Consider the following 126105-nt stretch of genomic DNA (forward strand, 5'->3'; position numbering starts at 1 on the left):
ACACCCCCATCATTTTTATTTTGGTGGTCTGAAAGCATTTTCTGAATAAATTAAAGGCAAAAGACAACTACATTTTAAAGAAAAGGTCCCAAAATTTGATAATGGGGGAAAAAAAAGTACTGTCCTGGCAAACTTTGTCTATTCTTGCACCTAGAATGATGCGACTTTTTACAAACCATGTGTCAGTACTGCAACTTCCTAAAAAGTTTATCTCTAAGCACAGTCAACATAATGATTTTTACTGGTCTCCTCTACAATGTATCTCCAAAGTCAGAGAAAACACTCATGATTAAAGATGCTCACAGATAAGGGCCGTGACTTTTTAAGTGCCTGAGTGACAAAATAATTCAACCCATTAATATTACTACTACAAAATTGAGAGGATTTCAGTAGTTCTCGCCAGAAATACTTTTCACGTGCATCACGGATCTCAGGTTCTTATTTTCCGATGAATTCTCACATACATGTCAGGTGTAAAGGCATAAGAGAACAGCCAGCCATGGCATGTTTTGTCAGCATGAGGTGAGACACTCCACTCAGCTTTTGCATAACTATCCAGCCATGATTTTAAGTATTCAATTCAACTTGTATGACTCCTTAAAATTCCCTGCAATATAATTATACTGATGGGAATGCAGAAAGATAATTGCTTTTAGAGAAAAGTTTCTCTTTTGTTTCATATTCATCTGGCTTCCATAAATAGAACAGGAGACCTTGAACAACAGCAATATGCATTCATGTGTCTCTAGCTATTTATTTACAAAGCTAGACCTTGACAAATCTAATTTGTTCAATAAAATTATAAAGTATGCACAATAATTCATTTAGACAAAAAGGCTTGAAAAGGAATGTCACTGGGAGCGTGTCTCATCACTGGAAGTGATCAGCTGATTCCTGAAGAATTGGCAGGTGCTTTCCTTTTGGAAAGCAGCAGCGAGGTAGTACTTAGGAGAGGAAAAAAGTGAGGTAGGAACCAGAGTAGTTCCTTATTCAGACAATAATTATACAAATTAGATCCATGAAAGCCAGAGAATGACTGTGCCTTGAACCCTGTCTGTGTGCATGGAACAATGGAGAAATTAATAATTAAATCTATTACAAATGCTCAAAACTAAGCACAAAAGATACTTCACTAGCTCAAACAATTCTGAATTTTCATTTGAATAAAGCTTTCACACTTTTTTCTCATTATATATATGTATTTTATTTTAAATTTAATTGCTTATTTTGTTGCCTTTATGCCTTAAATTATTAAGGCTACACTTTAATGCACTAATATTGAATAGCATTAGCATGCTTTACAGTCATTACTGGGGGGGGGGGGGGGGGGGCAAAAAAAATCCCAAGTTTCCCAGTGGTGAAATCAATTTGCCCATAACTTCCTGTCTCTCATAACCTCTGCTAGCATAGCTTGAAACTTTGTGCTGCTTTTCGTACCAGAAGACTTGTTTATATGTTCTGGCTGTGGCTGGGGCAGGATCTGAAGGTAACACTATTCCGTTAAGTTTGCACAAACAGTTCAGGAACAGACTGAAATCTTTTCAGCCAGTTAAAGCAATTAGCAGCCAGATACACCGACCCAATGCTATTTCCTTTGTAAGAAATAATTTAGCCTCAGAAACACAGATGGCTCAGTGAGTTTTGACCCAGAATTATTTTCCTTTGGCCGGGAGGGGGGACGCAGGCACACGGCGGGGCTGGTGGGGGCGCAGAGCAGGGCGGCGGCTGGAGGACCAGCCGACTTCACCCCTTCGCAGCTGGAAATAAGGACTGGCTGCAGCATCTGAATGCCGAGCGTGGAGGGAAGAGGATATGGGGGAGAGAAACCACTGAGAGACTTCAGATGTAAAAATTACTGAGAGTTCCTCCAAAGTCCTCTTCCTAGATGGAGGCTGACTCCAGGCCCTCACAGCCTACAGCCCACGCAGGCCCTCCGACGGCTGCCAAGTCAAATAACACTAATTGCATTACAGATTGCAAGCAGAATTCGCTGTTCTTTTCAACTAAACCCAAGACTTTCCATTTCCACTTTGTTTGGGGAATTTAAGTGGTGTGCATATTCCTGCTGCCAGCCAGGATATGGGGTTAGGAAAGGGGTGGCAATCGCTCACTCAGAGACCAAAAGCAGATCTGTAAACTTGAGAAACCAGAGAGAGTAACTGAAGGAGCAGGCTAGAGACTGACAGCTGTGGGAACAGGAGCCTTGGTGGAGGCTGGCTGCCCCTCACACACCCTGGGTAGTGCAGCCCGACGGGGGCAGCTGGACCCTGGTCCGGTGTGGGGAGTGCAGATGCTGCTGTGCCTCACCACAGGGGCCCACAGACCTCCTGCCCTCCAACACGGCGCACCCACACCCACGCTGCCTGTGCCACTGCTGTGGGAGGCATCAGTGGGGTCATCCTGCAGGGGACACTGAGCCACAGCTTAGCCCTCACCCATCCCCCAGAAACAGGAATGTGGGACGAGCAGTGCTGAGGCTGCTCCCTGAGCACCAGTGGGGAAACAACCCATCTCAGGGGGCACAGCCACAGCTAGTGGTGCTTCCCGCAGCAGTACACAGCGGAGCGACTTTCAGCATCACAGCATAAAATCCTCGCACTTCTCCATAACTTTTGGAGTAAATTTTAAAAGGTTTAAAAACTTCTGTAGGAAAACCAGATGCCCGTATTTAACTTAAAACTTTATGTCATCCTATTATTTCCTCAGAAATATGTAATACAGAAATGCATGCATGTGTCCTGTCTCTTTTTGCTTAGTTGCACATCACATTCAAAACCCCTAACACCACTCAGTATTAAAGTACTTTGCAATTATTAGGATGGCTCCCATTGTCTGGCAGCTTTCAAGGAGAAATGAACTCTAATTTTTGGAGTGAACAGAAACTCTGACAAACCCTCCCGTCAGTCATTGAACACGGGAAGATTCCAATCCTCTTGAAAACTTCCTCAGGATTGCTCACCCCACTCCATCAGCTGCAATGCAATATACATTTCACACTGCAGCATCCTTTTCAGTGGCATTTCGGCTGAACAGAGATGTTAGACTGTCACGCTTATTTAAGCAGAAGGGTTATCACTGTTCCTTCACACAATATTATATAGCTCAAAGGTGCCATAAGAAGCTCCAGAAATACCCCAGAAAGGTTTGTGAGAAGAAACAACGTAAATTTGCTCCTTTAAGTATCATCATGGCAAATTTACCGTGAGGTCGGAGAGATAAAATGCAGCACTTTAAATACCTAATCAATAGAGAGAGCCAAGCATGCAATCCATTTTCTGAGAAGGGCAACCTTTTAAGGTTAATTCTTCATTCATATAAATACAATGCCAGGGTCATTATTTAACTTGAAGCAGCCCTTCATTAAACTATAATATTGGGCTCAATTTAGCACTGAAATGAGCCACCCCAAGCAGCCGCCTTCCTGCGAACGCGGGCCGAGCGCGGCAAGGCCGCGTGAGGGCCGCGCAGTGGCGGCGGAGCTGCGGCCGGGCGGCGCGGCGCGGCATGCCCGCTCCTCGGGCGCCATCTCGCGGCGGGTAGGGCTGGGGCTGGGGGTTAGCGTTAGGGTCAGGTTTAGGGTTGTGGTCAGGCCCTTAGGCTTAGGGTTAGGCCCTTAGGGTCTAAACGTTTCTGAACGTTTCCAGGTATGGTGATTCTACCAGTTCAGAACCTCACCAAGATTGAATTCAGCAGCTACTAGTTTATCTGTCCTCAGATTCAACTGAGAACATCATCTGGTTAAAGACTAGGCTTTTTCATGATAAAAGTGATAAAAAGCACAAATGATCTTTCTGATTACCTGCCATGTCCCTGCAACTGCCTCCTCCTAACACGGGCAGGGGGCCAGCGAGCGGCCTGCCCATGGAGCAGGCAGTTGACAGCGAGCTCCCTCCCGCTGCAGCTGCGCACGGACACAGCTCCTGCTGCTGCCCGGCCTCGGGCGGCCGGCTCCAAGTCCCTGTTTGCAGAGGGGGTCTGAGCAGGCAGGCCAGCGCCACATCCTGCTCAGACGCCACTCTCCAGGGCTCTCTGCCAGCACAGGACTTCAGTCACTTGTTGGCCAGATCATTCCATATGTTAGTGCCAACAAAAGAAATTCCTGTCAGACCTTGAGGAAGCCACTGATCGTGCTATGCCTCATTTTCTCCCTTTATAAACCAGAGCTAAATTCTTCTTTTAACTGTATAATAGTATTGTAAAAATCCAGTGCTGTTTCCATTTCTGACTATCCCTCCTTTTGTAACACATTATCTAATTTCTGTCCCATAATTAACTCATCTGCTACTCCATCACCCTTTGAATATTGCTTGAAGAAGGAAACAAAGCCTCTGTGACTAAACCAGTAAGCTTTTCTCTCACCTTTCTCTCCAACATTGTCCACTGTGATCTAAGTGACACTGGGAAGCACTGGTATCATCACCATCTGCTGAGGTGCAGCACGCACACGGGGACAGATACAAGCATCCCCATAGTCCTGGGACGGACACTGCTTTGGCAGCCACTGGCCTGCCACACAGCTGTGTTCATGCACAGCCAACTTCACAAGAAGGAAAAGGATTAGCAGCACTTCTGGTCAAAGCAAAGGAGATAGCACGAGTTCAAAATTACTTTCCTGTGACCACACAGGAAATCTGCAGTGAGATGGAGAGCGTGACCAGAGACTTGTGACCACGGCTCATGCTGGGCACGGCAAGGGGCCATCTCTTCAGCAGTGGTGGAAAGGCACATGCACATCCTTCTGAGATATTGATACAGAGTAAGCTTAATACCTTTCCTTGGCATAACCCATCTGCAATGTGCTGCTACTGGCCTAAGAGGTGAATTAAAAGTGGTCTCTCTCTCTCAGCACTTGCATTGGATTTCTTTGCTTTGGACTTCATTTCTCATAAGCAGAGCATTACTTAAATCTAGTGAACCGAATTTTAAAAAGAAAATAAATCCTTGTGCCTATTAGGAAAAAAAAAAAAAAAAAAAAAAAAAACAAAAAACCAACCCGAACATGAAACGGGTCTTCTGCCTTTTGTGAGAATCATCTGCAACACACAGCCATGGAGGGTCTGTCCCTTGTGTGTACTGAGCACTGGTGGCAGCCAGCAGCAGTTCCAGGCAAGAACTGATTTCACTGGTTTCCCAAAGGTAAGTGCATTAGCACAGATCTCTGCCTAAGACAACAGAGGGCAAACACAGGAGACACACATCTTCAACAAGAGGGCCAAAGGTGGCAGCACAGCCATGGGACTCTGCTGGGTTGGCAGGGTGGGGATTGCTCAGAAATAGGGGTAATGGCAGCATGTTCTTGGTGAGCACCACAGATGTCATGTGCCCTGGACACAAAGATTCTTCCATCCCCATAAAAATGGAAAACACTTATTTTGAAGGGCAGGGGGAGGGGAGCAGAGAGATGTAGAAACAAATGGGTTCAAACAAAGTTTTATGAGGAGAGCTGGAGAGCACTCAGCCTGTAAAACAGCCCATGGTAGTGTCAGGCCACCACTGGGCAAAGGTACTTCATGATGGTGTATAATCAGGTTTTATGAGAGGGATACCACTGTCAACAGGTGATTGAATAGCTTTTTGCATGATAGACCTTGCCAGGGATCAGCAGGGGGAAGGACAGAGATGGCCATTTACCTTGACATGCTTCTTCCACACAAGCCAAACTAATTGCACACGTCAAAAGGAAAAGGCAATGCATGGCTTTCATCCGCTCCTGATAACGATCAGATAGGGCTCTTCCTGTCTTCTCCAGCAGCCCTTCCTCCAGCATAGCATGCAGAGGAGGAACAAAATACAGCTTTGAAGGTCAGGTAATGGCCTAATTAAAGCAGAATTCCAACTCCAACGCCGCGGCCCTGCCCTTTTAAAGCACTGCACTGGGTCAGGCTGTCAGTTGTGGTTTAGTGCACTGGTGCTGTTAGCACACCCCTAGTAATATGCTCTTTGGCTTAACGTGGGTCATTTGACAAGGCGGTTTCTAAATAATTGCAGCAAGTGCAAAAAGACATGTGTTAATTTTAAAGCAGTTATTGCCCTGTGAAGGGTGCCTACCCCCAGCCCTGCTGGAGATGGGGAGAGTTTTCAGAGGCCATGAGAGCAGGTTTCCCCTTCAAAAACCAAAGAACAGAGTGGGCAGTCAGGGATGGGGAGGTTGCTATAGAGGCCTTTGCAGCGATAGTTGGGCAGAGTTTAAATCTGTTACTTGCCTAAAGTTCCAAAAAAGTGTGCAGTAGCCCTGCAAGTATGGAAAGACCTAGGAGCTCTGCTCTCTAAAACAGATACAATGTTCTACCCCTCAATTTGCACAGGTATGTATTTATGGCCCACTGGTATTTCTTTGGAGTGTAGGGGGAGGTAATATTCCTTTTGACAGCATTACTGCATGGCAAGGGCACAGGTGCTCTTGGGGTTGTTTTCAGTTAGACATAGGCCTGAATGTATACTGAAAAGTGAAAAGGCTTTTTCGGCATGATCTCAATCCAATATCCTCATGCTTTCATTCTGTATGACTAGTCCTTGCTAGGGCAGGGAAAGATGCTTGCTTTCTTTTTCAAAATGAAGTAAAATAACCTCTTTTTACCCTGTTAAATATTAATGGAGTTTGGGCAAGAGGGATGTCAGTCTGGGAACAAAAGTGCACAAGTTCTATATAATATGTTGCTTTCTGTGTCTCCCCAGTTCCTTCCACCAGCTGCATACTTCATCACAAGGCTAGCTCAAGACAGGGCTCTGAAACACCACTGTTCCCAACAGCTACAGCTGTCCAAAAGGATCAGATCACCTTCTCTGATCTTTTTCTCCTTGTTTTTTAAAGTGGTTAATGTAGCAGGCAAACAAAGAAGGTAATTGTGACATTTCTTTTCAAATCTTCAGAAGCAAGAATCAGACCTGGAGGGAGAAAAGCAGGTGCAATTGCTGCTCTGTAATCCACTAACACTGTCAGCACAGACGGCTTTTCCTGTTCTGACTCTTTTCCAAATCAGTCACACAAGTTAGTTGCAACTTTCAGAACATAGTTGTACGTTGCTTTATTTCCCACTTCAGGGCCTAGGATTGATTCTGGAGTCCCAAATAACAGTATCTTGTTTCCTGATACAGCCAACAACAGCAAGTTTGAGGTATTCATAACTCATGAGCAGTGCTGCAAATGCAGCAGTCCCCTGACACCTACACCTGTTTTTTGACCCTTCATGGTGCCTGAAACATGACAGGCAAGTACAAAAATTAAATTCCGTATTAAGACATAAATTATTACTTTATTATATTAAAATGCTAGAGGTTAGTACACATTAATTGGGAACATTAGTCATGCCAAGGTAGAAAGTTATACAGGAAGAAGATTAACGAAGAGCAGCCTGTGCAGGGCTCAGGAGGTCTGAATTCCTGGCTCCTCCACAATGTTCTTGCCTAGCTGTAGGCAATTCACATATATCAACACCAGTGCTATATTTGCAGATACCACACTCTTGGCTTAGGAGTGCAGTGAAAAACCCAATCTTGCTGTTATCTCAGCACACATCAGTATCAAAACAGCTCAGCAGGCAGACCCACCAGGTGTAGGCCTCGTTCCTCCGAACCGCTCCAGGCTGCTGTACCTGACAGCTGGCAGCAGCGTTCTCCCTGCCAGCAGAGGGGGGAGTCCAGCGAGCCATTCCCTCCGGGCACAGGGCAGCCCTGCCGAGGCACAGCCTGCCATGCTGCAGCTGGGCGAGGCTGCACAGGCAGCAGCAATCAGAAGATGCAGCTTCTCAAGACAGGTAAACCCCACCAGAGTTTCAGTGCCTTACTTCTGACACAGGACAACAGTACCAGATTTTCTAACCAAAACATTGTAAAGGATAAGGGGACTTTATTCAATATTCAGGCAGCCACATGGCAATACCAACACAGGCTTCCTTTGGATCTGCAGCACTACTGCTTTATGTGCCAATAAAAACATTTCTGTGCAGTAGTAATACTAACACAGCTCTTTATCTAATTGATCTACAAAGAGCAAGCATCTATACTGCCCCAAAATAAGTAAAGAAAGTGCTTACCTGATGGAGGGACTTTTCTCTGCTGGACAGATGATGATGACAACAGGTGCCCAGAGATGAGTGGAAAGATGAGATGTGCCAGATGCAGCAATTCACCTCTGGCACCTGTGTTTGTCTACTTGCTTTGCACGTGCAGGGTGAAACATCTGTCTCTGATGAGTAACTGTGGGGAAGTTACTTAAACTTCTCAGTTATGCTCTGTGTCATCTAAAAGACTGGAAAACCATAATTCCTAAAACCTGACACCAATATTGCACAACTAACCTTTCTCCTGCCTTTCAATAGACAAGTCTTCAGCCAGCAGTTTTTACCATCTCTTGAATATTCTTCACAGGAATTAGAAACATCAGCAAATGCTAATAAATCTCATTATTTGATGCATTTATTGAGAGTTGATGCATCAGCAGATGAAGCCTAGAAACCAATCTGCAGAAGCCTAAGAAACACTCCTCATCTGAAAGGACATTCAGAGAGTGGAATTCTATCAATTTTGAAGTGATGTGGGTAAGGATTTGTACCAGCTTTAGGCAGGGTGAAAATTTGGATTTGTTTTTAATTTACATTGCTTAAACTTTTGTTTCTCAAAAATCCTTTAAGATTCTGTTGATGGCCTGTTTTTTGTGCTGGCAACATCACATGAAAACCAGCTATTTATTCCTTGAGGGTTCTCCCTGCCCCCACCTGATTTGGGAAGAACAGCTGTATGGGGTTTTTTGATTTATATGGAAAGAGGAAACCACCCTAGGCAAAAAGTCTACAGTCAGCAGAAGCAGCACTTTTTCTTCAAAGACTTAAGACACTAGGCTCCCAAATGATTAATGTTTCTAACTCACATTTTTCATGCAGATGTGATTACAGAAGAGAATATGAAGAGGAAATTATTTTTAAAAAATTGTTAAAAATGTATAGATGTATTTTCATAACAAGGCATGAAACAACAGAAACCAATTTTCTGGCTGGTTTTAAAATAATGAAGTCAACAATTACAAACTCAGATGCCAGAGTGTTGTGATGTTAATACCTTGTCACAAAACTAGATATTATGCTTTCCTAGAAAGTTACAATACTTGCCCAACCTGAAAGAAAACAACCCAAGAACAATTTATTATGTAACCACATATTAACATAAATAGCTGAAGTCAGGCTTCACACTTGACAAATGGACAAATACTGTCAAATATTACAACATTTCGTTTGCATTGCTTTTAGTTATGGAGTATCACAGAGTTCAAGAAATTTTAGAACATCCAGTATGGCAGTGGTACCCAGGTCCTCATTTCCTAGTCTTCTGTAGTACCTTTGGAACTAGACAGGAAGACTTCCAGTCTTCAAGCATTATTTGAATTTGGATAAACAAAATGAGATTGGCATGGGAGAGAGTCTATTTTGGATTTTAAACACATAATTTTCATGCATATGATAAATGACAATAAAGAGTTTAAATTACCACACACAAACCAGACATGAAATGATGCAATTAATTTGAACAATCATCTGTGAATATCTACGATAAACCATGATGACATCAGGGATTCTCTCTCCTCTCTCAGTCACAAGGTACACAACTACCTTGGAAAACACTGTTGGCAAAGGAGCAACAAGCTTTAACATCAGGATCTTTAATTGCAGAAAGCTCTTTTAAACTTGTTTCCTAGGTACTTGAACTGAGTACAGCCCCAACTGTACTCAGATGCTGAGAGGCACAAAGAAGCTGGATTTTGAAAGCACATCCATGCATCTGCCTGTGCCTCTGACTACTTACAAGGTTTTCAACCTTGTCTTCAAAAGCTGCCTTTGGCCTTGTAATTCACTCTTCATTTTTCTTGAACATTCCTGGTTGGGTGAGTTGGGGAGGAGGGAGTATAGAACCAAAGATAGACATAAGCTTACTGCAAAGCTTTGCTCAATAAAACCTGTTGATTGCAGCCTGATTCTCATCTTGTCAGGCACTTTTCCTGCACAAAGTATAAAAAAAAGAAAAAATATCCCCCCCCCCAGGTTAAATAGCCTTGCCAGATACATGGGGTAGATGTATCCAAGCTGTCCTATGTGCTGTCAGCAGCACACAACACGTGAGTGCTGCCCTCACACACAGGACAGGGACCTCCACTGCCACCAGGCTCTCAAAGGTGACCCTGAGTAAACACCAAGTTTGATAAACTCCACACTGGAGTGTGATCTCATGTCCCACAACAATACCTGCAAGATAAGACTTGTCCTTTTGAAGGCTTGCAAAGGAACAAAAAGTAGCACACTATCTCTCAGAGCCAGCTGAGAAAAGGGAGAGACTGAACACAGATGTCATACACTCATACATATTTTTCCACACACTTGGGGGATAAAAAAATAAAAGGATACTGACAAAGAATGTTTGCTGGTGTGGGGAGGGCACTGACATGCTCCTGTTTTACTGTTTTAAGGGGAAAACTCCCTGTTTGCCTTACAAAAAAACCCTCAAAAACCTTATTGAAAAGTTTTGTGGAAAACATTTACAGCCATTTTTGCTGACAGTAAAACTCATGTTTCCAACCATCTCTCTGAAGTAGCCTTTAGTATTAACAGATGTCTTGCTGGAATCTGCCTGAGCCAGTGAACTCATTCTGAATGGACACAAAAAAAGTGCAGCATTTTTGCTCTACATAATCTGAACATTAAGTTGCTTTCTCCCAGACTTTATGGATTTGACTTCTATCATGCAATTACTATTTTATCTTCAAGAAGCAAAGACCTCAGATGCAGAGCACATGAGCCTACCAGTCAATGTAATTTACTTTTCCAGATCTATAGGTTAGCTGTAAGTAGTACTGCAGCAAAGTGTGGGAAGTTGGTATATGGTCTGGGTTATAAATAGGAGCCATTTCATTTGGTGGTGTACAGTCCTTGCTTCTAATAGCAGCAGCCTCGATGGCTGCAGCTTTAAGTTCATTAATTCAGTCAGGAGAAGGCACTGAAGAGCTAAAGCAGATAATTAGGCCAGAGACAGCCATCACAGCTGTTAATTTAAGCAATTACTGCAATATGTAGTGGTCTATATTTCTGCCTGTACTTTCCTCTGTTCTTTACAGACTGTCTTCACAGATATAAATACACCCCTCCTTCCCTATCGACTGCTTTGCATGATGTTTGCCCATATTTACATCCATTGTTACACACTGCTGTGAGGCAGTCTTGACAAAGCCAGCCTGTAACTGCACAAGTCTCTAGCATTCCTTCTCCTCTTGCCAATTCTCCAAGTCATCCAACATTTTTAAAGTTATTAAATTCTAAATAAAGGAGATTAAGGATTCCAAATTCTATTCTGTGCTAAAAACAGCAATCAATAATTGTCAAGACAGTAATAGAGCCTTTAGGCCCTCTAGGCCATTATTCTCTACACTAGCTTTTCTCTTTTTTTGGTAAAGAGACAGTTCATAATATTTTCCAGTAACTGCTGCATCAAACTCAGAGTTCTGGTAGAGTTAGAGCATTCAAATTATCATACCAAATTAGGTATGTTTCTCTTTCAAAACAGAACAAGGTTTTTCATTATTAATACTGAAACTATGTTTGAAATAATATATATATGTATACAACACAGTAGTGAATCATTTCTTAAAACATCAGAGGAATGCAATACCTGTATACTTGAACTATAACCACAATTCCCAAGAATCACCATTTTAACCTATTTTGTTCCCAGATTTTAATTTTTTTTCAATAGGAAGATTATTCTCTGTGCAACTATTTTGACAGTCATATTTATTACGAAAGGTTAATGTCTGCGTGCAGCAAATACGAAAATGGATTCAGGATCAGCCTTGTAAGTGTGCAGAAAAGGGGCAGAGAATGTTTATCACAGTATTTTCCATTTTTATGAGGATGCAGTTGGTTATTATGACAAGGTTAAAGGTCTCAAAGCCTTCATTTTTAGGCCACAGGTGTTCTTTGTAGAGTTTTTTTTTTTTTAATAAAGAAAATTATTAGTCTTTTAAATTAGCTCTTATTGAAAGTTACCACATCTGTGTTATGTGGTAATGAAGCTGGGGGAGGAGGTCATAGCAGGGGACTTGTGCTTGAAGAAAACATCTGGGTATTGCTTTGACATTCACTAGGAACTTTTTTTATTTTATTAAAAAGTAAGGAAATTATACTGAAATCAATTGCAAGATGCAAACAATAAATAAAATGAAAATACAGCATCTGAAAAAAAAAAAAAAATTGGTTTGAACAAAAACCACCTTTCCTTTCTATTCCTCCCCTCCCATGAATTCCAGCTGCTGAGATTAATTACATGGGCAAATGGCAGCATCAGTTAAAAAATGGTTCAACCAATACCTACCACATACACTAGTCATTCTATCTTTCAGAGGAGGAACTACTGTCATTTTAAATAAAGCTTTTTGTTGTATTGCAACTTATTTTGGCTGTCATTCTATTTACTACATCCTAAGGTACAGTGACCTTAGGAAGTCCTCTATATTGGCATTTTTTCCTCCACTTCCCCCAGCTGATAAAAGCAGACACTTTGTTTCCTGTGCACAATTACACCTATCACTTCCATTCACAGGAGAAAGGAAAAGTCTATTTTCAACAAAAGGGGGATTTAAAAGCCATCAAAATCCTCAAGTGGAAGTTGCTGAGTAATTCCATGATGGTTCTTAATTGTCAAGGCTGGTAACTACATATTTAGGAACTGCTGCATTAAGAAACTTGGCAGGGTGACATGATGTTCAGCTCCATAGCACACACAGCCAGGGATGTTTATAGGGCAGTGGTTGCAGTATGCCTCAGAAATCCTAAACAGCAGCATACCTATGCTCACTGTGTTTTCTTGTTCTAAGTCCTTGTTTACAAATGCAAATGACATTTCTAGTCTACTCAAGTTCTTACACCACTCTCAGCACTGCAGTACCTAAGGGTGTTCCCATACCACAGCAACTGGTTGGTCATTTGTTTCCTCAGGCAGGGAAGTGCAAAGGTACAAATCTGCTGTTTTAGTGCCAGTTTTCAGTTCTTACAAATCTTGGCTTTAATATCAAGAACTTTTCAAAGACACCTTCAAGCACCGTGTATAACCCCTACAAACTTAAAACATATCTGGTCACAAAGACCATGCAAGTTCTGAGGACCTCTAAATATATTTGGTTATAGCTGTATGAAATTATTACAGACAAGCTACACTCTAGCTTATCTCTCCCCTCCAAAATCACAATAGCTGCCAATAAAGTTCACAATACTGTATAACAACATGCTCCAGAAAGAAAGCATTCAATGTGAATGTGACATGCAAATATTAAGACAGGACACCAGACTTCTTTTCTTTCCCCTTCCCAATGGGTGTTTTATTTTATAGCATTTGCATTAGGTAATCAACTGAAACAAATAACATAAAGCTGGCAGCACAGTGAGGAAAAATGGAGATTATTTCTCAAACAGCTGTGACAAAATTGTTTCAAGTTGGAATAGTATTGCACAAATGAATCAATTTACGGAGGGTGAGTGGGAGCAAGCATCTTCAACATGGATTGTGAGGAAAAAAGGCACTATTTAGCTCTGTGTGTGTTTAAAAATAAAAAGGTCATGAAGCACAATCCATGTTTTTCAAAATTACATTCAGTACTGCTTTAGAAATGCTCACAAACCTGTCTCTTTTGCAGAAGCTACGGAAAGCTGCTGATGTAAGTATCAGACAGTACAAATGTACGAACATTTATAATTATGCTCCAGAAAAGTCTCAGGAAGAGAGGCTGTTTCTATAAATACTGCTGCAAAGGTTACACAGTTGCATAGGCTTACAGTAAAGGAAGCATCCATCCAACTAAGCAGCCTTAAACTTCCTTTAAGTTTAATCTCTAGTAGTCATAAAATGTGCTCTAATTTTGAAGAGCTAGATTGGCAGTGCACTTGAATCAGGCTTTTCCATTGACTGCTTAAGCAGCACAGTTCAGACAGTGTCATCCACACACCTTTTTGTCACATACACCTTTAAGTATACATATACACATTAAGCCAGGTAAGCTTAATGGTAAATTTTAACAGAAGTGTAAAAGAAAATAACTGAATTTTCCCCCAGTATAAGATAGAATTACTCTGAGATCATCAATAAGCGAAAGTTTATTCCAGTAATGTAAAAAGAGCTAGGTATCTTCAGAAAAACTAAAAACCCAGAAAAGGCATTTCAAATTATCAGGATGGGCTGGTTCTCCATCTCCTACATTGTATAGCTATAAATTTTAATGTGTGTTTGAAAATGAAGCCATGATCAGCATACCAATAAAAAAGAGACTGCTAGAAAATCTACCCAGAGCAAGCAGGAATGTGCACAGAGGACATTCTGCATCGTAGCCTTGGGTCTGCTTATAGATGCACTAACAAAATAAAAGTGAAATTCTTGTGTGGCTGCAGAATTACTAAGGGAAGGAGCTAAAACCACTGTTGCTCTCCCACCAGCACTGCCCAGAGTATCACAAGTGCCCCAGGCATGCTGTGGGCATGGCTGCGTAGTCACCTGCACAGCAGGACCTCGCACCTCGTGCTCACATCAGGAGTTTAAACAGGGTTAAAGTTCTGCACAAAATCTGGGTGGGACTTTTGTACAGAAAGTACAGAACAGTGTAACAAAATCTACTCTCAATTATATGTAGATATATGAGCATTTCAGCACCTTTCAAATGAACTTAGCCCTGCAAAAAGCCAATCTCACTCCTCTACAGAGAGTACAGTGACTCCAGTTAAAAGATCTGTGTTCAGGAGGCTGCATAACAGTTTACTGATCATACAACCTGCAGAAACAAAAATTCACATATTGCTGCTTTCCTCTATGAGTCATGAAGGGAAAATAAATGAGATAAATCATATTTATATACTGTAAAATATTTTTAATGGCAACAATTTGGATTGTTTCTGTTTCCAAACAGAAGACAAATAGAACAGATTACTAAAAACCTGTAAAGCTCCTTTTCTTAAACTGTCTTTTAGGAAATCCAATTTGATAGTTCAAAATTCAAATTATTCTAAGTTCACAATTGTCCTTAATGGTTGCACTAGATATAAAAGTAGACAGTCGTGGTTCCTTCTGTGTTTTACAAATGATCACATTTTCTAAGTACATCTGAAAGTAGTACCGCTTCCTATTGTTGTTAGCATTTCTAAAAAATATCCCTAAAATTCTTGTTTGTCTCAACCTTCACAGTTCACATCAAAGAACAGGAAATGATATCTGATTAAATAAAATGTGTTATCTTACATGAACTATGAAAAATATATTGCTCTTTTAAAAGTAAAAAAAATTGCATTGTTTTATTGGTTTTGTTATTGGAGTCTTGTAATTAAGAAATTAAAAATCCTGGAAGGAAAAAAAAACATAACTTTCAAAACTGCTTACAGAATAGAAGTTTCTGTAGACCTTACTGAAATCAGCAGTTTTGTCTATTGTTTTCTTGTCAACATTTGTCTACATACCTACTTCGATGAATATTTTGAATTTTCACTTAGCAAGCTCTTCAGCTCTCTTAGAGGTGCTCTGCTGAAAATTCTGAAGGAGATTCAAGAAGATAAACTAATCTGAATTAGAACAACATAGTAAAAAAATCTAACATAAAACTATCACTGAGCAGAAATCTTTCCTGGGATTATAAATATTTATTTTACTTTGAGAAAAAGTGTCTGCTTTTTCAATCAAAACTTTTAGATCTCCATTAACTACTTTTTGTGTATGACTCCTCAGTTCCTTTCATTAGCTAGGAAACATGCCTTCATGTGTGACCTAACACATCCTATATCCAAACATGTTGGCATTATTATTGATGTCAACAGACAAGAACAAGAACAGGAAGTCTTATGCATGGTTCATGCTATATAAATGGTAACTTATGAGAAGGAACTTCCCTGATTATTTGGGAAGAACAAAGAGAAATCTATTTTTAAAATCAGAGGGGAAAAATCTAAGAAAACAAAGAAACTGCAAGATGTACTTGTTAGTCTCTCATTATCCCCTCTGTAATTGGGCTGTTACTTTTGGCTGCAGACATCCAGTTCACAGACCATTTTCCATTTCCTTTGTTTTCATTACAAGAACAAGTTGGTTAAAGAAACTCCACTCAGTAATTTTAAACTAAACCTTCAGCATCATACCTTAAGAATTGAAACCTTTCCCACCATTCCTTTCTTTGTCTCCTCAGTGCCTTCCCAATCGAATCCTGTGAAAAGCACTTTTAAGAAAAGGCAGGTGGAAGTTGTGTAAATACTCGTATCTTTAAGAAAATTCAATAGGAAAAATTCTTGCAGTTCTCCACGGCCATTTGCTATATAATGCAGTGGCCCCAAACATCTGTTCTCAAATTTCAATTTACTTAATTTGCCAGGTGTTTCACATTGTTAATAATTGCAACTCACAAATATACAACAGTCACGTAAGGCAGTAATATAAATACAATTATGTCAATCAAGTTCACTGCAGCTTTCCCAACCAGACTGCATATGACAATTTTTGTCCTGTTCTCTTACCCTAATAAAAGGATGAAGACTACTTTTCTGAAAAGAGAATCCCTGGAAAACATTCTGGTATTGAAGTCAGAGAGGTCACTGAAGTGTGTTTCAGCAATGTCCAACAGTTAACTCAACCAGGAAGTAGATGTGATGTTTTTCACTTCACATGTAACGGAACCGGTGCAAAAAAACCCACTTTAAACTAGTTACTTTAAACCTTTTGGTCCAAATACATAAAATAAGCAGTATTTACAGCATTTCACTCATTTTGTAAATGCAATGCTTTAAAACACATTATAAAGCACCTCAGTAAAAATATTCTACAGATAAAAGTATTGAAGTAGTAGGAAAACCCTAGCCATACCACAGCTCACTAGGAGAGTCATAATATGGATTCACCAATACCTCAGTTTACAATTATTACAAAGAATCCATGGAGAAACTTACTGAATTTACAATTTTTATACCACTGTGTAAGGATCAACTAGAACTGCAGACAATACCAAATTTCTTTCCCAACCTCAGTCAGTGGTGGTGGTGATCAAAAAAAAACAAAAATAAAAACCCCACTGCTCTGATTCTTTAACTTTTTACAATATTAACGTGAAAATGACATTTGAACACTAATGAGTAGTTGTAATTTTTTAATAAAACCACATATATAAATATGGGCAATTCCAGCAGCAGCAGCATTTCTCAGCAGAACATTATTAACCATCCCAATTAATATCATGTGACATGATTCACTAAAACAAAGCACAGATGTCAACCAGTTATTAGGACTACTCATACTGTATACAACCAAAATTTCCATGTTGAAACCTGGGGAAAAATGATTTCCTCTTCACAGAAGTATAAATGAAAATAAATTGCTCTGAAAATTAAAAATAGCATCAACAGAAGTGTTTTTTTGATTGTTTATATTTTCAAATAGAACTGCTGTGTATTAATTGCTCTGAATTACAGAGTAGATTTCTTCAGGTTAAGGATATTGACTCCCACTGAAAATATTAGTTAGATAAAAGAAATGAAGCCTTTGCTTCTGGATTACCAACACAGCTATATCCAAAGCCCTGGAGGTGATCCACAACCCACTTTTCTCGTATAAAGAAATGTCTTGGAGGTCTACAAGCAATCTAGTTTCCATGGCTGAGGACTAAGATGATGATGTGGCCGAAGATTTAGGTCCATAAATCTAACAGTATAGCATTCTTAGTTTGATTTAGGGTAAATCTTTTCATAGAAAAAGTTTTGAGCCAGAATATACAATTCTCCATCTTTTTCCCGAACTGCATGTGCTCTGACAAACTGAAATTGCTCCAGTGCAAATTCATAGAACTCATTCTCCATTTTCCAGATTTCAGACTGCTGTAGCTTGGCAATAGTTTCTTTTGTAGGCAGTTTTTTCTCAGTTGTTTTCCTAAGATGCGACTTCTTTCCTAAATGCAAAATGAAAGCAATAACTTCACTTTCAAATTCATGTGCTCAAAAAATGTTTACAGTCCTTTGTTATTTACAGAGTTTTTATACTCTCAGTGTGTTGACACACTGCATTAGAAGGAGCAGGCTTTAATCCAAAATTTATTAACACAACATGCAGAGTTGGAAAACTGCAGCCTCTCTCACTAAATGTTTATGAATTTTGCATCCATTCTTTCAATTCTTCCTGTTTGCTCTAATAAACCCAGGGAATCAACATTCATTTAAGGAATAAGATTACTCCATAATATATAATCTACCTGGAGCAAAACTGGTCTTTCAAAATTAAATTATTTAGAAGTTAATCTGGTATCAAATGTTAAGAATTTTAGAAACTGTAGAAACTTCTTTCATAGAATCATAGAAACATTTAGGTTGGAAAAGACATTTAAAGTCATCAAGTCTAACCACAAACCTAACAGTGCCAAGTCCCAGTCAGCCATGTCCCCCAGTGCCACACCTACATGTCTTTTAAATACCTCCACCGCTTCTACACATCTTTTAAATACCTCCAGGGAAGGTTATATTCAACTCAGACTACCAAAAACCTTCCTGTTCTGGTGTAGCTCTCTGTAGCTCTCCATAAAAGAGAAAAAAATCTTATTTTTGCATGATTTCAATTGTCTATTTCTAATCAAAATATAATCTCTACTAATAGCATTTAAATCATTATTCTCCCATCTTAATAGGATGCTATATTCTTATCATAAATGATACATAAGCCACATCCCTGTTGAAGAGTTTCTGAGACAAAGATGACCAAAATGATGACCAGATTTTCCCCAAGGAGTGCTGTTGCTTTGTAATTAACTTGTTAATACTGTATATCTAGGCTCTGTACATCAGATCCTTTTTCCCCTCTATTTGCAGTTAGAAGTCCTGCTAAGATAGATCTTTTCTTCATTATAAATTGCATGGCCAGCCCCTAGAAACTGAGCTACTTCTCATAGCTAGGAACCCAGGAAGGTAAACATCTACTTGGCTCTCTGCATCCCTCAGGCTTTATTGCTCAGCAAACCAGGCTGCATTGAGCACAGTTAATTTCAGCAGGGCTTCTAAGGAAATGGAAATCTGCCACATCAGCCACTTTAAAAAACTGAAGCCACTGTAAAACCTTAAAAAAAAATTCTGTTACAAACACATCACAATGTTACATGCAGTATACCTATACACCTACCTTTACCCCAGCCTTAAATATTTATCATTTGTGTAAGGCAGAAGGATACTTGGACTAGCATCACCCCTGAGAGAGAAAGAGAGAAAGAGAGAGAGAGAAAGAGAGGAAGAAAGAGAGAGAGAGGAAGAAAGAAAGAACAGAGAATCTTCAAAAAGGAGTTTCTTCTATAGGAGCATCATCCAGCTGAGAGGCAAACCTGGCAGAGACTCAAAACTATTCATCTAGATCTAAAGAATTCACATTAAAAAAGGCAGTAAGTGGATGAAAAATCCATGGAAATCAACTATTTTAATACCTGTCCGGTACAGTTCTGTGGCACCCCTGAAGAACCGGGGCAAAGCTGCCTCCAATAACATGATAAAGTCTTCAAGCTCTTCAGTAACTCCCACTAGGAAGTACTCATTAATCAGATTGTATTTGGCTTGTTCCAAAGCCCATCTGCTTCCCACATTCCTAAAATGACAGAGAACAATTATATCAAGTTCTGATGTCAGCCAACAATCCTTAGTCCCTAGATGGAGATTACTTCACAACAGAACATTTGTGTAGGAAAGGCAAGACTTATTCCAAGTTATAACTATTCCTAACTTCATTTCCCTTTCCAGTTCCTCTTACCTAAAAATGTGACTCCTCTACTTAGAAAATAGTCTAAACAAAAATACCCAGTGTGTGTGTATGATTAATGCTTCTATTCAAGCAATTTTTCGAGGATTTACACTGTCTCAATATTAATACTCTGTCTCTACTTTCACATTAGATACCAGAAATCTGGCAAGAACATACCTTCCCTTTTGCACCTTCTTTCTTTCTCTGCTTCTCCACATGGCCAGAGAGTAGATAGGTCTGAACAACAGGCACTGAAAGAAGAGCTCCTAAGTGGCCATTTACTTTGCTTGTGTTTGAATGAACAAAACCTTTAACAAATAATTGCCCTTGCTATCACTCAGAGTCTTTCAAAAACTCTATGATTTTTTGGTGGGTTTTTTTTGTTTTTTTTTTTTTGCTAAAGAGTTTTTTTAAGTCTTTGCCATTATTATAAAATATTTTGCATTGACAGATGGACACTATTTGCTTTTGTTTCAGTTTCTGCTAAGTAGCATTGACTATTGGCTATCTGGTAAATATTTAAAAGCATAAATTTATCCTGATCTCAATTATTGTGTACTCCCCAGGAACTTTAGGAGCTTGAACTAAAATATCTTCATTCTAAGAGAAGGATACTTTAGTCTGACATAGAGAAAAATGTCAAGACTCTCAGTCTGCAAAAATGATTTTTGAAATTGAAAACATGTTTTCCCTCACAGGACTGCTGATACAGTATTGTAACATACTGCTAGTTTAAAGAGCTGCAAAACTGTTTCTGTAAATTCATCTTCAACAGAAAACACATTACTCAAGTATCCACTGCTTCACTCTGTTCAGTCCCTCACACTTTTATCAACTGGACTACATATTGAAATTTGTTAAAGTTGAGATTTCAGCACTGATGTACTTGACAAACAAGCCACATTTATCTCCCTACCAGCATTCTGAGCTGTGGCCACAGAAGAATGGAATTTGAAGCCAAAGTTTCTCTGGAGCACAGTCGGAACCTCCAGCTGCCACACATTCATCAAAGGTCTGGAACAAAGACAAAATTGAGCTGAGCTTTAAAATCTCATATATGTATCAAACATCTCAAACTGATTAGTTGTTAAATGTTGTGGGGACAGAAAAACACATATATGATGGTCTAGAAAAAAAAATTTCAAGCCTTGCTTTCACAGTGTTATTAGGATGATCTACTGTCTCAGCTAAACAGTACTTGGACACTCCTTTATGGTTACAACTAATGAATAATTGATCTTACCTGATACATTGATATACCTTTGATATAACTTTAGCAAAGGCTATTTGTCAAAACTAGCAAAAATAGTCAGTAAGTGTTGGTATAATTATTTTTCCCTATAAATGAAGTTACTGAAGATACAGCATCAAATGCCCTAAGGAATTGTGTGATCCTGCAACAGCTGGATCTTTTTTAACACAGAACATTGTGCATTTTGTGTTTTAGATTAAACAAGCTTCTATTACATTTGAATAATGACAAATAACTGCCATTTCAGAGGCTAATTTTGTTTTGGCAATCAAAAGAACTGAAAAGAAGTTGTTCACAGCGTAACAGAATATTCCATACAATATTGCTCTCTACCTGGATACACAGCTGTAGTAACAGAATTTCAACTGCAGTAACACAGTTACAACACGAACTCCATTAGTACTGGAAGGGATTTGTAAATGCTTTACTGTGTCACCATAAAGGAAGTATTTATGATATTTCTAATCAAGATATAAGGCCTGTATTTAAAAAAAATAATAGATCCCATAGACAACTTTTTAGATTGCTTCTTCAGTATAATTACAAGTTTCTGTTCAAAGCAACTATGTAAAAACATATTTGTGTAATTATTTGGAGTTAAGAACAAGGACAACATAATTTGCTTCTATTTTGAGGTGAAGTTTATGAGATAATCTGAAAAAATTATTGATACTATGCCAAAGCAGGGAGTAAACTGTGGTGCCTTAGTTCACATTGAACTCTGAGTTTAGACTAGCTTGTACATGTCGCACATCATAGATAAAAATGCAGCTTAAGTAGGGAAACAAGACATTGGTATGCTTTCCCTAGCATAGTTCTCTAGGGAAATCCTGCACTCATCTATTGTTAAATGCACCTCCTAAATTATGAATGTTTATACTAAAAATGAACTGGCATCTGTGCAAAGAAGGATTTTTTTGCTTATACCTGCAGGTTATTTTACAATTAATAAGCAAGAGGAAGCAAGCCATTTTCTAAGTAAGCTGAAATAGGACAGACTTCCTTCCCCACTTCCTCTTATGCACCTACCTTGGCTGCTCCATCCAGAGATTTTATTATAATAAACCCTTGCCTCTACAGACTCTGCATTTGGAGCCAAGTTAACTATGACTGAAAGCACAGGGATACAGAAAACAACCTAGTTTAGAATTCTTCTATATAAATGCCGTGGTATGGACTAGGAGGAGACAGAAGTATAAAATATGTTGAGATTCCTTTCCACTAATAAAGGAACAACTGAGTTTCACTAGAGGTAATTTCTGATCTTCCCTACTTTTCAACTGAAGAGCTTTTCATTAATCTATTGTAACACATACTAGAATAAAGACACTGCAATTGGCTCAATCAATTTTTGAGCTTACTGAATTTTTTAACTAATATATGCAAAACTTACATCATCTATACATGGACAGTTCCCCAGGGACACTTTGGAAAAATAGTAGTACCTGATTTACATGAAAGAAGCCAGAAGCTTGATACAGTAAATCAATTTCACTTCAAATGAAATGCTTACAGAACATGTTAAATCTGTACAACAACTAAGTCTCTCAGACCTAAAGAAAGTGGTATCGTAGTGACAAAATGTAAAAAGCACCTTTAACAGAAAAGCATAAAATTAATAACGCAATGCATTGCAAGCATTATAAACAGAAATGCATATGACCTTTTTCCCAGCAAATCAAAGCTTACAGTGCAGTCTACCAAGCAGCAACACTAAGGATTTCTGGCATGTTTCCCAGTGACTACCTAACCAGGTCGTTTGGATTATAATTCAAAATGTAAAAAAACACTGTTAAATTTCACTCTTTTTAGTAAGTTGTATGTCCTAGAAACATCTCAGACTTAGCAGCATGCTCAGCTTTCCAAGTGACTGATCTCCAGCAGGAAAGAGGAAGACAGGCTACAAAACAAGAGATTCTATCTCTCTTTTTTAAAATGCCTTTATGATTTCATATCACATCACCTGTTCATCTGTTCAGCCAGTTCTATAAAGACAATTTTTAAGCTTAATTACAATTTATTCTTGAAGCTTTCTTTTTCCTATGCTGCTGTGCTTCAGGATACCTGGACAAACTGAAATGCAGTAACTGAAGATGGCGCTAAAGCCTAAATAACAGAGGACCAGTTAGTTCCCAACTGGAAAGAAAAGAGGAATGCTTTGCTCCAAATAGTTAAAAAGCATTATTTGAATAGGGCAGCACACAAAATGATTATTAAACTCACGATTATTAGTTATTATGGTGTTTATAGATTAAGCTGTATATTTTGTGTGACTTTTGCTTGTTTTTTCAATGTCTTTTGGTACCCACACAGCACTACACTAAATTATCAACGTTACAGAAAAACAGCATCAGCTTAAGAAAATATCATCACTGAAACTGTATAAAGTGTTTGGCTCTGTAAAGTACAAAAATTCATTACATTTTATAGGATTCCACACTGTTCAAGCTACAGTTTTGTAAACCATACTCATATATTAATACCCTGCTTTTCTTCCCAATATAAGAAAAAGCCAAACCAACATGCCCAGAAAGGTCATGCTGCAAACCATTACAGTGGATGTATAGATTCTTTCTGGAACAAATCCATTATGGAGCCTGAATGATGTTGCCATCCTGAAACTGTATTAGTAGTCAATGTTTGAATGTGCTAACATGAACTTGTCTACAGCCACCTAAGACATGAGGAGGAAGTACAGAAATTTATGTGTCATACTCCACAGTTTCCAAAAAGACATTGCAATGTTTACATTAAAAAAAAAAAAATAAACTGGGTTGCTAATTATATGAAAATAATCAACAAAGCCAAAGAATCAGCAGTTCTACAGCTTTTGCTGAAAAAATATGTCTTAGTCTTCAACAAGAAAAGATGTAGCCTTCTTACATAGGAGGATAAGCCTAATCTGATAATTATAATTCTGGATACCTAAACAATTTAAAAAATATTTTCTTTTAATTTTTCAACAAATTGCAACATACAGTGAATTTATAAGAGTACAGAGAACCTACCAATGTCATGCTCTGCTCCAGTATGGACAAGAAATGGAGAATATAACTTACAAAGCCACCACTATCACCAAGGTTGATAAAAAAAACGATTTGGCTTTTTTCAGGGCATTTTTAAAATTGTTTTCAGATTCATTTTAGTAAGTTCAGCATATTATTAGGTGTACTTTACCTTTTTATCCCCCTGCTTTCGCCTCCGTAGCCCTGGTCTGTAATCATCTCCAAAGCGCAGAAAGTAATAATAAGAAACTAGGCGTTCTATAGGATCTCTTATGACATTTATGTAAATTGGTTTCTTTTTAACACCAAATCTAAAGTAAAAGAGGAAAAAACATCTTTCAAAGGACAAATCAAAGCTTCTCATCTAATACGTAAAAGCCTGTCTTTATTGCTACAACTGAAACCCATACACAGAATACATGATACCGAGAGGAAGTTTAATGATCACTTCTTTTCATCCTCATATCCAGTGCATTGCATGGATGTGAAAGCAAGTTCAATTTCAGTCTGCCTAAGATTATGATTTTAGGGATTTATTATTAAAGAAACAAACAAAACAGACATATTGTCACACAAATAATACTAAAAATGTTTACATAACCATCCTGACTCTAGAAATGCCTTAACTAGTTTAGCAGCCACATACATGTTTATAATAAGTACAAGGAAGTTTGATATTGAGTTCCTGCCCTTGTGAACTGGGCTTTGCAATGCTGTGAGTGGTTTTCCTGGCAGGTCTCCAGGAAATGCTAATGTCAGAGACATTAACTCTAACAGCAGGAAGACAGAGCTCAGAGCCTATCCATTGCCTGGGTTGAATGCATACAGCTGTGCTTATTAAATATAAGTCTAAGACAGAAAAGTTAATATGGTTACAGATGCTATCTAAAGATATTAAATTTTTCCATAGACATTTACCCTAAGCAAATTTTGATGCACTCCACTACAAACGGAAGCCTGATGAAATGAGGTGCTAAGCTCATACACAGGAGAAAAATTTAAACCACCAAACTATTTTGTGCAAATGCTACCTTTCAGTGATCTGTGTTCAAGTCAGCTTTTACAATACATTTCTCAGTTTTATTTTTTTTCCATTTGAAAATATCCAAATATTTGAAAGTATCCAAATATTAAAGAATTTATATCACAATGTGTCACAATTCCAAGTGTGTCAAGTGCCCTTAAGTAAAGCTAGAAGCTGGAAAAAAAAGTTCTGTTCCTATGCAAACTCGGAAAGCATTCTCTATCAAAAGAGAGCCATTCTTGCTCCTAGCTTGGCTAAAACAGAGCACTCATAGTTTTAAGATGCGGTACCATGATTTTTAAAAGGGTAAATTTTACTACCAGATACTGTGCAAATGAGGAATGTTAAGTTGAAAAGCTGAAGAACAGAAATGTAGCAAAAGCAGCAGAAAGGAGGAAGTTAGGAAAAAAACAATTAACAGGCATTGCTTTTTGCCAAAAACAAGCACTACAGAGAGAGAAATTGTTAAAGGCTACAGAAAGAGCAATTGATTCTCCAGTGCTGCCAGTAGAGTACCAATGATTCAGACTGGAGCACTCTAAGGCAGAATTGCTGACATCTGTCTGCATGCCAGCTCTGACTTCCAGAGTCTGCAGAGTAGAGAGGGTGTGAACACTTCAACCATTCTGATGCAAAGTCCAGGCTTTGAACTTCAGCCTCTTTAAGCTCCACTGAAGTGCATGAGACATGCACTGTTCCCTTGCACAGGCTACTGCAAATGCTGAGGAAGCTGTAACAAACATTTCCATACAGCAGCAGACCGAACCAATGAACAGCACATATCTGTGGGTTAAATGCAGATGTCCAAGTCCTGAGAAATGCCTGTGCTGGATTGTACAATAGCCTGCTTTTGCACATGAGCTTGAAGAACTAGGTTCAGTTCCAGCAACATAAACCTACTGGTAACATAAGTTATTACTGTAACTTTATTAATAATGATAATGAATTGGCAATTGCATTGTCAAAGAACTTTTTTTCCCAACTATTTACCAGAGAAAATAGAGAGTAAGTGGATAAGAAATTTTAAAGACAAAAAGAAAAGTGAAAAAATTTAAACTTTTATTAGCACAATTTCTACATGGATGGATTACAATAACCTGTCCTCAATACTGTGAGTTATCGATGGAATCCAGTACTTTAATTTTCAGCATATTTTAAGAGGTATTTCTGATATTTGACAGAGGACCTAAGTCTGATGTCCATGTATAAGGAAGCACTGACTCTTCTGAAATATTTTACACGTCTTAACTACAAGAATGTTCATTACAAGAACATACCTCACAGCCTTAAAGGTGTGGGCCTTGCCAAGCACAACCAGCGTATTCGAGATATTATTTTAATAATGAAAACCCAAAGAATGAGAAAGCAAGCTGTTGTGGGGAAAAAAAAAATCACTCAGGTGAAAGGATAACAAACAACAAAGACAAGGATAACACAGTCCCGGAGGGAAGATGCAGATGAAAGAAATCTGTGAAATTGCTTCGATGCTTTCTAGATCTAAAATATTTTAGTTTTAAGAGTTCCAGTATCTGAAAATGTTCTCAGCTTTATGAACTAATGTATAAAATAACATTCAGCATTTCTGCACCAGAAAGCTGTTGCTCAGTTCAAGTGTTTATTAATGTTGAAGCATTTTAATTTTAAAAAGGCAGAAAGGAAACTAGTGAATTTTGATATATTTTATTTGATTGACTGATTTGTCAGTAACTTTTTTGCCTGTTACTTTTTGTAAACTTGGTGCCACTGGTCATTTTCAGCTACTACTGTAGCTTTTAGCATTTTCTGATGATGTACTATATTGGGAATCTGCACAGGTCTCGCTTCCCCATCTCATTCTTTGTAATAAAAAGTCCAAATTAAAAATCAGTGTACATGATAGAATGAGTAATTAAAAGGAATGAGTAAACAAAAGGAATTATTACATACAAAAAAAAGAATTTAAATAAATACTTTAATGCACAGAAACATAGAAACACTGAGTGACCATCAGCAAAAGGTAAAAGTAGTGGTTACCATCATTTGTGCAGTCATATGTAATGAGATCTGAAAATTCCACTTTCAATTTTAAATAGTTTTCTACATGCTCCAAGTGCAAGATGCAGCACTGCCTAGTAAGCATCTTAAGCAAAACTGACTTGTCAGTTCAAGGGGAAGTTTCATAAGACTGAGCTACTGAGGATCACAGCTTTAGATCCAGAAGCAAAAAATAAGACAAGAAAAGAAACATATGAAAGTGGGAATAAAGATATGATCCTGAACCTTTGAAGTCAGTGGGACGATTTTTAAGATATTTTATTTAATTTAATTTTAGAAGTAGCAGCATTTAACTCCACAATAATTATTTCAATGCTTTTTCTAGCAAATCAAACTATTATAGACCAGAAAACTACTTCAAAAGATAACTTATCATATTTTGATAAAGCGTAAAGGGATACTAAGGTAGAGAAGAATTAAGTAACTTAAGAGGCAGGTGGTGTTACTCTTTATATGAAGCATTTTTGAGAACAGGTACATTAAACTTCTCCAAATGGGAAGCCAACCCAAACCAGAACTGACAGTGTTTCAGAGAAAAGCCATGATTTTCAGCAAAACAAGCTTGGAATTTAGACAAAGAACACTAATCCCAGTATATGAACGGTTTCTTTTTTAAATGAGCCTCTGCTCCATTTTATCAAGCAAGAAAACAAGAGAAATCGGTGAAGATCACCCCCCAGTTCTGGCCACCTGGGAACGCCAGGGCGCGGGTTTTGCCCGAACTGCAGTTGCCGGGCTGCGAGCGCTAGAGGGCGCCGGCAGCCCGGCCGGAGCCCGTGGCGCTCCGCAGGTACCGCCGCGGAACGTACTTGGCGAAGTCCAGGTACGAGACATGGCCGTGGTAAAATCCCGGCTTCATCTCCTTCCACGAAGTCACGTTCTTCACAAATCGCACCTGTGAAAGTGGGCACAAAAAGTGTTTCTGTACGGCTCATTACATTTACACCCATACACGGTGTTTCCTGGCTTTTAATCTTATAATGCATTAGATTAAAAAGTCTATGTTGAGTATTATAAAAAATTGGGCCCCCTAGAATAGACTTTCCTGCAGCATACAGATGACTGATTTTAGGTCATCAGAATTTAATGATCAGAAACTAACAAAAGCAGAACACAGCAATCAGAAGGACAGTCCAAGGAAACCTATCACAAAAACATCAGCAAAACAAACATTTGTATTTTTGTCCGTCCGTTTTATTTGTAATTGGAAAGGAATGCAGAATTCTTTCTGTAGAAATGCAAGTACATATTTTATAGAATTGTCTGATCTGTATTCAGTCCCTCAAGTAAAAGTGTACCAGATTTACAGCAGCATGTTCTTAGACCTATTTTACTGGGTAAATTTCTTCCTCCATCCCAAAATGCAGTGCACAAGAATCCAGAAATGTTATAAATGCAGGCAATGTAAATCAGATCTATAGTTTGCTATTTTGAATAGTCACCTTCAGCCTAACATTTCAGTGAAAGTTTCATGCTAAAGCATGAAGTAGCCCCTTCAATGTGGGCTGATAGAGCACATTTTGGCAAACCTCACAAAAACAGGAATAGCTTTACATTTCACAGAACAAAATAAGACACATGCCCCAAACCAGAGAGTATGATCAAATTAAGTGGGACATGCAAATCCTGATGGAGCTTGGCTTTACTAGATGAACAGAGTATTTTAACATCAAAGCACGTAACTGAAAGTTATTCCAGAACTAGTGAATTGGATAATAAAGAGAGGATGATAGATTTGTACTGCCTGAGCTGTCTGACAAAGATATGACATTTCTGAGGCTGCAAATTAAAAGATAGTGTTCTCTGCACAACTGCAATATATTTTCTGTTATACAGAGAAACAGAAAACCACAAAGATTCTAAGGTGAGACAAGAGAGACAAAAAAGGAAAGTCTGAGATCTCAAGACAACACACTAACTACCATTCTGTAAGGTCAAGTGTATTGAGAGTGTCCTGAAGCATATTTATTACTTATTATAACCTACCAGTTGAATATTTTAAGAGGTGAGACTGGGCTGCTACTGTTTCTTCAATTGTGCAAAACTCATGGTCTATGATTTAAGAGGCTGGCAACCTTATTTCTTTAAACACTGGCTCTTGGATTCTCAGATAACAGAAATTTGTACTACTTTTTAGTAACAGGCAACATTAATTTTTTTAGTGTTCAAGTTTCACAGTCTGTGGCATTACAAAATTTAAAGCATATATGGCACATTAAAGTGGTGGCAAATCTAGCTGAAAAGCACTGCACAACGTTATACAATGGCGTTTCATAAACTCCATTGGCTTGCTGTCTGGTTTTGTCCATAGCACAAACTGATAATATGGGACTTTGAATCCAGTTGAAGTACCTTTACCTTTACAGCTACTGAAATAAACCACAATTCCATTGACTCTATCTTTCCAAGATTAATGACAAGATACTTTCAGAGGAGAGCCTCAGCTATAAATACTTCTTTACCTGGCAAAGATATTTCCTAAATACAAAATATCAATCACCTTTCCTTCCTTCACCCAAAACCCCAAAATGTCATGGGTTGGTTGATACAACTCTGCAAGTAAACCAGCTATATTATTTAGGCTGTGCAGTGCAGCCCACATATTAAAGTGTACATTTATGTTTCCATGAATGAGCTTTTTGAAATCTTACATCATCTAGATTTCAGTTTCTAATAGACTTGGACTAGACTTAAGGTAATGTCATGTACAAAATCCCAAGTTTTTTGTTTTAGATCCCCATGCCAGCCATCTGGCATCAAACTCTAGATGTTTCAGTAACAGTTACAAAAATCCTTTATTGCCTTTGTCTTACAGTGTTATTGTCTGCTATGGAAGTAATTTTTATGAACGTAGGATGGATAGTCTAGCCTCTTAACACCAGCCAAGCTAAGAGAAGGCTAGGAAGGTTTTATAACACACCTGTGACATTGACATCTGTCTTAAGATGGACCTGCAACATGCTGAGCCCCTGAGAACTATAGTTTTAACACCTAAAACTAGCCTGCAGGCAAGATGATATTTTTTTTTTCTCCCACAATTTGCAGCATTCCAAAAGCCAGAATTGTTCCAGGTCACGGACTGCCTAATGAGTCTGGATTCACACATTTTAGGTCAGAGATGAATATTGCTCACTGCTTCATACTGTTAAATATGATCAGTTTTACTTTTCTTTTCAGGGCTTAGCAGATACTGTAGCTTTCAAGAAACAGAGCAAACTTCTCCATCTGAGCCCAACTGAATAAAATTTGAGGTGACTTTAAAAGTTCAGAGAGATGTGAATGGAATTCCTGTGAAGTTGTTTCACAGTGCTTTTATATAATCAGCTACAAAGTTGCTTCACAGCCTTCAGTACATGGGAAATCAGCTGAGGTTCACTGAATTAAAAAGCCAGATCAAACGTACTCCAGCAGCATAAGATGTCCTGAAAGGTAAGTTAAACACATTCAGTTTCTAGGACAGTAGGAATTTAAAACAAGTCCTAGTGAGCCAAAAGAGGGAAAAACCCAACCAGCATACCGGGTCTGAGAAAAAGCCATGTGTGCAAACTGAAGTGATGCTGTAAGTTCTGATCTCTGTCCATTAACTGCAACCATCAGTGCCTCTTCTCTAGAGTCTGACTGCACACTCTCACATCAACTCATGCACACAAACACACTCACAGTCACACTCGCAGCCACATGCACACACACACATGTGTGCACATGTGTGCAAGAGTGTGTGTGTGATTGTGTGTCTAAGTGTATCTGATGGTGTGTGCATGTGGCTGTGCTTGTGTCTCAGTGTGAGAGCGTCTGAGTGTGCAAGAGAGTTTGTATGTGCTAGTGTGAAAGAATGTGTCTGAGTGTGCATGAGCATGTCTGAGCTAGCTCTGAACCAGAGGGTCCGGGATGCTGGAAACAGGCAAGCAGCACACCTTTGGCTGCATGCCATGAACAACCACAAGCAAGCGCAAGGCAAGGACAGTTGAGAATCAATTTTGTGAGACGGTGAAAAGATTGAGTTCACCCGTTCAGCCACAGTACAGCCAGATACCTGCCTTGCACTAAAAGTTCTTTCTCAGAAGGAAAAATACAATTGGCACACGTGCAGCACTTGTACTCAGTAGACCATCTAACTCCGAAAGAAAAATTCTTAAATGTTCACAAGCACACAATAGTACTTCCATTTCTAGCAGAGTTGCTGCAGGCTTTTCACTTGTTCCACGTCTGACAGTCACTGAAACCTGCCCTAGCAGAGGAAATAAGTACCACTAAAGCCACTATGACTGTACTGTCCTCTGAGAGACCAACTGTTTTAGAATGCACTTGGAAGCAAGATAATATATTTTCATGCTGCTCTTTTGAGAAAAAATTGAGAGAGAAACTGAAGGAGAAAAAAACACAAGAAACAGAAACCAGCAAGCTGAGGGACTGAAACACTGGATAATTGTAGCATTCCTAACAGTATAGAAAATGTTCTCACACCCACTTTTTAAATAATATATCAAGAATACATGCTGTAATGCAGAACAGTAATTTAATTTTAAGTGTTTTCAATGACAACTTCACCATGTAACAAAAGCAATAAAGTTTGTGTGGCTGGTATGCCATCCTGATAGCTGTAACACAGGCATTCTTGTATGGACAAAACGTCACTGCTGAAACACGCAAGCAACAAGTAAAACACAACCAATCGACTACTCTGACTTAATTAAGAAAAGCACACAGGTCAGAAATGCAACATGAGCAACATGGCACTCAGCTTGCTGCAAATAAAAGGCCCAGCCTGGGGAAAGAGGGGCAGCTCCCAGGATCCTGCTGTCAGAGATGCTGCAAAAGAAAGGAGGGCTGCTGGGACAAGTTGCACCTGAAACTAAAATGGGTATTAGGAACTCTAGTCGGATTATCTCAAATCAGATAAAGACTATATTTGGAATGGATTTTAAATATCATTTTTTTCATACTGCATTCAAGAAGTAAAGGTTTCACATATGGGCTGAGAACTTAGAATCTGTTACAGAATTACAGTAGTTTGGAAAAAGTACAGCAGAAAAACTGCGCAAAAGAACACTCACTAATTTACAAATTTCTGCCAGGCGCAAAGCAATCTTCACCTTCCTTAGGGAGATTTGCTTTAACAGAGAGTATCACTAAGAGAACAATTTTGTCTCTGTGATATGTTTATGTATTTTACTACTGGCACATATACACCTAATGCACCCAAATGAGCTATACTGGTGAAGGTGGCATATGAATTTGTCATGCTAATCCAAGCCCACGCAGAGTAAACATCATCAGCTACCACTCAGCACCCCTGGCATCTCTTGAATTATGCACTATGACTTACAATGGCAAGGTGTTATCTCCATGTATTGAAGATGAATAATTATTTCTGCATCTTTGAACAGCTATGCAATATATGAAGTTCTTCATTGTCAGCATCTCCCAGTAAATGGCCACCAAAGAACAGTATCAAGTGTCTAATTAAACTACATTTACCACCTTGGACAAGAGCATAGTATCAAATGAAGACAGGACTGACAGTATTGTGTACATGCTCAGCACAGACAGATTTTCATTTTTCAATAGATTATTAGAGGGAAGATGAAGAGTTTCTATTTTATAAAACTAAGCCAGCAAAGATCAAATTTTATTTGAATTAACTTCAAACATAAGTAAAAATTTAAGGTAGCCAGTGTTTAATTTATACCTATTCAATGACTAGCTCTCCTATCCTTTAGGACAGACCTCCATTTCAAGAGACACCTTGACATAAACAGAATTTGGTGGGAAGTGCAGTACTAGGTATACCTGACTAGAGTATGATTTTTAATTAATAATTAATAGGCTTAATAAATCTTTTGAGAAATCACACTGCTCTTAGTGCACAGGTCTTTAGTACTTGTTCTATGCAGTGGACAGGACTATAGTGATGACTACCAGACTTTATAATCAGAGTAATCATGTATGACAGTGCCACCTTGATATAGAGGAAACAATTTTACAGGAGGAAATACTCCACAGTAACATAAGTTGACTATCACAAAACAGATTCCACTATCACCCAAGTCCTTTATTTCTTCTGCACAGAGATCCCTACCTCAACCTTTCTTCTACACACAGAATTGGAAATGAAGGGCCTTTAGCATCTGCTTCCCCTGCCCCAGTCCAGCTGTGCTGAGCTGCTTCAGCCCGCAGACATGCACTTGGAGGAGCTGGAAGGCTCAGTGCTGACATGCTGCAATGCAGAGCAGCTCCTGCCTCTGCTGCATATCAACTTAAGTGATCAGCATCCAACCGGCAGTAGAGAGCTCAGAAACATTTATTTTACAGGCAGGGATGATGACAGTGATGTTTCAGATATCTAACCTGGATTCTCTGCAAGTGCATTCATGACAGCCAAGGAAATATTAATGAAAATAAACCAATAAACCTACTTCCTCACCCCAGCCTAATAAAAAACACTGCACTGAACCCTCATCATCTTTTTAAAATACAGCAGCCATGATCATTTCTAGTCTGGTACTACAGTGATTTTAGTGAGAACTTTTAATGGATGCAAAATGACTTGTCCTTTGCAGAGCAAGCTATTGACAAGCACTTTTCTGTATGTTTTTTATCACCTGTGAGACCTGACCAGCCCCAGTACCAAAGACACAAGTCTAGCTCTGACAGCATGGCACAGTGCCTGCACTACTCAGAGAGCAAATTGCCCAAGACTGCATTCACTGCAGATGGAGATGGCAGGCAAGTTGTATTACACAGCCAAAACAGTTCTAAAATCAAAGGTCATTTCTACCCCAGTCATGCCCCTTTTTAGCTTTGTTTTTGTCCAATAAACAGACACCACCTCCAGTAGCCACACAAAAACCTCAAGCTATTAAGAAATAATATTAATTCTCTACAAAAAAAAATATGAAAACATTGTATTTCATTTATATTGGAATATGTGATGAAGAAGTTAAATACATCAGATCACCAAAGTTTACAACAGCAAACTTTTTTTCCTGTGCTCTTCCCTAGTTTCATAAAGGCATCCCAAATTCAGCAGCTTACCTGGTCTTGCAGAGACATAACAGGGTTATTTTTGGTTGTATTGATATGTAGAACATGGTATTTGTTCTTTGCACAGAGATCATAGGCAATATTTGTGAAGGATGTGCTGGCAGTCTTGGGTACTCTGTTGTAAATAATCACCACATCATCTTCTTCATCCAGTGTCACATCTTGTCGGGGACCATCAACTGTATGACGTTGCTCTATTTCTCTGACTTCATGCCTTGCAATAGCCCTTTCTGTTAAGGAAGAAAAACATAAAATTTCAATGCAAGTCTCAACAGTTCTGAAGTTCAAACCTTAGAACACAATCTGGTGAAAAGCAGTAACTCTTGAGCAATAAAGGAAACACTAGCTGTACTATGTATTTCTGACATATCTGAACAAAACTTCATCAATAAAAATGAAGACAGTCCAACACAGAACACAAAGCCTAGAAAACAATATGCTTAAGGAACACAGACCATACTCTGTGACTCACACTGATGTCATTGGCTTTAGAGTCATCATCTCTAAAGGAAAGTCGATAATGCACTATGAAAATGGTGACATCCCTGAAATATCCCACATGATTTCTATAATACCCCTAGTTAAAAATTATAATGGAAGAAGATTCTATTAATTTTGACAAGAATAGAAGCAAGGAGTGCTTACAAAACAGGTAACAGACTCATGTTTTTTTGTTCCAGATAAGTATGTACTTTAGTACAATTTGTAATACAGATGTCAAAGCACTTTTTTTTTTTCTAATGCAATCATGTATTGAAATGTATCAATAATGTATTCAAAGAAATCTGCATTTATCAACAGTGTAAGCTGAAGTTGGTATCACAAGAGTAACCTGTAATTCTCGGTACTGTGTTCTTTTACAGGGTACAGCTCTTTATGGATGACACACTTTTAACAGCAGCAGCACTCTTGACCTTTACTTCCCTTGATTCTTTAGCCCAGCTTCTTCTATTCTCTTTCACCAAATCTCTTTAATTATAACATAAAATCACTTCTAAAGCAGAATCATCAAGCTGTGAATAGCCTACCCTGTAATTCCACGTAAATTGTCTTAAACCACAAACTTCCATCTGCCTGAAATGCTTAAAAGCTTAAACTCACTCACTCTATCATATGCTCACATCTCACACCCCATAACTAAGTTACATCAGTAGGAAAATGTTTGTAGGAAATGCTTATTGAGTGTATCTCAATTTTCCACATGACATCTGTTGCTCCCCACTACATCAGTTACAGTTTTTTGCTCCTTCCTTTCTCATTTGCTACCTCTCCCATCAATGCTGGCAAACGTCCTATTTTGGAAAGAGATGAGGCAAGAGACTCAGGTTTCGTCTCTCTGAAGATGGCTACAGAAGAATGGGGCTGGCAACTCCCCTTCCTGCCAGGTAATAGATTAGAAGAAGCATTTGGTAGGGAACACAGTTAACCATGTGGCTGCCCAAGGCTACATGGATAGTGAATACCACCTAGAGAGGCTGAAATGAAACAAATTTGATTGTTATTTTCTACACCAGAGTAGAAGATATAAGCTAGATTTAATCATAGCTGCACAGAACCCCAGGGCTGATGACGCTTACGTGGAAGAGAGACATTTGTGAGAAAGAGATATGATTTGCAAGAGGATTGATGAGAAGCATTCTCTAATGAGGTATTTTAAACCTTGATGATTCAAGAATTAGCGTGATAAGGGCACTTTAAAGACCATACATAAGATATAAAAGCTGCATGATTGGATGCAATTAGCAGAAAGGCTATTGCATCCAACCACCTTCAGCTTCCCATTGCAAGGGAGAAAGCAAGAACTCGGGTAAGGAGCAGAACCTTCACAAGCCTGATGTATACAGACAGTCCTATTATGAAAAAAAGGAGGCTTTACATTTCAAACTAAAACAAAAACTGATCTTTAAGATGAAGCACTGAAATCACCGTTTTGAAATAACTAAAATAGTTAAAAAACAAAATCTGAAATGAAGTGAAGGATATAAACTGCTGAAGTGCAAGAGGAAGCACTATCTAACCTGGTTGATATCTAACCTGGTCAGCCATCTTGAGGGCCTATTTCATTCTGCTCTAGTCATTACTGAGTAATAGAGTAATGAATATTGCAAATTTTGTAAAAGTGCACATTTTTTCCCAATCACAAACAGCTGGCAGTTTTTCCTTTGAAGTTAGGAAGCTCTTCTGCTACTTACTGAAAAGTCAGTTTAACTCTTAAAATTATGCATATCAATTTTTATTTATAAGGTTAGTTAATTTATTATTTGGAGAGAGGAAGAGATCCAATAATGGTAAGATGCAACTGAAAATAGTCTTTGGGATATCTGTTTAATCAGAAGTTAGCGAATTAATGGGCATTTGATTAACTACTTCATTTGTTCTTCTATAACATTTAAATAATCTTGTAAGTAAAAGCCCTGTAATGGCTGCAAAATGAAAGCTACTTATATGTTTTTAGAAATATGGTACAAAATGCAATGTTTTAAAGACATTTTACATGTGGAAGATAGGGAGTTGTATTTACTAAATATATCGTGTTTACCAAAAAATCTCCTTAGATGACAGCCCTGCAAATATAACTTTGATTACAAGAACCTGTCTACATACGGTTGGACTGATTTCACTGAATTCAATTCTTAAAAATTCTAAAAATCAGGATGGGTGATTTCTTTCCTCTCAGAGATTCAGTGGACAAAATGTCCAACAGTCTCATTGTTTTCACTGCATTCTATTTAAACTTTGTGTTGTAGGAAAAACACGCAAAATTATTACGAGCCAAATGCTTAAACAGGATTAAGATCATACACTCTAAATTTCACATTACATAACTACACCCATTTTAAAAGATAAGCAGCATTTAAATAAGTGATACCTTTGAGTACAAGACAGGTTTTCATAAAACTATAATACAGGATAATTTTAAGGCATAAAATCTTCTGTCTCACACTTTTTTATTATTGCTTGTTGAATTTCCCTGTAATACACAATATAATTGCTATACCCTTGGGATAAATTCTGTTCTGTCACCTGCAGCTCTCCTGCAAGCAAACTTTCATCAACTGCAAGTTGCACATAGTCAGCATCAATATGATCAGTGTAATAACAGTTGCTGAACTGATTATTTACCAGCATATGAATTACTTGCAGAAAATCCTTACTTGGCTTAAGTAGCTGCTTTGTAAACAGCAGAACAAGTTTGTTTTCTCACCTATTTGTCTACATGTTCTTCTAAATCTGCCTTCATTCTATTTCTGTAACTCAGCCACTTGGCATGACATGCATTTCTTGAGCCATCCTCTTGTAGCAGTAAACCACAAAGTATCATGGCTAGCAACAAATTGGTTTGCCAGTCACATGCTACCCGAAAATAACATATAATGGGCAAATTATGTCTTCTCCTTCACCAGAAGCACTAATAGCAACATTTCATCCTATGCCATCACTTCAAGGTCACTGCCCTTTCAAGTCAAAGCAGTTTTTCAACTAGCTCAAAAGTTACTAACAAGAAACATTTGGAGAGAAATGGACAGGCCAAGGATCTCAACTAATAAAATCACCTGTGAAAATGCAGTGGACCTATACATACTTCTAAAAATATTTGAAAACCCAGCTGAACCATATTTACATAATTACAGAAACAAATCACCCAAATGAACACTATTTAAATAATTATAGAAACAAATGACTGGGATCATAAGTAGTTATTAGTCTACATTCCTTGCACATTCAAACAGATAAATGTCTTAGGTAAAACAAACTTATTAGCATTTACTTCAAATCCAAGTGTTAACTGCATAACTGCATACAAAATCTTCCCAAAGAAAATAGTATGTCATGGATTCTAACAACTTAAAGATTAACACAACCAAACATTTCAAATCCCTCACATTTTTCACAGAAACATAAGACCCTCCTGGGATTTCTGAACAAAGAAATCTATCACAATCAGAAATTCTTCTTTACCCTCTAACTTAGCACTTACCACTTTTGATGAAAGACACATTTAGAGCCTTGCTGGCTGTCAAAATCAAGTTCAAGTAACTGGAAGAATAATTCAGAGCATATGGCTCCACTCTCCCAAATGATGTTCTTTGTCCTCTACATCTATTTTCCTTCTGTATGAATCTACAGATATTATTCAGGCTCTCTCTTCAATGTGTCTTATGTGCCTGCCATGCTTCATTGTGATAGATCCCACTCAGATGAGGAAAGTCTCAATCTTAAAATAAATTCTGGCTCAGCAGCCTTCAAGTGTTGCCCAACAGAAGAAAAAGACATGGATTCAAAGTTCAGTCACACTGGATGAAGTGAAGGAACTGGCCAGCTAGCCTTGATAGCACCGCCCCTGAGCGAACTGCTGCTGTATATTTACACTACTGGACACCACATTAAACCAATAAGCAGACTTCTTCCAGTTGGGAGCAACATGAAAGCCAGCTGACTTGGTGTCTCAGCTTTCTTTCCACTGTGCTCCCAGGCCAATCAGGCAGGCAGCTGGTAGCCTGAGGCATGGAGCAGCTCTCAAGCTGTCTCCCTGCCCAAAAGCTTCATTAAATGCATGATTGGCCTAAATACTGAATCTGAGCAGGACTGCAAACCTACTCACTATGGACTCCATTCTCCTCTGATGAAGAATGAAAACTGAACAACAGCTTAAAACCGAATCATAAATCTGTAGCAAAGTTGATGTTCTGAATCATTTTCAACACCCACCATACACACAGCCTTCATCCATCACTGAAATGTGGTCTCCTCTGGGAGTTGCTTAGCAGCACACGACTTACAAACCAGAGTGCAGCTGTATGTAGATATCAATACTTCAGGGATGGAGAGAAGAAGAGAAAGAATCAATGGTACTATGACAATTTATGGCCATGGAGGACTTGTGTCACTATACCCAATTACACCTGAATGAAAAATATCAATTGAATTAACAAAAAGTGCCTGAAGTTTAAATTTGTGCAAGGCATCAGTATTAACATACCAACTTTTTCAAAGACCTTTATAAATAACAACTCTATTCTGCTCTAGTTTTAAGTCCTACTAAGAGCAGAACCACCATGGGCTCTCTAGAAACTTCATGAATTAAAGACCAACATGTATTTGGGGGCAAAAAATAATAAAAGAGATTTCTAAGAAACAAAACTGCAATTTCACTTAATTTTTTTCAGTCATGCAGCAAGAACACTGGTACCCAAGCAGCAGCCCACTGCCCTTAGACAGAGGGTAGATGGTCTTATTGCATTCCCAGCCCCTCACTCCCACTACCACCAATCACTTCACAACTCCAGAAATGCTGGTCAACAATGATACCACTCAGGGAATGACACTTGTGCAAAGCACTGCTACTGCCTTATGCAGTAGCTATAACTTACTCAGGTTTAGAGAGTAACTTGGACCTTTTGCTTTCTTCTTTTCTTAGATATTTATTTGTGTAGTTCAGAACAACTTTCCTAATAAAAACATCTTAAAACTCTTAAGGTATTTTATTTATTTGCATTTTAGATAAAAAAAAAAAACCCAGAAGGTGCATAGTTAAAACATGTCTTCAACTCTAACTACAGCATCACTGCCATGACTCCTGCATACTGCACATAATGCTAACTATCAAGTTAGGTAAAAATCTACAGAAGCAAAATGTTTAGGTACCATGATGTAGTATATTTAAAAATAAGCATATGTCCATAAGCTTTCCAACTTCAGATTTAACTGTTTTGCTTGACCCAAGCTTGACTTCAAGTTGAAGAATTAGCATGAGAACAAACACAACAATCACCATTCATCTCCCAGTCACTTGCAATTTCTTGTTTCCTTGGGACAAGTAAACAGAGAGCTGTAAAGGATGTAATCACCCAAGGAAAAGGTTTGTGACTTTTCAGAACGCCAAAACTGTCAGTAAACTGTTACGAAGCACTGTGACTATGACAAGAGCAAAGAGTAAGTTGCAAACCAGGGATTTGTTCTCTAAACAATAAACATCAGCTGAGTATATAACAGTAGGGTTTGCTGTTATTTATAGTGCCTTAATACCTTAATGCAGGTATCCAGTGTTAGCAAGAGAAGTTAATGGAGCTGTTTTCTGTACACATACAGTTGTCACAAGCATTTCACTATACAAATATGCATGTCACTCCTTCAAGAAAAATCCAATTCAAATAGTGAAAAAAGCAAGATCAATATAGAGTGTCTGACTATTTAGTAAGGCAGCCTGGAGACTGGTGCTTATCTATATATATTTTTAATTTATATTATTACATGAGCTTTCTGCAGCCATATAATAATTTATTTTTTAAAAAGGGTATTGACTAGCAAAAAAGCAAAAATAATCACTAAATTATCTGTTAAGATAATTGAAAGGCCTATATGTAAGGACAATATAATAAGGACTTATAATTCTAGTAAGTCGCATCAGGTTTAATAAAACTAATTGCTAAGACATACTGTTATTTGCAACATACGGCACTTATACCCCTGCTTGTCTTCACACATCTTGGCTAAACTAACCTAATCTGGAAAACAAGCTATTGCCATCTGGTCTAACAGCCAAAAAAAGGAAGACAGCAAACAGCACTGCCTTCTGATCAGAGCAGCAGCTGACGTGGTTAAGGTAGAAGAGATAAACATTTTACTAGGAATCTTAGGAAGTCAGAGTACCAAGAATAACCCTACAAGAACTCTGTGTAGCACCAACAGATAGAGCGTGATATTTGCTGAATTGACACCGGCTATGTATAGATTAAGCATTTACAGTGATAAACATGATTTCTAACCTTAATGTTGTTATAGGAGTTTGTGCAAAACAGAAGTTTTGAAAGAAGTTTTAGAAAACCAGAAATGAGCCTGCATGCTGCATGAGCCCCATGGTTGATAAGTCATAACAGAATTAATTTTAATCACATTTTTTAAATTCTGATTAGATAAGCTCTCGATTATATTTTGTTTTCTTTATGGAAACCATCTATCTTGGTCTTAGCTTAATTTAAGAACTTCAGTTTAATTCTGTACCCTGGCTGCTTTGTATAGAAATCAGAAGTAAGTTTTATTTTTCTCTCAAAAATGTGAATTGTTAATCAAGATATTTGCTACTTCATGTAGGTAAAATATCAACATAGATAAAAAATACTGCTTTACCTTTTTTTCCAGTCTAAGGTTTGCAGCCTAAAGACCTAATCTGCAAGATCAAAAAGATAAGCATGAATAAAGATAAGCTCTAACAACATACAGACCATTTAAAAATCACGTTTCAGGAACATCAAAGCCATTTTAAGTAAATGAAAGTACAAAAGCCACCCTATTTTTAATTAAATGCTAGAATTACAACAAACACAAAATTAAAACGTTTTAATTATCTCTGGAAAACCTTTTTTGCTGTATCCTTCCCCTCTTCACACTTAAGTCCTAGCTATTCTCAGGCAGAACTAGGAATAAAAATACAGGCAGTATCAACCTGGTTCCTTCATGAATAAAATAATCACCTGCTTTAAGAAGGGGAGCCCTTCCCCTTTGACTTTCAGAGGATTCAAAGGAGCAGAGGCCCTGTGCACTCAAGGAGCCCATAGAGAGAACAAAACAGTGTCCTCTCAACACACCCCTCCCTGGCCGTACTCTGAAGCTCAGCTGGACTTTCATGAGAGAAGCCCACATGAAATCCTCAATACGAGTTTGAAACCATGCATTATAGAAAATTTCTGACAACTATCAGCTAATGCAAACCTTCCAGAATCATCTTCTCCATGCTAAGAAACAGTGGCAATCATATTTCAAATACTTGCATATCAACATCACAACTATAAATCTCTTTGCAGCAGACATTGATTAACAAAATCAAAATTATACAAGCAAGAGCTTGACCTCATTTCATGTCAGTGTAATACAGAGCTCCTTGTGCTTGGTAAAAACAGAAACAGTCCAGGCTAGTGATGTGTACAGTAAGGTGGTTTTGTACAAAAAACTTCCCTCTGGCAGGAGAGCCAGCTGGCTCATTGCAAGCCTCTTGGTGTTAATCCTGATTTAGATTGGATTAAGCTTTTTAATTAAAAGAAATTCTTTTCCCACATGCATGAGAAATATTCTGATCTTCTCCCAGATCTTTTTTTGAACAAAAAGGACTATTTGATGAAAATTTGTCCAGAACAAAAGGGCAAACAATTCCTTCAACTGCATCTCAGGTAGCTGTTACAAAAAGCTAAAAACAATTCCAGCCCCCTGCTCAGTACTTTGGTCCCACAGTAGTGAGGGATACAATAAATTTGTATTCATCAATCTCTACCAATGCTTCCTAACCACAATACAGCACAATTATTCATTATCAGAAGACATACCATCAGTGAACTTAGTAAAAGTCAGAACTGTCAAATGTTATGCTGGGTAAGGCAATGCCACTGAAATAAAAGACAAAAAGAATTCCCCCAGTAAGTCCAGAGAAAAAGAGGAATCAGGATTCTCTTTTGGTATTTCAAATTCATTAAAATACTCATTTTATGACATGAAAGTTGATTTAGCTTTAGATACTGCTTTGTTAGCCGTCAGAATTCCACAGGATACAAGGAGTTGACTGGTCTTAAGAAAAAACCAAACCACTTGAGTTACAACCAAACACTAGGAACACCCACATGTCTGGTCAGATTATCCTTTGCAGACAAAAAGACTTTCAGTAGTCAGATTTTATTTTATACAAAGTAATCTGCTTCCAACAATAGTCAATAGGCTAAAATCTAGCATTAACCCATTTCTAATAAGGCTGAAACCTGCAGAGCTCTATAAGGCAATAATCCTTTTGCTGCCATTGAGAGCAGAAGTGTTTTGAACTGTCAATACCAATGCACTGATGATATTTTAACTTGATTTTAAATAAATATTACACAGTCAGCACAGGTAAAATGATAAAACTTGATTTTAAAGAAAAGGTTTGTGGAAACTTCACAGCCCAAGCTCCCAAAGGCACTGTGACACTGAGAAGTCTGTGTCCCCACCAGAGGTGCAGGTATTGGTCTGAACTCAGCTTTCCCCAGAGAAGCTGTACAGCCATAACACTTCCTTTCTATGCCAGTATGAAAACTACTGAATTAATCTAAAACATTTCCTTTCTATTCTTCACAACTCCATTCATGAACTCAAATTTTCCTGAGGTGCTTTTGGTTTAAGTCTCCAGTGACCATCGATGATTTCTGTATATACTATTTAAATTTCCCTTGTTGTTGCATTAAGTCTCCATCCTCAAATTCCATAAGCCTCAATTACTATTTTTGCATATATGAATAGTAAGGTTCTAAAGTCCATTTCTGTGTTAACAAGCTGCAACCATGTAAGGATGTATATGTATATTAATATTTGCTGGTAATTCTAATAAAGCATGTATGAAAAAACACACAAGTCTTCCCTTCTGCTATATGAAATGGAAGTTACAACTTTAGAATTTTAAATCAGAAAGATATTTTAATCCAAGCCATTACTAGGGGGAGGGGCTACAAAAGCACTACTATAAACCTCTGTGGGAGGATATACTGATTGCTACAGTTTTTCATAAGAAATGCATTATTTATCTGGGATACTGCAAAGCAAAAAATACCACTGGTGAATTCTGAGGACACATCACCTTCCAGATACACGTTAAATAGTGAAGTTGCTCTTCAGACTAAGCGAGCACAGGGAAACTTGAAAAGGACTTCTTTGTCATGATACAGACTCTCTGGCAACGTTGTTACATAAGGAATAAAATAAATTTTAAAAATAAATAAATGGAAATAAAATAATTTGAACTTTGACTCATGATACTCAGCAAATTTAATTGCAGTGGTTAAAGAGGGAACTACCCATGTGACAACAGTGCTCAGAAGACATCATATTATGGTAGGAACAATTCATACACAAGTTTGGGCAGAAAAGACAGAGGGAAAGTCAAGAGGCAATAGTCCTCTACAGTATGACGTGGTGCAAAGGAAGCTCTGTGATGAGTGAACACTGAAAACGTGCATACCCTCATCCTTCAACTCCTCAGTTACTGTTCCATATCTATTTCATCATTCTATCTTCTGTTCCAATTCACAGTTTATCACTAAAAAGGCAGAAACACTATGGCTGTATGTAAGTTGTAAACACTACCCTCCCTTGCGCATATTAAAATAATTTCTGAAGTCTTATTACTTCTACGTTCCTAGATTAAAGTAACTTCTCTTAGTTTCCAAACAGCCACCTTAAAATATTTTCACACCTCTTCTGACACCTAGTTCATACCCACTTATCTTCTTCTTTGGAAGGCAAGGATATCTTGGGCTGACATCAATATGCAGGGTTAAAATTGACTCAGGGTAAAAATTCTCACTACGTTTCATACATCACACTGTCAATGAGAAAATGGGTCACTTTTCATCAAAGCGAAATTCTCAATCTAATTTCTTGTAGATCAGGACTTCACATCCCTGTACACTACTAGCCTATGACCAACTGAGAACTCTTAATCAAGATACAGGGTGAACCGCTGTACGTATGTACAGTGATTTTTTCAGCAAAACAACGTAAAATTTAAAAGAGTTTATTCTGTCCAAGTGGCCTCCCCTCTGTGTTCCCAAATGTGAACATATTATCCCAATGCTAATTTGGTTAAAGTAGGAGCCATTTATTCCAGAGGCTACGGAAAAGGCCCCTCTCTTGTAGTCACAAGACTGCAACTACAACAGGTAGTAGAAATTTCACTTGACTTTATATGTGGCACTTAAGAAGTACCTGGAACTTCAGTAATTTTGTATGCCCCATGAACTATTTTAACCTGTTTTTCTCTGAAGTACAATTTCAGTAATATATTGACTTCTAAAAGCTGTATTTACAATTACTTACTTATAGAGTAAGTTTTATTTCAAAATCCATTTCCTGTTGAACGAAAAAGCACAGAGCTGCCACAGCTCTGTTCTGCTTTTGCGCCTTCCAGCTGTTCAGAGGGGGGGAAAAGAGTTGGTTTAGGTATTGTGAGGTTTTGTTTGTAAATCATGCCTCTCGGCACCTTTGAAGCGAAGGAGTTTCTCGCTGCTGCTCCCCGAGGAGGAAAGCTGACGGGGCATGAGAGCAGGGCACAACCCCGCGCCGCCGGCGGGAGGCTGCCGCGCTGCGCTGGGACGGCACCGCGCGAAGGGACAGAGCCGACGGCGCTGTCCGGCCCAGCAGAGCCGCGGGAGTCGCACTGGCCGGCTGCACATCTGCTGTGGATAGAAGCATTGGAGAACGATCCCGGCTTTCAGCCCAGACAGAAACTCATCCAGTATATTCATCAAAAAAGCAGCTGAATCCAATGGCTTTCATTTTCCAAAATGGTAAGAGACCCGCTCCCTCAGGACTACAAATGTGACTAGTTCCAGCTTCTGAAGCTGAGATGGAATACCCCCAGCTCCTCTGTGAAGGGCCACGCTGTGCAAAGCACACAGCCACGGGAGGCAAACCATAGGAAATCAGCTTACCCATTGAAAACAGCTCTGAATTGGTAGCAACTGAGCTGCAAAAACCCATAGAAATTCACATTATGGCACTGAAACAACTGCAGCAAACTGTCTTGGTGAAAGGAAATTCACCATGGATATGAAACACATTCTTTTCATGAAGTGAGAACTCTTGATAATAATTACTTAGGCTATTACAAAGCTAAACCTCACTAGGCTGAGCAGCATTCTGCCTCTCGGAGGAACTTTCAGCACAATTTGGAAGTCACAGGCAGCATCCTGGCTCATTTAACACACAATACAGCTGTCCTTAAAATAGTCCTAAACTAATAAATATTAAAATGATTTGTCATGTTAATTTTATTATTCAGGTTATCATTACTTGTGAAAGTAGGAAATTCTCAGGCAGTACAGGTACTTTAAGATAACTTGATTGCAAAGTTTATAAAGAAAAGCAACAATAATTTACAATTTATCACAGAACAGTTTGGGTTGGAAGGGGCCTTGAAAGGTTATCTAGTCCAACTTCCCCGCAATGATTTACAGTCAGTTGTGCAAAAATCAAGACTGATGTGATGAAGAGCATGAGTAACACAGGTAAGGTTTTTTTATTTGCTCTCGTTTCCTCACCATACAGGAACATGTGGTTCCCATTATGAAGTCCTTCCTCCCAGCTGGGAAGGGTAAAAATCTTCACTGTAAAACATATGCTGACACACATCTTTCAAAAGCTAGAATTTTAACCGTTTTATTAATTAGTCTAAATCACCTGAGTTCTCAGAATTAAAATTATATCTGTTGCAATAAATGCTCCCTAATCAAGCTGTCACTAGCTGAGAAACACACTGCAGAGATCAAAGAGGTTTGCAACTAAAAAGCATTTCAGCAATTTTCCTGTTTCTGTTGCCTGCCTGAATCTAAGGATGTATTTTATTTTCTTATTTTAGCATAGTAATACAACTATGCAAACCTTTCTTTTAAAAAATACTGTCACTAGAAAGATGAGGCACTATCTTTGCTAATTAGTGGAAATTTTTGCATCAAGAGAGCAGTCTTTAAAATGAGTTTTGTGCCTTCAAAATTATATGAAGTACTAATTTACGAAAATAATTAGTATGTACAACAATCACTTGAAAACCTATCTCCTGCTATAGGACATTTCCATTGGGCAGCAATCTGGACTGCATTATAAGACACTATTATACATGAACAGATGGAAATCATAAACTGATATTTAGCTACAGATTTCCTGTCAGAAACTTATATAAAAAGAAAAGAAGGAAATATGCTTAACACTTTCCATTAGCCAACATCAAATCACTGAAAAAAAACCAGAGGCATCCGTGTAATGCCTATGAAACAGCAACCTATTTTAATCGGTATCTTTCATGTTCCTTACATACCAGATAATCTTATTTATGCCTACGTTTTTATTCTTAGGCACACAATAGAGGATCAAAAACAATAAACTATCCATGAAAGAACACACACACATTTCAGTTACAGTTAAAAATTAAGACTTCTCAGGTTTGAATTCTTACAGTAGAAGCCATTGAAACATTACAGAGCTTCACAGGTTTGTCAGAACTGATTATTGTATCACAGGCCAATGTATTAAATTTTCCCATGATAAGCTATAATGAACTGTCTTGGCTAGAATAGCAAACATTCAGATATGAAAGAAACTCAAGTCGCAAAGATTAAGGTATGTAACACCAAACTACTATGAAAATAAACTGCTCCCTTCATTTAAGGACAAAGTAATATCAGCTGTTGTAATCAATATGATTATTTTGAAATACAGTATTGTCTTGTATTACATTTAATTAGAACCTTCTGCTTCACTGCCAGGACTTAAAAAGAAAAGTAAATATTAATGCTATTAAAACACAATACAGAGATGATCAGTAGCTGAACATGCCATCCAAGAGGAATGGGGAGTATGGGAGATAAGGTACAGCTGTCATTTGGGTCATGGGAGCTGTATTTCACAACTAATAAAATTGATAACTTCAGCTACCTGGAAACTAAAAAAATCTCCAAAATATTATTTCATAAAACATCAGAACACATTAAGTACTATATGAATGTTTCCTTCTGCATGTAAGTCAATAGTAGCGTGAATTTTTAGTCTGCATATAGACTGAGTTTGCTATTTTCTTCATGGATTTAGCAATTAAAGTTTGTAGTATTATTCTCCTACACATTCAGCTTCTTTAATTTCATTTTCTTTCTGCACAAACACAATACAAGCAAAGGAACATACAGTCTTCTTTCTGTTTCAATACTGTTAGAGACAAACCAACCTTCAGGATCACCGATGACCTCCAAAAGGATTTGAATATTGGATGGCCTTACTATTAATTACTCTAGGCTAACAACAGTTAGGAATTCAGGCACAACCAAGACAACACACTTAATTCCCCATTTCACATAGTGAATCCATGAGGTCAAACTGTGGTAAACATGGGGAAGAAAGAAACTAATTGGAAAGAAAAAACAATGTTTAAGTTGGCTATCAGAGTATGTTGTGCTATTCCACACTCCACTAAAGAGCCAACACTTAATCCAGAATTTCTTATTCACATGTAAATTCACATATAGTTGCATTAAAGTTCAAAAAGTCTGTGTTTTTATTTACTGAGAGCTGGGAATAGTCTACACAAAGTAAACCTGGCAGCTCACAGCTATCTCAAACTTACCCTTGGGGAAGAGCACCAGAATTCTGCAATATTTGTCTGGACACAGCTAATAAGCCGAGTCATTCATAATTAACAATGTTCTCCTTTAATTTACATTATGCAGCTGAGTAAGAACTTGTCTATTAACCCAAACTGGAGAGAAGGAGTCTGAAGGTTTACTGAATACCACCATTAAGACAAAACCACAGTTCTAGCAAGTGAAGTTAAAATAAAAATAGCCATTAAAAAAAAAAAAAAAACACTAAAAAGGTGGAAAACCATCTTAAGGAGTAGAAAAGTATACCCCTGTACACTACAATGAAAGAACACCAGGCACTCTTGATGGTTAACCAGATGCACTTGAGGTAAAGAAGTAGCGCTACTTTCAAACAAACAAACAAACAAACAAAAATCCAGCAGTTTCAAAAGCTTTTAAAGTTTTTTTAGGTAGCTTTTAATAGACTTGAATGGGAACACTCTGAGGCCAGAAAGCAGTGAGCAGCCTGAGGATCCCATCTTCCAACCATTAGGCTTATGCAATCTACTGCCTCAGCCTTTTTTCTGTGGCTGCTTTATCAAAGAATAAACACAAATATTTGTTTATAAAGCCACAGGAATTGGAGGGGAATGGACATGTGGCTTTCTCTATCAGAAGAATGATATTCTTCATCTATCTTCTTATATGTAAGGCAGTTGAGCTAACATTAGGTCTTGTCCTAATGGATTTTGTTTTCGTATCTTCCAGCTCAGAGGTAATATAACATGACATACAAAAGGCTTGTGAACAGGCTGAGAACACTGGGGACATCACTTCAGCTCCCCTTAAACTCCCTCCAAGCACAAACTTCTGCTCTACAGAACATACCTATTATTATAAAATTACTCAAGGTATTTCTTTGTCCATTTATTAGAGGCTGAATAGGAACCAAGAATACAGAGCCACTGGTCTACTCAGGGAAGGTTTACTAGCATGCAGCAATACATTCAAGTGAGGAACCAGAGGATCTTCCAATACACTTGGTATTTGTGCTGGCAGCCACAAATAACAGTAAACAATTTTTTTTAATTGCAGACCTGTGAACTAAAGGGGAAGAATATATCATCCAATTCCTTTCTTCTCAAAGCTCTGCCACTGGGAAGACAGAGCACTTACTTCTTGTAAGGGAAAAAGGACCTGCTACTCAATTGTAGTACACCCTAAAACAAATCCCAAATAAAAAAAAAAAAACCCCACCCAAAGTAACTCCCTGCCACCAACGCCAAAAACTGCTGATCAATACATGTTTATGCCAAGTACTTCATAATGAAGTTCACAGCTCTGAGTTTCCAGCTATGACGGCCCTACTTTGCGTTCTGTTCACAGCTATCAGGGTCTCCTCAAACACACCTTGTCACCTCTCACTGGTGTCATTTTAAGCACCAAAGCCCGCAACTGTTCAGTTTCCAGTGTCAAATCTCCCCGGCACTTCCTAAACCCTCTGAAGCTCCTACTCCTCTGTCTTAAACACACCCAAATGTTAAGATGCCCACATACAAGTTGCTGTTGCCTAGTTTCCATTAACAACTACAAATAAAGTAACAGGAATAAAGCGAAACACTTAGGAATAGAAACTCTTATTCTGATCTAAGAAAATCCACATTTATCAATTGATGCAGAAACAGTCTCCATATTAAGTGAATGGCAGTTGAAAGACACCTCCCCCAGGTCAATCACACCTATAGAAAATAAACAAAAAATATTTTTTTATTTCAGGTAAGAGTTTTGTCCTAGTTTGCATTTCACAAATTCTATCCCTTAGCCAAAATTTGCTACCTCAACTTTGTTAAAGTTTATTCTGCTTTAAAATGCAGCAGGAAAATTAAACCCCTTCAAGCTGTCCCCTATCCCCTGCCTCCTTCTGATAGTGGAGGAAACACTGGAAGAAATTATAAGATGCAGTCACAATTTACTGAAAAATTGCAATAACCACAACAATATTAATAAAAGTGGGTTCACCACAGAACAACCAAAAACACTTCCTGAAGACAGTGCCCAGTGTGGTTTGCCAAAGGCAAAATGGTGACTGGCCCCATGCTGGGCCTGCAGTAATGGGAAAACCAAGGCTTAACTTCCCCCAGCCCCAGAACAGCAGGAAGAACCTGGTGGGATCCAACATGGCTCTGAACAAGTCAGCTGAGGCCTCTCCCGGGCCTGACTTTGTGGAGCAGGACTGGAACATTCCATGTTCCGGTGTTCCAGTGTTCCGGCTGTGGCTCCAGCAGCCGCAGCGCGGGCCTCAGGCGGCTCCATTGGGCTCCGTGCTGGCCTCTCCCTTTTCCCTTGCTGGGAGCCACATCTCGGGCTCGCCAGCGCTGCCTTTCAGCACCAAACCACAAAACCTGCAGCTCAGAGGAACAGGAGGCAGGACTTGTGAGAAGGGCTCAGTCCGTCAGCCCGCCTGCAGGCTCACTGACCCAATGCTGGCAGAGCCCTCCCTCGAGCCCGACCTTTCCGCTTCCAGCCGCCTCCTGCATACACCACACCCGCGGTGGTACAGAATTAAACAGCGCTAGGCACTCCAGCCCTTTTCTCTATAAACACAATAATGTTTCAGCAGGTATTTACCTCTGGTAATCCACATACACTTCCTGAAAAAAATCTCACTTTCACCCTGAAGAAGCTGTGAACACTAGACAAACAGAAATCACTCGGAAGTATTTCTTCTTAAGCTCTCTTATATATGTCAAAGTCTAGATAATCACTGCGCTGTGGCAAAGAAACTATTTGGGTTTGTTTCAGTTGCATTTGTTTTCTGCTCTGTGCTGTATTTTTAGAGATTTATCTCTCAATCCAAGTTAGTCATATGCATTTTTATACCTATATTTTGCTACAGAAAAAAAAGAAAAAAGAAAATGAAAAACTCTTTTACAGAATAAAACATTGATATAGCAAGATGCAGATGACTAATATACAGACTAGGTGCTTGAAACAGCTTCTACTTCAATCATCATTTCCCTATTCAACTATTCTGTAAAATGAAACCAACCCTTGACTGACAAAAAAATACTAAAATGTCAAATTAAAGGAGTTTTTCAAGTTCCAGACATGTAATATTCTGCTGCTCATACTGGTGGTCTATAATTATGCAACACAGATATAGCATACTTATGCAAATTAAACTTACACTAAGGGATCAATTTCTCCATCCTTGAAGTGCAGAGACCCAGCAGAATATCTTATAGTACCAAAAACAGAACTTTGAGTGGAAAAAATTTTGTCAATAAAAAAAATTAAATACGCTCATGTATATTTGAAAGAACATGTTCAAGATACTAGAATTCTGATCTCAAAGTGAAAATATTCACTCTTCTGTCTCTCACAAAGAGAGCCCATTGTCAATATCTAATTTGGAAGCAACTATTATATATCAGCTTGCAATGCTCTTCCCAGCACTGAATGAATGCAAAGGTTCTCAATAGTGAACTGTTAATTCATGTCCCTTCAGAAAGAATCTGGACAATTAAAACACTGCTGTTCCTTCTCAAAACAAAGCACACCATCACATTCTCATTATATAACTTCAACTAATATGTACACTTTGTACACCAGTCAAACTCTCCATAAAATCAAACCCAGTAATAATCTTTATGAAGCTGGTAATTAAACTTGTGCTTTCCTACCAGAGTGTCTGCTTCCTTTGAAGTATTTATAGTAGAGGTGATAACAGATGTCTCCTGCTTTTGTTTAGCTTTCCTAAAATTCCAGATGCCAGTGCAATATGTGTCAACTCCTTTGGCCTCTCAGTTACTGTAAAGAAGAGCTCAGGTAGACACACAGCAGGGCCTGAGAAGGACCATCCCTTAAGAGGAATGAGGAATGGGCCATGTGGCTGCTCCTTCTCAGCCCTACCTCCTATCTTAGCCTCCTGTCACAAACCTATCTCCATCAGTGGCTTAAGTCAGTATGGTAAACCACAAACAGGTGACAGAGTTTTCAATGGAGACACAGCAAAGAGCTGAAGGAAACCAAGGACTGATGCACATTTTCCATGGCTGTATTGAAATATAACAAAATTCACCTCCTAGGGACAAAGACTGATTCTCAGTTTGATCCTCTTAGGATTTTTTCTTTATCTGGAAAGCAATGCTAGACATTCTGGGAGAAAGGCATTTTGTCTAAATTCTCTGATGCTATGGAAATGTCATAGTCATCAAGAAGAAAAGGTTGGGATGGTAAAATTCAGACCACTATTTATTTTGCATAAAGGAAGTTGAAAGAAAAATTGGTATTTTTTTTCAGTAAATTCATGGGCTTTAATCAAACAATTCACAGGAATAAAGTCACTATATACAGATGAATATTACAAAGAGAAAGCAAGTTATCATTGTTTTGCTATTACTGGTATCAGTTCCTTTTTTCCCTGCTGTTGTCCTACAGCTGTACACACAGACATGCTATTTATCCAAAAGAAAATGAATTGTGCAAGGTTACTGCAAAATAAAAGGTGCAGTCCAATGGTCTGAGTTTTAACACTAATAACAGATGGCTTACCTCAGTCAGGAGCTCATACAAAACTGGCTTCTACCTGTGTGAACCAAGTTCAGGGACAGAATTGCTTCATACAGTCTGCATAAGAATTTTATGACAACTGAACACTGGGAGACAGTTAAGAGTACTGCATTAACTGAACCCACAGGAATGGCACTGAAATTTCAAAGCAGGCCCAGCAATACCACTACGGGCACAGTCAGTGCCAAGGGATAAAAGATGCTGTCACAGAAACAGAAAAGTGATCCTTTGGGGTTTTTTTTTTTTAGTCCTCTTTTTCCTACAGTCTCAGCTTTCTCACTTTTCCATTCTACTTCCCTGTGCTCTGACATATCATCTGTTGGCCAAAACATTCCATGGGAGCCAATACACATTTCTCTTACCACAAGACCTCCTCCTGATTCCAGAAAGATGAATGCTAACTTCTGGACAGTCAATGAAACCAAGAAATACATGACACTTTTGGAATATGAAGAGAAAAAACCCAATCAAAACACAATAAAACTAACCCACCATAAAAAAACGCTCCAAAATTACATAGCCAATACAGGTTGCCTGTGACTGACATTTTAATTAAGAGTGTCACAAATCATTTTCTTATGCCTCCTTCCATAATTTTTTATACAAAATACCATTACAAGGAACAGAGGCAGTAAACAAATGACATCCAGCATCACCTTGTCTAAAAATAACTATTTCTACCTCTAGATATATCTCCCTGTTTCTCTTCAGCTTTAAGCTGACTAGGTTTCTACTTTAACAATGGAGAGAGGAAACAAAGCAAAAGAAAACAAACAAAAAAACCTGCTTCCTTCAGGATGCAAGTCAAAAATCTTCAATGATTGTTATAAGCACCTGTTACTTTTTGGTTCCAAAGAAAAAGCGGTACCAAACCAGCAGAAGAGAATTATTACTCCATGAACAGCTAAAAATGGATCCGAGAAAGATTAGGGAAAGTTCAGGTAAGATTTATGTCAGGAGAGCTAGCAAAAGGAATGAGTTATAAAATATCAATCTATAAAACACTGTAAAAGAACATTTAATACAGAACTTGTAGAAGGGATAGTTAACATCAGTTTTCACCATGACAGCAGCTTGTAATTTAAACTAGCTGTTAAAATTGTGTTAGACATGCACACAGTAAAAATTAAATTTAAGACCTGCCCTTTTCCAAATGTTAAGAACAAGTACTTGATTAACATTATGTAAATATATTCCTATTTTGATCATGACCAAGCAGAAAATGTTCATTAAGATGCAAACACAATATGCTGAGAACTGTCAGTCCACCTCTTCTGCAAATTATTCATTAGGAGTCAAGCACGACATTAACACAAATTTCTATGACAATAAATACACATAGATCTGAAGCTTAATGCAGGATGAAATGATGGAAACATTCAGATTTTGAGTGGTTTTAAATGTGTGACTTTAATACACTGCTACATAAAGTTTCATGACCAGTGATGGCCTGATTTATATTTTGTGAAACAGCATATTTGATAAGATAGAACTTTTTGGCTGTTCCCTACTAACACTATTAACTTAGTCAAAAGTTTGTAAAACTTTCCGATAAAAACTCCCACATATTTACATTTTTACACAATAAACAGTAAAACTACTACTGCTAGAGTTTAGTCCAATGTTTACTCTGCACTGGAAACAAATCAAAATTAGTGAATATGCTTATAAAGATTAAATAGACAATGTATTTTTCCATAGCTTTAAATGGACATTAAAAAAGAGAATGCCAGTTGCAGAACAGGTATTTCAAAGTAGCAGAAAAATAAGTACAGTTTTTTGTTTGAAGTTGGTTCTTGTAAAAATCTTCATAGATGTAATCAGAGAACCCATTTACCACATCAAAGGAACCTACACGAACACTTTTTAAAGCAGCTGCACAAGGATGGCACTAAGTTTTCATGTTTAGCCAACAAAAAGCAGTGGTTCCTTCCCTGCCCCTTCCTCCAGCTATCCTCCCAGATTCCACACCTGGGCGAATAATCAGAGGGAATGTACTTGGGCTCAGACCTCAATTGTAGTATCACAGTTCTCTGTAGCCCTGACACAAAAGAGCAGCTAATATTTCAAGAAGGGTGTCCTGAAATCTTATTCAAGTTTGTTTCTCAGAAGAAAGACTTCAGCTGCACACCAGAATGCACATTTTATTTTCTACTTCTTCAACAGAATGTTCTGACAAATAGCTAGATAGGATTTATTTTGCTGCAGCATCACCTTATGCCCTACTCTGATACTAATGCAGTTTTCTAATATACCTTAAATTACCTGTTTGGGCACTTGACATTAAGGGAGCTGTAGCAAAAGTACATTCTGTGTTAGGTTTGAATCTTGCATACTGCAGAGGGTCAAGATAGCAATGAATTATCTACTCAGTGTAGATAATTCCATTACATTATTGCATTATTACATTATTGCATTGCACACCTTATCAAAATCTGTTTAATCACCAGTCCTTTGAGAATGACAATAAACATACAACTATCAGGAAAATAAAAATCAGCTGTTAAATGCCTACCTTTCCCTACTCATTTCTCTGGTGTCTATCAAATGACACAAAATTACATACTTGGGGGTAAAAAACCAGGTGAGCAAGTATCCACTCCCTGCAGTATCGGGTCTGACAAGAAATGACACTTCCCAAAGTAATTAGAGTTTAAGAGAATTGTGTTTAGTTAAACCTAACTGTTGTAATTCGGCCCCTTGAGAAAAAAAGGATAGCTGGTTTGCAGAGTATATCAGCATGGGACCAAGCTGCCAGTACCTGTATAAAGACACAGAAAGATTGTTACGTATCTGTTCATGAAGCATGAATTTCATTCAACAAAATTGTAAATGTTAATTATCACACTTACCTTACCTAGACATCTTGCAGTCTGCCCTGAGGGTAAGGCCCAAGATATCAGTGATGCCGTCCTACACTGCAATTAGACATTATCCATTTATCTCAATTAGGTGAGAATTCATCCTCATATTTTAATTCCACCAACGTGGTTTCCATGTGGAAAAATGGAGTAGCAGACTACCTCAAATACACAGTTGTGACTGTACACATACCAAATTCACATACTTTGATGTATTTTTCTGAGGGCCCCTTGAGACATGCAAGGTCTGGCACCATGTGATATGAATTGCTCTTCATCAGTTGTGATTTAATAAAATAGGGGAAAGAAGCTCTGGCAGATCCATTCAAGATGTGTGTTTCCCCTCCCCTCCAATACAAGTACTAATTATATAATGACTTTTGTAGGTATTTTTAATTAGGAAGTATGTGACTGTTAGAGATGAACATTCTCTTTAACAGTAAATTTATTTCGCTTTTTAAAAGAAGAAGCTTTATTTCCCTGAAAGGAGTCCTCGTCAGGTGAAAGTCATGCCAAAATTCCAAAGGAAAATGTCAGCAGTGCTATTAGCCTCAAAAACAGATGCAGTGCTAAGTAAGAACCTGGCTATATTTCTCAGCCTGTTTCATAGACAGCAACTAGTTTTGAAGAGGTAGGTTTGCTGGCTTTTATATGCATGCATTTTGTTAGACTTAAGCTCATTATTGCTTAGGTTTTCAATTTTGATACTTGATGTTAAAACTGATCTTAAAAATACTGCGGTCACTTCTTTGTGCTTTTGGAGATGAAAACAATTCTTTGCATCTTGCAGTTTCCATGCCTGATAATATGATCTGTGCTTTCTATCACATATATATTGTGATTTTTCTTCTTGGAGGCATTGAATAAATCATATTCTAAACATTAGATACATTTTTTAAAAATGCACCCACATACTATTGTACATTCCCCTTCACAGAATTAAGAACTGAATTAAGACCTTTAATAAAAATTGTAAAACATGTTGAATACTGACCACACTTTATCATCTATCAGGTTTCTCCTTCTGACTAGAATAAGAAACCATCAATCTGTAACCTCATTTATCCAATGAATTATACAATACTAGCTAATCAGACTCTCATAAAATGAAATCATAGAAGTTTAGGTTCTGGAACTACATGGTCTCTCTCAAATTATGTATTTCATCACTCAAGATATTCCAGGGTCTAGTGATAAGAAGATAACCCCCTCCTGTTCCCAGCTTCCATATTCACTACAGTGCCTTAGAAGCTTTCTCAATTAGTGCTCTAAGAATGTGATAATCTAAATCATTGTTTGGAAACTACATGACCCAAAGGTAGATTTTTATCCTAATATTTCATATTTAGAGGAATGTACCAGTTTATGACCAGTTTCCCCATTTTCAGGTTTTTCTGCAATCCTGATAGGAAACATTTAAAAGTAGGAATCAACAGGCCCACTGCAGACCCAATCAATGAGATGAAAGACTATAATTTATCTGCCTGAGAATCACCTTCTATACCTGGCATTCTGCACATAATTACTCAATTGTTGTTTAAAACAAATACAGCATTACTGGAATGAATGCCATTAATCAGCAGGCAGCCTCTGCCTATACAAATCAGCCCCACTCGACTTCTAAGTACTATAGACTAATTATTTATATTAATTTTTTATTAAGAATTTAATGGTATTATAATGCACCATACCAACAAATCAGCACAACTAATATAGTTGAAAATACCACTATAAACTCTACTGAATTTCTCTGGCAGCAAAAAGAAGCTGAGCTGGTAATGTCAATGTAAAAACCAGGCCTTAGTTCACCACTATTCTCATGAGAAAATATTGTTATGACCAGTTTACTGTACATTTTCAAGTAACAGAAAATACCCCATGGAAAACAGCAAGTGTTTTAATGCAGACCTATTGATGCACTGAAGAGCCTGTAAATGTATTCTGGAATTTCATTAAAGTTTATAGTAAAACAAAAGGTCTCTCTTCTCATCTCATCTCATTTTGTGCAAGAGCCACCAAATTTAACTTTATAATCCAAAACTCTATTAAGAATTTAAGTGTTGCTCCACAGCAAATATGATCTGAATGTTTTTATTCATATCTTCTTCCCTCACATCAATAGAAACAAACATATTTCCATTTATGTTTGATAATAAATTTTTAAAACTTTTTTTCCACTTTTTCTAGGCAAATCAATTGTGAATGTGTCAGCAGGAAAAGCTGACATTCTAGTCAGAGAAAATGAGAAAAAGCTGCAATAGGAGTCAGATGTAAGAGGCCACTCATCTATTTGCAGCAAATATCCAGAGTATCTCTTTCATAGATATGTTCAAATCTAATTACTCTGCAGTGGCCAAGCAGCTCCTTACCAGGGGCTTCCTGCTCACCACTGCAGTAGAATGATATTTATAGCCATAAACTGGAGTTGCTTCTTTCTTCCTTGTTTTCCATTACATTTTAGGTTTTTTTTTTTTTTTCCCAGAAAAATAATTTCTTTCAATAGTTGCTCTGTTTCCCATATTGTTTCTTACCAATAGATACATCAGAAATGTTTCTGTGTTACAAGATGTGATAGAGAACTTTTTCAATGTACTTTCTCTGGAGACTGAGGGAATCAGTTCATATGATTTTAAAAACAATGGTAAGTAATGTGATATCTAAAGAAAATGCAGAGAAATAATGATAAAAATGTAGCAAGCTTCAGCCAAGGGAAGGTAAAGGTCAGGGACATTCCCATTATCAACATATTAAAGGTGAAGATTAAACCACTATCGTACAAATCCAGACACTATTTGCATCAGGCTTTTTTCAGAATTTCTGTATCTTCATTCTTGTAACCAAATGTTGAGGGCCATTATTTGCTGTCATTACCCTAAATAGATGAAAACTGAGTAGCATTTGACTGCAAGCACAGAGGAAAACTTGAGTTATGTAAAGCACACATTAAAACATCTTCAGGACAGCTAGGGCCAGTAATGAATAACATTTACATTTTACCAGCAAAATACGTTTACTATCCAGATGAACATACAGCACTCAGCAGCATCCTTTTACAGGTCAGTGGGTTTTCTATAGAGCCAGTGGGAAGAAATATTTCTAAAGTACTCCTCAAATACGCTTGTCTAAATCTGTATGTCCAACTGCACAAGTAAGCTGTCAGGCCATAAATAAAGCAGACTATTTGGCAAGCTATTTATTTATTTCCTCAGACACTGTTTATACTGTTGCATTTCCTTTTGAAGTGCTACAGCTGTAAAGGTATTTCAGGCTATGTACCTAAGGAAGTACGACTCAAAGTTTCAACAGTTAAATTGGCTGTTCTCTTCTTCTACTGGCAGTCTCAGTATTCATAGACCTTATGAAATTTTGAAGCCTGAGAAAAGACTGACATCTGGTTTGAGGGTCTTGGCAGTGGGACGGGGAGAGTGTGTGTGGTGGTGAAAGCAAGTGTGCATAAAGAATCCATGAATATCATTTTAAGTAACGCAAGCAGCATCAGATACAATCCCTATGCTCTTCTATTTTTATTGCTGTTAAACTGAAGGCTTTTTTATTAGTAAGTGCAGAACCTAAAATATTTTCAGAGGCTTAAAAACAGTATGATTCTAGTCATAAGTAACTGCAAGAGATTACCAGCTGCATGACGCAAAAAAAACAACCAAGGAAATTCTGTTCAAGCTAGAAAAATGATGGAAGAGATCTTAGTAAGTAAGGAGGCTAAAAAAGTTATGAATCCACATAGAGACAGTTCAGGTCCACATGTCAAGACTTAGAAACAGTAAGATTCAGGCTCTCATAAATTAAGTAGGCTGCTAGTGTGCCCAGATATATTTCAGTATATGCTCTATAAAGTCAGTCTTCAGGCATATAAAATGTCAGATAATCAAATATGAAGCAATTCCAAAATAAAACTTGTAAATAATGCAAAATACAGAGCATGTTAGTCTAGCAAGCCCAATTACAACCAGTTTCACTTGAAAATGCTGATTAGAGCAAAATGTCAGGCATAAAGTATGTAAAGAAAAAGTGTGCTATAGTAATCAAGTCTAAAGATGACAAAGATGGATGCCTGCAGTTTTGTTCAAATCCTTAAAGAAAAGCTGCAATCACTTGGCCAGTTGGAGACAAATATATTTTCCTGGCTACCCAGGCTATCTAAAGAACAAGCAATAAATATCTCACCCCTCAGACTGCAGTGCACCTTTCCAACTGAAGTCCTTAGGCCTCCAAGTAAGCAGCCCAACTAATTCCTAAAACCACTGAACCTTTTCCCCAAAACCATCACTGTCCTTAGTGAAGCTGAAGTGCATGCCAGCCAGCCTTCCAGCTCCCTATCTTCAGATACTGGGAAGAGAAAGAATGTTCATCCAACAGCTGGACAGGAGAGCTTTAGTAGAGCATCTCTACTGACTTCCCAAAGAAGATGGAAGATGCAGCTGTGATAATGCAGCAAAATGTATGAAACCATTCCACAGATGAGGAAACAGGGACTATGGAATAACCCACATCTAACATTGAAGCGAAAACATTGTAGCTCCAAGGCTTTTTTTCTGAGTCCTGAACTACAATCTTACAGCTTTCATGAGGTCTTGAATCCAGTGACTAACAATGTGACAGCTTCAGACAAAGGACAGTTAGAAATAAACACCAATCCTTGGTACTTTTCTATCCCCTCTACCTTCCACTCTTTACTCTTCACTAGAACTCCTATACCATACACACCTTCTACCATGCTCTCCTTAGTTCAATTCTACAGAGTAGTGAAGGGGAATCTGATTTTACAGAACATACAGGCTTAAAACACTTTCAGGATATATTTTTTAATCCTCTGTAAGATCAACTTTAAATTTCCTGTTCCAATGTCCAGAAGCAATACTTCAGCAGCCAGCTTCTATGTCCAAATATCTATTTTCAGAGAAATAAAGGAGTGAAACAGAAAGAACCAACCACCAATATATCGATATTTATGCAATATCCCCATTCTCCATGGCTCTTTCAGTCCTTACACCTCTGAGTACCAGTTTTGGTACATGGTAAAACAAGTCTGATTCACTTTACCTCTCTCTCCCACAAAGATTATACAGATTTGGAACAAGCACCAAGGGAAGGAGTAGTGGGGTCTGTCTAAGTCAGCATTTTTGCCAGAAATAATGAGTGTCAAAGAACATCCTTAAGACATCTAGAATATTGAGGAATGAATAAGTAATAGGTCTGGATTTTAGGCTGCTTTTCAGAAAAGCAGCATTCTTCTCAAACCCTCTTCTTCCTCACTGTAACATTAAATATAACTTACAGGATACCTGGAAACAGAATATAGCCAAGTTAAGATGTCTTAACAAAACTAATTAAAAACAAGCCAAAACAAACCAAACACAACAACTGCCCCCAAGCCCCAAAAAAATCAAACAAAAAAACCAAAGCGATGATTTAAAATAAAATTCTTGTGCGTTTCAGTGTAACTCAACTTTCAAGAAAAAACCTTACCAAAAACTGAAAACTATTTCATTACATAAGTGACAAACATTTTAATGGAAATATAAGCAAATTTCATTTCTGTATTCCAAGATTTTTGTAACATTACTTCCTAAAAGTAGAAAAACTAAACCAGAAACGTATAGTTAAAGGAATTTTGCAAGCTACTTATAGAAAAAAAACTTTGTTCAGTTTTCCAGAAAGGGAGGAGAGCCCAGTTAGACAATACATTCACCACTATACCCCAGGAGTTTAATTCTTGGACCTCTGTATCTAAGAGAGATAAACATCTAATCCTGTACTAGCTGACTACTAATAGCTCAGTTTCCAATTCAGCAAGATAATTAAGCAAGTGAGTATTTCCACTCACTTGTACAAGACTAGTCACATTTTAAATTATTTGTTACTGCAAATCTTTAAATTCTGGGGTTTCTTTTTCACTTTTTTCAGGGGTACAACTTTTGTTAAATCTTGTATGATGGAGAGGTTCACATATCCTGTCCATCAAATAATGCTAGTAACAACACAAAAAACTGTGTTAAGACCTTTTTAGGAATACACTGTATAAAAGTTAAAGAATTTGCTTGCAAAATTAGTACAAATTTGTCCATCACTAACAAAGCAGACACTGATGTTTGATGTGTTTGCTCAAAACAAACAAAACCACCAGTTTCTTGTCATAAATACTGATTATGTAAAGAGAAAAATTCACAAATATAACACTCTGAAGAGCTAAGCCTTTGTCTGTTAAACATGTCAGTCTGCACCTGCTGATTCACTGAAGAGAAAACTAGACTTGAAAATTTATGTAACTTAACTCCTTTCTAATGAAGAAAATCATCAGATTATATCTGCCTAGCCCTACTTTGCAGCCAGATATCTCTATAGAAATTCAATTGGGTTGTTTTCCTTGGGTCCTAAACTCATATTCACCTAAAAAGCTCTACAGTTCTCGACTGCTCACGTCTATCAGCTGTTACTCACTTCTCTGGAAAAGTCATGTTTAAGGTTTACAAACAGCCTTAAGGAAAGTCAGGTGAGTTAGGTCTTATTATTTTTCATCAGATGATTAAACTAGGAGCCTAAAACACATGAGGAAGCATGTACACAATCATTTTCTGTCAAAGCAAAACAGCAAGGGTAGCCACCCCCAGCTGAGCAGCAGCAGCACCTTCTTTAAGCCCAGCTAGGTCCAGAGAGGGACCCCTGTCCCAGGCCTTCCCCTTAGCTACATAAGCACCCAAAGACTGTTGATTTTACAGTCCACAAAGTCCTGGCTAGGAGTCTCAGACTGATAAAACATCAAAGGGCATAAAGAGAAGCAATGTGTGTCCTTGCTTAAGGAAGACTGCATCTTTTCATTACTCATCCATCCCTTCTGAGCATGTAATCTTATGTATTTCATCACTAACTTTCTCAGGGCAGAGCTTGCATTCCCCACTTTCTTAATCAGAGCCGTAAAGCTACAACTGTCTTGTGATTTACTCCATATTCAGCAGACTTTGTATTCTGTTTTTAATGGCAGAGCTTCTCAGTGACACCTACTGACATATACAAAGCCCTAGAATCTTACCCTGTGTGAAAACTGAAAATTTAAAATAGCAATACAGTTCAAAGTAAAGAGTATCTGGTTAATTTATAAGGCCCTTGTGATACCTACATATCTATTACTTCCTCTCCTCCGCCTCCACATGATTACACCTCATTGCAATAGCAAAAACACTTTCATATGACAGGGTTCTAGCTCCTTTGGCTGGTTGCCCACATAAGAACAGCTACCCCTGTTACAGTGACTGCAGCTAAAATTTACCCCTATCCTATACAAACATGCTGCAAAATCCTAAATGCACTAGAGTGTGTAGGAATCAGTATTATAGCCAGTAATAGTCCATATTTCTTAAGAGCTATGTCATGCACAACTAAGAAAATTACACTGAGATTTAAGCAACACTTAGATAATCTACCTGACAAATACCTTTTTGTCATACTACTACTCCCAAGATTTAAGCTATTTTCTTGTGTTTATTCTGTATTAAATTAGGAAATAATTTTTTGATCACACACCAAAAGTAACTTTCAGATCTCAAACTCCTTTTGTCACCTTTTTTTGCTCAAAGCTTTCATACATCACTTGGTACTGTAAAGGAATGTTAGTAATGCTAAATAATCAAACTAATAGCAATGGGAAAAAAGTTTTACATTAAGGAATTTTCCCATATTCTTCTGGTTACTCTCATGTGGAGTAACCTCCAACAGCAGGCAGTACTCCCTACCTGGAGTGCCATGTTCAGCTCTGGGATCCCCAGCAAAAGGGAGGGCATCAATCTGCTGGAGCAAATCCAGAGGAGGCCACCAAAATGATTAGAGGGATGGAGCACCTCTGCTCTGAAAAAAGGCTGAGAATGGGTATTGTTCAACCTGGAGAACAAAAAGCTTCAGGGTGACCTAACTGTGGCCATCTAGCACATGAAGGGGGCCTACAGGAAAGATGGACAGAGACTTTTACAAAGACATGTAGTGACAAGACAAAGGGGAATGGCTTCAAACTGAGATTAAGTTTAAATATTAGGAAGAAATTCTTTCCTGTGAGAGCAGTGAGGCACTAGAAAAGGTTGCCCAGAGAAGAGGTGGATGCTCCATCCCTGGAAGTGTTCAAGGCTAGGCTGGATGGGGCTCTGAGCAACCTGGTCTAGTGGAGGGTGGCCCTGCTCATGGCAGGAGGGCTGGAATTGGATGATCTTTGAGGTCCTTTTCCAATGCAAACCATTCTGTGATTCCATAATTCTATGACATCTAGGACAATAGAGAATCTAGACACTTAAGCCATCAGAAACAGATCTAATCTCCATGAAAATACCTGCACAATCTGAAAAGGTCATTAGGGAAATGTGTCCTAAACCAAATTAAATATAAAAAATATTTATTACAACTTCTGAAGTCAAAAAGCCACCCAAAACTAACTGAACACATCACAGTAAGCAAGAAACTCTGTTTCATATTCACCCAAACTCCTATTTACTAAATTGCATCAAGGGAGAAAATATAATCACAGTGAATTGATTATGCAATTATGATATGATTATGTTTCATTTTCCCTCTTGGTACAATTTGGTAAATGTATGTTTATGCAAATGTTAAGCAATATTCTGCAGGTAATGCAAGTTACACTTATATTTTAGTGGGAATATCACCAAAAAGAGTCATGAGTGCACATTAATGCCTTAGTATAGCAGATCATTTCAAATATACATGACTGTAAGAGTGGAGACACTGTCTAGATTATTACTACGACATCTTAAAAATTAAGCACAAACTTACTGTGTATGGTGTATATATTTTATAAGCCAGAAATTTAATAACAAAAGAAGACCACAGAAGTGGACATGAAAGGATGAGCTGGGTTGGACTTTTAGTAGTAACAAATACACAAAATTTGTTTTGTTAATAAGTTGGTCTGGTGTACTTTTAGACTTAAATGCCTGTTTTCCTCATCTCTTTGTTTCTAAAACCATAGATTTCTAAAGTCCTAAACCAGAAATTAAAAAAATATATGACATCAAGTCAGACACCATAGAATAGCATGAAATCTGAAAAGCACACTTCATATTTTCAATTTCTGCTCTGCAAGGAAGGGGAAGTAATCTGCCAGAGAATTTTCAGGATAACTATTTTGCAATATCCTCCTTTCCAAATACTATTAATAGGAATCTGTTACTTGCTTACAAGTACCTCTTTCCCCTACTAATAAAAACCACATTCTAAACTAGTCAAGGAAGGCTTAAACACTCCTCAGACAAACTGTGCTCATCTTCACCCCTTTCTCCTGTTTCTTCCTTGGATAGTCCTTATTTAAACTGATACAACACAATAGCAGAGCTATGAATCCTTACGTTTTTTATGAAGGGGATCCCATGTCACAGCACAATGTGTTCCTAAGTGATCCCAACTTTACTCATAGAGCAATTAGTTTCAATGGTTTAACTAATACCACAGAATCACAGAGAAGTTTGGGTGGGAAGGCACCTTAACAATTATTTAGGCACTACCCCTGGTCATGGACAGGGACAGCTTCCACTAGACCACACCACTCAAAGCTCCATCCAGTGTGGTTTCAGAGCATTAGTAGTTTTGAGTTTTTGTCCACAAAGTTGCAAGCTTCATTCAGTGTTCTCCACCAGGACATAAACTCACATGGCATTATGGTCAAGTTAGTGCATTATTTAGATGATGACCACCACTAGAAAACAACTCACAAAGCATAAAGTTGATCTTGATTGATCTAGACTATTGTTAAAAACCTCATAATTTATCACTGCATTAAATATTTCATTGTTCAAGCTCAGCTACAGGAAGGCCCAGGCTAATCTTGCCAAGATTAAAATGCTATTTGAAATCAGCATTAGATAATATAAGTCTTCTAAGATATTTCAAAGTATCTGTCCCATTCAGACTTCCAAATTCCAAAATAGAACTGGCATGCTTGTACCAATTATACCAGCCAATAATGAAGCAGTTAACCTACATCTGTGTAAAGGATTCCTTTCAGCAAAAAGCTGAAGATTACAACATTTCTTTTCCCAGCCAGCTTCCATCAACGTGCAGCATTCACCATATAAGTCTGTGTATTAGTATTTTATTTTTCAATGGTTCACCTAACCTTGACTTGCTTTAAAACTAATGAATCAGATGATCACCAGATTTCTGCTCAGGACTGAAGCTTGATGGACTTTACTGGAAGAATTCTTATAAAGTTCCACACCATAAAAAACAAATTCTGTTCCTAGTAGTGATGTACCAAGCACCATAACCTCACTGTACAATGTGGTGGTTGGCAGAACTACATCAATACCAGCAACTTGATGTGTGAATGTCAATTCTAAATAAGATTCTAAATTGCAACTACTTAGATAACCAATAAATATGTTCGCATTATAAAACTACAGAAGAGAAAGCTTTTGTATTCTATTTATCTTTCAGTTTATAATGAAGAATACAGGTCTGGAATTCAGACATCCTGCATTTTTAAACCTCTAATGAACAAAAATATAGCTTGAATTTAAATTGTTTTGTCCAGACTTCACTAATGCTGATTAGAAAGATATAGATTCTAAATTGTAAAATAATTCCTCATGTTAAATAAGACCCTGAATGAGGATGTGGAAGGTTTAAAAGCTGTTCTCATTCACATTCTTCCCCAGGAAAAATAACTTTTTGGAATGTCTGAAAGCATTAGTATTTGAACACTGGAGTTGTTAAACAGTTGTATTTCCATAATTATAAATACCCAACCACCCCCAAACCCCCAAAAAGGCCCCACAAAAATCATAGAAGGGTATGGAAGTCTTAGAGGTACGAAGAACACTGGGATACATACATATCATACAATTTGATATGCTGGAGTAGGTGTTTGTAGAGAAACACCTCAGAAAAGGGAAAATGCTGCACATACAGAACCCCAGGGACAGAAGGTTCAACCCAACACAATAACCCAGGCCTATCTATGCTTTCAGTACTTAAATCCAATGCTAACAGTTTTGTCAATGCCAATAACTTCCTTCTTAGCAACCCCTCTCACTTGTGAATTAGGCTGGGTAAGAGATTTGTCTCTTACTAATCAATGTTTTACCATTTAACAGAGATCTTTAAATTCTATGTTTAAAGATTACTTTCAATGGATGTTTATCAATTATGCATTGTTTGCTAAAACACAAGATAAGATATTCTCAAAAGACCTTTAGTCTGCAAAATAGAACCTGGGAAACCAGTCATGAAAAGTCCATTTTGAAATCTAGCAAAACTGAAAACAAAGAACAGAAAAAAATATCCTCTTTTATGCAAGAGTCTGCAGAATTGTGACGGATGATGGAGCCTGCACAATCTAAAACCCTGCATTGCTCAGAAAACCTACAACTTTCCTGTGCTGTGGTCTTATATACTTTACAGGAATTGAAGAATTTCACCTGGACTTGGAGGTAAAGAAAAATTGAAGTGAAAGATCATATTTTCCAGTGTTCTGCTTCTGAAAATGGTATTTAAGAATTCTGCTTTGGTGACATTTATGTTCAGCCTGTGATACATTTGTAGCACTTAAGGAACCAGAAGAAAAATGTTTCATTTGGGTGGCACTTTTTCCAAGATTGCCATCTACAAATTCAATTTCCAAACTTGATGCATGAGCCAAGACTTCAATGACAGAAGTTAATGTATATTTGGTTGTTTCAAGTTATAAAAAAAAAAAACTAACCGTAAATCCATTTGTCAGGAAATACAGCTCAATTTTTATATATGTCCCCAAAAGCAACGTCACGTAAAAAGCCAACTTAGAACTTTTATGGCAATCTTCACCTATTATGTATTATATGAAGAGGGTGCACTCATCACTAACACAAAGCACTAGATTCAAAAACAGGGTTGAGTGGCACTGTCCAAAAACATTTTTCAAGTTGTGGAAAGCAGAAAAAAATTCGCTGCTAGGCTTTGCTAGTATTTTAATGATTTTCCTGTTTTTTCGTTAATAGAGCTTTATTTATGAACTCATATTGTATTTGGAAATTCCTGACTGGTGAAATCTAGTCAGACACTTTACATGCCCATGCCCTGTGAAGTCCTTCTTTACCTCCATCCCTAATCCCCTCAAACAAGCAGTCAGTGATGGAACTGCCTGGATGTGACCGAGTGCCCAATCCAAAGCCTGATGATCGCGTACGGTGCTGTTCCTTCAGCTGGGACTCTGCTTCTGCTCCAGCCTGAAGTTCATGTCCAGCCTTGAGGAGTATCAGTGCAAGTGGCTCCATGAGCTGGTGCAAAGTTTCTTCTGCCACATCCGTGCCACGCAGCTCCACCATGGACAGATTGGAAGGTCAGGCCCAAGAGGCAGAGAATCAGTTAAACCAAGATAGCAAAATCTGGGAACATGAATCAGAGCTCTTTTATGAAGGAGAGGCACTGGATTTCTAAACACTTCGCTTCCATCCACTGTGCTAACATTGACTGCCAACCACCACCAGCTCAGCTCTCATGTGGATTTATAACAGCACATTTGGAAAGGCTAACTCATATCACCAGGGGATTAAATTTTCTTGAATTAGTATTCCAGAAATATGATGATCAAACTCCATTACTGGCACTGAGATTAATATAGAGAAGCCAGAGCAGAAAAAAGGAACAGTTCTATTATTATACAGGCTGTCCCTGTAGAAAAGGTTTGAACTATTCAAATCAAAGTAATGGCAACGAGTCACAGTAATGGGTTTATAGAAAGTTCAATTACATTTTTAAGAGTTTTCATGAATTAAAAGTGTTACTTTTTAATTGAGGGGGGTGGGGGCCTATGTGGTATCTTATAGCATCATTATTATCCTCCCTTTTTAAGTAATGGGGTTTTTATCTAGTTTTAAATTATAAAACAGGTAATCTAAACATATTTTGATTAAATTGGAAACTAGCCAAAAAATGACTGGAAATATTTGCTTCAATAGGGTAAAATAAAGCTTCTCTGCTGGGTAACCTGGAGGAAGGAAAATGACTTGCAGACAGATTTGCTTAATCCACATTTTATTTATCTCTATGTCTGGATACTCAAAAATAGGGTAAAATAGTAACTAATCTCAAAGAATTTCCATTCTGTTATCAGTCCAAAATCCAAACAAAACAGGAGTTAAGCACAGTAAATACACCAGTGCAACCTTGTGTTTATACAGAACTCGCCATAGTTAGGATATTGGTTCACTTGCTTTCAGTATCTTTACCACCTGTGATCAAGATTCACTTTTCCTATTTTGTGATATGAACAATTAGCATCAGAGAGAAGAAAAATCAAATTTCCACCTGACATGACCAAAATAGAGTGGCACTAGAGCTGAAAAGTTGAATAGCCAAATTTTTCTAGTAATCAACATCAGAGAGTCTTTGCACAGAAAGAGTCTGGTTATAAGTATTCATACAAACAAGTCTGATCAGCAAAAGCCACAGGTCAAAGCCCTCATCATCCCTCATCCACAACATTAAAGACAGAAATCTTCCCATTTTACATTTAAAATTTCTCTTTCCCAAGGTTGCATTACTTCTTAGTTTGCTATTCCCATCTGCAACATGTCAGACATCTCAATTAGATATCACAAAAACACTCTACTCCCATCAGTGTGTTTTGTAGGCAGAAGCTGGGAACAAGTGACACTCTTAAGTTCTAAGTGGATACAAACATAAATAGCACCTCCCTGTAGATCTATATGTGGATCCCAAAGCATCCCAGGAGTCAGGTTCCCAGACTCTGAACTTTCACTGTGCATGACTGCTGTCTTTATGAAAAGAACTCTTTGGCTCAGCTACAGTTGTCATGGAGACAGCAACTTTGATTTTTAGATCTTTAGTGTATGTGATATTTCAGCCATATGTTGCATACATTTAAGTTCTCTACCTATTCCTACTCTTTAAAACTGTGAGAAGTAAGACAAACTGAATGATTTCAACATTAAAGTAAAATCCAAGCCACGTACTTCTCCTTGTGGAGAAACATGCTTACAATCCAAAATAACCACTAATTTAAGATACTATGAACGTACTTGGTCAATGTTTTTTTCCTCCAGCCCAAGCAGTTCCATTTATGACAAGATTTCACCTGAAAAATTAAGGCTCCATTCTTCTGATAAAGCTGTAAGATGGGCTTCATCTTGTTCATTAACACAGCAAACTGTTTGTTGTGCTTTAGTGCTGCATTAACAGTATCTGAGAGCGATTCCAATTCCAATCACGCCAGGGGTACTGCTGGGCAGACATCAGACTCTCCAATATCCCAACTGGTTTGCCTGTGTCTCTCTAAACTCAGACCAGCATGGTCCTTTACCACACCTTAGGAGGCACAGTAAATGCAGTCTCAGGCTCACAGAGCAGTGATTGCTACAGTAAACATCAGACACACATGCTCTTACCCAGTGACAAAGGACTGAGCTATGGTCTGGACTCCAGCAAAACAAAAAACCCAAAGGTGACAAAATACTGCATAACTTTAAAGAAACAGTTACATAAATAAAGCAGTGCAACTGCTCTCACATTTGGCATTACAACTGTGATTGTCTGTGTTTCCTTATTTTCAATTTCACAAAAAAATGAACAGAAGTATAAGCTGCTCTACTTCATCATTCAACAAATCTACATAGCCAACCAGAGGGACAAAGTGCACCCACTTCTATCTCTCAGGGTCCTCAATACAGAGTCACAACTTCAGTCCAAGCAAAGAGCACTCCAACAATATTTCTAATAAAAAATTCATTTCGATATAAAAAAGAGAGCACTTTATAACAAGCTGGTAATTGTTTTCTAAGCTGCATTCAAGCTCTTGACTTTAAAGTTAGGAACACAGATACCTCATCAATAATTCTAAAAGTTTACATCTGGAGCAGCAATAGACAGCAACTTGCTTTCCCATGGGAACAATTTTTAAAATTTAAAAGAGCTCACTTCTCAAATATAAATATAAATATTAGTGTAAAGCAGGTGCTACAATAAATAACTTGTTTTCAATGTAGAGATACTACCACAAGGGTTTCCAGTCTCTAATGTGAGACAATATCAGCTATGGAATAAAAATACAAGTTTAAAATGACTCCATCTCCAGCTTAAGCGCATCACAGAGAAGTAACTTGCTCTCCTCTCAAGAAGAAGTTACATTTCAAATATTTAATGTAGTCAAACATCAGAAGTATGACCGGTCAATTATAAAATCTAAAAAGCCTCAGTACTTTCTCAAGGAAAAATAAGGGAAACAGTTTTCCTTATGGCAATATGAAGAAAAAAAGCAAAACCTGAGAGATAAAAGTGTGAGCTGCTTTCTCTTCCACTGTACAACTGCAAGAAATAAAGAAACATGTTATCTTAATATGTTATTTATTCCATCAGGACACTAAGAATGTAAATCATCCCTCATCCTAAAACGTGTTCTATCACGTTTCATACCGTTGTAACACTGGGAATTATGCAGTGTTGCAAGTAAATACATTCACACACATTTAAACACACTCCAAATGCTACTTAGACCTTTACAATTAAGATCTGGGTTTCTTCCTGCTTTGCCTTCTATAAAGAAATCCTTCTGAATCCCTGAGTATCATGTGGACAAACCTGAAAACAGCTCAAAAATAAAAGCAGAACAGTTGAACAAATATGGCTCCATGCCAGTTAAACTATAGCTTGGACTGGAACTAGAAACTCCACATTAAATATATTCACAGTGTTTGATAGATTTGTTTGGTAGATGCTAGATTTTCCTACCAGTAAAAGAAATCATTAAAAACTTCAAAGAGTTTGGGGGTTTTAGGTATACTATTATCTTCGTATTAGAAAAGCTCTGTATCCTGATTACAAATTAAGTTGCTACTATCTAGCAAATAAATTGAAGGCAAATATTTGTTGTCATTTTTAGTTTGGAGATAATATGATAAATTCCTTGCTTTCAACTTCATATAATGCTGCTGTTACCAGAGCTCTATCTGCTATTCGATTTCAGGAAAAACTGGGAAATGTCAGAACATGGCATCTTGCTAACATAACCAGCCACTTCAGCTGTATCTGCAGCTGCAGAAGCAATCACAAACAGCATCCACTGATGGGTCAGGAGGGCAAAACAGAGGAAAAACAATGAAGTGCATGGCAGGGAGGAGCCTGCTGCTGAAACATTCCATACTATTTTTGTCCATATTTTAAAGTGGTTGGTGGAAAACTATGAGGGTGCAGAAGTGCCATAAAAATGATTCAAGAATCAGAAAGGTACCTTACAGTGAGAGGCTTAGGGAATTCAATGTGTTTCGTTTTTCAGAGAGGTTGAGAAGTGAGATGATTACAGGATGTAAGTACCTTCACAGGGGAAAATACTGCAGGGTGGTGAGGAGGGAATATAGAGAACACTGTAAGATCCAGCGGCTTTAACACGAGACCAACCATATCCAAATTTTAAGAAACTGTGGCTTTATTTCAAAATACTGAAAGGTTCCAAATGAACAAGGAAAATGTTCCCTTTCTTGATGACATTTTCAAAGCAAGACTACATGCCTTCCTGGAAGAAATGGATTGACAAACTTTTCCTAGATCTGGCTTGAAATTTAAGGGACTAATGATAAACAAAAGTCTTTATATGCCTTCAGAAGAGGTAAAAGCTATAAATCTACACAATGCTGAAGAGTTGTCAGGCATACCCTGAAAAGGATGAATGGGGACATTAAGGGACACGTAGTATTTTAAGGGAAGTGTCCTGGTGCATACATTACCTAAAGGGCTTTACTGGTTCAGACCAAGGTTCTAATATCCTGTCTCTAACAAAGGCCAACTCACATCTGGAGAAGACAAAAACAGGTCAAGCACAAAGTTCTATGCTCCTGATGTACTTAACATCACCCACCTACTGGCAACTTAGAACATTAAGGAATTTTCAGATTAATGATTTTTCTACCCCTAGTTCTTCTAAGCATTTCAATTATTTCATGCTGTGGCATTGTGTTCTACAGTTCACCAGTTTGTTTCAGCGTTTTTGAGGCTATCAAGCAATAGTTAATTTTTGATTGTTTCCTACTAGTTGTATAATAGGGATTCCTTGCTCACTTTATCCATAGTTACAGGCTCCTACCATTCCTTTCCTGAGATATTTTCCCAAGTCTGGCAACCCTTGGTCTACTTTATCATTCCCCATATAGGGAGATGCTTCATTTCTTTAATTATTCTCAGTAGTCACAGATCTTTTCCAAGTCTGCTATAACCTTTTCCATGATAAAGGGCAAGAAAGGCCAACACAGCAGAACTGCTGCACCCAATAGAAAGCAAAATATTCTCCTGTGGTTCATAATTTGTTTTTTAACATGCAATTTTGGCCATTGTTGAGAATGGCACAGCAGTTTCCATAGAGATAACTTCTGTAACCCCAAGAACTCCTGTCTTAGTGAGGACAGCCAATTCAGAATTTAACATATGTAAACTTGGGATTGTTTTTCTCTTAATACATTTAGATATGACAAGTTTCACCTGCCATTACCCAGTCACTTGGTATTGTGAGATTCTTCCCCTGAAAAGCTCATTATCACCAAACAATGCACAATAATCTCTAAACAAATAGGAAGGTACATATCACAAGTTCAAACTATGAATTAATGTTCAGTAAAATATACGAGTAACAATTCAAATCACAATCTTCAAAATATTCAGATTTTTTCCTAGCTAATTAACAACCTAGAAACACTTTTAAAAAACATTACAAATCTCATTCAGCTACCACTCAGCCCTCTCTCTAAAGCATTAGAAAGAACAGAAATCAGATGTAAATGAGGAGATACCTGCAGAGGTCACACTATGTGGTTATTTTTCAAAAGCCCACACAGCCTCAACACTCAATGACTTAAACTCTGCTATTCAAAATACATTAAAACTGTTCCCAAACAATAGCACTTTTTGTTTGGTTGGGTTTTTAAACAGACTTCTTTAGAATTTAAGTTTAAACGTGCATATACACTTGAATAAAATGCAAAAGCATTCCCTGGGTACTGCTGTATCCAGTGTGACTATATTAGAAACTTAAGAAATCTAATTTCAGAAGGATACTCAAGATAATCAGTTTCGCTATGAACAACTGTCTACTCCTCACAAGACACCAAATCTCCCAGATTTAAACCAACCCTACCATGTGGCTTTACTGAAGACTGGTCAAGCAATGGGGTTTTTTTTACAGCTGAAACTATAGCTAGAAAAACTTTTACTCTGTGATGTTACAATTTTGAGACCATACAGTTTCAGTCAGCGTGGCAGCAACACTGTACTCCTCACTGAAAGTGCTGTGAAACCATACAATAACAATTTATTTTGGGATGAACACACAACAGCACAAAAGCAATGGGAAAGGGGAGGAATATAAATTCACTGTCCAGTTCCTATCTCATTTCAGTAAAGCTGTGCCTAACTTGCCTTTATAATTTGTATGCAACGATACATCTGTTTAGTGTTTTATGTTCTCCTGATAACACCACTTTCTGCAAGTATTTATGATACACAGGAGTGCATCATCCTGAACTCATTTTGTTCCCAACCATTTGTGAAATTATTAACCAACTGGTTTTTGTGTGCACTGGATAAGAAACAACCACTTTGCACATTTAAAGTTTTCAGAACTTCAAGCAGAGTTTTTCATAATGAGTTTTCTGTTTGTTTGTTTGATTTGAGGCACATTTTCCTAGCATAAATTTCACTACAGTAGAATTTAAAAACATGGTTCATGCAGACACGACTACAATTATATTATTTGTTGATTTAATGTTCAATTTATATTGTGCAGTTTCCAAAACAGAAAAATTTGTTCAGAGACTAAATTTAACAGGCTCTAAATTACTTGGACCTCGTGAGTTCCTATTCTTCCCTAAAGCCAAGCTTGCACAGACTCTTGGCATCTTTCAGTTGTCTATCCTCAGCCTGCAGGTTGTTATGTCTAAAAATACAGTAATTGTATTACTGCATATACAGTGCTGTGTTTGAGTGCCCAGGCCAAATTAGCTTAAGATGGTATTTGTAACTGAAACTCATTTCCTCTGAGGGATTACAAACACTCTACGCTGTTCTGAAGCAACAGGTTTATGACAGTAGAGTTAAGAGGACAAGTGAGACTGGAAAGCATCAAAAATTCTACACTGTTATTCTGACCTTCTGTACTTCCTCCGTTTTCAGAACCAGACTTCAAAAAAAAATCACCCTAAGCCTTTTTTTATGTTTTCTTATGAAATTTTTCACCCTCGTTTTATCAGAAAGAGGGAAAAGTTCTCTCATTAATTTAAAGTCCTGACTTTTATTAAACTTACAATGTTTTTGGAGTAGCAGTAAGGCTTTGCAACAACCCCAACATAGTTATCATGGGGAACAATTAATACACAGCAGCTTTTAATTTCATCGTCTGACAAAGGGAGCAAGAGAGGAGAAATTGTCTCTTGTTCTGAGATAAGTTTCTTATATTTATCATTACTGAGTAACCTAAAGTAGTAACCTACTAACAAGAGTGTGCTCATTAGTTGGCCTGTGAGAAGTGGAGCACCAGACCAAAAAGAAACCACAAAAATTTGTATTCATTCATACAGGATTATTCAGTATCTTTCCTCTCCCGTCACTTTATTCTGAAGGAAGCTGGCAGTATGCTTCCATGAATCATGTCTACAAAGGTCTGCTATCCATTCACACAGATGTCAGTGAAGTATTCCATTTGCAGTATCTCATAAGGGGTTTTTAGTGAAGTCCCTCCCTGACTGGTCCACAAATTCCAGTAACAGAAATACTGCAGCAAGATTTCCACTTAAACATAAGGCCATATATTGTCATTAGAAAAGGAACACCATTAAAATATTATCAATTTCAGTTCTGTGGTTTCAGATCAATACAGCAAGTCTTCAACGAAGAAATAAGACTCCTTGAAAGACTACATTTCATATTTGCAAGGGGGGGATAAAAAATACAGGAAAAAAAATCAATATACGAGAGGTTGTTTTCAAGAATGTTATGAAATGTTATCATCTTACAGGCAATTTTACATGCTTTTTCTGTTACCAGCAACATCTACTGTATGCTGCTCTCCTAAGCTGATTTTATTTTACTTACTGCTGAGTAAGTGGCATTCAAGTTGCTCACAGGAAAAAGCCATGGAAGTGTCAAAAGGAGGTTAAATTCTTGAAATAGCCAGTGAACTCCTAAGACTGACAGACTACTGCTTATTTGAGGAGTAGAATAATATGCATATTTGCCCATATACAAATTCAACATTGGAAAGTCTTTAATAGCATGATTTTATTATGAGGTACTGTGCAGAAGTTATATACTGTCCCTAAAATAGTCATCGGTCTTCTCAACATACGCTCTCCTCTGAAATGTTAGTTTAATAAGCTTACTTCCAATTAATATAAAAAGTACCTAACTCTATAAAGGTTTCATTTCAATGCATACCGAACATAATTTATTAAATAATTAACAATCCATATGGACTAATAACTAAAAATATGTCATTAAATCATTTAAGCCAAACTATAAAGATTCTCTCAGCACAAGGATGACTACAGAACTTCAAGGGAAGAAATTTTTCCTTATTTCATGTGAAGTGGAACAAATGACACAGAAAGAAGACCTGTAAATCTCTACTTGTAGTCACTTCAGGACAACACACATCATGAACAGACTCATGCTTAAACCCACATCATAAATGCAGCACTTCAGAAACGTAAGCGAGCTGTGGATCAAAAGCTGGTCAGAACAGGCTTAGAGAAGCCAAGTCCATGCCCCCAGAGAGGCTGCAGTGGCCTGAGTAAGCATCTTGGCTCATTCAAACCCAGCTCATGGAGCTTTAACAGGGCAAGGGAGACAAAGCAGTTCTCTCTCAGGTGGCACAAGGATACCAATACAGTTTATTCTCCATAGCAACATGTATCAAATTTTGTGAAGAATTACCAAGTTTAAACTTAAATATAAATACAAACAGTAGCTTTTAGTACATATACAAGTTTGTAATGTCACATACCTGCACTGCACTTGTGAATGACGTGGATCAAACACAAACTGTATTGTTTCTGTATTAGGATGGCTCTTTTGGGTATTTTAAAAATACAAACACTTTGTCATCTCCACACACACACATAAGCTGATCAGCTACATCCTTGTGACTGCACAGAGGGGAGAGTAGAGGCAGAAGAGCTACTGAAGGCTTCCATGCTTGATGGGCTACTGTGACCCACAGCATCAGCAGTAACCTACCATCACATCATTGCTTTTCTTGCTATGAATCATGCCAAGGCCTGCAGCCCCAGCCTTCCTCCTGCTTCACATACAGATGATGTAAAACATGGGAAAATTACTCTGCCCAACAGACTCTGTTTTATTTGATTGTTACTCCATGTTAAAGGCTGCCCTTTACAGTCTGTAAAAGTTGTTCTGTTCAGTCAGTGGTTCGCAAATTAACCTGTAAAATGGCAAAAAGCTCAATAAAATTGTTCTTAATTCTAGCATCGTAGCCAAGGCTCACAAAGTATAAAAAGGAAAATTTCCACAAAACACACAAACAAGGAAAGTCATGTGCACTTTGTTGATGCAGTGGTTGTCAGACCACTCAAGGCAAGAAATCTTAAATTTTCTTTAGAAAATGCCACTTCAGCAGTTGGCATTCGCAGATGTTCTTCTTGGATGTCCATATTAAAAAACCCAGAAATAATGCAAGCCCCCTGAACACAACCCCAAAAACAAACACCAAACTCAAAAGTCATTTTTACACCAACACAAAGTTTAGCTCTTTATCAACTAATCATAAAAGACAGTGTCACTGCACAATTTTATTTCAACTATTAGAAAATAAAACCCCCTAGTCACAAGACTGCCACCAGAATCTGCAATATGTGCATTTACCACACACAATTGTCAAGTACAAGACATTTACACTGACATTTTCTGGTCATAACAATCCCTTTATAAAAAAAAAAAAAAAACAAAACAAAAAAAAAAAAAAAAAAACACAAAACAAAAAAAAAAAAACCACAAATTCTAAATTCACCTGAAATACACCTGTAGATCAAACAAGCAAACAAGCCTACCTCAAAATCAAATTCAGAATGCCAAGAATCCTGTTAATGCTTTAACTACTACCCCATACAAAATGTCAGTCTGATTCTAGTTTGTAAACACAACTGCTTCATGTAACAAACACTCTGTGATGAGTACTGGAGGTTACAGTGACAGAATGCTTAGTAGTACTGAAGTGCAATTTATTTAGGATGATTCTTTTAGATCAGGCTATTTTTTATTAAAAAAAAAAAGCCTAACCAACTTTTACCTTTATAAGATCACTACTGCTGTCAAGGGGCAGTGTACAACAAAATAAGATCACTAAGATATGTAATGATTGTAATAAGCTTAGTCATAGTTTGGAAAAGAGCAAACTTACTTGTTTTCTAAATAAATTGTAAGAGAAAAACAGCTACACTTACCAAGAATGCTATTGGCAACTAATTGATATGCTCTTTGACACTTGCTAACAATTACTGGATGACAGACCTCCTAAAAACTTTGCATTTGGTAATTATTTAAGTGCCACATTTTTCAATGAACGTTGCAATATTTTTAGATAACTTTGACCACTGCTTCCTGTTAGCTCAAACAGGAAGCAGTGATAAACTTGAGAATATAATTATTCTCAAATCATTAAGTTCTTTCTACCTACAAATTTCCCCAAACCAAGATCCTTTGCTCTGAAACCAAACTGAGCACTCAAAACCTCTATGAGGGTCTCCCTGGGACAAAGAGACACAGACAACTCATTAGCATATACCACATTCCCACATTCCATCTTGGACAGCATGCAGTTGTTTAAAATCAAATCCCCATATAGATTACATACCACAGGAAAATTATGAAGGATGCAACTGAAATTACACAATAGAACAAGAGTAAACAAATTTGAAATCAATGCATTTTGACTCTTAAATACCAGAGGCTTTTTAGCTCCTCAAATTCATTGTAACAAGGTTTTGACCAAATGAAAAAGAACAATCTCTTTTTATGGTTTAACATCTCTACTTAGTTTACTGTTATCCACTGGTAAAACTTTAAACTACCTGGTAGTTCTGCCTTCTGTCTATTTGTAAGGACTAGGCCTTTTTCTGTAGAAAAGCTAACTTAGGTTCCTATTTAATTGTGGAACCTGTTACAGCAAAGGTTGAAGGATTTTAACAGAATTTGCAGAGTTTGTAGACAAGCAATTCCATCAAGGCCAGAAAACTCATCCAACTCAATTCCTGGATATCTGAGAAGATGATAATATACATTTCTTTTGCATAGTAATTATCTCTAGAGTGCCATATCATGATTAGATTTACATTCAAATACTTTATATATTAAGTAAAAGAAATGTAGGAACAATCACTTTATTTAATATTCCTGCTGCTATATGAACACTTGACAGTTTTTATTGCTTAAGTGTCATGTCAGACATTCAGCAGGTTTTCTCATATTTAAAAAGCATATTATTTGTTATATTTCCACATTTTTTAAGATAAATAATGAGAAGCAAGTCTAAAAAAAGTTTACAATTTTCCTAGATTCATTCTTGAAAACTAAAATTTCAATCTCACTTAACATTTAAAACCTTTCCTCACCATTTCCATCAAAACAACTATCTTGTATGAATATTTTATAGCACCAGTTTAAGAAATTTATTACATATCATTACTTACTGCAAAACAATATGTGTTTTCAACTGCAACCTTGACACAAGCTTCCATCCCCAAAGCGTGCACATATTTAAAACCTCCAGAAAATCACCACTAATGCTCCTTAGTCACTCAGTTTCCAAGGGCTTTTCATTATGGATTTAAACAAGGAAAAAACCCTTGTTTTAATTTCAGTATCTTCATTCTTCTTCACACACTTTTTTTTTCTTTCAACTTGATATGTGAATAATTTATAATCTATTTCTCTTTCTTAATTCTCCTATTAAGACTGCCTTGCCATCTGCACTATGCAATCACACTTAAGTAGGCACATAAAAATCAGTAGAAACAATGCTTTGGGTTGCTCCAGCAACCACAAATGTTTAGAAAAATGCCCCCGCAAGCATGTCAGCGAAACCATATTTTTCAGAGTATGGTTTGGAAAGCACAGACAGGAAAACCAGAAGGGGATACATTTAAATGTTTTGCTGTTTGATTTATCATTTCTTTGTGCTAAACCAACACCTCAGTTTTATGCTGATTTTTCATATCCAAAAGGACAGAAAGGTTCAATGGTTTTGTAGAGGGTAAATGACAAAGCAATAGGAATCAGAAGCAAGTACATTTTCAGAGTGTTAAACTAGTGAAGCCTTGAAAATAAGCATATTCCCCAATACTCACTGGCTTTTTGTTGGGAACAGAAAGACTGTGGGCAGCTCACAAATACAAAAGTTGCACTAATCCTCACATACACGTCCTTTCTTCTTCTCCTACCCTCTCCAGAGGTAATTTTTAGTGTTCTCCTCTATGTGTAACCATGTGATTACAAGATGAATTTGCCTTTAGTCCAAATTCACTTATCACACCTCAAGAATAGCCAAGAAGCCTGACTAGTATCCTGTACCATTTTTTTCCTGGTTTGGACAAAGGGATGGCTGACCCTTCCTGTCCAGAAGCAAACATATGCCATCTCTGCAGCCCAAGGCCCAAAGCATTACACAGAACTGACATGAAGAGTGCTTTAACTTCATGCTCCAAGCTCTGATTCCTGCTGGTGGAGGAGCTGGGTACAGCTCTGGTTGCTACCCTGGCTATCACTGGGGTGTTATTCTCCCACCAGAGTAGCAGGCACTCTGCTGGGAGAGTACTTCACACATCCTCTGCTAACTTCAATAGCTCTTCTGTGACTTCTCCAGCCTTCTTATGCCCCTAAAAAGAAATTTTACTTCATCAACCATTCCAAAATCTTCCCTCAAAATGCACATTTTTTTTTAATAAAAGCAGCTCCAACTGAATTCTGTGTAGAAGGTTTTACATAACCCTAGCTGCTTTGGCCATTGAATAGTTTCAAAGATAAAATTCAAGCTTGTACCAGACATGACAGGTCATAAACACTGCTGTGTTTAAGTGTAAGCTTAGACAGGTATTTCTGGTCATTCAGCCTGTGCTTTTGGCTCAGAATGCATGTTTGTGGGGTAGCTCAAGAACTAGAATGAATATTACTAGCCCAACTAGAAAGTAAGGCATTCTGGCACTTTTAGCCCAAACCACCTAGACTACTGCATACACATTCAACACAGACTTTACAGGTATAAATCAAGCAATATGCTAGAAATTTTATAGCATGTTTTTTATAGCTTGATCAAACAAAAATATTAAAGACACTCCTGTTGAAGTTAACTGTAAACCTGAAGAGGCTCTGAGAAAACACCAGAGCAAGTTTTGCCCTCACTCAAATAGAGAGCAGCAGTGCAATTAGCACATTGGATAATAATGTGGACAGCAAAGGGAGAGACACCCAGAAATATTTTTTAAAAATATTTGTTTTGATAAAAATAGAAATACAGTAAATTTACAAAACATTCCAATTCCTACTAAATGTTTATACACCAAAAGGTCATTTTTATGACAGGAAGTTTTCAAACAGCAAATACACATCTACTCTTGAAATGCTATCTTTCAAAGTGAAATGGAGTTCAAAAACACACTCAGTCCAATCCCACTCTACACAGTCTGAAGTCATCAAATTGGACATCAAGATCTAATCACTTCATCATAAAACAGCAAACTATTTATTAGGTACTTATCTTCAAAAGCTTGCCTTGTTAGCAGAATCAACAAACTTAATACAAAATAGCTACTCTGACTAAAAATCTATTAAAACAGTCTAAATTATTCTCAGATAAGGAGGAAGGCTTTGTAAGGGTCTTATGTTTGGTTTAAATTTTAAAAAAGGTGGGGGGGGTGGGGAAGAGGGGCAAACTCTAAGGCATTCAATATTCCCAAAGGCACTAATTTGATTACAGGAAAGCATTTTAGTGCTATGGTCATCTCAGTTCATAGGATAATGTATCAAGAATATTATTATATTCCAGGTATTTTGCCAGGAAAATATCTTCTCACAATTTTTAAGAGTACAGACTGCTGAAGGTTTACTGACAAGTGAGATGCTGAAAAACCTTGGCTTTGAAGTTCTCACTGGGAGTGCAGCTGAAATAAGATTTTACCAATGAAAAACTTCACTCAACACCAGCATACAAAAAACCTAACATTATGGCTTTGTTTCAAAAAATTCAGATCCTCATGCAAGCTATTTTGTGTGCCACATACAAAATCACATCTTCAGAAAGTGATCATACAGTTGTATTTTGCTCAGGAGACAGGGTATAGGGTTTTTGTTCTTCAGCTTGGGAATAAAACCCTGGGAGATCTTAGTTTTCCTGCAAACAATGGAAGGACACGGCTGGACTTTTGCAAATATTAATGCCCTTTTCTTGAAAGAATAAAAACTTTTGAATTACATCGTCCAAAAAAAATCTGCTCCCCAGTTTACGTCTGTCACTCAGATGCTGAAGGAGCCAAAATCTTAGTGCTTTGTTTCACTACGAAGGCAATTTTTAATCTACTTAATGTGTCAGAATAAGATTCTATCATTTTCACATCCTATCTTTTGATTTTTACTCTACATTTCTAAATCCTTCTTAGAATTAGTGAAATCCTTTGCTTAGAATGAATGATCAATACCAACTCTAATATAATCAATTGTTGATTAAGATTTTGTATATTAAAATCCATTGCAAATTCCATGTTTTGCAAAAAGAGACTTCTCATTCTTCCCAAGCTCTCCAGAGAATTAATGCAAAGAAATGGAAATATCTCAACGAAAATACAGATACGCTATTGATGCAATCATCCTGAATATGTTCGACAACAATATATCCAGAAAAAAAGGTAACAGAAATACTGAAAGAGGAAAGATACACAGGGAAAAGATTCAAGGGGAAAAAAATAATTAAACTGGATTTCCCCCTTCATTTTTGCAGAAAGTGAGATGCATAAGCCTTTTTGCACCTTTTCAAAGTGAAATGAAAGGCTACTGCCTTTCAATCTGCTGTACAAGAAAGATCAATCCTATATTACAACATGGGAAAATACAGGCAATCAGGGTGAGGAATATATACATAGATCATATTTATATCTCATAGGATTATATGTATGATAAATTTATATACTTCATACTCTTTCTCACCTATGTATTTTTATATATATTAGAAAAAAAGAAGAAGAAATAAGATCATCTGAGAGAAAAGCAACTACAGAAGTAAATGGAGAATATATGCATTTTAATTTAAGGAACCTAAGAACCCATCCCCACACTCTTTACAGCTTTACAGCAATTATGCACAAGGTTTGCATAAACACTTCAAAATCATCAAAAGCTGTTTTATCAAAACAGCACTTAAGTTTTACATATGTTTCAACACAAATCAGTATTCAGAATTAAACAGCAAACTGATGACAAAAAAAGGATGTCAGCTGTCATTTTAAACTCTAACCAGATATAGAAAGTGGACTCGAAGAAGGAAGACAAAGACTGGGCCAAAGTGATAGAAAGGTTCTTTCCAAATACTTCTTGTAATTTAATTACCCTATTAATTCTTTCACTGCCCTGGACTTCTAGCTACTCATGATGAATTTTATCAGTACCAGAAAACTTGAATAATAATTATTACTGCAGTAATGTTATTGAAACCATTATGACACAAGGATATTGCGAAGTAAGGACAGCAATAATATGCTGAGTACTAGACAATAAAAAGACATGTGGATGCAGCTGGGTTCTCTGCAGACACATCTGCAAACAATACCTGTATGGTAAAAGTATGCATTTAATTTATAGCCATAAAAAATTTAACTATAGCAAAGAAATAATCCCTTGGTAACAAAGAGACACTCAATACGAAGCCAGTCCCTGACACTCACAGGCACATCCTGCAGTAACTCTGATGTCCTGATTGTCAGCATATTCCCAATACAGAGCTATACAAATCTGTGCCACAGGAATGGCTCCATGAGTATTGACACTTGGTATTAGGGAAGTGCCTGGGCATACCAGCTATAATCAGCATTAGAAGTTATTCTGATAAAGGTAATTACTGATAGGAATGCCAAACGGAGGGACTTGAGTTCTCCAGAATTTAAAAGGTCAAATGGTGAGGAGCTGGGGGGTGAATAAAGAACCAGCTGGGCCAATTCCAGCACGGAAAGAGGTTTGCTTTTCTCTCCTAAACGGGTGAAGACTTCTCTGAATGCCACAGTTCTCAAGATGCTGGGCTTTGAACACAACTTCAGAGAGCGACGGCTTTTCAGAGGAGTGGGAGATCCAACACAATGGATGGGCTTGAGCATCACATGAAGCTGAGGGTTTGAAAAAGATACTGCCTATCTCCCAGACTGCAGCTAAGAGTCTGTACATATTTATGAAAGGCTGCAGCCAGCTGGCCAAACTTCAGATACCTCTCTCAACACTGGAGTCCTTTCACTCAGTCTTTTATCTTTTATTTCCAGTTGAAAAAATAATGCAAATACACGTACTAGTTCAGCTATTTTTCTGCAGCATGGAACTCTCATTATGCTTGCCAGGCTAGAATTTCAGATACATAAACAGAATTCAAGCAAAACTCTTACCACTAGTTTAATACTGCTTTGACAAGGTTTAAATACACTTTAGATAAGTGCCGAAAACTACAGATTGCACACAGTTACACAAAAAGACTATCTTTTGATCCACTGAAGTGATAATACATGGAGGATTCCACATGCAAAAGCCATTATTTCCTACAGAGAAGCAAGAACTTGAGAGAAGGCACTCATTATTAGAAGACAAGACCAGTCTGGCCAGAATAAGTCTAGCAGTGAGTGACTCATGGTTGCCAGTCAGTAGATATGGAAATTACTGCTTCATGAACTGCTCAAACGTCCCTAACTTCAATAGCCAAGGGCAATACAAAGCTATGCAAAGAAAACAAAAACAGCTTCAAATATGTCAGTTTTCTGAAATACGGAAGAAAAAAAATCTACAATTTTTTTCCCTTCATGTGAAAATATACAGAACCATAGAATGGCTTGGGTTGGAAGGGACTTCAAAGATTACTTAGTTCCAACATCTCCACCATGGGCAGGGACACCTTTCACTAGAGCAGGTTGCTCAGAGAGGAGTCGAACCTGTCTTTAAAACTGCAAGGGATGGGGCATCCTCAACTTCCCTTGGCAACAATAATGAACTGGAAAGCAATGGTTTCATCTTTGTATTAAATCCAAAGTCTACATAGTTCACAAGGTCTCTTTTGGACAGGTAGTATATATATACTAGCCTCCAGTGAGAGCTAAGGAAAAGACAGGAACTTCCAACCATTGGATTTCAGAGGTATACTGCAGATATGAAAATTTTGCTTACTTTTGCCGTGCTCAGAAGTAGAAAATAGACAAGAAAAACAAAGTGAGCACTGGCATGCCATTATGCTATAATGCTGTTGCTTTAGTTGCTTTAGCACAGGGTAAATAAAGGCATCAAAAGTAGTTTTTTTTCTGATTTCCAGTTGTGTTACCACTCTTCCTTTTAGAGTGCTAAGCACAGTAGAAAAGTCTGACAGGTATTTCATTATTAAAATAACCCAATCTATCTTCCTAAGTAAAAAAACAATGATATGGAAGAATAGCATGCAGAACTCCTTTGAACACTTTCTCCTGAAGTTGCCAGCCTTGAACTCACAACTGAGCTACCTCACAGCTATCCTTACGAATTTTAATACTGCATTAATTCACATTGAAGAACAAAGTACTCACATTCCTTTGACTGTCCCACAAGCCTTTTCTGTCCTAAAGAAGTGACTGCAAATATATCTCTTTTCCAGGATTTCCATGGAGAATGCTATTGTAGTTCTATGTGCTCTTCAACTTAAATTGGTGCCTCACTAAGTAACATAGATATGTACTGGCTCAAATCTGGCCTTTTTCAGTGGAGAACCCAGAAAGATAGAGTGCCTTACCTGGTGATTACTTCATCCACTGCCCATGGCTGGAGCTCCTCTATCTGTTTTCTCAAGCCCACTTAATCTTTCACAACTGCCCTCAAAATATCTCTAACAAAATATCCCCTGCCAGATCACCAATTTTCCAAGTTACTTCACTAAAAGCACAATGCCTGCAAAGTAGGTCCCACAATATTGTAGTTTCTCACATGCAGTCTTTCAGAAGGGGAAAGGATATTTTAGAGAGTTATGCCTCTTATTGCCACTGTTAGAACCAGCTGTTGGGGTACCAGCCAACAGGGGTGAGATCAAGTCACAGATCCCATCAGCAAGTCTGAGCTGCCTTGATGTGTGCTTGGGAATGTGCACAGCTCTGTACTAGTCAAAGTTCAGACATTACCAATTTCACAGAAAATAGAACACCAACAGCTGTAATATTTATTCCCCAAAAAGCTGTAAAGAAATAAAAACCACAAACAACAACATAAATAAAAAGCAGAACAAAATTTATACAATTGCTCAATAATACAGTTTTCAATGGCAAGTACAATTGTAGTACGAGAGTAGTTTAAAATTTATTCTGAGACCATCTGGGACAACCAGAGGCATGGTGAAAGGGAACAGTAAGAGAGAACCAAGTGAAAAAGTATGATAAAACCAGCAAGACAAAGTGGAAGAAGTTCCACTGGATGGGGATAGACTAAAGAAGCAGCATTACAATTCTTATTTCAGGAAACCCAGTATACAATAAAACAGCTTCTGAAGGAATGCCTTGGGCTACTCAGTAGTAATAACTACAGTGTAACAGGGCAATATTTAGAAAAAAATCTAGAAAATTATTTGCATAGCTGTGTGTGGCCAGAGCTGCCAACAATCACAAAGTCCTCTTTACAATGTTCTATGTCCCTCTTTATAAATGCTCAATTACAAAAATAATAATATGCTAAGGAACCATGCGTGCTATGCAAGAACAGACAACTTCATACATTTTCTGAGGGATTTTCCAACAACATGCAAAAGGCAGGCCTACCAACAGGAGATTTTTTATTTCTAAATAAAGGAAACATGAAATGCCTATCATTTCATCATCCCAAAGTCTTTTATGTCCATAAAGGATAGGACTTAATCATTGGGAAGTTAAATCCTTTAACTTCAAGGGAATAGTGGTTTATTAGGCACACAGTGCTTAGAAAGATACGACCCCAGCAAGGCTCACATACACTAGGAAACTACCTTTATTTTTTTTCTTAATCTGGCTATAAATCATCAATTAAATTTTCTTTCCTGGGCTAATGAAAAGAGCCTTAGCCTTTTGAACAATTTAAGTATTTAAAAAAAAAAAACAAAACAAAACAAAACAAAAAAAAAAAAAAGAAAAAGTAAAATATTAAGAATTTATTTTAGATGACAGACTTCTATACTCTGGATTCAAGGTGCTGAATTAACAGATATGAGCCATTATTTTGTTTATCACTTTACAGAAGAAACACTCCCACATTACAGCTATGAAGTTTTTCAACATGATCTGAAGCAGGTTCAATCCTTGCTTTCCCTGTTATGGTATATTCTGTTTCTCAGACAAAGCCTTTTTCCAACGCAATACAGAAACATCACTAAAGTGCTAGAAAGCAGCATTATTGTTTCATTTCCCCCCCACTAAAGAGCAATCCTTCTCCATCTCCTATCCTCACCTTCTCTCATCAATCCTACAGACTTCAACCCTCAAATGAGACACTGTCTTCTCCCACTTCCCTGGCCAAACCTGAAGTGCATCTACTGCTTAGTGTTGTAGAACACTATTATTCAAACAGAAGAACTAGAACACATAAGAACTTAGCTCTTCTTCTCCCCACCAATAGATTACAAAATCTTGTGGAGGGAAGAGAAGATGGATTACATCCAGCTGGATCTTTTTTTTTGATCCAACTCACCACAAATACTAATGACAATGCAGGAGATGGCATGGTACACATTAAACATTTTAAATGCTAGGTCAATTTATACCAAAGACAGACTGCACTCTGCACTCAAAAGGGGCAGACAGACATTACTTTTGTCCTCCTGTTCCAGGAACAACAATGAAACCTCAACATTTGCCTTTCATATGCAATATTCTCTATTAAGGCTGTGCATTCCTAGAGCTAACAGGCACATACCTACACCAGGCTTAAATAAAAACATTAAAGTTCTCACTGGCAATTAGGGACAGCTTAGTCTGGAGAGCATGCTAATTTATCATGTAAACCTGAAAATAATATGAAAGATTAATAGCTATTGGTAGAAATCTCACAAAAAACATATTACAAATTGTTCACACTCTGCTTGTGATCTCACCACTACAAACTACTCGTACAGAGCTGCAAAGAAGTTAATATTTTGATTTACTTTTTTTAATTAGGAAGTTATTTTTCATATGAAAAAGCCCACAGGTTTATAAATACCCTTTTAAAGGATCATAGCAATTTTGTCACAAAAAGCAGCAGCAGCATTTGTGATGGTCATTTGCTTATATGTCCTCTACTTCTCAACTAAGCAGCCTGCCAGGGTGACCAAGCTTACCCATATAAAGTCTTACAGGAAAAAAAAGAGGTTCCTATTATTTTTTTCATCCTGAAACAAACTCCAATTTCACTTTATAGGCAAGATATTTTAAGTTATTAAACTGAAATTAAGGTCCCCAGTTGTTCACTACAGGATTTGGAGTGGCTCATATGTGAAGGATTTGGAAAAAGCCCTGTCTGAAATTACAGTTGAACATTTTTGGAACTGCTGATAAGACTGCACAATTATTTTGCTATCAAATCTGAAGTAATTTGGTTTTCCTAGCCAGTGCCTAACTCTTACAAAAACTTTCCAAGATGACAGTTTATCATATGATATATCAATGTAAACACATGGCATAGCTCAAAACCCAGTCTACAAACACCCTGTAACAAGACTTCTGACATAAAGCACCCACAGAAACACAACAGAAAGAGCTACTTTGTCCTTACCCTCAAATCACAGTATCACTCCACACACACCCACACCATTCTTTTAGGGGGCAGGGAGGAAAATTGGCATTCAAGTGCATTAGGCCAATTAAATACTTTGATCTAGAAAAAAAACATTTTCCATAATGCAGCTCAGGAGAAATCTAACCAATCATGATGGTAAAAAAACAGCCGTAATGAAATCTTAATATTTGCTAGCCAGAAAATACATACCAGACATGTGATAAGGGAGACCTTCAGACAGCCAGAAGCTTTTTAACAAAGCATACTCTCACACTAAAAACTGGAATCTGAGTTCAAAGCTGCTGCAGAAAGTCTTTTCCCCTTCCTTCCACAGGTTTTAGAGAGCCACCAGTTAAGTTGCACACAAAGCAAATCTTTCTATCTTACTTTTAAGAAACTTCACAATAGTTTTCCCTTCTCCTCAAGAAAAAAAAAATCGGATTTTATTCTTGTCCCACAGGAAGGAAGAAGTTTTACCAGCACAATTCTTTGTTCTCACACACATTATGTTATTTGTTTCATGCCAGGAGGTAGATTTCCCTAAAGTAACACACACTGTCAGCAACAGAAGCATTGAAGCCATGGTTATGAACCACTTTAAAGCAGATGTATACAAAGTACCACTGGACTTTCAGCACTGTGGCAACACTTGCTTGCTTTATCTTCTAATTTTCTTCTTCAAATGTTTGTTTACAGTTATTGAAACCCTGCAAAAAAAATGCCTCAATTATAGTTGGTAAGAACTTTCAGTTGAAAAGTATGCAGAGTAAGGGCCTCCCTCAACTCAGTCAACCACTGCAATTTCCAGGGTCCTAATCACTAATATACAGTTCAGAGAGAGTGGAGTGGAAAAGAAAGGCTGTGAAGTAAAATCCCCATGGCATTCATACAGTTCAACATTAAGTTATGTGGACTCTGTTAAAAACTCATTGTTAAACTTCCAGTGTCTCTCAAATCCACTTCTGCTGTTAACACCAGAAGGAACACGATGTGCCCTTTTCTTCCTACAAACTTCAATTTACACTATTAACTACTGTTATGATGTAAATATTTTAGTATAGTGAAATAATAGGAGAAAGCAAATCCACAACGTTTGCAAATCAGTTCCTTATCTTGTGTACACCAGAAGTCTCAGTGCTCTGTTTTCACAACTCCTAGGCACCACAAACTAGGTTGAGAATGGTGTTTTTTCACACCCAGGAGACCCTTAATTAAGCAATGTAAAATCTTTACAAGTTCTGCAGCCTTATGTACAACAGAAAAAGTAGTAAGATGTTACCTGTTAGGCAGATATTACTCTAAAAATAACCTTTTAGGCAGGAAAAGTAGAAGAAATTTCACACAAGAGATTTCTAGTTCACCGCTATTCACTGAAGTACAGCTCAGTGACAGTCTAGGAAATCACTAACTACACTCAGTAAATGCAGAAAATAACATCCTACATTAAATGAGTGGTAAACAAATTACCCATTTGTCATTAAGAGCAAAATCTTTAGTTTTCTTTTCTTTACACCGTGCTTTCCATTACAGTGCCAAGCGTTAGTAAAACGTCTGAATTAAAAATCCGACGTGAAGAAGATGGTAATTGGCTGCAGCAGCAGCAGAACCAGCCTCAGTTCGGGCACCGCGGCTGCTGCTCTCCTCCCTCGCCAGGTGCCTGAGGAGGCACAGGCAGGCCGGCCGCTGCTGCCCGCGGCCGTGAGCACCGCGGCCTTGCCAAAACCCGCTCGGACACGACAGACACGTCCCGTCCTCCCGGCACTGACCTCTCACAGGGCTGCTGATCTCGCAGAACAAACAGACGGACCCAGAGGCCAAGGCTGCCGCGGACAGCCCCTCCTGCGGAGCGACCGGCCCGCACCGACCCGGTCCCGCGGCGCTGGGGCACGGCAGCGCACGGAGCCGGGGCGGCAGCGCCCGCCGGGGCTCCCCCGGCCCGGCCGCGCTCCCTCAGCCCCGGCGCTGCCGCCCCCCGCGCCTCGCCCGGCCGCGCCCGCCGCCGCTCACCCAGCTTGCCGCGGGACTCCTCCAGCTTCTGGATCTGGTTCTCCAGGAACAGCACGGCCACCCCGAAGACCAGCACCGCCAGCAGCTGCAACTTGGGCGGCAGCATAATCCTGAGCAGCCCCATGAGCAGCAGCAGCAGCGCCGCCCGCCCGGGATCACGACATAACGCGGGGCCCGGCCCGCGGGGGCCGGCGGGAGCCGCGGGGACGGCGCGGGCGAGGAGGGACGGAGGGAGCGCGGCCGGGGGCGCGGACAGGGCCCGGCGCCGCCGCTCTCACATCGCCGCGCGCACGGCCCGCAGCGCCCGCCCCGCCCGCGCGGCCCGGCCCCCGCCGCGCCCCGCCCGCCCTGCGCGCGCTGCTCGGCAACCGAACGCCCGGCCGCGCGCCCGCCCCCGCCCCTGCCGCCGCCGGGCCCCGCGCTGGGCCCCGCCCCGCGCCCCCGCCATTGGGCGGCGCTGCCGCGGCCCCGCCCCTCGCGCGGTCCGATTGGCCCGGCGCGGGAATGGCTCCGCCTCCCCCGCCGCTCTGAGCCGCCGGAGCGAGGCGATGTCCCCGCCTACATGCGTCCCGTCCTGATTGGAAGGCGCTGCTTGGAGTCCCGCCCATCCGCCCAACCTCGTTGGGCACAGGCACCGCCGCCCGCGGGGAAAGCACAATACTATTGGTCGGGCCGGCTGTCAGTCACCGCGCTGGGGGCCGAGGTGCCGGTTGGCAGTTCCCGAGAAAGGGGAAAGGGCTTTATTCGGGGTGGTTTCCGCTATGCCCGACCAGCGTTGGGGAACGGCAGTTCCTCCAGCCTCGCTGCGAAGCACTGCTCTGAACAGACTAAAATGTCTTTGCTCTAGAATTCCAGAAGATGTTCTGGGTTAGCAGTTTCTGCTTGCAGTGCCGGGAGCTGGGAGCAAGTCTATGCTCTCCCGCATCAGGCGCTGTGTCGGTCACCCGCCATGGGTGAGGTCCTTCCGCGGCCCCCGGCGGCGCTGGCAGGGGCGCTCCGGCACCAAGATGGCGGCGGCGGCCGAGCTGGGGGCGCTGGGGCGGCGCTGGCTCTGCTGGCTCCTGGGGCTGCAGGCGGTGAGAGCCGAGCCGGCGCGTCCGCGCTCGGGGCTGAGCGCGGCTGCAGTTCCTGAGAGAAAGAGCGGGTGTGAGGGCGGGGAAGGCGGCGTAAGACGCGTCCCGGGGCGGGAGGCGCGGGCGCCTCCTCCCGCTCCTGCGGCCGTGGCCACGTCTTTTGCTTTCCATGTCGGAGATTGGTCTCTACTTCTGCCCTCTTCCTAAAATAGTTTGTATTGGTGCTGCCTTTTCTTTAATACAGTAAATTATTTGGTGTGAAAATAAAGCAACAGTGTAGCGTGCATTTGGAGCCAAAGCTTTTAAGGAGAAAACGCTGATGAAATGAGGCACATCACTTGCTAAGTGTCTGAAGTTATCTTATTCTGACGGGAATTTGCTTTCAGAAGTGTAAGGGTTTTTTTCCAGTGCCAGTCAGAGACATTTGTTATGATAAGTGATTTATTGTTTCAGGAAAATATGATAGTTAAGATACTAAAAATTGAGTAAAAATATTAGGGATAGAGACTTTCTTCTATTTATTTTTTCCTTTACCTCTGTGTACTTTTTTTCTCAAGGTGTTTTGAGCTTGCTATGTAACCAAAACCGCTCGAGTGAGGACTTATCATATAATGGAGCCTTTACTTGCTTTCACACACTATTCGTGTTTTGGTTGGTTCTTTCTCACACACACAGCCCAAAAAAAAATCCTCCGGAGGTTCTTGGCCTTACGTTCATGGATTGTTTAGGGCTCTGCTGGCAAAGGTGGCAGGAGAGAGGCTGCTGGAAGCAAAGTGACAGTGCCACAGCCCTGTTACTGCTCCAAGGGGAGCAGATGCAGCAGTGACAGTGAAGTGAAAAGATGCCAGTAAAGCATCAAAGGGGCCGATGGCAAGCAGCAAGGTGCAAGAAAATGGTTTTAGTTACTGGCATCATTCATTTAATAAGTGAGCTATCATTAAAATGTAGCTTGGGCAGGGTTCAGAATGCTCCTTGGGGCTTTTTATACCACTGTGTCATTGCTGTATTTCCCATTGCCAGTATTCCCCAGAAAACATAAATACCTGAAAAAGGTAAATACTCAATACTTTGAAAACTAATTACCTTAGTAAAAATCCTAAAAAAAAGGCTAAATAATTCCAGTAGAACAGGGTTCTGTTGTCACACAGTGTCGTGTAGGAAGAACAAAAATAGCTTTCTTCCTGATAAAATAGTGATTTCAGAACAGCTTTTTTGTGTATTATACTTCTCTGTTCATGCTTTAACTCTTACTTCTTTAGCACATACAGAGAAATAGAATAATGAGGCACCTAATATATTTTCTACCAATCCTCAATCCATAATATTTTTCATCTGTCACAAAAGTGCTGCAGTTTGGCCACTTCAGCACAGAAAATGGGTTTTGTCTCTACCTAACTTGGGTGTGCTGCATGGATTAGATGGCATGTGAATGTGAGGAGAAGTCTGTTTTGCTGAATGACAAACTTAGCTTTTCTTCTGTACTTTTCTGTGTGGCCCAGCATAGTTCTTCTGAGTCTTGGCCTGTCACCATCCAGCTGAGTTTGCTGGTGCCCTGTCACTCAGCTCTGAGCACAGTGGTGCTCCTTGTTTCACTGGTGCTTTGCCTGGGGTCTTTTACCCAGACTGAAAAGCATCTGGGAAAGCCACCTTCTATCTCTCCCTTCCTTATTTCCTCTCTCACTTTTTCCCAAGGCAAGCAGCTGGAAGGGAAGGTTTTAAGCCAATGTGTAAAAAAGTGGGAATGTGAATTTGCTACAAGAAAGGTATTGAGGGGCTGGAGCGAGCCCAGAGAAGGACAGTGGAGCTGGGGAAGGGTCTGGAGCACAGGTTCTGTGAGGAGCAGCTGGGGGGGCTCAGCCTGAAGGAAAGGAGGCTCAGGGGGAACTTACCAGTCTCTACATCTGCCTGAAAGGAGAATGTAGCCTGGTGGGGGTTGGCCTCTTCTCCCAGGTAGCAAGTGATGGCATGAGAGAAGATGGCTTCAGCTTGCACAAGGGAAGGTGTAGATAGGCTATTAGGAATAATTTCTTCACTGGAAAGGGCTTCCCAGGGAAGTGGTGGAATCACCATCCCTGGAAGTGTTCAAAAGGCACATGGATGTGGCACTTGGGACAGGGTTTGGGGCTGAACACTGTAGTGCTGGGTAAATGATTGGACTCGATGATCTTAGAGGTCTTTTCCACCCTTAGTGATTCTATGAGAACAAAACCTAAATATCATTTAAGTGTTGTGATTGGTTGCATTATTTTTGCTGCCCATAAAAAGCAGAACTGGTGTTTTACATAGAAGCCATGTAATTGAATGACCTGTTCTAAAGTATTGCTGATAAATCAGAATTACAGGTTTTTATCTGCACTTCCAGTTAATAGTATGTGCCATTTTCCTGTAACATTAATGCAAACATGAAATTAAAATCCTACCTGTGTGTCTTGTTGAGCACTTTGGTTAATTTCATTACTTCCTGGTTGTGTTTTTTCTTGAGCTTAGCTGTTACATTACTTTCCATGAGTAATCCAAAACTTTCAGTGATCCAAAACTTACTGAAATACTTTTTGAAGAGGAGACTTTGGAAAGCTGTAACCATGTGCATTTCAGCTGATTCATTACCTTTGGGTTTTCTTCTTAATTTGAAGTGAGCAATAGGAAAGCAGTAGAGCTATCAGAAGTGTATATAAATTAATTTTGGCAGGTCTGATACCTTGAAATGTACATATTATGGGTGTCTGGAATTCCCTGGTAGGTTAAGACCCTCCTTCTCAATGGGGTGGTGTTGTGAACCCTTGGGCTGACCATTTAGGCATTACTGTAAAACAGTCACAAGAGACTAAGTTGTTCTTCCTAATCATTACAGCATTTAAAGCCATCTTTAAAAAACAAATTAATACTAAGTGTAACATTGTATTGATTTTCAGGTAAGTGTTTATGGAGCACAGTTGTCATCGGAAGCTTGCCGAGAGCTGGGCTTCTCCAGTAACTTGCTGTGCAGTTCTTGCAACCTTCTTGGGCAGTTCAATCTGAATCAGTTGGATCCGTTCTGCAGGGAGTGCTGCCAAGAAGAAGCTCAGCTGGAAACTAGAAAGGTGAGTTTTGGACCAAATCCCTTGTGGAATAATTTAACATGTCTTGTTTATGAAACTTTTCATTTAAAAAAATAAATGACAACCTGAGTTATCCCCTCAAGAGGAAAATGCAGCATTTATTCATAGCCCAATATACATCTACAGGGTCTAGGTTTGCAGACTGCCATACTGCTGTAAAATAATGCCCCGGTACCAAGAGGGGAATTTTTGGTTCTTTGGCAGCCCTTCTCTGGTGTGACATGACTATATTTGGGAACTATATCCAGCTTCTTTTAAAAGGAAGATCCATGGGACTGGAAGAGGGCAGAAGAAGAGGATGAGGAGAGTGGTGCTTGATGACTGCTCCTGCTTAGTCACTGACCCGTAGCACAATGGCCAAGATAGCTGAGTTCAGGCCCAGGCAAGAAAAGGCTGCTGCAGCCTCCAGGTCAGCTCCTGGAGTGGCACAAACCTGATAGAAGCAGGACTGCTCAATTCCATCCTGCAGCAGTGAGAACTGCTGGGTATTTCGGGAATGATCTCTCTAAGAGCTCATGCTGTGCTTCGATCTGTTTAAGGCAAAACCTTTCCTTTATCTGTAGTAAATAAATATCTGTGCTCCTTAAGGTATGTTATCAATGAAGAATTGTTAGAATACATGTTTTCTAATATGTGGTAATTTATGAGTGTTCTAGAATATAGTGAAGACAAATTAATCATCAAGAAAGTAAAGGTTTCAAGGATGAGAGGTGCTGAAATTATTTTTAATGACTAGGAGATAGTGAAATAACTGACATAATGAAATTAATGATGAAATCTAGCAGGTTTTTCCTGTCAATTAAATTCAGCCTAATATTTAAAAAAGAAAGTCTTCCTTTAATTTTTAATAAAACCACTGATTACAGTGTTAGGCAGAATATATTAAGTATCAAGAAGCATATGTTTGAGATTGGCAGAGAATTCATAGTTTAATTAGTAGTTTCCTAATATTGACAGACTTTTAAGTTGTAAATTTTATGCATTAACAAAGTAAATATTTCAATACAATCCTTATGGGACTTGATATGTAAGGCTTTTTCTTTGCTAGATATATGAACCTTATAAAGGAAAGTTTGTCTCTGGGGAAAGCTCCAGTTCTTTTACATGTGTATACATATATATAAATATGTACATATCTATACATATGTATACACAAAACCCGAAGTTTCAGGATAAAGTCTAAGGAAATGTACTAACAGGGAGTGGCAGAATAGAAAGGGTCTCCAGCATGCTCAGGTACAGTTGTGCTGGCAGCAGCAGCAAGGCTTTGTGTCCTTGTGTAAAGAGAGGATGCTTTAATTTGCTTGGGTAATATTCTTAGTTTTGCTTCTGTGCATAAAATGTAGCAGAAGAACTTATGGAGCAGGACAATTTCAGTTGTCTTTTGATGGGAAAATAAGCTAGAGGAACTATATTGCATTTCCGTCAATGTAACTTCTGAGAAAAATGTCTTAACAATTTCTCAATGACATACTTAGGGATGTAAGTTAGTTTGTACCGTAAACATTGCATTAATAAAAATTGGATCAAATAACAGAAATTAAATTAATAGATAGTCTTCTTAATTTCCTGAATCAGACCTAAATTTCATTGTGTGGATAATTACACTTTCTATGTAAGGATAAGCAAATGCCATTTTGTGGTCAGGACTTCCCATTGTAAATATTATTTGTCTGAAAACTTTTTTCATTTTAGTCATGATCAATGAAGTAAAATAAATAGCACAGAGATGGACAGGGTCTCAAGGGTGTTTGACAAATTCCTTCATAGTGGACCAGATTTCCTTGTATATTCACAGGAAGCAAGAAATTGTATCTGATAAGTTGTTGGTTTTTAATCTATTTGTGTTTTACCCAGTTTCATTTTCTGCTTGGGCTTTGGAGTAAATGTGAACAATGTAGATTTTGATTATTTATCTTTCCTTATTTCTGTGATATTTCTGAAGAAATGTAATACAAATGATACTTTTTGAGCTAATATGGTAAGCATCAGCTTGAAGTATAGGAGTGATTATGATAGTATTTTCATACATTTTCATATCTGAGTTTGAATGCAGGCTTTCCATATTGTGTGCATGAATGGAAATATTGGATTGTTCTAACATTATGATTTATTATAGCATCATTTCTAATTTTCTTCTGAATGCTGTTTCAGGAAGTGGAAATTTTTTATACTGGTACTACTGCTTGGAAATGTTTATTTCAGATTCAGTGATTTTTGGGAGGTTTTACATTTTAAACTCATACTCAGTAACTTCTCTTGAAGACTAGCCAGTGGAAAATTAGTGTTTAGAGACTGTTAATATTATCTTACCAGATTGTATTCAGAATCATCACATTTTGAATTGAGTTATGTTTTAATGTAATGCTGGTTGTAACAGATGTCTTTAATTGAGCTTGAGATTTTACTATTGCATAAAAATTAACAATATCATTTTTAGTTGCTTCTTGCTAAACAAGAATTTTCATGCTAGGTATGTAGACTCTGAAAACTGAATGCTACCTTTTGTTATAGCTTTTCCTTTTCCCCATTTTTTTTTCTGTTACCACAGAAATTTTCTTTCTAATGAAAATTTGACAGGAAAGAGTGAATGAATATTGAAAGTTCTTAAAGGCTTTTTTTTCCTACCTTCTTGCTTGTAGAATTTTTCATCTTACACTGAGATGCAGGGTTTCAGAGTAAGATGTTTGACTTTCTGATTAGCAGCCTGGCATGTTGCTGAGCTCCAGAGCAGGGGTGCTCTGGGTTTTGCTGAAGCTGTGACTCTGCACTTGAACATCCTCCAAGTACAGGAGCCTCCCTGCTCTGAGCCACGATCCCAGTGTGTGACACAGCTCGCTCCTTACCCGAGCAGGTGCTGCTTCCCAGGAGGTGCCACAGCACACTGCTTGTCTGTGCAACAAACAGGCTTGGCAGCTACTGGGGTTCCAGGACATGCTTCAGGATTTTAATTTTATTGTCTTTGCAGTCATGTGGCAAATACTAGAAATAGGGAAAGCAAGAGTCAGTTTACTGCATGACTTGTGCCTGAGTTCTAAACGAGAATTTAAAATTAAAGGTAATAGCATATCTATCTGAGAATTTTTACATAATTGGTGCTTTTCACAAATGGTCTGTGGAATATCCTCAGGCCTAAGAATATTTCATGCTGCATAGTATCAGTGCAACCTCAAATGAGATGTTTACAGATTTGAACTGTTTCATATCCTTGAGAGAAGTGTATTTATTAATCCTGCTCTTGTTATTGGTCCAGTAGTTTGTGAATTGACATTGTGGAAAATAGCTGTGAGATATTCTTGTTACACAAAATTTGTCTTGCTCTGAACTTCTGCTGACACCTGTCCAGTAAAATATTTTAATTACTTCATAATTGGACTGTGGGTAAAATGAAAATTGTTTTGGTTATTTTCTCCTCCTCTAGAGATTTTGTATGCAGTCTCACACTAATTCAGAAGCCAGCTTAAACAGTATTGCTTTAGACAGCTGCAAGTTTTAAGCCTCAGTCTGTCAGATGCAGAGTACTGCTGGTGTGTAAAACAGAGAAGGATGAAATGGAGGTGAAGCTAACTGTGCGTGAAATTGTAGTAGCAGGAGAGATTGTCCATATTTTGCAGTAGCTGAAAATAGCTGCACTCCATCTGCAGCTTCACATAAGCTGTGTGATCATTTCAGACATAGCTGTAAGCATATTCCATTAATTGTATTTATAATCTTAGATTTATCTCAACAATACATGCGTGTCAAAATCCAAAGTGATTTTAAAAATCAACTCTATGATAAAATTTGCAATACATTACATTTTATAGTTGCACTGTGCACGCTTGCTACAACCCATAAAAGTTATCAATATATCTAAATGGAGCTTTGAAAAATATATTTTGCTCACTAATGTGTGTTGAACTTCAGCATTTTAAATTTCTACTGTCAAGTACTTGTCATATTGTAATGTTAAGGTGTTTGGTGACTTAGAAAACATGACACCAGGTGTAATGACTAGGTGCTTCTTCTACTAAAAAAAAACCAACAAAACAAATTGAAAGCTTTCTTAGAACTCCAGCCTTTTACACATGTAGAATTCTTAAATGTGCTCTTATGAATTATAAGGAGGAAAAAGGTGACATTCTTGTTCAGACCTACTTTTTAAAACTCAAAAAATTGTTTACAAAACTCAGAATAGTTGCTGGAAGTAGAATAACTTGAAGTACTTTTAATGCTTCTGGCTACTCCTGTGTGACCCAATTTACATTCATTTTTCAGGTTTGTTTTTTTCTTTTCATTACACTAATTAGAGTGCTATACTGAAATTGCTGCTGACTGCTTTCTTGTTCTGCCAGAGGCTCTTAACATGAATAGGTCTACTCTCACTGGAACTTCTGGTTTTCAACTCAATAGTTAAAAACAGAGAACTACTTAGTTCTCTGTTTGACATCTCTGAGAAGTAATATCAATACTTACAGAAATTAATTAGAATTTTAGTTTACTTCTTTAATATGTTTCTCAAAACTCAGATCTTTTTCTGTCTTTTGATGTGTCCTGTAAAGTCTCTTGGATACTTTGTAAAAAATCAAATTCTGTTTTTACCTAACTGTAAACTGTAACTTCCTTATTTCTAACATGTTACACAAAAATGGTTTAAATTAATTTTGGTTTTCTAACAAGTGTGACTTCAGCAATAGTGTGATCCAATGGCAGCATATTTTATTTAACATTCAAGTAAATAATCAGAACTTTGTAATTAAGACTAATATGTCATATGATTTCCTTTCAAAGTTTGCTTTTAACTAAGTGTCCCATACAGTTCATAGAGGAATGATTTTATGGGCTATATTGATAGGGAAGTTAGGGTATCTGAGATGATACTGTTCTCTCTAATTGAGAAAGTCTCTGACCGGTATTGTTGCTTGAAAATATTATTCACAACCATTCCTTGTATTAAAAATGTGCTGCAGTGGATGTCCTTCTCAAGAACTTTACCATGTACCCTCTTTCCCTTCCCTCTGTACATGATGTTTTTGGCAATGAAAATTAATGTTGACAAGAAGTAGTCCTAGATAAGGAAGGTGCGGCTAACTAGTCAATGCCTGAGGCAGAAATTTACTGCCTTTTGTTTGGTTCAGATTCACCAAGTGTTCATCCATGTCAGATAAACTAAGATAGAATACATTATCTGTCTGTAATAGGGTAAGCCTTACCCATGGAAGAGTTCTATCTGATCTTATCAGTGAAAAAAAAAAAGGTTACGGAAACTATAAATGTGAATTTGCTAAATGTGAGTTTCAGTTGTTGATGTGCATCTGTGCTGGTCAATGGAATAGCTTTAGATAATTAAGGCTGACCTTCATCTGGATAAAGCACTGGCATTTAACTCTACATTTGTTGAAGAAACTTCAAAAAGTAAAAGTCTCAAAATTCATGAAATGTACAAGGTCAAATAAATATCTCATGAGCTCTGTTCTCACTGTTTTCTTTGCAACTCTAAAATGCTTTATTTTTTAACAAAAGCACAGACTGGAGAATAAAAGAGTTGTTCAGGGATTCTACTTCTAGAGGCAAGTGGGTGCTTAGATAGAATTAGATGGTATAGTCCAGAATTGAAACTTGACCTGTTAACTTCCTGTCTGTACTCCTTTGTTTGCACAATTGTCACTAGGTCCAAGTGAGAGCCTGTACACAGGAGCCCTTTTTCTACCACCCTTCTCTATTCCACTCAAACTGGGTATTCACACCACCTAATCCAAGCGACAGCTCCAGAGGTCTAAAGTTGGTGGTTGCTCAGCTTCTCCATTTTCTCTCTCACCCTTGTGCCAGATCTCTTGCTCACATGAACTTAACACCAAACACTGCAGAGACCAAAGGTAATAAAAACAGGCTGCCAAGAGGTGAAGCTGGTCTGGACCTTTCCAGTTGTTATTTGATTTAAACAGCACAAATGTTTATAGAATCCTGCAAGGAGGGTATCATTTAACACCAAAAGTAGAGGTGGATGATAAATTTCCTTTATGCTGAAGAATGGAATAGTAATGCACAACTATATTTTGTATGTACAGAATAAAAAGTCTCCTTTGAGTCTCCTACTCAAAGCAGATCTCAAAGTTCTTAGGATCTCCAAGAATGCAGATTGTACAGTCTTCCTTAGCAAATTCCTCAGCGCTTGAACACTGTCATTGTGACTTTTTTTCACTCAGTCGGAATTTCCTTCCCCACAAATAAATGAGAGCTTAGATTCTGCTCAGCTTTGTTCAGAGCAATTTGCCTGTAGTACATATCACTAATCACAGAAGCAGCACTGGTTCACATAATTGGTTTTTGACTGTTAGACTCTGTTTCCACACTCTTATTTAGAGTTAGGCATCTCCCTTCACAGGATAATGAGCTGTCAGGGGTAGAAGTTGCTTTGTTGCTAAATTTACTGATGACATCAGTTCAGAATGATGTGTGTGTGTAGCAATGACTTTCTTGGCTTGCTGTATTATAGAGCAGTAATTCATAATGTTCCTGGCAGTGAGGCTTTCTGGCTGCTCCCTGTTAACCCACAGATTCTTACTCATGTTCTGCCTCCAGGAAAAGGAAAGACAAGAGGGATTTTGAAAACCTTGAGCTATCCATATAAGTGCATTCTCTCTCACAGAAGATATTTTATAGTTTGTATCTCAGTGTATATTCTTTTGAAGTTTTCTAGTTTAGAAGACTAGCTTTCTAGTAAAAGTCACAAATGAACTGCTAGTTAGAAGAGTTTAGAAAAAAAGCAAAAGAAACTTGCAACAAAATCTCTTTTTGTTGTAAATTTCTTGGAAGAACAAATATTAATTAACCTGGTTTGCTTTGTTTGTGTGTGGATGGAACACAGTAAAAATTAACTTGCATGCTTTCATAAGAGATCATTTACCCTATTTTTCAACAGTACCACTTTGCCTATACTAAGGAACTTTGGCCATTAAGAATAATATCTATATTTTTCCTGAAATGTTTTGAAGTCAATAGATGAGGAGCTGTCTTTTGCCGACTTGCTTATATCATAATATGAAACTGTTTGATATTAGGAGAGGACAGTATGCACATATTGGAGAGAATCCAGGTACCATAAAGTAGCTATTGCCCCTTTTGTGTCTCTGCCTTAACAGCCTGTTTCATTTCATGTTTTAAGACATGCTGGTACTGTCAGCTGATTACAAACAGCTGTGCAAATCCAGCCTGAATGACACTTTGTAACCTGTGTCAGGCAGGGTCACCTCGAATTAATAATTAGAAGAAAGCAGTGTGCAAAATATAAATGTCATAGAAGTAAAATTAGGTATAACTTGCTGTATTTTATTTAACTTTTTTGTTACCTTTGATCTAACAGAATTTTATTACAATCAAGGAGCAATCTCTGTTCGATACCACTTTTTGCAGTTCAGTTTGGTCTGAAGTCCTGTTTGGTTGTAAACATTAATGGTTATGTAGCATGAATGTCACTTTTCTGGAGTCTTCACCATGAGTAACTGTGATAACAATACTATATCAATCTATAAATGAAGCACTGCTGGAATTGTGTCTTGCAGAATTGCTTCAGTTCTCTTCCTGTTAGCAGGTGAAATGTTTTCTTTAATATAAGTTAAAGTTCCTTATTTTTACAATGAATATTTTTAACTACCACAATTCTTATGCAAAATGGTGTTATTCTGATATAATTAGCACTCTCCATAATTAAAGCAGGCATGACCAATAATCTGGTTTGTCTCTTTTCATTTGTGAAGAGCCATCCTGATTGCATCAGAATGGACTGTTACAAGAGTTTCAGGTGCTTTCCAAAAACTTTTGAAATAAACTGAACTCAAGTTGATGCTTTGGAAAAGATGAGGGAAAAGTTCAGATATTGTCACAGTAACTTTAGAAAACATGCTATTAGAATGTTATTAAAAAAAGCTAAGTTCTTTTTATAGATGCAGACATGAATCAGCACTTGTTTTGGATGTTAACATGGACACCAGTAATAGTTTAGAATGTCTTTATTTCATTGCTCCTAATACCAAACTCACTTTCATGAGCACTAAAACAAGTGAAGCATTACTTTAAAATGAACTAACTCATGAGTTAAGCATTGTGTAATGAACTGACTCGAGATGTTTGTGTGCCTCCATGTAATACATGTCATTCTTATTAATACTTGAACACAGTGACTGCCTTCACAAGGAAATTTGTAGAACATCTGCTCTGGACACAATGAGATGGTAGATATTCACAACTAGGCTTTTGTGGTGGGCTAAGTGATGCAAATAAACCTGGTTTTTTTGCAAAAGACACCTTTGTTTAGAGTTATAAATGAAGCCAGTTGATTCTTCTTTTTTCCCTGGTCTAGCCACTGAGAAAGCAGCTGTTATTCCCAGCATGAATCTAAACCTTTTGTATGAGAACATTTGGGTTTCAATTATGGCAGAATTACAAGCTCAAAATTTAGACATCAGTGATTGAGCTGTTTTCTTTCTTAAATTTCTGTAAGATATTGGCCAGGAGTTACAAACTGGGAGTAGTGAGGTGTTACAAAATATCCTACATATTGTAGATTCCTACAGTGATTTTGTTCCATAAAAACTCATGTTTGGAAGGAAAATGACAAAGAATAATTTGCAGTAATAAGAATTCAAAAATGTTCATTTTATTGTTGTCCTAAATTTGAGTGTACTTAGCTTTTGATAGACTTACATAAAATAGTTAATTAACTAGATAGAAGGCTATTTATTCTTTTATCTACTTCTTTATACTGATTTCTTGGTAGAAAAATGCAGATAGCTGTCAGTATCAGAGGAATCAGTATAAATGTTCAGTGGATTAGTGAGTATGCAAAGGAATATCTAAATCTAGGATTGCTGATAGAACTGTTGAATTTTTTTTTTTAATGACAAAGAGACAAGGTAAGTGAAATTTATTAACCCTGTACCATGTTTCCTCCATCTTTGTAATTACTTCATGTTTTAATTCCAGAGAAATTTTAATTATGCAAGCTAGTATCTGAGCTGTTTATCACTGTCTTTTTTAATTAAAACCTTGAGTTGGGTGGTGAAAAAGCTTTTTAAAAGTCTAATATTTATGATCTCTTGAGTATTGTTTCTTAGTATTTCTGGGTTTTAACAGTCAAATCTTAGGTTTTTATCTTAAATACAATGTTTAGTTGAAAATGTACCTGTAGTTAGGCAAATTTCTGAGATGCTGTTCTGAACAGGTAATGCAGTGTAACATTCTCTTTTCAGTTTTCCTTGGAAGTAATGATTATTGATTAGTTCACACCAAGAGAGAAATTGTGATTTCCCTGCAAATGATTAGAGTATTTCCTATGTTCTAATTCATAGTATTTAAGCAAATACTGAGTTTGCCCTGAATCAGAATTTGAATATTCAGAAATGAACACGTATTTTTGGCTGTCTATAATGCCTCCATTCAATAGGTGACAGAATATTAATAAAATTGTCTTGGAGATTTCTGTTGTATCATGTGTGGTTTGGTTTTTCAGAGGGGTACATGAATGATATTTTTAATTATTTGTGTTCACAGTTCATATTTTAAGTGAAACATGAGTTTATGTAATTTCAGTAAGGTTATATTTTCTATACTCAGACTTGCACATTTGTTATGAAACATTGTCTAAAAGAACATGAAAGCAGAGGTTTTAATTGTCTATGAAAGGTAATGAATTAAATTAAAAATTCTTTAAGCTCATTCTGTCTGCTTATCTACAAACATTGGGTTTTAAGGCTTAGAAGGATGTGATTTGATATACAGTATTATATATAGTATATATACTATGTGTAATATTTAGAATGCCTTACTTTGAAGTATGAAGTTCTATTTTAGTAGCTGGCAAATCTTGTTAATTTCTTTAAGATTCACCAAACTATAGAATCATTTGCATGATGCAAAAAGAATCACAGTATAGTCTAAAAATATGACAGTATGCAAGACAATTATGTGAACGGTTTTTAAGTTTAGATATTATATAAAATTGAAATTAACTTATATTTTAAGGAGACTGAATCTGAGTATCTTGCACAGCTGACAGAAGTGATTGACATGTAAGTGCAAGTATCAAAGTTAGCCCAGCCTGTACATATTACTTCACCTAAGGCCTGTTAATGTGATCTGTCCTCTTTCTGTAAACACAATGAACTAAAATCAACCAGTAGCCCAAATGGGAAATTTAAAGTCACTGTCTTATCTTTATTATAAGTATTTCACTCTTCAAGTTAGGTTTAAAGTGGAAACTAAAATTTCATTTAATGAGATTTTGTTAGTATCTTTGGGAAGGAAGAAATAGTTTTCCTGTTACTAATCCATAATTCCTATTGTAACATGTCCAGTAGCATTTTTTTAAATGAAACTTTGCTTACACCAACAGTATATCTCATGATCTTTTTTTTGTTGTTTTTACATTTTTAGTATAATGAATGAAAATTATTATGTATCCTGAGTGAACAGTCAGTTGTTGCATAATCAGAGACAGGTCTGGAACTGTGTGTCTAGGATCTTACTTGTAATTAGCATCAACAGAGTAGCATATTGTCTCCTCAGAGAAAAACAGTTCAACAGATAACACACTATAAATAAACTAGTAATTTAGATTACTTTTGTCATTAACAGCTTCTCTTTATTATTACAGCTTTATGCAGGAGCTGTCCTAGAAGTATGTGGATGAAAACTGGGAAGGTTCCCTCAAGTCCAGGGTAAGTAAAGCTACTAGTATGTATTTCAAATATGAAATACTGTCACAGCTGAATGACAAAAGGTACTTTCAAGTACATTACAAGTAGTCATAAATTCAGTATATTGTATCAGTAAAGTTACATTGACCTGAAACTCATAGAACTGGTCTCCAGTAATTGATAGATGAAATTATATTGTGCACTTATGGAACGATACTATTTTCACAGATCTTGCCATATAATTGTTTTATCAGTGGATAATGACAGTCAACTAACAGGAATGGAATACAGTAGTGCAAAAGGAAAATCAGTACCATCAGTGTCTGTTGGGAGGAAGCTGCAGGAAAAGAATCTGTGAGATCTTTCAAATTGGACTTTTATTGTAAATTAGAGAGGAGCTTAGGTACTAGCAGTACTGTGGTTGTTTTGGGTTTTTTTCCTCTAATGAGGATCCTAATACTATACTCCCTAATGCTGTACTTTGGACATAGTTGGACATAAGTACTAATCTAGCTTTAGAATTTAAAATTGCACAAACAGCATGTCTCCTTCTACTGTGGGAAGTGTTAATACCTCCCTGTTTGAAGGCTGGCTGACAAACAGTGGGGGGAAAAGGGTTTTAAAACAGGTTACAATTTACATAAGTTGTACTGCATTATATCCTTTCCTGCCACCTCTGCCCACACAGTTGAGTTGAATGACAAGGCCAGAGCTCTGTTCTCTTTTCTACTGTATAAAATGTCCAAATGAGAATTCTTTAAATGACTTGTCATACTTGAGGGGTGTGAGGAGATTAACTTCATTAGTGCAGGAGTCCATATTATCTCCATGACTGTTCAAATTTAGCAAACATAAAAACATCCTGTACCGTTGTTGCCCATTCACTGAGCTGCTTTATGGTTCTGGATTTGTAACAGTTAAGTGCTCATTTGAGCTGTAGGTTTGAAAGAAAAGGTTAACCTGTTAGCCTGACTCCAGCCTGCATTGTGTCCTCAGTTATCTTCATGTGTAGGTCCTTGAAGGGAATGACCCTCAATTCCTGCTGTGTGTACACTTTGAAACATGTTCCAAAGACTTGGAATGGTGCAAAAGGAAAAACTTGAAAGTTATGACTAGTGTTTTTTCCTTTCAATTCTTGGTTGTCTAAACCTCCTCAAATATTTACATTCCATTTATCATATAGGTTACTTTTTAAAGTGGCTGGATACATTTCATTGTTTTTTAAAAAGGATCTCTGTTCTGATCACCAATTTTGATTTGGTACAGTAAGAATTAAAAAAGGACTGAGTAGTGCACTTAAATTTCTTTTTTGTGTTTTCATCACCAATTTATGCAGCTACTCAATCTAAACTTACCTTAACCAATTTTACAGCTAGGGTATTAGAAGAGGTTGGAAGATGGGATATGTATTAGAAGCATACTTAGAAATTTTTAAAAGCAGTAGAATATATTCTTTCAGCTGGTATTTGTCTTCACACTAATATTAATCTCAGAATACCCATATTTTCTCCTTTATTTTAACTTCTGAGAAACAGTATTTAATATCTCCATCTTAAGACATTTGCATTCAAGAAGTGTTTTTATTTCAGCTTTTCACTTGGGCATTTGCTATGGAAGTTGATTGCCTTAAGGTCATGCTGCTGCTTTTGAAGCATTTTCTTTATAGGCTTCATTCAGCTGTGTATCCTGTCACTGACAATGTCTCACCACAAATAACTGAATCCTTTCCCATAGCTTCTGTGAGGGCTTTGTCAGAGTTTGTTTAGATGTGTTTGGTTTTTCTCCCAAGAATATACACAAAGTTAATTGCAGGACTTTACATGGATTAGTGTATGTTACTACTGTATTCTGAGATTAATAAATGTGAAGTCTTGACCTCAAAGTACCTGTGTAAATTGTTTTGTTACTTGGCTTCATCCCACAGACTTGATGTGCCTCATCTGGATGATATTTTATTTGGCTAAGGGATGAGCAGTGTTGTTTCATTGTTTTTCTGTTGTGGTTGGATTTTTTATTATGGGATTCACATATTTAAATAGTTAAGGATTGAAACCAGTTGAATTAATAAAGGTTTGTAAAAGTTACACAGTTGGAAGAAGCTGTGGGTTGCTCGGTCCTTCTCTGTCAGTTTCTTTTAAAATTACTGGTTATATAATCTTCAGCTCTAAACAGTTGCTCAATCCACCTGTGTGCCTGAAATGTGAGAACCATTACATATGGAATATATTTGTATATACTAGGAAAGCAAAGGAGTGAGAAGTGATGATAAAAATCTAGTCCTCAGAAAGAGGATGAAAAAGTCTGGTCTTCAGCAAGATTATCTCAGTCTTGAACTGGATGTTAATGTTTGTAGTGCCACACCAAACCACTAAATTTGGCATTTGTGAATGTGGCCAAGGATGTCTGTTAGGTTTTTCAGATACAGTTTCTTGTGATAAGTCTGATAACAGACCACATTTCTGTATGCCTCCTTTAAATTCAGTACTGAAATTTTCTTACTGATAAATTTCCCTTAAAAATAAACTGCTTTATTATAAATGCAGTACTCTAAAATTTTAATTTCTATATTACATATATTTTGAAATTGTTCTGTATAAAATTGTTCTTAAATATTTGTCATTTAAAAGCACTCCATCAAAGTAGAATATTAAAAATCTAAGTGACAAGATTCATAGATGAAGCAATATCTTAATATACCAGGTAACACAATGACAATTTTTGGCAAACATCCATAAAACTGAGGCTCTGGAATAGAATAATGAATTAGCTGGGTCAGTGATTAATCTTGCATATTGGTTTTAAGTTGACTTTTCAGTGGCAGCTGTGTTCTGTTCACTATGAGATAGGAGATCGGTGTTTAGACTCCTACATTCTCTCCAGTTTGTTTAAAAGCTGAATTAGACTGGGTTTTTTCATTGAACATTCCTTTCATATTTCTCTCCATTCTTTTTCTTTTTTCCATAAAATAATTCTCACCTCTCCTTGTGAGTTAAGAAATGGACATGCTCCCAGCAAATCTATTCTAGAAACAAGGTCTTTAATCCTTGAACTGATGCAGCGTGCAGCTACATTAAATACTCTGACTTCAGAGTCAATCAGCACTATTATATCATCTAACTTCTCCAAGTGTTAAGGGAATTCTTTTAGCTACTAAAATGTAATTTCTTATGGGATTGTATTGTATGAGGTAAGATCCCTCATTTCCTAGTTATTTTAATCTGCAATTCATAAGTACTGACAAAAGAAAGTTAGAAAATTACGTTAACCTTAAATCTTGCACAGCTAAAAGCATTACTAAAAGTCTTGCTAAGAACTATGGATGTTGTAGTGGGAGACACGCATTGCTTTATTGTAATCTTTTGTGAACAGATAATGCACAAATTAAAACAATACTTCCCTTCAGATTGAGAAATGTCTCTTGCCCAACTGCTTATACAAAGTACCCTGTCTTTGGGATTTTTTGAAGTTTCTTCTTCAGGCTTGATTGGAGCTCTGTCTTGGATTAATTTCTGAAAGCATGTGGTGCTTTTTATAAAATCACGAACAGCTGCATTGTAACTTGATTAAGAGACTACAAATAGTAGTTATTGATGTGCCATATGAATTCTTAAATTTTAATTTTTATCTCAGACTGAGCTCCCCAAAAGGTACAGAGCTATAGTCATTAAAATATAAATAAATGCTTGTTGTGTGCTGTAGTTCAGTCTTTTTGCTTGGCTTTCATGGTAACTTTTGAAGCAGACTCATACCATCTTCAAAACTGCAGAGCATGTGTTTGTCCCCAAAACAAATGTCTGAGGGAAGACATTAATGCTCTTGTCTTGCCCAGTGATTTACATATTCACATTTCTAGCAAATATTTCCAATTTTCTTAGCAATGCTTTATTATTGGTGGCATTATTGAATGTTGGAATTTCCTGTCTTCATAAAATGTCCCTCTCTTACTCTACCTTTTGTTTGGTTTCTTTTTTTTTTCATGGATTTAACACTTGATAATTGGCAATGCCTCAATAAAATGTTTTTTAATTCAAGTTCATTTCGGTACAAAATTGTCAAGTCTGTATGGTCAAGTCCTTTGTGCCTTTTTTATGTAAAATTTTGCAACATTATGCACAAATTTGCATCTCCAGTTAAACTTCTTACTTTCAAATACCTTGTGTCTAATAATTCATGGCCAAGCAAGCAGACTACCCTTTAGCTTATCTGAAGTAATATTACACTTGCTTTCTGTTTGTTTAAATTAACTCAGAACAGCTGTTTGTTCTGCTTGGGGAGAGGTTTCATGTCCATTTTGGGTCAGGAAGTTCTCTTATGCTGTGTCCTGCTGCACCTCAGAGAATAGTGCAGGTATATGTGCATATACACAGACTTGCCCTTTTGGCCACAGTGATTCTGAGCCTCCTACACTCTCCACTTAGGGCTCTGGGATTTAACTCCAACAAACTAGTTTTCACAGACTTTATTACACCTCTATGTAATAAATGGACATTATAACAATAGCAGTGAGTTCTTCATTCTGCTGTGTTCGTAAGTAAAGGCTGCTTTTAGGTCTTTAAAAGCACTGTTCAGTGTGGGCCAGGCTTTAAAATGCTCGTACACACTTGATCCTTCTCTGAGCCTGTAGCTGTAGCTGGTTGTGGGGCAGTTCTGTCTGTTCTTCAGGAGCACCTCAGGAGCACCTTCCAACAGAAGTGCTTTGGTACCACTCATCATTTACTGGAGCATAAGGTGAAGTGGTTTTGCAAAGCTGTCTGGAAAACAGCTCTGACTTCTGGTCTGGGGTTTAATTCACCAGAACACGGTGTCATGGCACCGAACTCAAGGTTCATCTTACAGAAGTCACCGTGGAAAATGCCTCTCCTGCTCATCCACAGATAGCTTAGAGAAAGGTTTGTTTCTCTGTGGTGTGTAATTTCTAAAGCTGCTACAGAGAGAAGAAAATGGGGAGATAGCTTGAATAGGATTTAGTATTAAACACCAAACTACTAAATAATGGTGTATAGATGATGTGCAAGTACCATTTATAGATAGAACCATAAGAAGCAATGTTGATGTCAGGGTATAGAGGGGAAACGGAGCAATGTGAAGGTGGAGCATATGCACCACATCACATGATAAGCAAGCAGTCATATGTCCCTAAATGTGCACTGTAGCTGCATCTGACTTCCTAACCCCATCGTTTCAAAGGTTGCTAATTCAACTCAAGGACTGATTTTGTGGAAAGGAAAAAAAAGCGTTTGATGGGATAATCTGTGTTTTTAATGCATGTCAGTATTTGAGTTTCTCATTTTAGCTTCTGAAATTCAGAATATACAAATTAAGTTATTTGTACATTGAGTGTTTTTCTTTGTTGCATTGCAATTCAAGTGAGTGATGCAGAAAGTCACTATGATCAGCATTGGAAATAAATATGCCATAACAGAAACTAATTTTGTTCCAGCTGTCTAAAATTTCAGGAAAAGCATTCTGTAGTGCTTCAGCTTTCAGAAGATTTAGACATTTGACATTGGTGGAAGTGTGTAATAGCTACTTTTAATGTGGCAGAATGTAATGCTGCCTATAGAATACTTTCTTCTTCCACTTAATGCTGTTTCCATTTTATGTGAGCTTGTTCAATCCAACACTGCAGCCAGAGAACAGCCTCTCATGTCCAAATAAGCTTTCATCTATCACTCAAGTAACAAATCCTCACACCTGTTACAAGCTTGAAGTGCTGTAACCTGAGGTTCCTCCCAAAGGCAATTTTTTATTACAATCAAGTTCCAGAGTTCAGATTTACTTCAGAAACTTTATCCATTTTACTGTGCTCTCTTACGATTTTGCAATTAGTCACCCACTGTACTGACTGCTTCTTACAACCTTCTTTTCATATAAAGCTCTAGAGACTGGTTTCAGCTTTAGATTTAAATTGAAGAAAAATGTGGAAAAATTCCTCCAGAAGCATTTCAACAGTCTGCAGACTTAATAAATAATAAGAAACGTCTTTGCTGCTTTTTTGCACATTACTTTTGATGACAACCAAGACAACGTGTCACAAGAGCATGGGAAACACTGAAGTTGTAAAAAAGGTATTTGAGGTTAAACCAGAATCGAACTGCAGTATGTGTGCAAGTACTGGTTATTTAGTGCTATTTGAAATTGTTATACACTGCTTACAATGACATTAGTGTGTAGTCTGTAGAAGGAATAAAGACAATGTGAATGAGACAACTCATTTTCTTCAGAGGCCTGGTACATTTGGCAGCTCCATGGGCCATTGGTATTTTTTTAACTTGTTTATATTGTGTAGTAGTTGGTGCAGCAAGCAGTGTATATGATTTTTATCTGTACTAGGAGCTCAGTGAAAGAGGGAAGAAAGTTAAGTGCCACTCTGTATAACCATGCTGAGAAAGTGTTAAGGTAACTGTCTGCAGTAATGTAAAGATAGGTGTAAAGATGCCAGGGGATATCTCTGCAATTACTGAGGAAAGCACTACACTTTGTCAAGCAGTATGAAACATTAGTCCTGAGGTTGCACTCATCTCCATGCACCAGCTGGATGCACTGCAATTTGTGAGAGATTCATTGTTGTCTAACCTTGAAAAAGCAGCTTTAACATGCAGCTGGCACCCTGGTAGGAGTCAGTCTGTACTGACAGGGTTCCTCCTTGGGGAGATGCTACTTACATACTACAGGAGCATCCTGAATCCACTTACTGTCAATATAGCTACTAAATTCAGCTTTTAGCATGTGAAAAGGGAGAATGAGAACTGTTATTTTCTAAATAAATTTTAAATATTTTTAGAACTCAGGCATTCATTAGGGTGAAGTGCTAGGAAGTAGGGGATTATACTCATACTTTGTCCTGAAATACTTCATATTGTCTTTTCAGAGTTAAGGTTAATGCAAGGCCTGGGCTGTGCTGCTGTTAATGCCAGGTGCTGCAGGTGAGGAGTGGTGCAGCAGCCCACCTCAGACCTGGCCTTCTCTCCATGTAGCTGCCTGACAACCCATAGAGCCTTGATACCCACTGCCTTCAGGAGTGTCAAGAGGAAATACAAGCTTCTCTTCCTGTTTTTAGCTTTGTTTTCTTGCTGGTTTTCAACATATAATCTCAGAGATCTCTGCAAGACAAGATTGACCGTCTTGTTCAGCAGAATAACACCTCTCCCCACAGCTTCCTGCGTGCCCTGTCCCCCGCAGAGCTGCAGCGTGTGCTGATGAGATGGGTGTCACACTCAGCCTCCCTCACAAAGCTGATCCTCAGCCAGATTTCCATCGCTCCAACGCTTTTCCTCCCATTTGCGGAGCAGCAGCATATGGGCCAGTCTGCTGAAGGCTGTCAGTTGTGTGTGCAGATCAACTGCCTTACACTGTTGCACTAGTGTTCAAGGAAATTCCAAGCACAGAGAATTCCTGTTTGCATTACTAGCAAAAATAGGTGTTTCTTTGGCATAATAAGTTTAGTATTATTAATTTTGTGAAGGTACTAAGATTTTAACATTAAAATATCTTCTAAAGCATAATTCAAAAACAATAATTTGGGGAATACTAATTTGACATAAATCTACTTTATGCAAGTAGAGGAGAATTTTATTTTCTTTCTTTTCTCTAAACTGTAGCTTTCGTCAGGAGTGATAAGCCAAAACTCTTCAGGGGACTGCAAATCAAGGTAAGTAGTAGCCCTAACTTTTTTGTTTGTGATGTTATGAAGAACTATGTTTGGTGGAGACAGTCCTGTGGATTCTTCCCTGTTTGCTGATCAAGTAATCCTTTAGTAGAGGACATATATTTGCATTGCCAGTGTGAATCTTTACAAGTTCCTGCTAGTAATATTGATTTGTTTACTGCTCAGTAACTGGTAGTAATTCTTCGGTGGTGGTGAGGCTCTGGTTTATTTTACTGTTGTTTGGTTGGTTTTAATCCAAGAAAAAAAAAATTATTATAGTAGATGGGAAAAGAATCTGAGGAATGTTTATATTTTGTTCTTACTTTATAGATACCTTGGGTTTACTCAAGCTATTCTGTCATAGTTTCTCCTATTTTGTTCTCCCCTAGTTTTCTTATGGAGCTGCCATTTCCATACATTCAGTGATTCTTGGATTTTTCTTCTTCTCAGAATTCCTTTGCTGTGTTCTGTTGTGCTGGTTTTTCTCCATATACTTCAGACATGTAGCTTTATAAAAATGCATATACTGAATGGTGTTTCTTATGACTTGCGTATATGCAAAGGTGCATAAGCTGCACTGCCTTTAGCTCCAACAATTCTTTGGTTTCAAGATCTAATCTAAGACTTCACCTTCCTCTTAAAATCCTGTGTGAACTTCAAGTGTACTTCAAAGATACACATCTTGATTCTCACATCTTGTGCTGCCATCTCTGTTGCCCAAATGGCACCATCTGGAATCATTTCATAGCTGTGCATGGCTGCAATAAGTGATTTCTCTTCTCAGCAGCTGATTCTGTGTAAAACAGATTTCCTCTGTCTGTCTCACGCGTTCATGTCTCTGTGTCCTCCAGTTTCTTTCAGAAGCTTTTTCTCCTTCTGTACGTCTGTTTCTTTTTTTTTTTAACTTTGTAGATTTATTGAACATCAAAGCAGTCTAGACTACAATTGGTATCAACTATTACCAGAAAAAAATGTGCAAATGAATCTGTTTCTTTCACAGGACTTTTGGAAAACTCAATAGAGGTGCCACTAGCTTCATTAAGTCAAACCATCTAAGTTAGCTCAGCTGAGCAAAGTAGAATACTCCTGGGGAAATCTTTCCATAAACTTAAATGGTCAGAGCTTTCTGATACTGTTAAAAGCTTTTATTTCCATTACTTAATTTGGAACTTAGTGAGTTTGAGAAGTGCTGAAGAATTATGTTACCAGCTAAGCATAGTAGGCACAGATAAAACACAGCAAGAAAGAATGCGATTACATTAGAAATTGATAGTAGAGAACTTCGACCTGTTAAAGTGACTCAGAATTTCTAAAATGGTAAAAAGGCTGTTGATCATATAAGAGAAATCATTCATCATCAAAAATCTAGCTTTGGTAACTTAAAAGAGTTGGAGTAAATACCCTTCTTCAAAGCCAGGCCAATGGCAGTGCCCCTCTGCACAAGCATTAACTGCTGTGGTGCACCAAGGAGAACAAGGAGATGTTTCTGACTGACCCCCACCCCCCTTCAACCAACTTGTTCCTCCACTTTCCTCTCTCTGACATTAAATGCAAGTCAGAACTGATTCAAATCACTTGAGAGCAGGGGCAGTGTTAGTATGGAGAATGCATTTGTCAACCAAGGTAACTGACTTTCCTTCTTTCCCCCAGTATGTGCGTGGCTCTGACCCTGTACTAAAGCTGCTGGACGACAGTGGGAACATTGCAGAAGAACTGAGCATCCTCAAGTGGAATACAGATAGCGTGGAAGAATTTCTAAGTGAAAAATTAGAACGTTTGTAAATCATTGCTTTCTGTCCTCTTTCCTTTTCATATTTTGTCATGGTAATCTTCTCAGATGAAGTGCACTACAATTGAAGAAACATTCCAGCATCTGTATTAGTTTTAAAATATCTGTTGTGCTGTACTAAACATCTTGTAATTAGAAAGGAAGCTTCAGCACACATATCTGACAAGTTGACAAACAATAGCTTGTCTTAACATTATTATTTCAGCTCTTAATGCATTTATCACTAAGAATGCTTTGTTTCAAAGTTAATTATGCAAATCTCAGTTTGTTATAATCAGGTCTGTTTTTACAAATGCTCTTAAAACTGAAGAGCTTCAAATAATAGAAATTATTACCGTGCTTTTTGTCTGCTGCTCTTTCTTAAGGAAGTTAGAACCAAATGCAATCTATCTCCCAAAGAAACTTGGCTACTAATGCCCTTTTTTATTTGTATTTGAACTGTCCTTTTATAGAAGCCATGTTTACAGTGAGTACCTAATTCACAGATTTGAAAACTGATGGAGGAACTCATGCTCTGATAATGTGAAACATTTAGTAAGTACACTTTAGTGAAGACTACATAGAAAACCCCTGAGGTGTATGAAGTCAGATGTTAGGTGTGCTTTACATCAAGTGTTTTGCTTCAGAAAACATGAGCTATAACTCTTTGAAAAGCTTTCCTTCCAACTTTGAGAAGTTTATTGGAAGTTTGTTTATGAAATTAATTTAGAATCTGTTCTTTTAAAATGTATATTTTTCTCATGTGAAACTTATGTGAACAGGGAATATAGACAGTATGTATGGTAATGAGTCAAATCCATTAAGACCTGTTGGGTTTTTTCCACTTAAGAGTCAATAAATATGGTAATCAAGAATAATGTGGGGTTTTATTTTTTTGAAGTCTAATTAACAAATAAGTGTTTGCTGTAATTGTTTCATGCTCACCAGATTTGGGTTGGATGGGTATTATGCTATGACCTGAAGTGGTACACAGTTTTTGTCTTCATATATAATTTTATAGCTAAAAAAAAATCTCTGTAATTTACAGACTTTATTCCCAGCTTTTGAGAAGAAATCATCAACTTCATAGCAGAGCAATAAACCTGAGACTGAGACCATACTGAAGTATCAGAAGTAATGCCCTAAGGTGATTGTCCAGGCATAGCATTTGAAATTTTTATTTCTAAAATATTCTTATAAACTCAGAGAGAGTGTGTGCAGCTGATTCCTATTCTTGTGAATATGATCCTGATCTTCCAGATGACTGAGTGTGAGACAGCTACAATAGTGGTCACCACTGTCTTGGAGAAACATCATCTGTACATAGAATGCACAAATCTTTGCAATTTGTGCTGACTTACCAGAGTCAAACATGGATTTGTTCTTGGGACACATGATGTGTTAGTCAGCAGATGAGCTACAACCAAAACATGTGGCATGACAACCCTGTATCCCAGTAGTAAAAATATGCTGCCATCCACTGGCCTTCTAATATACTGACTGTACCCAATACTTACCATTTCTGTGTTGGCCAACAAGGGATTTCAGTTTCTGTATTGATGACTTACCACATTGTTTTAACAGCATGTTTTTAATCTTGTTCTTTTCTCCAGCTTTAGGTACTCTTTACCATTCCTCAGTGAGATTGTTTGCTTCATTTGATATCTATCAAATACTTTTTTTGCTTTCTTCATTTCTTTCCGCTTCCTCCTTAACATGAAAGCCAGTGGTTTTCTGACCTTCAGCCTCCCTTTTATTTCCATGTCTTCCTACTGTCCACCCAGTACTTCTACACCAGATCCTTCAGGGCTGCTCTTACTTGTCTTTCAGAGAAGCAAGGAACTCACTCTTGTACCAGGAGATGACCTTCCCAGAGTGGAGAAGGATGACAGGCCAAAGAACTTCCCCTCTAGCATAACTGACTTTTACAACAGAGTCCCAGTGCTGTTTCTGACCTTTTCCAGTACTGGTTCTCGAGTATTTCTATTAAGGACACTGGAGATAAGCCTTTCTCCCAGTTTCCTCCTAGGTTCCTGATTTGCTGATTCCTATTCCACAGACTAATCTGGCCTTGGATTCATATTCTCATAGTCTAAAAGCATGCACAAGGTACATTCCTGTAATTCCTGTAATATTTAGGGACATGTTCAGAATTCTCCCTGATTCTGTTACTGGGCTGCTGAGCCGTGATCCTACTCAGTCTGCAGCTTTTAGCAAAAGCTAATTACCTACACTTCCTGACCTGTTGGCTGTGCTGCACTAAAGTGTGGAATTCATACTGTCCTGCCTTTATTCTTTCTCATTCTGTCCTTTAGATGATATTCAGGTTCTTGGCTCTACAGACCTGTTAGGAACATTTAACATTCTGGCATAAATGAGCTGGGCTTTGTGCTAAAAGAGGCAATTAGAATGGGGAATAATTTCTTTTGGAAATTCTTAAGTTTCTATTTATTGGTGAGAGGTTTTTTCCTCCAGTCTGCAGCTGTGAAAATTCATAGAGCTCAAAAGGTTATTTTGGTTTGTGGCAATTAACCACACAGAATACAAGGTTGAAAGCTCCAGTTTAAAAAGGAAGTGATTCATTTTTACTTATAGCCATGATAAGCACCCAGTACTTCATGAAAGGCATTCACTCAGACTTATGTAAGAATTATTTAATCTTATATAATGCTCTTGTTGTGCCAAATCTTCAGCGTTAATGAAAGGACAAATAAAAGCAGCAAGCATGCATGACTGATTTGGAACATGAACTGTCCATCTACTACTTCTAAGAAGGAAAAAAAGCAATCTTTTTGCAGGAGAGAATATCTGTGCTTTTAAGAAAAAAGTGTGTTGTATACTCAATTTTACCCATATATATATATATATATATATATATATATATATATATATATATATATATATATATATATATATATATATATGTAGAGGAGCTTGAAGCATAGTGTACAAGCCACTTGGAAGGGTTTCCTGGGTATTTGCTTAGTCATAGATTCCTGTAATGTGAACCTGAATAACATGATTGTAGCAAGCAAAAATCTGTTTCAGAGCTAAGAGAAACCTTCCAGCAGACATTAAAATCATGGGAAGAAAGCAAGTATTCCACTCTGTGCTTGTTTTATTGTTTCAGACACATGCTCAGCTGTGTCTCCAGAGTGGAGTCTTGCTAATGCTTTATTCAATTATCTGTATCAGTCACACTGTATCAAGTTTTATGACCTGTCATTTCTGAACTCCAGGGCCCCCTGTGCCACACGCCTCCCTGGGAGCCTGGCCAGGCTTTCCTCACACAGGACACTTGGCCTCCCTGTGGAGGGGCACCACACACAGCAAGACCCAAGGGCATTGACCAAGTGCCACTTTCGACCTTTGCAAAAGGTTGCTGAAGGGACTATGACAAAAAAGATCCACACCCCGATTTTCCTGGTTGCATGGAGTAGTCAGAAGTGTGTCACTGACCATGTGATAGTCCCCTCATGACCCCTCAGCTCAGCCTGGACCTCTGACCCCAGAGCAGCATCTCCCTCTGGAGCTGGTTCCTCATTCCTGTCACATCAGAGGCGACAGCCCACCAGAACAGCAAATGTAGAGAAGCTAAACCAAAACAGAGCTTTTACTTCCTAATCCTGGTGGCAACGATTCAGGTTTCCTGAAGAAAAGCATGGCAGCTGTCACCAGCCCTCAAAACAGATTTGTCAGACCAAGAAATGGGCCTCACAGATCACTTGTGCCTCACTGTAACAAAAGGCAGATCCTGCCATCAGGCAATGCACTTAGTGCTGTCAAACAAACAGGGGACATGTGACAGCCACCCGAGGAGCTGTGTGTAGGTGTGAAGGGAGAGCACAGCTGTTCATGCTCTGCTGGCCAGACATCCTGGCTGCCCCCACTCCTGCCTCAGCACTGACCTCTGCAGAGGGACCAATCTCCACTGCAGAGGGTGGGCACCAGTGTCAGGATTGCACTGAACTGTTTTCCTAAAGGATCTGAGATGCAATCATGCCAGGAAGCAGGTGTAAGAGTGGGCTTTTCTTACTTTGTATCTTTTGAATAAAATAAGGTGAGTTTCCTATGTTCACACCTGTGCACAGGTCCAGCTCTATCCAGCTGTAGTCTCCCTGGCTCACCCTTTTCCTAGTTTGCTGACAGATTCTTCACCATGAAACTATTTGATTGCCATTTATCATTGTAATAGCTAGGGATTGCCATAAATTATTTTTGTGCAAGTGAAACACGGCTCTGGGCCTAACATGAGCTGCTGTTTGCCATTCATGCAGGTATAAGGCCTGGAAGGTCACAGAATTTAGTAATACTAAGAGCATTTGTTACCCTATTTCTCAGCTTTTCTGGGACTTTGCCCCAGCCATGTACTGCTCAGGATGGGAGTGTGGTGACAAGGACCAACTCTGCTCTAAGCAGAACATAGGCTGCCAGCTGCTGCTTGTCTCACACTGGTAGTGCCGGGGCTCTGCTCTCACAGACTCTCTGAACATGAGTGTGTTTGGTTTTAAGTTAAGATACACGTAGCCTTATCTCCCTCTAGGTGCACAGTTTGTGGTAATTGAGAATGGGCTACAGCTGTGAGAAGCAGGTGAGCAGCACTGACAGCAATGAGCCAGGGAGTGCCAGGTGCACTGACCAACCACCAAAGGGAACAGAGGGCACACGGGTGCAGTACATGAACATGAGGGGTACAAAAGGTTGGGACAAAGAACAAGAAGGGCAGACACTTGCAGCCTTCTGAAGTGATGTGGTGTTACTCTGTATATCATGGGTGTCTCAACTGTGACATGCCCCTTTTTAACATATTTATTCATTTAAATTGCAAGGAATTCAACAAGCAGTACCACTTACACACTGTAAATCTGTATTCAGTGAGAAATTCTACCCATTTTATTTTGCATCTTTGGTTACAAAATCAGAGGGACAGCATCACTTCATCAATTCACCCCATGTTGAGCACTAAGTTGAAACCTGGACTAGAGAAAAGAGTCATGTGAACCATGATCACACGTGTGTGACAGATACCATGTCTGCCCCCCAGCAGCACCATTACAGACAATTTCCATGGGTTATTGTGATGGCAGCGTTGGTGTATAAACTGCATTGAAACAGACCCTGAAAATCTCTGGATGAACTTCTGTGGCAGAGTAAAGAAATTTCATCACCCAGGTAAGAATTGCTGTCATTAGCAGATAGATTCCACATGTAGAAAGGCCCTGCAGAGAAGTGTCTGAGTGACAAGTGAATGGTAAGTGAGTGACAAGTTCCCTATTACCAATCTCCTCTTGCTCGGGCACTGAGCAACATCCAGAAGTCCCACCCTAATGGGCAAGGCTCCATGTGGCACTGGAGCACAGTGTGAAGATGCTGGCATTTTAAGTGGGTTTCCAGTGCATTAGTTGTGATAACAGTCTTTGAGAAGAAGGGAGGCTCTTTGCCTATGTGCTGAAAGCCAAAGCTTGTGAGACAAGCAGAAGTTGTGATTTTTCTTAAAGCAGCATCATTACAAGAATGACTTAAAAACTCAGGTAAAAACCTTCAGCTAAGCTCAGAATGCTGTGAGACTTTCTGAAGAGTTTTCATTGCTTTGGTGTCTCTGACCTCCAGTCTACACAAGTGTGGCACAGAGGGAGAGGTGTACAGAGCAAAAGAGCTGGTGCTGAAAATCCAACATTATAGGATAACACATTCCTGATGTTTTCTTAGGAAACAACTCCCACTTTCATGTCACAATAAAGGAATCTGGACTGCCTACTAAGAACACAGTGACACAAACCAATGCACACTGAGCAAGGACAGTGTGAGGTTCACATCAAAAGCACACAAAACACTAATGCAGGCACTCAAACTCCCAACTGCACAGCTGCTGCAAGGCAGCTAGCATTTAATTCCACCTTACAAATATACATAGTCTGGAGGTACAACTATCCCACTCACAAAGGCACATTTAAAAGGTCTGCTGGCTCAGACTGGTAATGCTGTCCCTTGCAAGTACAAAGAAGAGATATCAGTATTTTTAACTAGAGAAAATAAAGGTTAGCTTCAAAATGTACAGGATTTTGCATAAGCTGAGAGCAGTTCAGTGGAGTGCAGACACTAATGCCACTGCTCCAGTCCTCTGCAGCCAGAGAAGCAATAGGGCTAGAAAAGGGCTGTTGGGCCAGAAAGTGTCTGGCAGTGTGCAGTCTAGGGAGAGCTGCTGTCTAGGCAAGTCTCCTACACAGCGATCAAAGTCACTGTGAGAATTAAATGAAGCTTCCTGCACACCTGCTCAAAAGTCATTTGGCACCAAACCTTAAATAGCTCTCCAGCCAACTGTCCAATGTTTTAAAGACAGTGAGCTTCCAATCTAGCCCATCACACTTATCCAACAACTCACACACAAAGCCTTCCCTCATCTCCAAACAGTCTCCTTATTTATGCCAAATTTAGCTCAACACTATTTATCCTTAAATATAATTTTAAAAAGGAGAGAAAAAATACGTGTGATCTACACTTTTTTACAGGATTTACATAATCATTGAAAAGCTTTAGCTCCTTCCCTTGTTACCAGCGATTTCTTCAAACCTCTCAGCATATTGGTGAACACATGCTACCTAATGGCCCCAGCTGGGATTGCAACTGGAACAGGGTTTCTGCAGCACCCTGACAGCTGGGGATTTTGGTTTTTTAATCAGTAATTTGCCACTACATATAGCCCTACAACCTCTTAGCTTCTTGCTCATAAATACTGGCAGGGTTTGACAGGGTTTTTTACAGCCTGTCAGGAAAAAAGGTGTCCTGTGGCACATGTGGGGCAGGGAAACTTCAGGCTGTGGTCATGAGCAGTGTAGCAGCTCTGGAGGCAGGACTGGCCTGAGGTCAGCCAAGGTGACCTGCAAAAGCCTTAGGGAAGCCTTGGTAACTTCACCTGATGCACTACAGTCACTGTATGCTGCTTTGGAGTGAAATACTCTTGCCTCCCTAAGTATCTTAATATTAAAATCTAAAGATCTTTAAAAAGCTAGAAAGCTTTGAATTGTCAAGGAAAAGAAAATCCTTATTGACACCAGCAGTGATTCTATTAGCACAGAGCAAAAATATGTCTGACCTGATCCTGGTTGGACTCTGTCTATTTCTGTATTCCCTTGAGTAGCTGCCAGACCTTCTCACAACTGGTGCTAAATAAAACAATAGAGCAAAATGAAAGTTTGGGAAAATTATAAAGTAATATTAGGGTCTCTCTTCATTCCAACAAGTGAGAAAGAATTCTATCTAAAGTAATTTTTTCTTCTTGGTATTAATAGAAAAGGTGAGCAGAGCCCTTGAGAGTTCATGTCCAAGCCAGCCTTTACAGGAGGATATGATTAAGGCACAAGCCATCAGGAAAACAGCAGCCTCAATCACCAGATCACTAGGATGCTGTGGATGAATCATCCCCCATTTCTGAGCTGCACACTCTCCCAGGTAAACAATGACACTCACCTTTGTGAGGGAAGTTTATGACCAGCAATATGGAGGCATTAAAGTGAAAATAATGAACAGTTTCCCTGCACAAGGAACAGGATTAAAGACCTAGAAATTCTTCTAGATGCTCAATACTCCCAATGGAGAAAAAACATTGCTTTTCCCATTGGAAGGCGTATAAAAGTTGATGTGGGGAAACATGAATTTAAGCCTCAGTGACATGTGCCCTTCCCTTTTCCAAAGACAGGTAAAACATAACTACTCAGTATCTCCCAAAAAGGGCATTTGAACATTTTCAAGACTTCTAACATACAAAACCTCCCTGGTTTTGTGAGACTCCCAATCTATACAAATATCACTGTTGAGCATCTAAAATTAAAAGCAATTTAATTCAGAAGTAAAACTGGAAGATTTCTTGTTTCAAATGTTTCTCTGTACGAACAATTTCCTCCTTCGTTACTCCACTTCCAGAACTTCTGTCTATAACTGTATAAAGACATTTTAAAGCTTTAATTAATTTTGCAGTTCCAAACAGCTTTTCTTAATTGTTCATGTCAAACATCTATTTCATGTATTTAAAAATTTATAAAACAATTCTGTGCTGTCAGGAGGACAAAGTTTAGATTATTAATTGCATGTAAGCTCCCCATGCTAATGTATTTCCTGTCGTTCACTTCTGGCAGGAAACTATTTTAAAAAGGCGTAACATTCACACAGTAGTTCAGTGTTTGCCTTCATGGTACATTTTCTTGCCATTCCCTCAGCTAAGGTACAGAATTCATCAAGTTACCCAGCTTGGAGGGGTTTCTCACCCCCAGATGCCACCCTGAATGCTCCATGTCACGGCTCAATGGTAAGGGCAGCAGCACAGAAGACAACTGAGGCTGTCTGTCAGCTTGACTGATGTTCTTTGCATCTTCACCAAACACAAATTTGCATGGCCAAACTAACAAGCTTGCAGTGTACTGCCTTGTACTTCCATTAATAGCTGTGTGATTAATTGGTTACAGCCCATTATATTAGAACAAATACAGCCAGGAATTCTGCTTAAAGAAAATGAATCAGGATTGGGCTGGAGGCCAAGTTTAGCAAGGATTTTCATCAGTTCATAAATTCTTAAGGTGAATGACATGGAAGAAAAAAAACCAGTTTCAAGGAGGTCTGAGATACAGGGATTCAACACCAGCCTCACAGGACTCAGTACTGTAGCCTAAGTAAATACATACCTTTGGCAATCCATGGAAAATAAGGCAGCCTAATCCTGCAGTCCTTGTTTAGACAGGACTTGCAGCCATAGTGCCAGAGAGGCAGTGACTAATTTCCCATCACCTCTTATAGAGTACAAACTCTCATAGGAGTTCTTGTTACACAGGATTCCAGAACTTTATTTATGGCTCATGGGGCTTCATAGCCCTGTTCCCTTTCCCAGAAGTATTTATTTCAGACCACATGACTACCTGACCCTCTGAAAGACCAGCTTTGAATTGGGATAGGGGAAGCCACAAAAATAACTACTGATAAGGCATTTAAACACTAAATCCTTTTGCTCAAAGTCTCATGTGGAGTTGCATGGTAAGGTAGAGAAACTCCACAAACTACGGAAGAGGGATTAAAAGGCAGCATGTTGCACTGCAGAATTTCACACAGCTTCACTACCTTCCATTGACCATTTCAGCCTACATTTTTGGGGAATTGAAAATGTATGCTCAAGTATTTTATACTGAATACATATGGGAATATTTATGTCTTTTCATTCTAGGAGGAAGCATAAAGATTACTTATGGGACTCCTGCCAGAAATTTGAGTCAGAGAAGTAATATGATGGTTTTTGACTAAAGAACATTTGCTTCATAAGCCTTTCATCTTTGTGATTGTCACAAGTGCCTTTCTGACTACAGCACTGAAATGGTGAATTCTTGGACCTTCTAAAATGCAAGCAGGAAGAAGTAGCCTGTTGCTGTTCCCCTACAACTTCACAGGACTGCAGTACCTGGCTAAAGCCCAAATGAAAGATCCATTTCACAATGTCAGCTTTCAAGGTAGGATGAGGCACAGGTCAGCTATTCCAATCAATACTGATGATATTATGTGGACACCAGTACCAAAATTTTTACCTTTGATTCTGAAATCCCAGACAAGGTGTGTACACAGCACAGACACAGCCAGCACAAGTCCCAACAAGTTTTACATTTGTTCTTCTGTTTTCTGAGTTGCAATATATTCTAGGTATGTTGTAACAATCAGAAAGCTCATGTCAGCTTCTTGTAAAATTTGAAGCATCCACATCTTTACCATACAAAATACAAGACAGGGCCAATCCTGCCCAGTTTGCTTTTTAAAGTCATCATGTATAAATCCCTGGCTATGATGTCACCTGCATGAGTAAAGAGAGACTATCAGTAGGCTACCAGGGCTGTTCAGCCCTCACCAAAGCTGATTGGGAGCCCTTTAACTTACAGCAAACTAAGCCTGAAATAAGTTTTTCCTCTATGTTTGACCTACAGACCTGTTTACATATAGGAGACTATATCCTGCACCAGTGGAGAATTTTGTACACACTGCAAGAAGAAATGTATCAGTCCCATATCTCTGACTGGTGTATGTGCCCTCTGTAAAAAATCTCCACCAGATTGTACTCAGGCTTTCTTCCAATGCTGGACTCTTTAGGAATCAGCAATTCCTGCCTTCTGAAGCTACTTATTTACTGCTAAATACTTGAGTTCATTTTTGGGGGGGAAGTATTCTGAAAGCCTTGATGGCCAGTTTCATAGCAAGAGTCAGCCTTGGGAATAAGCTAAAAAAGGAAGACAAAATATAATTTCAAGGCATCTCTATATTCAGTACCTCCAGATATAAAGAAAATCAGGAGAATTATTTTAAGACAAATGAGATGGTGTGCTCAGACTAATTCCTAATAACTGAGATGTTGGCCACCACTGATCTAAAAGCATGCCTCTCATTTAGTTCTGTTCAATATCTTGTATCTTAAATGTATCTTTCAGTGATTACTGGCATTATGCTACAAAGGTTATACACAAAGGAGAGTTCTTGTCATATTAAACCTCAAATTTTAACATGGTATCTTAATACTGGAAAATATAATGACTCCTGAAGAAAACTAAACCCTCACAAAGCAACCCATATCCCCAGTGGGTTCTGCTGGGGTACCTTCATAGTGCTTTGTATTTGGTAGCACTGGTACTTGCTTGAGTCAGCACGAACTCTCAAATGCCTGTGCTTGAAAGGGAACATCATTATGCCTTTGTGGTGTTGTCAAGTCAAAAAGCCAGACAGAGAGACTGCTGACAGCAGAAACTTGTTACAAAAACCAAGCAATAAACATCATGGTTTTCTGGCAAAATTAGCTACATATATTGTACTTCCTATGTTTATTTTGTGGCATGACTGATTGAGACAATAGCAAAAAGCATTGTCATGGAATGTTAAAATGATAATTGATCTTTAAAGTGGCTCTGTGTATGCACTGGTACAAGTATTAAGGATGAGCAAACACCATTTGTCAAACTCCCAGACTGAACTTTGATGAAGCTGCTTGGCAGAAAGCATGCTTTTAGGAGGAGAATGGAAAGCCTAGATATAATACATTAGACCCCACATTCTACACAGTTACACTCGAGTTGCCTGTAGTTCACTGAATTTTTGCATTGCTAGTTATTTTGAACCACTGTAGAAGCAAATTCATTTATTTTCTATATATTATCACACCAAGGCTCCTAGAATATACCTCAGGTAACTCTTGCACATTTTTTCAAGGACTG

At 38.1% G+C, this 126105-nt stretch overlaps 2 protein-coding genes across 2 annotated transcripts; one reads left to right on the top strand and one right to left on the bottom strand.

Moving 5' to 3' along the window:
- Positions 1-13324: 13324 nt before the first annotated feature.
- On the bottom strand, positions 13325-90874 carry HS2ST1 (heparan sulfate 2-O-sulfotransferase 1). Its single transcript, XM_053985099.1, has 7 exons — positions 90618-90874; positions 34112-34350; positions 27886-27971; positions 24191-24329; positions 20678-20775; positions 19451-19608; positions 13325-17938 (listed from the first exon to the last, which is right to left on the bottom strand). Exons 1-7 carry the CDS (start codon positions 90739-90741, stop codon positions 17712-17714), a joined length of 1071 nt encoding a protein of 356 aa, XP_053841074.1. The 5' UTR covers positions 90742-90874; the 3' UTR covers positions 13325-17711.
- A 511-nt stretch (positions 90875-91385) lies between these two features.
- SELENOF (selenoprotein F) lies at positions 91386-115755 on the top strand. The gene is made up of 5 exons (XM_053985395.1): positions 91386-91693; positions 94603-94770; positions 105419-105482; positions 113063-113112; positions 114760-115755. Exons 1-5 carry the CDS (start codon positions 91529-91531, stop codon positions 114889-114891), a joined length of 579 nt encoding a protein of 192 aa, XP_053841370.1. The 5' UTR covers positions 91386-91528; the 3' UTR covers positions 114892-115755.
- The last annotated feature ends 10350 nt before the right edge of the window (positions 115756-126105 follow it).

This window comes from Vidua macroura, chromosome 9 (genome assembly GCF_024509145.1).
Source record: "Vidua macroura isolate BioBank_ID:100142 chromosome 9, ASM2450914v1, whole genome shotgun sequence".
In the NCBI taxonomy this organism is placed as follows: Eukaryota; Metazoa; Chordata; class Aves; order Passeriformes; family Viduidae; genus Vidua; species Vidua macroura.

What these genes read in the sequence shown, in the direction of transcription:
- HS2ST1 (XM_053985099.1), bottom strand. Translation starts at nt 90,741, where the DNA reads ATGGGGCTGCTCAGGATTATGCTGCCGCCCAAGTTGCAGCTGCTGGCG. An exon ending in GGAGTCCCGCGGCAAGCTGG is followed by an intron (nt 34,351 to 90,617) that starts GTGAGCGGCGGC and finishes CTTCCTTAACAG; the next exon opens with AAAGGGCTATTGCAAGGCAT. An exon ending in TCGTACCTGGACTTCGCCAA is followed by an intron (nt 24,330 to 27,885) that starts GTACGTTCCGCG and finishes CTTTTACTTTAG; the next exon opens with ATTTGGTGTTAAAAAGAAAC.